At 40.8% G+C, this 116,056-nt stretch overlaps 1 protein-coding gene, 1 long non-coding RNA gene and 1 pseudogene across 9 annotated transcripts; 2 read left to right on the forward strand and 1 right to left on the reverse strand.

Annotated features, from left to right (window-relative positions):
- Positions 1-6,451: 6,451 nt before the first annotated feature.
- Gm20655 lies at positions 6,452-58,774 on the reverse strand. 8 transcript variants are annotated; one of them, XR_871470.3, is made up of 5 exons: positions 58,627-58,774; positions 16,127-24,419; positions 14,195-14,265; positions 9,714-9,815; positions 6,452-9,039 (listed from the first exon to the last, which is right to left on the reverse strand). It is a non-coding gene; the product is annotated as a predicted gene 20655 (long non-coding RNA). The 8 variants fall into 8 exon arrangements; XR_001779721.2 differs by lacking the exon at positions 6,452-9,039 and adding an exon at positions 9,405-9,599; XR_380133.3 differs by lacking the exons at positions 6,452-9,039; positions 9,714-9,815 and having other exon boundaries at positions 13,694-14,265; positions 16,127-16,492; positions 18,306-18,392; positions 19,341-24,419.
- On the forward strand, positions 19,392-68,836 carry Txlnb (taxilin beta). The gene is made up of 10 exons (NM_138628.3): positions 19,392-19,594; positions 22,261-22,706; positions 29,938-30,029; positions 38,402-38,572; positions 50,965-51,159; positions 53,409-53,528; positions 56,451-56,525; positions 62,081-62,173; positions 64,599-64,694; positions 65,871-68,836. The coding sequence occupies exons 2-10, from the start codon at positions 22,274-22,276 to the stop codon at positions 66,651-66,653; spliced, it is 2,058 nt and encodes a 685-aa protein (NP_619534.2). The 5' UTR covers positions 19,392-19,594; positions 22,261-22,273; the 3' UTR covers positions 66,654-68,836.
- Positions 40,552-41,488, forward strand: Gm7584 (predicted gene 7584; annotated as a pseudogene).
- Positions 68,837-116,056: the final 47,220 nt, after the last annotated feature.

Genomic DNA, 116,056 nt, shown 5'->3' on the forward strand with positions numbered 1-116,056 from the left:
GACATGTGACGTTCTGTTCTTTGGGAAAGTGAGACATTAAACAGATAGAAAAACCTGTGAGTCAGTCTAGGCAGGTTCCCAAGCTTTGAACAATGCACAGTGCTTGAAGGACAACTTATGAGATAGCCTAGCTAAAAGTCTGAAAGCTCTCTCTCCCAGGCTGCAGGCTGCATTGTTTTATCTTTGTTTTAACTTTGTTTTTTTAGTTAAAAGGCCTCACTGTAACAACGTGAGCCAGTCTCCTTATGATTGGCAAATTTTTATATTATATTAATTTTATAACATTTCTATATATGATCAGAGGGTTGTTTTAGGCAAACTAACTCTGTTATTAGGTTTTTGTTTTCTGTGGGCAATGTCCTGTAGAGTACATATAGGAGGAAGCTTGTAATCTGAGCTGTTGCCAAATCTATTGTTTCTGAGTTTGCTTATTTACGGTCAGGTGTGATAAGAGAACTCTGGGGCCGTGGAACTTTTTTGTGTGCTTTTCACAATATCTGTGGCAAGGAAGACTCTGAATAAGGCTGAATAAGGTTGCTTCTTTGAGAGCCAAGATAATTTTTCTGGGGTGTTGGGTTTACGTTGTGTGAAGGTATGCCTCTGTATATTCAATTGCTAATTCTGTACCAGCAAAGAGCTAAATAGTAGCTAGATCTTGGTATTGTTATTTCTGTGGTCCACCACTGTTTTCACAGTTTGTAAATATTTGTTCCTTTCTCAATTGCTTAAGGCAATATAGAATTGTATCTGATTTGTTTTAATACAAATCTGACGGCCAATAGCTGTGTGGGAAGTAGAAGGCCGAACTTTTGGGCAGAGATAGGGACTCTGGGATAAGAAATCAAAAGCCCTTGCAATTCTAAGAGGACTACTGACTAAACTGTCATAAATAGGTTGTCAGTGTTTTAAGGCTCTTAGGTTTTGTACGGGGTTGTGATGGGGGGGATGGCTCCGTTGGTAATGTGCTTGCCCCACAAGCATGAGAAACTGAGTTTGAATCTCCATTCCCCAGCCCCCCACCCCAAAGCCAAGCATGACAGTCCATGCCTGTTTAAGTCCTAGGTTAGAATAAGTAAGAAACAGGAAGATACCTATGGCCTGCTGGTCAGCAACCATGCCAACCGGGGGGCTCCAGGTTCAGTGAGTTACTCTGTACCGAAACACAAGGTGGAGAGCAAATGGGATAGACATCAGTTTCTGGCTTCCACACTTACATATGTATGTTTCAGGAGTTAGCCTGCTTCAGATGATTGATAAAATTATTGTGTAACATTAGCATTATGTTCTGTGTTGCAAAAAGTGAGAAAAATCTAGGAGGCTGAGACAGATCACTATGAGTTTGAGGCCAGCATGGTCTGCATAGCAAGCTCTAGGTCAGCCAAGGCTATGTAGTGAGACCCTGGGTGAGCCAAGGCTATGTAGTGAGACCCTGGGTGAGCCAAGGCTATGTAGTGAGACCCTGGGTGAGTCAAGGCTTTGTAGTGAGACCCTGGTCTAGCCAAGGCTATGTAGTGAGACCCTGGGTGAGCCAAGGCTTTGTAGTGAGACCCTGGTCTAGCCAAGGCTATGTAGTGAGACCCTGGGTGAGCCAAGGCTATGTAGTGAGACCCTGGGTGAGCCAAGGCTTTGTAGTGAGACCCTGGTCTAGCCAAGGCTATGTAGTAAGACCCTGTCTCAAAAACTAACTAAAAAAATGAATAGAGCATTTTAAGAATGGTCTAAGGCTGCTTCAGAAAAACTTAGAAAGTCAAGATAGTTGTTTCATGAAAGAGAATATTATTTCCTGTGGGGTGACTGAGAAAGCACAGGCTCTCTTCCACAGGGTAACACAGACGAAGATTACAATCTGCTCTTTTCCCTCAGTCAGACTCAGAACAATTCACAGACTTAAAATATTGAGCCCTAGTAACTTTCCATGGGCTTCCCACTCAGCCTGTCTTGATTGATAGTTTTATATATGTTTGGATATAGATGTGGCTTAAGTTTATCAACAGCTCAGGATTTAAAAGACTGAGTGCTGAATCATGATTCCAAAATGTTCCAATAGTTTGGAAAAATGGTCCAAATCCATCATTTTAATACAAGCACAAGCTAAATCCTTAGGCTTACAATACAGACTTGGAGAATCATGTCTTACAAATCTGACACTGTAAGGCAATGTGGAACACATATGTACTCTCAGATACTCATGGGGCTGACATGGAAAAACATGAATTGAGGCTAGGGTGTCTAACATAGTGAAAATCCATCTTAAAGAAAAGCAGGACAATAAAAAAGGAGGAGGAGGAAGAGGGGAAGGAGGAGGGAGGAGGAGAGGGAGGGGAGCAAGAACTACCACTAATACTTTTTTAAAAATCTAAACTAGAGTGCTAGCTAGGTGGCTCACCAGATAAAAGAGCTTGACACACAAGGCTGAGGACTGAAGTTTGATCCCAGGAGCCCATGTAAAAAAGGTGGACTTAGTAACATGCATCTGGAATCCCAGTAGCTCTATGTCAAGACAGAAAGCAGAGACACGAGCATCAAACAGTAGCTTACAGGCCAGCCATCTTGGAGAACAGAGAGTGACAGAAACCAGAAAAGAGGCCCTCTTTCCAAAAGGCCGAAGGGGAGAACAGATTCCTGAAAACAGTCTCTGACCACAATAACATCATTCACACTTACACATGGAAACACACACACACTCACAAACACACACAGACTCACACACACACACAGAAGCAAAAATAAAATGAAAAGTTCTACACAAGGACAGCATGAAACAAAACCTAAAAACCTGAGGTGGTTGCAAGTACAGTGTGAGCTAAGAACCTGAGGTGGTTGCAAGTACAGTGTGAGCTAAGAACATGACTGTGGTTCCAGCCCCAATGATACCATCTCAGCTGCAGTGGAAATACCCTGCCCTGAGGATTTACAATTTAGTCAGGCTACCACCACATTCCATGCTCATCTCTTGTCTTACTTTGGATTTCATCACTGTGAGAAGACGCCATGACCAACACAACTCTTATAAAGAACAACATTTAATTGGAGCTGGCTTAGAGGTTCAGTTCATTGTCATCATGGTGGGAAGCATGGCAGCATGCAGGCAGACATGGTGCTGGAGATGGAGCTGAGAGTTCTATGTCTTGACCTGAAGGCAGCAGATGGAGACTGTGTTCTACACTGGATGGGACTTTAGTTTAGGGTACCCCAAAGCCTGCGCTGACAGTGACATACTTATTCCTACAAGGCCACACCTACTCCAATAAGACCACACCTTCTACTAGTGCCACTCCCTATGGGCCAGGCACTCAATGTGGTATTCAGGATACCACATGTCTTGTATCCACAACAATATTGTTGTAGATTAAACATATATAACCTGGAGGAAGAAAGACAGGTTGTAGCAAGGTATGGAGACTATAGGTCATTACAAACTGCCTTTTCCAGTAGTGACCAAAGCACTCACAAAAGCAATTTAAGGTCTAGAGAAATGGCTCAGCGGTTAAAAGCACTAGCTGCTCTTCCAGAGGTCCTGAATTCAATTGCCAGCAACCACATGGTGGCTCACAACCATCTGTAATGAGATCCAATGCCCTCTTCTGGAGTATCTGAAGACGGCGACAGTATACTCACATATATAAAATAAACAAATCTTTTTTTAAAGAATGCAATTTAAACAAGAAATTACTTAGCTGTGCGTGGTGGCGCAAGCCTTTAATCCCAGCACGTTGGGAGACAGAGGTAGGAAGATTTCTGAGTTCGTAGCCAGCCAGCCTGGTCTACAAAGTGAGTTCCAGGACAGCCAGGGCTATACAGAGAAACCCTGTCTCTAAAAACAAAAAAAACAAAAAAAAAAAAAAAACAAAAAAAAAAACAAAAAAAAGAAAGGAAGGAAGGAAGGAAGGAAGAGAGAGAGAGAGAGAGAGAGAGAGAAAGGAAGGAAGGAAGGGAGAGAGAGAGAGAGAGAGAGAGAGAGAGAGAGAGAGAGAGAGAGAGAAAGAAAGGAAGGAAGGAAGGAAGGAAGGAAGGAAGGAAGGAAGGAAGGAAGGAAGAAAGAAAGAAAGGAAGGAAGAAAGAAAGTACTTATTTTGCCTCACATCTGCCTTGTCAAGGCAAGTTCATCAAGGCAGTGACTGGGCAGCTCAGATTACAACAGCAGTGCATGGCACACACTGTTCCCATCAAAGAGGACCAGAAAACAGAGCAGAAGGCCAGCTATGCTGGCTTTCTCCTTTTTTCCTCCCTGTTTGTATCCTGATCCCGTGACCAGGGCATAGCCACCCACATTTGGGCTTTTGCCCCTTAATAATCATCTCCAGCACCTCATGTGTACGAACAAGGGCGTGTCTTGATCTTCTTGGGGATTCTATATTTAGTCAAGTTGACATTGAGGATGAACCACACAGGCATAAGTGAACAAAGGGTATGATTGGATAGAAGCTGATGTGACTTTAAAATATCAGAAAGCCTGGCATGAAGAGACAGCTTGTTATATGTGGCTGCTGATAACAAGTAGTTATCCAGAGTCTGTGAGGAAAACTATCTCCAAATTGAGTCCTGTTGCTGCCAGGCACATTTTATACAATGCGTCCTTTTGCAGAAAACGTTGAGGGCTGTGTCTTTGGAGTATACCAGCAATTTGACTTATTACATCTGTAAGCATGACCTAAACCAGACATTTAAAAAAAAAATCAGAGGAAACCTAGGACACGCTGAGATGCCTACAGGATAAAGGTTCAGAGAGCTGCTCAGGGGTACTGGGAAGAGACAGACTTTCTCTGATCTCCTCAGAAGGAAAGACTGGTGAGAACCAAATCACTACAACCTTAAAGACCTCATCCATCCCTTCATTATTATTTACAGATCACTGACTCAGGACCAGGGACTGTAGTAAGAATGCTGAGTTAAGAATATTATTGTTTTTTTTTTTTAAGAACTTAGTCTCTGTGGTTGTTCAAATATACATGGCCCGTAGGGAGTAACACTGTTAGGTGTGGCCTTGTTGGAGGAAATGTATCACTGTGGGGCGGGCTTTGGAAGTCTCCTCCTATGTTCAGGCTCCACCCAGTATGGAAGAGAGCCTCCTTCTAGCTTCCTGAGGATATCAGTCGTCTCCTGGTTGCCTTCAGAACAAGATGTAGAACTCTCAGCTCTTTCTCCAGCACCATGCCTGACTGAGTGCTGCCATGATAGAAATGGACCGAACCTCTGACCCTGTAAGCCAGTGCCAATGAAATGCTCTTTGTAAGAGTTGCCTTGGACATAGTGTCTCTTCACAGCAATGCAAACACTAACTAAGACAGTCTCAAAGGGAGACAGAGACAATAGATCATATAACTGAAACTGATGGAACGCTTGTAGGGGTGTTCACCGAAGAAGATTGTATCATTCCCTATTTGACACAAATATCAGTAGGTTGCTTTTCATTCTTGAACATTTATCTATACTTAATTCTAAATCCTCTGGGGTTTAAAAGATGCATACTTATTAAGAAGATGAATGCCTTTCTAATTAATTGGGATTATTTACTATCAGAGACAGATGGAGGCTCTGGACGTTTTCCCAGCTCTGATGATACATACAAAGCTCTACTTACAGGAACTATATTAATAATCTATAACTCTGGGAGAAGTTACCCTGAATCTACTTTCTTGAGTTTAGATTATATATAACGCTTAATTACTCCTCCTTCTTATAGAAATCCATACCTTCTACCCAGGATTAGCCACTCATGTGACTGGGATTGCCACATACGAAATATTTTTCACTCTAAGCTTTAATAACACAATAAAATATACAGATGATTTTAAACTTAACTGCTTCAGTTATTTTTCTTTTTTCTTTTTTCTTTTAAAGATTTATTTATTTATTATATGTAAGTACACTGTAGCTGTCTTCAGACAGACCAGAAGAGGGCATCAGATCTCATTACGGGTGGTTGTGAGCCACCATGTGGTTGCTGGGATTTGAACTTCGGACCTTCGGAAGAGCAGTCGGGTGCTCTTACCCACTGAGCCATCTCACCAGCCCCCAGTTATTTTTCATACTTGAGCTTTTCTAATGTGCAGTCCATACTATTCAACTATTTATGAAACATTCATAATAAAATATTAGAAAAATTGAATATATATATATTCAACTGCAAATTTTCTAATGACTTTCTCTCTTAGTGTTTGTTACCACATCGTCATTAGCCATGTTCTATATAGAGATTTAAAATACTGATATTACCTATAATCTCTCTCCAATTTATTATAAAATATATGCATATCACATGTTAAAATTTTTATTGAATAATTTTATTTTCATACAATGTATTTTAATCACATTTTCCCTTCTCCCAACACTTCCAAGATTTTCTCCACCTCCCTACCTACCCAATTCCATTCCTTCTCTCTCTCTCTCTCTCTCTCTCTCTCTCTCTCTCTCTAAAAAACCAAATAAAGCACACAGAGGAAAAAACACTTCTTAAGAACAAAAATATCAGAAACCAAAATATACAAGCAAAAGACCAGTAAGACAAAAACAATGCCCAAATAAAGTAAATGGGGTGAAAAGTCTATAAAAATGTCCCAGACCTTATTTATGTTGACCATCTCCTGCTTGGGCGTGGATCCTACCCTGAAGTGTGGTTAATATACTCAGTAAGATTCCACTGGCGAAGATTTAATTTTCCATTGCAAGTGGATGATAATTACACATAGCTTCTTGGTTAGAGGTGGACTGAATGACCACTTTCCACTCTCAGTGCTTGGACCCTGTCTGGTTTGAACCTGCTGCCACAGTCTCTGTGAGTTCACATGTGTTAATAATATTATGTCTGGAGGATACCATTTCCTTGGAGTCCTCTATCATGGCTCTCACAATCTTTCTGACTACTTTTCTGCTTAGGTTCTTTGAGACCTAAGGAGAGAGATCTCATGGACTTTGATGAAGTCATCCTGTTTAGAACTGAGTGCGCCTATATCTCTAATCTTCTGCACATTATCCAATTGTGGGTCTTTGTGTTAGCTACCATCCACTGGAAGAAGAATCTTCTCTGATGAGGGCTGATAGAGGCATTGATGTATGGGTATACCAGTATGGCATTAGGGGTCATTTCATTTCTATGTTCATATTTGTAAACAGCAATATTTAGTTTTCCCTTATGCCCATGGTCTATCCAGTCTTAGGTCTTGGATACTCTTACAGTGTCAGGCATTGTTCTATCTCATGGAATGGGACTTAAATATAATCAGAGAGTGGTTGGTGATGCCTACAATGTCTGTGCCATGATTACACCAGTACATCTCACAAGCAGGTCATCATTGTAGGTCACAGGGTTTGTAGCTGGGTTGATGACTACCATTTTCTTCTGGTAGTGTGCAGAGCATCTTCCAGCACCAAGAATACTAGTAAGTAGAGAAAGCCTCTATTTAGGCACCAGCTCAACTCCTTTATGTTTGATGAGATTATATTCAGCAATAAAGCCTTACCATCAATTTGTGGAAGACAACCAATACTCTTAGGAATAGCTTGAGATGTTTAGGAGTTTCCATGGTGGCCCACTGGCCAACAACTCTATTAGCTGTAACTAATTCCTGGCACTGCTGTTTTTATTTGATGGCAGAAATGTCCAATTGGGGCTTTGTTAACATATTTAACTTTCTTTTAAAATTTGTAGTTGGGGAAATAGCTAAGTTGATATACTGCGTGTCCAGCATACATGAAAACTTGAGTTCAGTACTTAACAATGCACGCGCACACACACACACACACACACACACACACACACACACACACTTTATAAAATCAAGTCTTTTATTACACAGCAATAAATAAGAAAAATCAGATTGCCATTTCCAAAAGCAGGATTGCAATAGTTAGTTCTACTAAACAGTGAGTGCAAGAATATACATACAAATACTTACATTCTCAGGAATAAGTGTCACGACTTTACATAATAACTATGTTCTTATTCATGATTTTAAAGTTCATGATGTCTTTTGGGTCTCTGTGAGAAAGCAATTAGGAGTATGTGATTTCATTTGGCTACAGTTTATAGAATCAAGGTTCCAGGTCAAGTCTAGAACTGCCATGTTATCTAAATTTAGGATGAGTTGCACCTATTCTGCTTAAATAAATAGCAACCCATGGAGTTCGGCAATAACTAACTCATCCATAGTTCAGCTATACTTTGGAACCACAACTGAATTAATTTCAATTTTATATGGAATTAGAACCATAGAATGATTTGGTGAAGATTAGAAGTGATATATCCTTCCAATTCTGTGAACTCAAAAAAAAAAGGAACATGATAAGTTAATCTAGTCTAGAGATGAACCCATCGCAGAAGAGATAGTAGGGGCAGGAAAGTTCCTCAAAGCAGACAGGGAGACAGAATGAATGCTAATGATTTTCTCCTAAGACAACAGAAACTACCAGTGGACAACATTAGCCTAGGCATGTCTTCATGATGGGGGAAAGGCAAGTAAAAGAAATAATGAGGAGGTAGGATATGAGGGTATAAATATTTGCTCACATAGTCCCCATCCTGGTGACCACCTGTTACATACATTGTCAGGGCCTACCTTGTTTGGGTATATCAAGACAACAAAATAATTGTATGGTAAAAACCATCCTCTCAGATTTTAAAAAATAAATGAATGATCTTTAATATATGCATTGCCATAATGAGATTTTTAACGCATCATAGCAATAGGCCTTTCTTCAAACATAAATGCAACAGATTTCTTTGGAGATTCCCTTGTGATCAGTGAGGAGCAAGTGGCTCGTGAAATCCTCCAGGAGGGGATAGAAGAACTTGTGATCCTTGTAGAAGAAAACCAGAAGAACTATAATGCCAGATAGAGAAATCTTTCAGGCAGTTAGAAAGCCTCAAAATTCCTATTTGTATCCTTGGAAAGAAACCCTGAATCTTGTATGGGACAACACGGTGCCTGGCTTAGTTTTGGACACGTTACTCCGTTACCTCACTCCCCTAAGTGTACTCTTTCACTGGGGAGGGATGACTTCTTCCCGCTAAGTATCATCTGCCCAGAATGGATCAGGTATCTGTGGACAGAACCGTAGGATTATGTTAAGAGTGTACAATTTCCAGTAGGTCTTTCCTACCATCTGCATAAACAAGCAGATCCCTACCCAAAGACACAGCCAGGAACATTCCTGGATAAGCCACTAATATATGTTTCTAAAAGGACCAAGAAGAGAAGTTTCTCCATCCTTCCATCATGTAGCCTTAGAGTCCTCTTATATGCAGCAGTTATGATAGGGTATGTCATCACTGTAGCACACAACACCTATCAAAAGTCAGTGGCTTAACTGGGTAGGGTGGCCCATATGTTTAATCTCAGCACTCGAGAGGCAGATTCGGAAGGATCTCTGTGAGTTCAAGGCCAGCCTGCTCTACAGAGTGAGTTCTGGGAGAGCCAGGCAACAGACAAAGAAACCCTGTCACGAAAAAACAAAAACCAAAAACAAACGAACAACAAAAACCAGTGGCTAGACAGTGCAGAGCTCGCAGATCTCCGTAGCATCCAGCAATGGAATCACCAAGGGGTCTTTAAAATTGAGGAGAAGCAGTCTTACTGCAGTATTACAGATTTCATTCTGTTCTGCAAGAAAATATTTACATGTGCATACCCTCCCATGGAGAATACTAGCAGCAAATTCTTCTTAATTCTGATTAAGCAACAAATCAATCAAAAAGAGCTTAAACCAAAGCTTACCTGCATTATTTATCAGATGTCCATAATTAATTTGTTTCCATGAAAAGTTTAAGTGTAATTTAATAAGGCTGTAATTTAAAAAGTGGAGATCTTTCCAGGTACCTGCAATTACAGAGCCCAATATTCATGAAAATTTCAATTTATTTTACTCATGAAAGCTAGTCCACTTTACCGTTTATTAGAAATAATCTTTGTTTGCATAAATGCAGCTTAAAAGTAATAGAACTAAATTCTTTTCACATCTGGAAATTGACTGCACATAACTAGTAGCAATTAAATAGTTATAATCATAGGAAACGGATATTATAATTCAGAGCATGGTTTATATTTAAGCCTAGTTAGCCCCATTTTAGAAAAAAAACAGAGATGCTGTTTGCCAAGTAAGTACAAAGTATTCAAAGATTCGCATTCCTGGGCCAAATTAGACATAAGAGGACTGTTTGATGGCTGCCGGTTTGTTTATTTTAATAACAAGAAGAAATGTTATACTGCTAATGTGGCCAAGAACCAGAAACTAGATAGTCAGTGGGCCTATGGGAAACCTAATATTATTATTCTGTTAAAGGACCATAGCTATACATATATATCAAGGCCCTGCTCCCACATCATCAGAGAAGCCTCTCCTTTCAGAAGATAGCAATTACACAGAGATCCACAAATAGACAATGTACAGGGAATGAAAGAGTTTGGAATATTCAGACCCAAATAGGACATGCTCATCAAGTCTCTTCCCTCAAGGCTCAAGGATCAATGTGGAAGAAGAGGCAGAAAGAGTGTAAGAGCCAGAGGTGGTGATGATCCCAAGAGAACAGTGTCCCTCAGACACAATAGTACTAATGCACATATGAGCGCACAGAGACAGTGGCAATGTGCATAAGCCTACACAGGGTCCCAACACTGAGATGGGAAAGTGGCCACGGGGTCCCATCCCTAACCAGAAAGCTATTTACAAGTCATGCTCACCAGCAAAAGGAAAGTCAGCTCTCTCTCATAGAGTGTCATTGGGTATATCAACCACAAACCAGAGGAGGCCTTATGTCCAGGAGTAGTTGACCAACACAAATGAACTCAATTGTTTTTTTTGTGTGTGTGTGTGTACCTTTTGTTTCTTCTTGGTTTGGCCTCCACCTACCCCATTGTAGTATTGGTCTTTTGCTGGTTTATTTTGATTTTTGTTTTTTGTTTCTGTGGTTTTTTTCTTAACTTTCAATATTTTTGAGAAAGTAAAGTTGTGTGGGTAGGATCTTGGAGGGATAGGGAAAGAGAGAAATGGCCAAAATGTATTGTATGAGAGTAAATTTTTTAATTTAAAAAAAAAAAGAAATATTGGAAAGTAGGCATCAAGGCCCACAATTCCATCTCACAAAGAGAAGTCCCTTTCAGGGTGGTTCTTGCTGAGTGTCCCAGAAGATAACAAATATGAAGTATAATGACAAAGGGAAATTGCAAGATGAGACTCTAGATGAGCAATATACAAATTAGTCAGAAGTCTCTTTCATTCTTCTACCTCTGAAGCCCTCAGTGCTGAAATGCAAAACAAAATTGCATCTTAGACAAAATGAATCACAGACGTTTCACATCAAATCCTATTATTGTGCAACTCCAGAAAGTCAGACAGAAGAAAGATTCCTAAAGGGTTCAGAAAGAGGGAAGGAAATAAGACCATGTGCAAAAGAACAAGAATAAAATTGACCTCACACTTCTAAGAGAAAAAGAAGAAGAAGAAAAAAAAAGAACAAAGAAACTGACATTTTCACTTTTTTTTTTATTGGAGAAATAATTTCCAACCTAAAAGTTATTATGGCGTCAAGGAATCAGTCAAGTACGAGGCAAGAAACTGGCACTTCGGATGCAAAGTCTTAGACAAATGCCATCTCAAGAAGCTGCTACACCAATGGTTCTCAGCTTTCTTAGTGCCCCTTGATAGTGCCTCATGTTGTGGTGACTTCCAACCAGAACAGTACTTTCATTGCGACTTCAGATCTGTGATTTTGCTACTATTACCAGTCATAACATAAATATCTGTGCTTTTTGCTGGTCTTGGACAACCCCTATGAAAGGGTCGTTTGGGACCCACAGGTTGAGAACCTCTGCAATAGAGGCTGTGCTTTGCAGAATAAGGAAGTAAAAATCAACAAAAAGAGGAAGAAGGGAAACCCCACAAATGAGACAAGAGAGGGAATTCCTAGAATGGCAGCAGGGGAAAGCCAGCCCAGTTGTGCACCCAGGTCCAGGAGCGACCTGACCAGCAGCCAGAGATCAGTCCTATTTGGGTATGGAGATGTAATCACCACAGAAATGCTAGGATCCGTGAATTATCTAATAGTTTTTATCTTGAGAGAGATAATATAGAGACATACTTCACAGGGTTCTTGTGCAGTTTGAGAAGATAGAGAAGTTCCAATATCAAATCATTAAAAATAGCCAGGTATGGTGGTACATGGATGGTCACAACCCCAGTTAGCAGAAAATAAAATTTCTTTTTATTGAAAATACTTTTTTTTGCATACACTATATTCTGGTCATGGTTTTCCTTCCCCCAACTCCTCCCAGATCCTACCAACCCAACTCCGTCCTTTGTGTGTCCCTAGCTGTCCTGGAACGCACTCCAGAGACCCAGCCAGCCTCAAACTCAGAAATTTGCCTGCCTCTGCTTCCGCCTTTTGAGTGCTGAGATTAATCCTCTCTCTTATAGAGAAATTTAATCCAGCAGTATGGCTACTCTGTCAAGGGATCATATCCAAAGGCCTTCTGGGTCTGTGTGAGCTGACTGAAATACAGACAAGGCTTTAGTACACACCTTGAATCCCTCTGGCTAGAATACAGACACACCTTTAGTGCATGCTTCCAAACCCAAACAATGACTTCTAATTGAGAGGCAGCCAAACTGACTGCAGAGAGAGAATTGACAGAATGAGTCAGAGGTAGGATAATCCCAACTCACATGGGATCAGCATAGGAAAAAGAGGCTACTTAAGAGCAGAGATAGAGATAGAGAGATGAGAGAGATAAAGAGATATAGAGATATAGATAGAGGTATTGTGAGTGTGTGTGTGTGTGTGTGTGAGAGAGAGAGAGAGAGAAAGAGAGAGAGAGAGAGAGAGAGAGAGAGAGTTTTACCAGGACAGTTTTACAGAGACATACTGCAGAAAGAACAAGCTAGACTCAGGTGAAGACAAAATGAACCAGAGAATGAGACAGGAGATTAGAATGTATTGCTAAAGTTAGTATGACGCCAAGCAGAGCAATTCAGTCAGAAGCCAGATTGAAACAGTCAGCTTGGAGAGGAGTTTTGAGCCAGAACAGCTGAGTTGAACCAGCCAGTTAGAGTTCAGAAAAAGGGACGTTATTCAGCAGTAAGTCTCCAAGATGACAATTACTTCTGGCGAATAAAAGTTACATTTATACACTCTCTCTTTAGAAAATAAGCAGGCAATTAAAAACCTCCAAAAAAACCATCAAACTCACACATGCTCACAAGCATACACACTCACACACACACACACACACACACACACACACACACACATACACACACAATTTATAAAATCACAGAATTGGAATATGATATATAATAATATACAAGCAAAGGCCAGTAAGACACAGGAGGGGAAGAAGAGGAGGAGGAGGAGGAGGAGAAGGAAGAGGAGGAGGAGGAGGACGACGAGGAGAAGGAAGAGGAGGAGGAGGAGGAGATCAAACAAAGCAACAAGAGACAAAGGTTCTATAAAAACATCTCTGAGTTTGTTTTGTGTTGGTCATCTGTTGACGGGATGGGACTTGCCCTTATGCGTGGTTTGTACACCCATTGAGACTCCATTGGAGAAAACTGGTTTTCCTTAGAAACCAAAGTCAATCGCAGATAGCTTCTTGCTTAGGGAGGGAAGCCTGTGTCTTCTTCCCCATCTCAGCACTGGAAACATAGAATATGATTCAAGAACTGAGATTCAATTTTGTTGTAAAAATTAGCAAGAAGGGAGTGCAAATAACAAACACCTTTATTATTATGGGAACACAATAGATAGTGTCAAAAATTGACAGCAATACAGCTAATGTTCTGTCTTTGCCAATTCCAGATCCACAGATTCAATCCATTACAGATCAAAGACATTTAGGTGAGCCTGATAGCTGAGGTGTAGGTTATGGTGAAGTACGTACACAACGCTTTGGGTTTTATCTGTAACACTTAATGGGGGAAAGTGCCTGTTGAACATGTATTGTTTGATTTTTTTCCTTTGTCCTTAATCCCTAGACAACATGCTATAGCAGCCATTTTCATGCCATGTGTACTCTACTAGGTATGATAAATAACCCAGAAATTATTTAAAGCAAACAGGAGACCATAGCTATAAAATATGTAAACAATGTCCCATTTTACATAATAGGTTGGAAACATCTGCAGAGTTTGGTAGGGCAGGAAGTGTTCAGAAACCAAGCACACTAGGATGTCGATGGGTGAATGTGTGAGCATTTTCACTTACAGATCACAAAGTAAGTCCCACAGAAAACATCTACCATTTGGTGTCTGTGCCTCTGGAGGGCTATGGTCAGGCTGGAGGGAGAGAATGAGAACAAGAAATCACTGTTACTTGTAACAAACTTTAACATTGACTTCATAACTTATTTGCCCATATTTACATAAAAATTAAAATGATATTTTTGAAAACTTTGAAGGTGTAGACTTATATTTTGTGTATTCTCAAGGCGTATTTTACAATAAACAGAGATGTATTAAGTTTTCTTCATTTGTCAGCCTAATCAAAATTCTGGGCCATGGGTGGATTCTTATGAGCTACACCTTTATGAAGACATGTGACTCCATTCTGGATGTTTTGGGTAGCTATCATGTAGCTGTTATTTTTCCCCTCGTTGATTTAACTCACACTAATAAGATACCGTAAGTTCCTACAAGTTAGTAGTCTTGGAAGTCCAAGATCAAAGTGTAGGCAGATTCCATGTCTCATGAGGACTTAAAGATAGCCAGTATATCTTGCCAGTATAACCTCATAAGAGGAGGGAGGGCGTTTCCTCCAACCCTCTGCAGAAAGGCATTCCCAACTGAAATTATATGATGTGCATCCAAATTGCCTAATGACTTCCCAAAGGCCTTCCCTAATCTCCCAACATCACTCTGGAGGAAATATAAACACTCAGAAGAAAGAGAGCAGGAGCATGTATCTGTGCAATTAAATCATGGCAAGCTGTATGAACAAACCATATGTAATAATTTTAACGGATCAGATGTGGAGGAAATTGAACCATTTCCCACTGTGCATTGCAGAAAAATAGGAGGTGCTCAGACTGACTAGTGGCGACACTCTATTCATGTTCCACATTACAATTTGGGTTTAGCAACTATTATCTGTCATGTAAATCAACACTGACAATTTGAATAATATTTATTGGTTTTGTCAATAAGCCAATAACTGGAGATTCGTTTCCTCTCTCTAGAACAAGAGAGCAATGGAACAGTTCCTTTAGTTGAGTTTCTAACACTCACAAACTGGACTTTAAAACCTGAGACAGAAGGCCCCAAGTCTTGAATACTAGAGACTTACGATGCAACAGAATTCTGAGACAGGACACACTGAAGTTTTCAAGCAGAAAACAGTACTTTTTTCATGCCAGCACTGGTGAAGTCGGCTCATGTCTAAAGGCTGAGCTCCAAGTCCAGCTGTTTCATTAGTTCCCTCTTATCTCCCTTACATGGTAAGGTATGTTGTGATTGTGTGGTCTGTATTACAGAGTTGCGACAGAATCACACATGCACACCTAGACACTGGTCGTGCTATGCTGTCTTCCCTTTGGACTGGGAGAGCCCTCTCCTCAATGATTTCAAGCTGTCTGAGCCAGAAGGTTATTGTTCTAACTACTCAAGGTGAAATGCCAGTTGCTCTTAAAGCACCAACACAGCACGTGTGACATCTCCTAAATTTTGGTGTTGGCAGTCTCAGCTCCTTACCATCAGAAGTTGTTTCTAACTCTTCCAGGAACTGTGTCTCACAATCCTTATAATCTTGGCTCCTGCCTCTGGCTCTTCAGAGTCTCTTTTCCTTTGTCTTCCATAGTCTTGGCTTCCCTGCTGTCCCCCAGTACCCTCAATATCCTTAATCTCTTACAGATTCTGTCCTTGGTAGTGCTCTGACCTCTTTCAGCTGACTCTTATAGATATAGCTTGGAGCCTTGGGTATCAGGGCTCATCGCTCTGGAATTCTTGGCAGCCTCCATCCATACCAGCATAGCTAAAGCCACAGTTAGAATACCTGAGGACTTGACATTCCTAACCATCCCAACCTATCCTACTTGTGATAAAAATCCCAATCAGCCAAAGACACCACTCAAGAGAAGACTTTATTAGAGCCAAATGTTGTAATACCAGGGAACAGAGCATGGTGGAAGTTACGCAGACTCACCTGAAAAGAGTAGTCTGTTTAAGCAGCCAGAAGAGGGGCCCAGATGCACATGTTCAGTCTGATTCCACCACTCCTAGTTCCACATATGCAGCTCCGGATTCCACCTGACTCAAGCCCTACACAAAGACCAATGATCGGTTCCCCGTCCACCAGTCACTGGACTTTTTTTTTTTTTTCTGAGTCACAGCAGGAGGAGATGCTGAGCTCACCAAGGTTTGTCTAGCCTTGTTATCTAGAGTCTTCCAAATCTTAGACAGATTGTGTGGGAAGAGGTCCCGGCTGGAGCATGGTCTCCCAAAGCAGACCTTGTTGGCGTCAGTTCCAATCCTGATCACAATTGTTAGTGAAGCTGAAGTTATGTGATTCCTGGAGGGCCAGAGAAGTTTGTTTGTTTGTTTTGTTTTGTTTTGTTTTGTTTTGTTTTGTTTTGTGTTTAAGAGTTGAGATGCCTCTTACTCCACACAGCCACGTTAAGGTAGAGAATATGTCAGCTGTCAATCAGTCAAGCAGCTGACTGAACCACACCTGACATTTAAAATATCATAGGATGTTTACAACAACAGCAACAAAAACCCTAGGGAACTAGCATTAATGGTGTTTAGCAACACACAACTCCTATGCAAATATCTTTAGAGAGAGTTGGGTCATTCTGTGATTCAGTTTTGTGGAATTTTAAAGTGATACATATATGAAAATGTATATTTTATAATAACTCTAAGAAAGGTTAGCCAGGTGGTGGTGGCACACGCCTTTAATCCCAGCACTTGAGAGGCAGAGGCAGGCAGGTCTCTCTGAGTTGCAGGCTAGTCTTGTCTAAAAAGTGGGCACTCACTTTGAAACTTACAGAGAAACCCTATGGAGTGGCAGGGAGAAAAGAAAGGGACAGGTATAAGAAAGCTATGCCTGTTTTCATGTTAGTACATATTGTATGTATATATACACACAATAACATAATAAGACAGTCCTGTCATTAGATTTCCTCTTCCATTAGTTTCAATGGAAACTATTTTGTTAAAAGGGCCTGCACCTCAAAGTGGGACTTTTCATGGACCCCACCCCCAGCTGTATAAATAATGACATGGAGTCAATAATATTTTAATGCCTCAGCTTGGCAGTCTCCCAACGACTCTAGCTGACTAATTCTGGCCTACATCTTGTCACATGGCCAGGTCTACCTCTCTGCTCCGGCCTGAATCATCCCTTCTGTGATCCCTGATGAACCTCCTGCATTTGATTGCTTCTCCCGAAGTTCCTATCTCTGCCTGGAAGTGCCGCCTCCTAGTCCCTGCTCAGCTATTGGCCATCAGTTTTTTATTACATCCAATAGGCAAGGAAGGAAGGATGAATGTTTGCAAAAATATGAGGCTGGCGATGGGCCACGGAAACAACAATACCAAGATGCGACGAGTACTTAGCTCTCTGCAGGTACCCGTTAAACAATTGATGACACAGAAACATACCTTCACAAAATGTACCCTAACAGTACCTTATTTAAAATTGTTTAGAACTGATCTGCACTTGGAGATCTGATTGAGTTGATTGCTCCAATCCAGGATGTGCTGTCTTCTGATTTGTGGTGTTAACCGAATATTCACGATGTGAGGATTAAGGAGAGAATATTATTTTCTTTCACCAGTTTCATTGTGTTTGCCATGAAAGGCCCGAAATTAACCTGTAAACCCCAGTTGCCCAAGGACCAGGTAACTTCCGGGAATGCTGGGAGTTGTAGTTCTCAGAAAATAACAAAGCCTCATAGGAAACTATGATGGCCTATAGGTCATCCTTATAAATCCCTGCTACACAGGCTCAAGGCCATTCCAGCTGAGAAACTCCAGGGAATGGTCCTGATTAAAGTCGAGGATTTGGTGGTCAGTATTTAATATTTAATAAAGCTAGCTTTAATTTGCCCGGAGCTGGTGGACTTGGGGTTTTTTCTCTGGCAAATCCCAGGATTAACAGTCACTGCAGTGTCTCTGTCAGAGTTTCTCCTTCTCAGGCTGCTTCTTCCCATCATGCCTTTCCTGCACCCCTTTTCAGCCCTTTCTGTGATTGTGACTTACAGCACCCCGAGCTCAGGAAGTAGGGAAGCACTTGGGAGTGGGGTGCACGTTAGCTTCCGTTTCATTCCCTTTAACAATCTGACACTGAGGTAGAGGCTTTTTAAAAAACGTGAACTTACTCCTTTACAGTGCTGGAGGTCAAAGTCCAAAATGAGTTCCATGGGGTCTGAGGTGAAGCTGTTGGTGTGGCTGCATCCCTCTGGAGGCTTGAGAGAAGAGTGTTTTGTTGCCTTCCCAGCTTCTAAGGCTTCTTATGCTCCTCGACGCAGGACCTTACTCCATGACACACCCCACTTAGATCGACAGATCTGATCTGATTCTCAGCCTGCTTGCCTCATTTATAAGGACTCTGTGATTAGTGGTCACCCTCAGATCATTCTAGATGACTCTCCACCCCACAATCCTTGACCACATCTGCAAGTCCCCTCTACACGTAAAGTGCCAGATTCAAGGGCTGGATGTCTTTGGGGTGACTAAATTCTCAGAGATGCTGTGCCAAGACTAAATCTGTTTTGGTAAAACATGGAAATACATTCCCCAGAAAGCTTAAGGCACCCATGAATGGCTATGAGTTAGGAGGAAGCTAACAAGCTAATCCTTGTTTCTTTTACACAGGATATTAAGCCGTTCCTCTGACTGTCCTGGAAGTCACCATATTGACCAGGCTGGCCTTGAAGTCACAGAGAGCCACCTACCTCTGCCTCTAGGCCCTAGGAAGGCATTTTTAGGATGAACAAGCTGATGAGATGTCAGCTCTGGACACAGCACACATGCAAAGACTACCTAAACCACAGTTCCAAAAGCCACCTAAATGTGCATTTCAAACTTTGCAAAAACAATAGTAACAACCACAAGAAAGCAGTGTCCTCAGAATTAGTGTCTCTGCCACTTCTCCTGTGCTGTGCCACACCGCATCTTTGGTGGTTCCTAAAAGAAACCTGATACTAACTAATCCAGGGTTGAATCATAAACCCCACGGAGATAAACCAAGAAATAAAAACACTCCTGATGTGTTCCAAAATAACAACAATGTCAGAAAACCGCACCAGGAGGCCATTCATCTGGGTTTGAATTTTAAAGAGGGCTAAACATGGAGAGTCTCACAATTCACCAGCTGCTTTTCTTTCAAAGGATACTCCCCTGGCGACACCTACTGAAGCACAGGCAGACTTCTTTCTTGCTGCGTCACGGGTGTTTCCTTCCCCGCCCCCTCCTTTTGTGGGCGTGTGTGTGTGTGTGTGTGTGTGTGTGTGTGTGTGTGTGTGTGTGTGTGCAGTTTCTCCCTCCTTGTAAGAACTCAGCCCTGCTGCCTGTTCCTGCTGCTGCTGCTGCTGCTGCTGCTGCTCCTCCTCTGACTCTACCACCTCTTTCCTCTCTTTTCTCTTCCTGCTTAGCTCCCTTCCTTCTGGTAAGTATGACAAACACTTCCCCAAGCCCTGAGGGGCAGCCTGTAGCCTGTAGTCTGTAGTGTTCAAAAGTTACAGACGCCAGCAAATGGTAGAAGGGCTTTCCATTGTTCAACTTCACAAGACAGCGGGTGGATCAGGAAGGGATGGTGCGTGTGCGTGTGTGAGCAGCCACAGCTAGCACAGGGGAAACATTCCTCCTTCCCGGAGGGGCACAGAGCCAATAAAGTTTGTAAAAGACAGATTTTAGAGTTTCTTTGTGAGAAGAAACTTTGCTACAAAAAGGACGATTTTAAGGTTCTTTGACTTTGTTTATATTTGGTTTTCCTTCTTGTTAGTTTGTTCTGAGGTGTCTTAAAGAAGTAAATTGTCCTCTAAACAAAATAGGTTACTGTTTTAAAAGAAGGTTGGAGTTTGGAGATACTGCACATCAGTGGAGCATTTGAGGTGCTGAGACTGACACACACACACACACACACACACACACACACACACACACACACATCAACTAATGTGGAACAGGAATTTAAAGAATATCCATAGACCTAAGCTTGAATAGATCACGTGAACATTTTCATGTAGCCTAACCACAGTAAAATGCCCGTGGACTGTTTGAAATAACTGCTTTGAACTTTGATTGACTTCAGATCTCACCCAATGATAATCTCCCCTACACTTAAAAGTTCACATATGGATTCAAACCAGTAAATGGTCACAATTTTTAGTCTGACTGAGAGCCTATTCTCTTGACTTTAGGGATGAAGGGCTAAATGTCAGAACTCATTTTAGAAGAACTTAAAATAACTTCTGGCAGGGCAGCAGGTGACACGTGTCTCTCTGTGTGCTTGGGGGAGGCAGGAGTTATATATAGCAGAGAGCATGGCGAGCGGAGGTCAGGCTCTCGATTGCAGTGGTGGAGACGCAGCCACATTGTGTGATAACCAAGTGATTGAATTAAAAGGAATGACCTTCCTCCTAAGTCCTGGGGGAGCCACAGGTGGGTGGGGACTGTCTCCACACTGTGTCTTCCACTCTCGGGTTGGCAGTCAAGTGTTCAACACCTACTACATTCAAGTGCTTGACACTTGCCCTAAAAATGAGCCAAGGAAGCTATGCAGTTGATAACACAGCATGTTTTTGTTTCCACTGACATGCCAACACAACCGCACGACCCGTGAAGCTAGGGAACGCTGCCATAGTTTTATGCTATTAGTTAGCAGCATAACTATTGCGTTCTATTTGTAAACAAAACGCACCAGAAGTTAAACCCTAAGCCAAATCTCTCCGCCCCTCAGCATGGTAGGAGCAAAGCCCGGAGTCTCTAATGCAATGTGCTGTGTTGTTCCATATTTCCCAGAGGCTCTACTATTATGTGGGTGTTGTTGTTGATGTTGTTGCTGCTGGGAGACAGGATTATATAGCAGAGGCAGGCTAGGGACTCTGTGTAGCTGACAATGACCTTGAACGCCTGACTTGCCTTCCTTTTACAAATAAGAAGTAGACATGCCCCAGCATGCCTGGTTTGAGTCCATATTGCATTTGAATTATTTTTCTAGCTTAAGATATACATTGCTATGTCTTAAAATTCTTACATTTTCCTAGAACTTTTTAAGTTAGAAAATTATCATCTTTTTACTTCAAAGATGAAGTCAGTTTCTAGAGTAAAAGAATGTTATAGAAATTTAAGGAGTTAGTATTATATGTGGGCTGGCGAGATGGCTCAGTGAGCAAAACTGCTTGCTATACAAGCGTAAGGATTAGAGTTCTGATCCTGACAACCATGTGGAAACTTGGATGCAGTCAAATGAGCATGCAATTACAGTGCTGTTAGGGACAGAGGCAGGAGGATAACTGGGGCTTGCTGACTGCCATCCTAGTGCCAGGTTCAGTGAGAGGCTCTTGTTTTAAAGGTAGAAGATGGATGTGACACCAGACATCCTTCTCTGGCCTCTGCATGTACACACACACACACACACACATACACATATGTGTGAAAATACTCATACACATATATACATATGAAAATATATTTCTAAGGATCATCATCATTCATTCATATTACTGACTTATTTATACATTTCTCATTCCCTGTTTTAATTAAAAAACATTAATCTGAAGTTCAAAAACCCTTTTTTTTCTGATTGATAATTGCATGTTGCTTATTATCAGGGAGAAAACACTAGAAAAGCAATTTTACCTAATAATGTAGTAAAATACACAAGTTAAACTTTTTACCTAAAGATTGAAAAATAGCTTATGGATGTAACTGTTACGAATTATTTTTAGTAATCAGAATGGTTCCTGTATTAAATATTAAATTAAAAGTTAAATAAAAATTAAACTTTGCATGAAAATGTCTATGTGCAAGCACTTTTAAGGACTGTGAGGTCTATACCTGAAAATCCTAACACAAATTGACAAATATATTCATAAAAACAATACCATAAATTAACTCAAACAATTTCAACAAAAAGGGGTAGTGCTAAAATGTGAAGATTACACTCAAGATAGGACAGTAATACGACCTGAGTTTTAGTGTCGATGGTATGTGGAAGTTCATTTATTCTGTGGCGGATCCCAAAATTAGGTGGCGCCTCTCTGAGAGATATCCTTATCATTAATATGTAAGTGAAATCGTTAGGTGAACCATGACTGTGCTTCCCACCAGACCCCACTCCCATATGGAGATTAATCATCCTGATCAGCTCTCAGTGGAGCACCCAACTCCCCCAGGGGACAGCTCATCACTCAATCAAAACGGCCCGGGAAAGCAAGATGGCGAGCGGTGCTCAACCTCAGGCCAAGCGCCAGAGCAAGAGGGAAGCCTGCATCCCGAGAAGGGAGCCCATGATGTCGCGGAAGAGTTGAGCAGGCAACTGGAAGACATCATAAGCACGTATGGGTCTGCTGCCAGTCCCCGAGGGAAGGAGAGCACCTCTGAAACTAAGGAGCAGCCCCCAAACACAGAGGCACCAGACAATGAGGATGTTGACTATGAAGAAACCACTGAAGAGATAGACAGAGAACCCACTGCTCCTGAAGAGCCAGCCGCAGCCAAAGAGCCTGTCAGCAATAAAGAGCAAAAGCTGGAAAAGAAAATCTTAAAAGGATTAGGCAAGTATTATGTTCTAATGTCTCTATCTGACATACCCTGTCCCCAACCCTGTTCAAGGGCTGGGATGCCCTCCCCGCCCCCGCCACTCTCACCCCGGCATTTCCTTATACAATGCAGACATTCTCTCTTGCACACTCTCGCTCTCGCTCTTGCTCTTGCTCTCGCTCTCACTCTCGCTCTCTCCTTCCTCCCCAGCCCCCAGCCTGCGAACTCACCTGAGAGCAGACTCCCGATAAACCTGCCTCTAATATACTCTAATCTGGCTCGAATTGGTTTCTTTCACTGGCAGAGAAATAACCTATCCGCCATATAAATATATTTGGATTAATTTCATATCCTCCTTTTGTAATTTCCTAAATTTTCTATTGCTGTGTTTTTCTCTAGCCCATCCCTTTTCGTATTACTAAAGTGAAGGTTTTTCACATGATGCCAGTCAACTTGGCTCACATGCCTACCCTATGGCTCTTAGAATTCCAAACCAAAATTCTTAAGATATTTTTTGGGCCTGTGGTCTAACCCTGACAGGCTCAAGCTTGATCTCATTTTACTGTATTCCCCTGCATCTCTTTCTTTTCCATGCCATCCCTGACCCCACCACTACCCTAGCCATTCTCATCTTCTCTTTTAGTTCTTTGAACTTCCATGCTCCATTTTCCAAAGGCCTGCGCACATTCTACCTAAAAACATCTGCACCCTTCCAGTCCTTTGAGCATAGAACTTCTGCTTGCCATTTAGCTCATAACCAAAAGGTATTTTCTTAGCCACATCCTAACGTTGCAATCTCCTTGGGTCTACATTATGCCATGAATCATTCTTTAGTAGTACTAACAAGCATCTCGAATCATACATTTTGGGGGAGAGTATTTGGTTAATGTAACTAATTCCCAATTGGATTTTTTTTCTATCTCAAGAACAGTGTGTGTGTGTGTGTGTGTGTGTGTGTGTGTGTGTGTGTGTGTGTGTGTGTTGGATATCATTGGATGCCTATGGTATAAGATATGAGATGGCAAATTAAAGACTCAATAGTAATTTGCTATAAAAATGAAGGAATGGAATATTTAAAGCAATCTTAACAAATAAGCAAAATATGATAAATAAGGATAAGTTTATTGATAAAATAATTGTCAATTAGATGACTTATCATAAAATATTTTTGATTAAGGATATATCACAAAAAATAAAAGTAATAGTAATAACAACACTGTGGTTATATCTGCCAAGAACTGCAGAAGACATAGACCTGAGCTGTTCTTCCATTCATTACTTTCAGGACTATTTGTTAATGCCTGGTTATAAGGTACTATGTTGGGAGAACAAAAAGAAGAGATGACCCTTTGGTTAAGGAGCTCTTGGTACAGAGAGAAAAGCAAACACATGAACTATTACTCAGCAGAAATATGCAGAGGAGGAAATGTTTTTGAAGAGCATGGGGATTGGTAGCACCAGCAGTAACTGTGGATGAAGGGAAAGAATGCTAATTTTGCATACCCTGCATCCTATGACTGGAAACGCACTACTGCACCTAGTGCAGCCCCCCGCCCCCGGTCTGTCCCCACTCATGACTGCAGCACAGCACTCCCTTCAAAGACAATTTCCCACATAAGACTTGGTTAGTTTCACCTTTCTCACGTCTCCCTTACGTTTTCTTCAGCTTCTGTGATAGATGGGTAAGTTCTCAAGGGTAGTAGCCACTTCTCGTTCGTTTGTGTGGCCTGATAGAATGAAATACCAAGGAGATGGTGTGAGAACTGTGCTCAGACCCGAGTAACAGATTTCTGTCTGTAAACCCAAGTAGCCTACAGGTGGGTAGAGTACTGCTACGTACATAAAACTCATTACAAAGGCTTTTGGGAAGGGTTCAGTGATACCTTCTAGTAACACACCTGACCCCTCTGCCCCCACAACATAAAGATCACAATGACATTTAATATATTTTCGTATTCCAACAACGCAAAGTTGACTCACTCTAGAACACTGAGAGGCATAATGGTGTCCCTCTGTGTTACAGAGCAATTTTTTTTCTCTTCTCCAATCAAATCACATCTTGGATGTTCCCCTTAGCACTGTCATGTTAAAGATCCAGAATGTTTCTGAACCACTGCGTATATCATCTTAAACCTGGACATATAATATATACAGGAGTCTTAGTGTATCTGCTGTACTGAGGGACAAAATATGAAGAAAATAAGAGAAAATTAAAGACAACCATTTGGAGCTTTTATGCTCTCTTCCATGAGTTGTTTTATAAATCTGTATAATACTTACAATTACCAAATCCTTAGGACAGTTTTTCAGGATGAGAAAGTAATTACATGTTTTTCCCCTGCCACTCTCTACAAATTACTCAGCTCCAGCCCAATGTGTTTGTCTAGAACTTCTGTTTGTGCATCAGAGGCCCACTTTAGGCATGTGTGGGCCAGTGGCCTTTCTGTGCCATCCCACTCAACGTCATTAGCATGTTCTTCCACACACAGTGCTGTCTCAGCTACACTCAGAGTTATAACAACATTTTCAGGCAAGCCTACACATAAACCCACCACTTCCAACTTAGATGCCTGTAAGTGGCTTTAGCCTTTCTTGGCTACTTGTAAATTAAATGGTGCTGCAATATTGTCTACGAACTTAACTGTGTGTTTAAATCCAATTCAGAATTTGTCAAAACTATGAAATGCCCAGAGATTCAGAACTGGTCGACAAAAATCAGGCCAAGGCACTATGACAGTTTAGCAGAAAGCAAGTTGTGGAAGAAAAGCTTGCTAATGGCTTTGAAAACTGTTCCTTCCAACCTTAGAGTTAAAATGTTCTGGCTGTGGGCTTCCCTGGGCAGATGGAGATTACCAGATGAGATATGGGTCTGCCTGAAGATGCCTGTAATTCTCTTATAAAAGAAAGCATGTTATAGGCAGCCCTACAACTGCAGAGGTCTGACATTTCTCTAAATAGTAATACTAAGTATGCCAGAGAAGGAGACTTGTTGTGGGATAATTTATTGACCATCACTGACTACAGGTAAGTTTCTATTTATACAGCAGGACACTTTGGACTCCATGATATCTTCAGACACCCATTGACCTCTCCTCATCTTCCTTAGAACACACACACACACATACACACACACACAGACACACACACACAGACACACACACACAGACACACACACGTACACACACAGAGACACACACACACATACACACACAGAGACACACACACACATACACACACAGAGACACACATACACACACACACACACACACACACACACACAGGTCTGATAAAAATTCAAAGTGTTCTTGAAGAAAAGATAAGAGACCAAAGGAGCTTAAGGAAAAGAGTTCCTTGGTGGGACTCAAGGATAAACGAACTGGTTCACAGAGAATTTGAACCAAGTAGGGCGGAATAGAGACATGTGAAAGAAACAGTCCAGCAAATCTTGAGTGAAGTACCCCATTCTCTCTTCTGAGCACAAGAGGCAGTGAACACGTCAACACCTTACTACTCTCTCTGATTTCCTTTTTTCATGATTACTAGTAGTATAAACACATCACCAGCAGACTCATGAGAAGTCCAGGTCTCTTCTCTGAGTGAGAGACTGAAGTTCCAAGTGCAACTGTAATAAAGCCACTGAAGTTCCAGAGGCACAAAATGTCAACTTAATGGAGGATGCCATGAGAGGAAAGCACGGGAAGGTAGAACTTTAAACATTAATGGCAGTATTAAAACCAAGAGAAATGATCAGACACTGTCACCATGAGAGGTAAGAGAATACAAATTTAAAAGGTAGATCAGCATTTAAAATCCTAGGATGACAAATATCTCATCCAAACAATGTGGTTATTTTCTTTTTAGTACTATTAATTGCAGGCTATAAATGGTTAAAGTGATTTTGTTTGTGGAGTCACTAAACCTTAAAGACTGAATTCAGAATCCATTTAGTCAACTCACTAATTTAATTCAATTTGCAAAGAAACTGAAGCTGCAAAGTGGCTCACCTTACTGACAGCCATTGAGTTCTAGAACTTAGGTCTCCTACTTAGTTGAAAACTTTCCTGAAAACATCTAATGATGTTCAAAATTGTTTTTAACACTTACTGGTGTTCAATTTTATTAGTAAGAGAACAAAAATTAACATTAAACTATGAATCTGGATATAACATTTAAAGTATTGTCGAATACTCTTCGACCAGAAGTGGACCAGAAGAAGGAAACACAGAATTGTGCAAGTGAGTTGTCCCCTTGACCAAAAATAAAATAAAAGAACCAATGTTGTCCCCTTGACCAAAAATAAAATAAAAGAAACCCTTTGAAAGAGAAAAGGTATAAGTTTAGGGATACTTTAAGTCTACACAAGTAATCAGGGCATTTAACAGAAGCAAGCGTCGCTCTGCTAATAGCTTGAGAAAATTCCTGGTTTACGTTTCTACGACTAATTATCTAAAATTTAAAGTTTTCAATTTCTTCTCTGAATGATTGACCAGGGGGAAAAAAAAGGACTTTTAAAATCTCTTTGACATAAAAATGGCTCCTTTGTATTCCAATCCAATTGTGCCAGTGGCCACAGTCAAATGTCACAGTATTGTCCTCATTGCAAGGGTGTTTCAACTTTGATATAGTTTCCAATGCACAACATTTTGCATTGTGGCAGTCACATAGCCACTGCATCAGCTTCACCAGCTTTTGCAGGAAGAAATGAGGCTAACTTTGAAATGGTACATTCAGGAAAGAGCAAATGATGCCCACCTGATAAAATGTCATGGAGAAAAGTCAGATTCTCCTGTTGTGTCTGATACATCCGCACACTGCCCTGGTTCTATAGGAATGCAACAGCTTTGTTAGAAATTCAGCATGCCTCTGTTCTTCTCCTCCACATATGTAGTGGAGACAGAACCCGACAGAACCTATACAAGTTTTAAACTCTAATGAGTTCTGCATAGGCCTCTCTCTAATTTCTTGAATTTTCTGTTGAGGTTGATTTTTGAAGGTGTATCGACACACTTCATGATAGATAAGCATCAGTACAAAATAGCAAACTACTAGAGTAGAGCAATATGGGATTTCAATTAACATGAAGATTATACCATAAGAATAACAAAATGCCCTCTGTACAGCTACAGAAAGTATAACCTAAGGAGACCAGCCCTTAATTTGAGAAGAAGAAAGCACCAGAGTCTCTCATTTCTTTGCCCTTCCAATAAGACATACAATGACTTCATATGTTAGTGTCCCATGAGAGGTGTCCCAAGACACTAAAGCACCAGGTGAGAAAAAATGCTCACCTTCTTCTACTTAATTAGGACAGTATCATTTGGTTTGCCTGATATGGCTGGCTTCGTTTCACTATATTATTGGAGGTACTCAACTTTTGACATGGACCAAATGCTACATAGACCCTGGCTCTAACCTATGGACAAGAGCATTTCTTTGTTTCTAATAGCTAAATATATCCTAGGAGAGCAGTCTTCACATGCCTACATTCCTGCCTCTGAAGTCAAGGGTGAAAGAATGGTCTGGCCCATGCAGATCACCCAAGCTTCCAGAAGAGCAGCTGGAAGTACCTACCCAGCAGGAGCAGATCATGGTCAGCCCCAGAGGGCAACCAATCATCTAGGGTTTTGGCGGAGAGCTAGGAGCTGGTGAAGCCTCACTCACAGCCAGTCTTAGGCCAGTCTGAGATCTGAGCTGACTCACTGAGCCAACATAGACCAAACATTAGGGATGACATCATTTTCTTCTAAAGACATTCCACCTTTGACTCCCTATCTTTTTCTGCTACCAAAATTTCTCAGTTAAGCTTAGAGGAAGTCACCTTGGATTAAAGTCTTTACAACTTCAGCGGTAATTATGTAATGTTGGTGTTTTCTGGGCCTTTGATATTTCATCTAGAAAATTTAAACTGACTAGCCTGAATGTCTTTAAAGATCCTGTTAGACCCAGAATTTCACAATCCTATGTAGGCTTGCCATATTTAATAGATAAAAATAAAAATGTCCTCTAGAACTGAGTGTCAAAAAAAATTGAATATAACAGTATACAAGTATATCTCATGCCCTGTCTTTAAAGGCAACCCTAACTCCTGACACATCTGCCTTTCCCCTAATTTCTGACACATCTGCCTCTCCAGGATAAAAGCAAGTATTCTAGCCCAGGGGGTATGTTGGTTCTTAGGGAAAGGTTGCAAATTTGCTCACATTCTTTGGCAAGTTTATATCAGGAAACTCAGGCTCTCCTCAGTGGCCTGACCTCCTTACTGTGAGTAAATAGAACAGTTTTCACGGATAGGTGAGAATGAGAAGACTTCTCCACTGTGATAGCATGGCTTACAGATGTAATCAATGGTCAATGTGGCTCTAAGCATCCCAGACATTCCTCCTGACACTGGCCAGATGGTTAACAAGCACTGCAGAGAAGCAAAGCTAAAGGAGACAAAAGGAGGAAGGCAGCAAGATCCTAAATCTCTCTGGTAAACTATCAGGAACATATGAATTGTAAAATATAGTTTGATGTCCAACTGGGGAGGAAATAAAAAGTCTGCTGAGACCTGGGTAGAAGAAATGACTACCTGAAAAGGCTGAGCTCAAATTCAGAGAACACACACACAAACACATACGAAATATCTCCCAGGTTTGGATCTTTTCCCCTTATATATTAACTTTTATTCTCTGGTATGCAATATGATTAGAGTTACTCCCACCCAAACAGAGAGGAGTGAATTGGCTCAAAGGGCAATCCCAAGACAATATGGGGAAAACCAAGTTCACTGGATTGTCAAGGCTCTGACTTGGGCTAAAGTACCATCAATATCATCTACCTACACTGTAGTCTCCTGCTTCTCAGAAATTTTGATTAGGTGTTCTCTCTCTATTACTATTATTTAATATAGGATGTGGATAATCTATCATTTCATAAAGTCAGTGCTGTGACACACTTACCTTTAGAATATTAAAAATACACAAGGGGAAGTAATGAGAATGATGAAGACAATTTGGGGACTATGGCTTTACCAAGCTTTTATTGAAACTCTACCATGGATTTGACTCTGCACCATATGAGCTAACCCTTACTCTGAAAGCCAGAGTAAGGATTCTTAAACAAAGAGGGAACTTGCTGAGGCTCAGGAAGGTTCTGAGGTTTGATCCTAATTTTCAAGGAATTGATCCAATATAACAGTCCCTATCACCTGACCATATATGCTCAACCCTCATTTTTAATTTAATTTATTATTATTTTTTTTAGGTAAAGAAGCTAACTTGCTCATGCAAAACCTGAACAAGCTGCAAGCACCTGAAGAAAAGCTTGATTTTTTATTCAAGAAGTATACTGAATTGGTAAGTTTTTTGCTCAGCTCTTCCTGTCAGAAAGCTCCCCAGCTCTAGTCAGTGCTGAGAAGAAAACATGGCTTTTCATGAACATCATTATAGAGCACAGCTACTTACCAGGAACAAGCCATCACCTGATTCACAGAATGCTAGGAGGAAAGTAAAGGACAAAGAAGGCAATGCTCTCCCTGTTCAACTGTGTGTATAATTTGGGGGAAAGGGCAAGAAGGAATACAGATAACAGAAATTTGTGGACATTTCATAAAGTTCCTGTTAGCTTTAAAAGCAAAATTATCTTCTCTCTAAAGATGAATGAATATCAGACTTTCATTCAACTTCTACATCTGTGCTTCTCAAGGGCTACACAGGGAAATTCAAAGTGGAGTTTATGCCACCCCACAGTTCGCAGTGCACTTCTGTCTGGCCTGACCCATTTCTTCAAGTCTCTTTTTGGGGCTCTATTCTTTCCCTTCCCTACAATAATGAAGTTGTCCATGTGAGTTGCTTAGTCCCTGGCTCCATGTCCTCCACACACAGCCTCACTCTCCTTACTTAGGCCCCTGGGGGCAAGGGAAGCCACTTCAAACCATCCAAGAATTCCAGAAAGTCACTGTCTTCTGTGCTGTCAACTTGGCCAGTAAAGGCAAGGGCTTGGTGAACACAGTACTCTGGTATCAAGGAAGCCTCAGGAAAACCTGCTGGGATACATGGGTGGAAAAAGGCAGCTGAACAGAAACATCTGAGGTCTATGGGCCACGCCCCCTTTACCCTAACAAATGAGACAGATCGAGCTTCATTTTACTTATTTTTTCTGTGTATGCTCTTTAAGAAAGCCACTGACTTGTTTCTTCTGAAGAAGCAGCAACAGGCAAATGAAGTGTGAGAAGCACTGAACTTCCTCTGGGCAGGAGTTGAACCACATCCCCTCCAATTGGTAGATGCATTTTACAGCTAAGGATGTGCCCGGGATGCTCCAGTTGGCAGCATCCCCCATCTTGGATCTGGCCCACAAGTGGCCCTTTCTTGGGAGAGCATCCCTTACTGAGTAAAGCATCAGACCCACAAACTCCATGCCTGTTGGTGGTTTGTTTTTCACTAACTGCAGTCCTGTTATCCCCGTGCCCTTTCCTTCCATCTGCCTTGACACATTCCTGTTATGTGCAATCATGGTGTCATGTACACAATGCAATTCTGGAATCCTGAGTGTCTGGCCGATGGCTTAGCTTTCAGTTATTTTTAATCACACAAACCGCATCATAATGACACAAGAGCTCCGAATACACAAAGCAATAGCTCTAATCCGTCATCTGAAACACTCTGATACGTGCTCCTTCCCAGCTCCGTGCAGCCAGAAATGGAGGAGCCTCTACCATATGCATGAGTTGCTGTTTTGTTTTTTTCTTGGTTCATGTGGCATTTTCTCATGTAATTCTGTCTGGATAAGCATATATTGCTAGAGTTGTGTCATATTCCATTCAGTGGCCCTATGTTTTATAAAATTGATAATATTCTGTATATATTAATTGACATTGGAAATTGATATGGCTGCAGTTATTCCTTAACTAGCCTTTCCCCAAATAACCACCCAGAGACCTTTAACTATTTCAAAGCCTAGGCCTTAGCTGGGCAGACTCTCAACTAGCTCCTCTAAGTTAACCTGGCCATCTAGCCCCAGCCAGCCACATGGCTAGCTAGATCTTCAAGGCCCATAATTATTTCCATCTCCTCTTATCCCACCTGGAGAAAGGACCTTCCCCTTTCTTCTTTCCAGATTGCCCTTTCCCCTCCCAGGAAGTCCCACCTATTTCTCTATACTGCCCAACCACAGGCTTTGGACTTTTTTGACTAATTAACTTGGGGAGCAAGGTCTGCGCAACAAAAGCTGGTATACAGAATTCCATTGTCTTAGAGCAAGCAGATCTAGGAGTACAGAACTTAGCATTTGAATACAGCCCCAGCATTGTGCTGATTCAAGAGACAGCTATCCTCCTGCTTCAGAAGCTAAGGCTGTTGTGAATGCCATCATTTGTTAGATTTGCCCCTTCTTCTTTATGATTTTTAAGAAAAAAGTTCTAGAAATAGGATTACTAGATCAAGCAGGATAAATGTTTGTTTTCCAGTTTTATGGGTCATGTGGCTTGCTAAAGTAAGAGTAGAAAATTACAAAGCAGTTTAACATTGTCTATTAGCAATATAAACTAGCATAACGTAAGTTGGAGCTCAGGGATATTTTTCCCCAAATCTGAACCACATTTTCATGTGCAAGTCACATCACTCTGATTTGTACATCTGTGTACAATAATCTTTCAATGTTTTCTGTACTTTCTGTCCGGCATCCCTTCAACTGAACTACTACACACCAAGGCCATTACTGATCATTTTCTTGCACCATTCGCTGTGCTTGGCAGGAAGGAGGAAGTATTCTTGACTGCCGCCTGGTGCCATCTACACTGCTACATTGCCTGGCGAAGAATTGCCTCTCCAGTCTGAGGGAGATTACTCCAAGAGCCAGGGCTACTTCCCCTGGTCCCAGGAAATTCCCTGTGCCTACTTACCGTGCTAGACAAACAGTCAAGACAATACAAGTCTTATTACAGTTGGCATTTGTCTTATCCCCTATGACAAACTAAGACCTCAGAAACCGACCCAAAGACCAATTACATTTCCATTTCAGGGAAGAAAATTCATGAAAAAATTTAATTAGTTACTTGGACATAAAAGTCTAGTTCCTTGCTCATCGATTAGGATATTAACACAGAAAGTGTCTGAAATATGGAATGAACTGTCAACTCCAATACTATAAATCTACCTACCACTTGAGTTCACTCACGCTTATGAAGCCTGAAGCCTGTAGTATTATCTGGCATTGTGTTCATCAATAAATAAGGATATGTTCATTAATAAGTAAGGATACTTCCTGACTACATTCAGAAATGGCCTTAGAAAAATATTTTCCACAACTTCTATATACTTAAAAGGAATCACAAATACAGTTATAATGTAGCCATTGACATTAATTGTGCTTTTATTTTTTTTAATTTAATGAAGAAGAAAAAGAAAGAAATTTCAGATAAAATCCTTTATGCCTATTACACATTTCCAGACCTGTGGCTATGTGAATCTTAAACCGCACAGCCAGCCCGGGGCTGAGGTTGACTTAGTTGTAATATATACATTTTTATTCATTAAAAAAACAAACCCTGCCCAGACCACCATTCTCCCACCACCTCTGTGCCCACCTTCATCAGACCTGCTGACCAGGAACCAGGCAGGCTAGATTCTCTTCCTGCGCCCATCTTCCTTGCGCGCTGACTCCTCTGAGACACACCCAGCTCCCCTGAGCAGGTTGCTATCCATCCCCGCCTGACCCCCATTCTCCTACCCCCTCTCCACCATTGTCATCAGATCCAGAACCTTGCAGCCCAAGTATATCCACCAGAGATCATACCATACCAGGATCATCGGGGTTAGTCCCCCTCCCAGTACCAACTACAACAGAAACATCAGGGCACTAAAGCCATCTACAGGGCTAACGGCTCTTGAAAGGACACAAACAGCCTGGGCAATATAACATCACCAGAGCACAGCTATCCTACTACAGTAAGCCCTGGATATCTGAATGTAACTGAAACACAAAACCCCTGCACCCAAACACAAGCACAGAAGTCTAAGCTATTAGAAAAAAAAATCCAGCTACTAAAAAATTCAAAAGTTGAGAATCTTTATTTTTAAAGCTAAGGAAAATAGATCTGGCTAAAATTTAAATGTGCATAATCTTATAAGACAGCCAAAGATTAAATATGGCAAAGCATAAATCATCTATCTTCCCACTTACAAAACACAGAAAGTATACTTGTTTCCTGACACGCAAAGAATGCCGCTAAGTATTTCCTAGACAGAGGCAGTCTTGTACACCGAGGAGCAATGGGGGTCTCTGCCTAGAGGTATTTCTGCATCTCACAATCAGACGATGTCACTGCCATACAGTAGGTAGAGGGGCTCAGATCGGTGTTAAACGTATCCCATTATGTCAACAGCAATGAACTTGAAAAGTTTGACATACAGCTTAGTCCTTAAAAGTAGAACCTAATCTACAATGGCAACAACAATACAATTTAACCTACCTATTCAACATTGTATTTGAAGTCCTAGCCAGAGCAATTAGACAACAAACGGAGATCAAGGGGATACAAATTGGAAAGGAAGAAGTCAAAATATCACTTTTTGCAGATGATATGATAATATATATAAGTGACCCTAAAAATTCCACCAGGGAACTCCTAAGCCTGATAAACAGCTTCAATGAAGTAGCTGGATATAAAATTAACTCAAACAAGTCAATGGCCTTTCTCTACACAAAGGACAAACAGGCTGAGAAAGAAATTAGGGAAACAACACCCTTCTCAATAGTCACAAATAATATAAAATACCTTGGCGTGACTCTAACTAAGGAAGTGAAAGATCTGTATGATAAGAACTTCAAGTCTCTAAAGAAAGAAATTAAAGAAGATCTCAGAAGAATGGAAAGATCTCCCATGCTCATGGATTGGCAGGATCAACATTGTAAAAATGGCTATCTTGCCAAAAGCAATCTACAGATTCAATGCAATCCCCATCAAAATTCCAACTCAATTCTTCAACGAATTAGAAAGGGCAATCGGCAGATTCATCTGGAATAACAAAAAACCGAGGATAGCAAAAACTCTTCTCAAGGATAAAAGAACCTCTGGTAGAATCACCGTGCCGGATCTAAAACTGTACTACAGAGCAATTGTGATCAAAACTGCATGGTACTGGTATAGTGACAGACAAGTAGACCAATGGAACAGAATTGAAGACCCAGAGATGAACCCACACACCTATGGTCACTTGATCTTTGACAAGGGAGCTAAAACCATCCAGTGGAAGAAAGACAGCATTTTCAACAAATGGTGCTGGCACAACTGGCGGTTATCATGTAGAAGAATGTGAATTGATCCATTTCTATATCCTTGTACTAAGGTCAAATCTAAGTGGATTAAGGAACTCCACATAAAACCAGAGACACTGAAACTTATAGAGGAGAAAGTAGGGAAAAGCCTGGAAGATATGGGTACAGGGGAAAAATTCCTGAATAGAACAGCAATGGCTTGTGCTGTAAGATCAAGAATCGATAAATGGGACCTCATAAAATTGCAAAGCTTCTGCAAAGCAAAAGACACCGTCAATAAGACAAAAAGGCCACCAACAGATTGGGAAAGGATCTTTACCGATCCCAAATCGGATAGGGGACTAATATCCAATATATATAAAGAACTCAAGAAGGTGGACTTCAGAAAATCAAATAACCCCATTAAAAATGGGGCTCAGAGCTGAACAAAGAATTCTCACCTGAGGAATACCGAATGGCAGAGAAGCACCTGAAAAAATGTTCAACATCCTAATCATCAGGGATCACTGAGATTCCACTTCACTCCAGTCAGAATGGCAAAGATCAAAAACTCAGGTGACAGCAGATGCTGGCGAGGATGTGGAGAAAGGGGAACACTCCTCCATTGTTGGTGGGATTGCAAGCTTGTACAACCACTCTGGAAATCAGTCTGGTGGTTCCTCAGAAAATTGGACATAGTACTACCGGAGGATCCTGCAATACCTCTCCTGGGCATATATCCAGAAGATGTCCCAACCGGTAAGAAGAACACATGCTCCACTATGTTCATAGCAGCCTTGTTTATAATAGCCAGAAGCTGGAAAGAACCCAGATGCCCCTCAACAGAGGAATGGATACAGAAAATGTGGTACATTTACACAATGGAATACTACTCAGCTATTAAAAAAATGAATTTATGAAATTCCTAGGCAAATGGATGGACCTGGAGGGTATCATCCTGAGTGAAGTAACCCAATCACAAAGGAACTCGCACAATATGTACTCACTGATAAGTGGATAATAACCCAGAAACTTAGGATACCCAAGATATAAGATACAACTTGCCAAACGCATGAAATTCAAGAAGAACGAAGACCAAAGTGTGGACACTTTACCCTTTCTTAGAAATGGGAACAAAACACCCATAGAAGGAGTTACAGAGACAAAATTTGGAGTTGTGACGAAAGGATGGACCATCTAGTGATTGCCATATGCAGGGATCCATCCCATAATCAGCTCCCAAAAGCTGACACCATTGCATACACTAGCAAGATTTCGCTGAAAGGACCCAGATATAGCTCTCTCTTGTGAGACTATGCCGGGGCCTAGCAAACACAGAAGTGGATGATCACAGTCAGCTATTGGATGGGTCACATGGCCCCTAATGGAGGAGCTAGAGAAATTACCCAAGGAGCTAAAGGGAACTGCAACCCTATAGGTGGAACAACAATATGAACTAACCAGTACCCGGGAGCTCTTGTCTTTAGCTGCATATGTATCAAAAGATGGCCTAGTCGGCCATCACTGCAAATAGAGGCCCATTGGACTTGCAAACTTTATATGCCCCAGTACAGGGGAACGCCAGGGCCAAAAAGGGGGAGTGGGTGGGTAGGGGATTAGGGGGGTGGGTATGGGGGACCTTTGGGATAGCATTGAAAATGTAAACGAGGAAAATACCTAATTAAAAAAAAAGAGAAAAAAAAAAACAATACAATTTAAGAGAAGAAAAGTCCTGATATACTCATGGGAAGTTTTGCCTTGTCTAATCATTATCGTACAAAATGAAAAGACCACATCTATCTCATGAACAAGAGTTTAGCATGAGAAATACGTTAATCAATGAGATTTTCAAGAAGGACGCTAATGCCAGTCCAAATTTCCAGGAACATGGTTCTCTTTTTTCAAATATTAATTCCCAAAAAGTAGAAACTGCACATAGGTATAAACTTAGTATATCAAATACGTATATTCTTGACTTAATCTGAAGGTGGCTTATGATAGTTATTCAACATTGTAGGAGAAAGAATTAAACAAGATATGAATTGAAGAACTATGACAATCTTCAAATAGTTCAGAAAAAAACCCAACAGACTTTAAAAACGGAAAAGCTAAGATGTGGTCACGATTCACGTGGACTGTATATCCATTTCCGTCAGGCTCCGGGAGGTACCAAGAACCCCTAGCATCCAGAGACCCAGTAACTCCCCAGGGATTTTCCTTGCTCTTAGCCAACATGGCGATTAATAGAAAAGTCTCCTTCTGGCTTAAACAATACCCAGGCACTAAAGAAACCAAGTCCAATGGAGTGAACAGTTTCAGACCAAGGTCTGCGGCTTGCAGGTGGCCACACTCGTGCTCAGATGGACATTAGCAGCCCTAGAATCGACTGGTCTCTCTCTGGAAGCTTCTGGAGGTTGTTCCCATGCTCTCTCCATTAGAACTAAGATTCCACAATAATCTTCCAGGTCTAGCAAATAAAAATACATTAACTCCAATTAATTTTACATTTTAGACAATGAACAATTTTTAATAAAAACATGGTCCATCCAATATTTAATATATTTGTAGTAAAATTATTCCATAAAGTCTGAAATTTCTGTTTATTTAGGTATCCTATATCATATCTGGCAGCCCTACTCACACATTTTAGCATCCCAACATGGACAGTCACGTGGTTTCATGCATTCGGATTACCAGTAACAAAGGTCATAATGTCTTTGCTGTAGGCACAGAGAGGTTGGGGACAGAGTTTATGGGCAGCAAGAAATGTTTAAAATAGTCATCTTTCATGCCAGTGTGTTGTGCTGAGGCTGATTCTAATGCTTTAGTAAATACAAACAAACAAACCATCAAGGCTTCAGTGTTTGGAGGTATGCTTTCTCATACTTTTCCATACCCAAAAAATCCACATCGAAACCCCCCAAATTATAAAAAAAAAAAAAAGGACTTCATTTTATATTTACCAGGAAGCTGTTTTTCTCCTGCCTATTTTTTTTAAAAAAATGTCACTGTTAGCTTATTTTCAGAAAGAATTATGAGAGCAAAATGTATGCCAAGCAAACAAATTGTTGGCCATGGTTTGAATATAAGATACTGCTATAAATTCCAGCAATTTCCAGATTCTCAGGTGTGTTTATCTTTTTTTTTGATAACACTAGATGATTATCATTAGACAAAAAAGAAAAAGAAAAGAAAAAAGAAAAAAGAAAACATTTCTAGACAACCAAAAAAAAAAAAAAAAAACCCAAGAAAGAGAATGCTAATAGAAGCAATAGTACATATTATGCTCTACAAGCTATACCTACACTATACAGCAGTGGTATGTATGAAGTTCCTGAGCTGCCAGAGAGGCAGATAATGATCTAAAATAGCTCCAAACAACCACACAGAAAGCCCTTAGGCATTGCTTCTTTTCTGTAAGTTGCAAAGATATCCCTGCCAAATTCCCTGCTGCTTGTACCCCCACATCTAGCTGGATGAACATCGCACCGAGCAAAAGAAACTGAAGCTCCTACTGAAACAGCAGGCGCAGACCCAGAGAGAGAAGGACCAGTTGCAGAGTGAGCACAACAGAGCCGTCCTTGCTCGAAGCAAACTCGAGAGTCTGTGTCGGGAGCTACAGAGGCACAACAAGACGCTGAAGGTATGTGGCAGCCCGGCTTGGAAACACACGTTTCCTAGCGAGCTACATAGACACAATCTCTGCTATCTGACACAGTCTTACAGCTTACAACCAGAGAGCAGCGAAGTCAAATACTAATTCTGCCACACCCTCACTTGTGATCAAATTATTTTACCTCCATGAATGGTTGCCCATCTTCTGACTATGCTCGGAAGGGGAAAGCTAAGTGAGCCGTCGCATGCAAGGAGCATGAGTGACATATAGTGACAACAGTTCAGACCCAGAGTGAGCTGTCACTCTAGCTAGGTTGAGTTGTTTGTTTTGGTTTTGATGAATTGATTGTTTTCGATATCCCTAAGTTAAGTATCTAATTATTTTTATTTTTTACTTTATGTGTTTGAGTGTATGGCCAGCATGAAAGTCTGTGCATTTCATGTGTGCTTCGTGCCCAAGGAAGCCAGAAGAAGTCATAGGAACTAGCTTTACAGATGGTTATGCTCTGCCATGTGGGTGCTGGGAATTGAACCCAGATCCTCTAGAAGAGCAGCCAATTGTCTTAGCCTCTGGACCGTCCCCCTATACCTTAGTTTTCTCTTAATGTTTTTTGTAAAAATTCAACATTTTATATTTATAATGAAGTCTACATGACACACATGTAGCTACAAGATAATTCTACAATTAGATAATTGACATGATAAAGGGAGGTAGAGAATCAAAGTACCAATAGTTGTCTGAGAAAAGAAGTTAATTAAATAAAAACCGCAAAGATCACTTCAAGACTTAATTATTCAACCTAAAAATAATAGACTGATCTGTTCTCTTTTCTATGTATGTATGTATGTATGTATGTATGTATGTATGTATGTATGTATTCATTTATTTTTGATTTTTCGAGACAGGGTTTCTCTGTATAGCTCTGGCTGTCCTGGAACTCACCTTGTAGACCAGGTGGCCTCAAACTCAGAAATCTGCCTGCCTCTGCCTCCCGAGTGCTGGGATTAAAGGTATATACCACCACTGCCCGGCTTGATCTCTTCATATATAAATACATACATATATATATATATATTTCATTACATCTAACACAATTTTAAAGTTTGCATATACTTTGATCATGTCCATTCCCTCCCCCACGTCTATCCAGGTCCTCTTCCCCCTCTCAGGTGTGCTGTCAAGCTGCTAGTGTATGCTCTCTCCAGTTTCTTTTTGGAGGCACTCAGAGCTATGAGTTGTCCTCTTAACACTGCTTTCTTCGTGTCCCATATGTTTGGGAATGATGTGCCTTCATTTTCATTGACTTCGAAAAAGTCTCTAATTTATTTCTTTATTTCTTCCTTGACCAAGTTATCATTGCGTAGAGTGTTGCTCAGCTTCCATGTGTATGTGGATTTTCTGCTGTTTTTGTTGTTATTGAAGACCAGCCTTAGCCCTTGGTGACCTGATAGGATGCATGGGAGTATATCAGTCTTCTTGTATCTGTTGAGGCCTGTTTTGGTCAATTTTGGAGAGGGTACCAAGAAGTGCTGAGAAGAAGGTGTATTCTTTTGCTTTAGGAAGACATGTTCTATAAATATCTGTCTGATCCATTTGGTTCATAACTTCTGTTAGTTTCACTGTCTCGGTTTAGTTTCTGTTTCCATGATCCATTGCTGAGAGTGGGGTGTTGAAGTCTCCCACTATTATTGTGTGAGGTGCAATGTGTGCTTTGAGTTTTAGTAAAGTTTCTTTTATGAATGTGGGTACCTTTGCATTTGGAGCATAGATATTCAGAATTGAGAGTACTTCTTGGAAGATTTTTCCTTTGATGTGTATGAAGTGTCCTTCCTTATCCTTTTTGATAACTTTTGGTTGAAAGTTGGTTTTATCCAGTATTAGAATGGATACTCCAGCTTGTTTCTTGGGACCATTTGCTTGGAAAATTGTTTTCAGATTGTTTGCCACGGGATTTGCCAGGAGGACACACCTGGAATAGAGCAGGCCAGGGCAAGACTCAAACTGCAGGTACATCTCCATTCATGGATGTGCTAGCAGCCAACGGAACAGTCACCATACAGACATCCGTAACAGGAGTGACAGCCGGGAAAAGGAAATTTATTGACGATAGAAGAGACCAACCTTTTGACAAGCGGTTGCGAAGCGGTTGCGTTTCAGTGTGAGGCAGACAGAGAGTGCCTATAGTTACAGAGATATTGTCGTCAGGAAGCAAGATGGCTTCACCCACATCTTGCTATCCACAAAATCATCAGAGAATAACTCACTAAACCCAGAGGTGATGAAAGAAGTGTAGAGCGCCCTGAGCACAGCTGCAGCCGAAGGCAGCAAGCTGGTTCTGCTCAGCGCTGTGGGCAGCATCTTCTGCTGTGGTCTGGACTTTATTTTATTCGGCGCCTCACAGATGACCGAAAGAGAGAAAGCACTAAAATGGAAGATGCTATCAGAAACTTCGTGAATACTCTCATTCAGTTTAAGAAGCCTATTATTGTAGCTGTTAATGGCCCAGCCATTGGACTAGGAGCATCCATGTTGCCTCTTTGTAATGTGGTTTGGGCTAACGAAAAGGCTTGGTTTCAAACACCCTATACCACCTTCGGACAGAGTCCAGATGGCTGCTCTACCATTATGTTTCCCAAGGTTATGGGAGGAGCTTCTGCTAATGAAATGCTGTTCAGTGGGCGGAAGTTGACGGCACGGGAGGGTCTGGTATCCCAGGTGTTTTGGTCAGGAACCTTCACACAGGAAGTCATGGTTCGAATCAAGGAGCTGGCTTCATGTAACCCAGTTGTCCTGGAGGAATCCAAAGCCCTGGTGTGCTGCAATATGAAGATGGAGCTAGAGCAGGCCAATGAGAGAGAATGTGAAGTGCTGAAGAAGATCTGGGGCTCCACCCAGGGCATGGACTCCATGTTAAAGTACTTACAGAGGAAAATTGATGAGTTCTAGTGGGCAGGCTGAGCGGGACATCGGTGGCTCCCACTTGCTACTTCGTGCTACAGTGGCTTGTGCTTGAAGACAGAACTGGAAACACCCGAGCTATTTATTGCTGCAGAGTTTTTAAGTACTGTAACTTTAAAATAACTACAAAGGGAAAAAAAGAAAAAAGAAAAGAAAAGAAACTTGTTTTCCAGCCCTTTACTCTGAGGTAGTGTCTGTCTTTGACACTGAGGTGCATTTCCTGTATGCAACAAAATGCTGAGTCTCGTTTATGTATCCATTCTGTTAATTTATGTCTTTTTATTGGGGAATTGAGTCTACTGATATTTAGAGATATTAAGGAATAGTGATTGTTGCTTCCTAGTGGTGTTATTTTTATGTTTACGTGGCTATCTTCTTTTGAGTTTGTTGAAAGAAGATCACTTTCTTGCCTTTTCTAGGGTGTAGTTTCCCTCCTTGTATTGGAGTTTTCCATCTATTATCTTTTGTAGGGCTGGATATTGTGGAAAGATATTGTGTAAATTTGGTTTTTTTATGGAATATCTTGTTTTCTCTGTCTATGGTAATTGAGAGTTTTGCTGGGTATAGAAACCTGGGCTGCATTTGTGTTCTCCTAGGGTCTGTATAACATCTGCCCAGGATCTTCTAGCTTTCACAGTCTCTAGTGAAAAGTCTGGTGTAATTCTGAAAGGTCTGCTTTTATATGTTACTTAACCATTTTCCCTACTGCTTTTAATATTCTTTCTTTGTTTTGTGCATTTGATGTCTTGATTATTATGTGACAGTAGGAATTTCTTTTCTGGTCCAATCTATTTGGAGTTCTGTAGGCATCTTGTATGTTCATGGGCATTTCTTTCTTTAGGTTAGGGAAGTTTACTTCTATAATTTTGTTGAAGATATTTACTGGCTCTCTAAGTTGGGAATCTTCTCTTTCTTCTATACATATTTTCTTTAGGTTTGGTCTTCTCATTGTGTCCTGGATTTCCTGGATGTTTTGGATTGGCAGCTTTTTGCCTTTTGCATTTTCTTTGACTTTTGTGTCAATGTTTTCTATATTATCTTCTGTGCCTGAGATTCTCTCTTCTATCTCTTGCATTCTGTTGGTGATGCTTGCATCTATGACTCCTGATCTCTTTTCTAGATTTTTTTTAACTCCAGGGTTGTCTCCCTTTGTGATTTCTTTATTGTTTCTATTTGCATTTTTAGATCCTGGATGGTTTTGTTCAATTCCTTCACCTGTTTGCTTGCATTTTCCTGTAATTCTTTAAGGGATTTTTGTGTTTTCTCTTTAAGGGCTTCTAGCTGTTTACCTATGTTCTCCTGTATTTCTTTAAGGGAGTTATTTAAGTCCTTCTTAAAGTCCTCTATCATCATAATGAGATGTGATTTTAAATCAGAGTCTTGCTTTTCCAGTGTGTTGGAGTATCCAGGGCTTGCTGTGGTGGGAGAACTGGGTACTGGTGATGCCAAGTAGCCTTGGTTTCTGTTGCTTATGTTCTTGCCCTTGCCTCTCGACATCTGGTTATCTGTAGTGTTAGCTGGTCTTGCTGTCCCTGACTGTGGCTTGTCCCTCCTGCAAGCCTGTGTGTCAGTACTCCTGGGAGACCAGTTCTCTCTGGGAGGAGTTTGGGTATGGAGAGCTGTGGCACAGGGTCACCAATGGGCACAGAGGGAAACCAGAAGAAGCCTGTCCCTGGTGTTCTTGGTTCCTGTGTCCTTATGGCTCTGAGTGGGTCCCTCTTGGGTCAGGTATTTTAGCAGAAGTGGTGATCTCACCTGTGCTCTCAGGTGTGTCAGCACTGGAGACCAGACCCTCTCTGTGGGATTTGGGCATGGAGAGCTGTGGCACATAGTCAGCTCTGGGGTGCAGATGGAAACTGGAAGGCAACTGATCACTTCTTTATGTCTACATGGATTTCATTAATTGCAGCATAGGTCCTCAGCAATTTATTTAATCTTATTACCAGCTCCATTCAAAAGTAAGATGCAGGGCTCATTGAATAAGTCTGTTATTTGCATCCCCAGTTGCCGCAGACCCTTTTTGGTCCCTTGTCTGCGTAGAACGGGTTTCTGGTTACAGGTGGACAAGGAGTCAGCAAATGAATGACAGACAGACGCAACACAGGAGATTGTGTAGAATCTGAATGTAATTTGTCAAGTCGAGCATCAAACTTTTTATACAGAAGAATAACAAGAAACCAGGCAAGATACATCCGCCGAGTTACAGTGACACAAAACATACGGAATGTATACATCAAAAGTAGGCAGGGACCAAGCCGCTGCCACTAAGAAGGGAGCCAGGTATAATGCTAGTCTATTGTTAAGCCCACCACCAGGGGTTCTTAGTAAATGCCTGATTATGCTGTTTCTTTGGGCCTAGTGAAGAAACCTGTCTTGGGGGATTCCCTAACTCTTTCATGGTAAACCCACCTATTCGCTAGGCCATTGTGAATTCCCTTGTCTGGGTAAGACTGGCTATTGTCTCAAGTAAACACTCTGCTGACCAGCCCAGAGCTATTCCAGCTCCATTCTTTGTAATGCCTAATTAGTTTCACCCTCTCTACTAGAAGTAAATTTGAATGTTACTGAATAGATAACATTCTTACTGAATTCCAAGTTTGTCGGCTTCAAGGATTTTCTGGGGTATTGGAACACTGGCAAAGTCTTAGCTATGTCAGAATTCAATCTTTAAAGGCACTTACAATAAAATAATACTAAAAGAGAGCACGTGGATCCATACACCAGACTAACTCGGGGATAGGGTATGAGTATATGGGTTATGAGAACGCCAAGGTTCCAGGAGGTGAGTTTCTATTTCGGCCTATCAAGCAAACATCACTGGAGTGTGCGTAGCACCCAGTCTTCTTTCCAGTGGTAGACCCCAAAGCTTCAGAAATACAAAAAGGAATCAGACAGTATTCCTACAAGGATGTTTAGGAAATAGGAAGCCAGTGTGCTGAACTATGACTCTCACATTGCAAGCTGAAGAGGAAGGGAATCTGGGATTTTTGCATTGAGTGTACTAGAACCACCAGAAATCCTGGTTAGATGAAGACCTGGAGACAGGTGCTCCATTTTTAACTCAAGAGTTAGTGTTCTGAGTTTACAAAGGACTCCTGTCTTTCTACAGTGTCCTACAGTGAAGAAGTAATGGGTGGGAATGTGTCACTGGAAAGACTCAAAGGGAGAGGAGTGTGGCTTTGACTCCTTAGGACTGAGCACACTATGTCATTTGTGCTGACAAATGACCTCATAAGAGTTCCTATCCTTACAGACGAGGAAACTCGGGGATTCTACTCAGTCACTTTATAGCCATGAACATTTGACATGTCAAAATAATTCAAACCCAAAATGCTAACTTATCTTTGACTATTTGCCCATGGGCTGGGTGTACTGGCTAGTTTTGTGTCAACGTGACACAGCTGGAGTTATCACAGAGAAAGGAGCTTCAGTTGAGGAAATGCCTCCATGAGATACAACTATAAGGCATTTTCTCAATTAGTGATCAAGGGGGAAAGGCCCCTTGTGGGTGGGACCATCTCTGGGCTGGTAGTCTTGGGTTCTTTAAGAGAGCAGGCTGAGCAAGCCAGGGGAAGCAAGCCAGTAAAGAACATCCCTCCATGGCCTCTGCATCAGCTCCTGCTTCCTGACTTGCTTGAGTTCCAGTCCTGACTTCCTTGGTGATGACCAGCAGTATGGAAGTGTAAGCCAAATAAACCCTTTCCTCCCCAACTTGCTTCTTGGTCATGATGTTTGGGCAGGAATAGAAACCCTGACTAAGACAGCTGGGGCATGTTCAATTTGTCTAGCTAACCATAGATATAAGCTCTTGATGAAGAACCAGTGTGTGTTTGGAACAAATGCTGTTCAGGAGTTGTTCATGCAGTATTCCATAGGCAACGATTAGCTTTGGAGCCACCAGTACAAGCCCAGTATTAGCTGTAGAACAGACTACTTCTTTCAAATATATCAAGCTTTGCTTCTTGAAGCACTGATGTCGGATTTATTCAGATTCACCTTCTGTCTTTTTAAAAAGCTGATGATTTTATCATTATGAACATCTCATAATATTTATCTTGAAATTTATATTATATGACATCAACACAGCCTCTTAAGTTTTTTTTTGTTGGTTTTTTGTTTTGTTTTGTTTTGTTTTTTACTTTCTTTGTTTGTCTGTACAGTCTGTCTCTTTTCATCTGCTCATTTTCTACCTGAGTCTACAAAATATAAGTCACCAAGACAGGATAAAACTGCAGATTGGTTCCTTTCATATGTAGAGTATCTGCCTTTAACTGGATTGCCAATGCATTAACACATAAGGCAATGATTGATATGACTACATTAAATACTAGACACAATGTTTACTTGTTTACAGCACACTTTCCACTGCTCTCTCTCTCTCTCTCTCTCTCTCTCTCTCTCTCTCTCTCTCTCTCTCTCTCCCTTTTATTATTTTCCTGACTCCCAACTCAAAGATTCTTTAAGTTATATTTTTAACTTCTCTCTTGGATTTTCAAATTATATCTCACTGCATTATTTACAGTGGTTAATCTTTGGTTGCAATCAACATTCCTAACTGTTCTTAGTCTATTAGAGGTAACACTATAGCACATCACATTGTGGAAACACTTTAGCTAAATAAGCTCCTTTATTTCTCCTGTCCTTAAGTTAGAATTTTCTATGTATACAATCCTATGCATTTGTGATACCCATTAGATGACAAGATTGCTTTTTTGTCTTTACTGTCACCTGTAGTCCTTGAAAAAAATGAAAAGAAAAATTCTGGTTTTCTCTCTGCTCAGATTCTAGAAACTCCTGGTGCTTTTCTTACCTGGTCTAAAGCTTCAGTGTCCTGTCTGACATGATTTCCTCTCAACCTAAAGATCTCCCCGTTAAGGTCTGTTGGGCTCCCGTTTTGCTGCCAGTCAGTTCTCTAGTTGTCCTTTACCTTTAAGATGTCTCTTGCTTATTTATTCATTTGCAGTTCCTATTAAGAACTGTAATTATTGGTTGTCCAAGTTGTCCACTGATAGGATCTTCTTCCATTTTATTCTGGCCTCCATTATGGTGAGAGCAGCCATAACTTGAGCTGTCACTCCCCCTCACATGTCATGTCATTTTTCTATAACTATTTCCAAGCTATTTCTAGTGATTTCTTATTTTTCAAACCTTTGTATCTAATTACAGTCTTCTTTATTTTTAATTTTTAAGACATGTGTATAAGTGTTTTGCCTGCACACATTTAAGCATGCCACATGTGTGTGGTAGCCATGAAGGTTAGAAAAGGGTGATGGATGCCTGAAGCTGGAATTCCAGATAGTTGTGGACTGCCCTATGGGTGCTGGGAAGCAAACCGAGGACCTCTGCAAGAGCACCAGTCCTCTCAACCACTGAGCCTTCTTTCCAGTCCCTCAAGATTTGTTTGTTTAACATTTATCCTAGTTGGTATTTGCTGAGCTTTCTATATTTGTATGTTTTTCAGCAAACTTGGAATTTTTTCAAGAGTTATTTTTTTCAAATATATTCACTAATTCATGCTCTCCTCCGTCTCTCCTCAGATTCTAGCTGTATGTGTATTGGCCTTGTGACACTGTCACATCGCTCTCCTCATGCTTTTCCTCAGTCTTCTGACCAGGCAATTTTGTAGCCTGTTCATGCTTTTTAAAAATCCGAGTGATTTTTTTAAATTTCTATTTACACGGTTTTAAATTCCAGGATTCCCACTTATTTAATGAATTGTTTCTCTTCCCTAAGACATCCTGGTTTTAGTTTGTTGGGACATCATCTTCCTTCACATCACTGAGCAGAATTATAATGCTTCTTTTATGACTCGTCCCTGCTGGTTTTGCATTTGGGCCCTTGTAGAACAAATTATTTATTTACTGATTTTCTTTTAATGATGTGACATTTCTGTTGGGTTTCCATTGACAATTATATCCTGGATGTTGTGACAGTGTAGAGGCTCTGGATCCTATTATTATGTTAATTGCTCTTCCCATGCTGTAATAAAATATCTTACAGAAAGCAACTTAAAGGACAAAAGAGATTAATTTGGCTCTCATCTCTGGGGACTCCAATCCATGGTTACTTGATTCTTATTTCTCAGCCATGGTGAAGAAGAACAGAGTTGGTGGGAGCACACAGTAGAGAAAGTTGTTCACCTTAAGGTGTCACGGAAGCAGAAAGGCCCAGAAAGAGGCTCCGGAGACAAGAAAGAGACTTCAAAAGCATACACTAGGAGCTGTCTTCCTCCAAACAAACTCCACTTCTGAGCAAGGGGTTCCGATATGAAGCCATCAGTGGATTAATCCATTGATGAAATTAGCACCATCATGGTAGAATCATCTCTCAAAAAACCAATCATCTAAGGGATCTAACCTTCAGCACACAAGCTTTGGAGTCTACACTACACATCTAAACCATAGCTCTACCCTTCTAAAAATACTGACTGGTTTTAAAATTCAACTCATATGCTTAGCTTCAAACTATAAATATTGTTTTGAATTCAAAAAAATTTAAATGTCCATTGAATTTCTTTCTCCTTAGCTGGACTCCGAGAGTAGATCAGTGTCACACAGAGATTGGAGCGGTTTCCCCACAGTTAAGGATTTTCTCCCTGTCTGACTTCTCTTGAAACCTCTCTCTCATCTTTCAGTGGTTATACAGTTTCCCAGATTTTCACACTCTTGTTCTTCTCTGAAAGTCAGAAGATTTTCTAGGGAAATTTAAGACATTGCATGCTATTCACAAGTCTTCCTACACGCTGAGATCTATTTAAAAGGGGGAAAGGTGAGAAACTTATGTTATATCACACCAAGTGCCAATTGGCTCCCAGAGTCTATGGATGTTACATGTAGAAGACAACACTCGATGACCTCCTATGTCTATGCTAGTAGGCATAGCCTGAGCATAACATACAAAGAGAGTGCATAATCAGGTCCCTCCACCACCATACATTTTAACTATTTCATTCCTTATAATTTTTTTCTTTAGTGTGTTAAACACAAATACAAACCTTAATAATTTAGATAAAGGCCAGTGAAGGTTTGAGGCATATACTTGTCTCAGGGCCTCCTACAGATACATGAAGGAATAAATTTGAGCCTGAAATCGTATCGAAAAAGAAATTTCTAATACAATGTGGGCAGTGGCTTAAGGTACATTACTTTGATAAAGAAATAGGTAGATTTGTTATCAGAATGTCACAGAAACTTAAAGTGCAAAGAATTATAGAAACCATCTAGTCCAAGCTACTCGTGTGTCTGTACACGAGTTAATAATGCATTAATAATTACATAAGCATTTCGAGTACCTATGGATTCTGTACCAGGCATGGCGTGCAGATGATGCCTGCAAACTTGTTTTCAGCTTTGCCCTCTCAGTCTTGTTTGCATTAGTAATTTTCACTTTGCACAATACACTTGATTAATTTTTAAAATTGTCTCAGACGTTGTCCAAGAGATGGCACATTCTTTATCAATGAACTCAACTGAAAAAACATTTTGCAAGACTTCTTTTTGTCTAGCTGAAAAAACAACATAGAACATTGGTATTTGGGAGGATGAGGCAGGAGGATCACAAATTCAAGATAGTTTGGGCTTCCTCACAAGACCTTGTAGTATTCCTTCTACAAAAGGGGGACAGTATAACAAAGAACTCAAGCTGCCATTTAATAAGCCGGAACTGAGTGGTTTGACATATATTTAATACCGTATGCTCAGATCTGGAAAATATCAGACTTTCTCAGAAGCATAGTATAACTTTTCATTCAGATATGGAATCTTTATAAATAAAAATTAAATTAAGATCATAGACTATAGTCATATGGTTCATAATTTGGGGACTTCTAAGTATACCAGGAGCAATGAGATGACAATCACTATCACAGGTATATCTGGTTACTCTTTAGCTAATACTTGTGATCATTTTTAGTAATATATGTAATAAGTATTGGTATATGACGATAAATGTTATCTGAAATAATCTTTAGATTAAAGCAGTGTGACTCTAAGAAGTTACAATATGGTGCAAATATTATTCTGATGGCCAACAAGTTAGGCAATGTGTTAAAATTATATAAGAAAACAGAAATGAGTGATAAATTAAAATACTTTCAGAGCATATATTTTCCAGATCAGTTCTTGTTTTGGTCACATTATTCTATCCTAATAAAGACTTGCACAATTAGTTCTGCTAAGATAATTCTCTCTTTTTAAGTCCTGTTCCATAATTTGAAGTTGGTATGCAACTAAATGCGGTGTAATTTCACTTGCCAATAATGAAACGCACGTTCCCATTAACAACTAACCAGGACTGAACGGAATCTGAAAGTGTGTATCATCTGTCACCATGTGAATGCGTCTATCTTTGGGATAACATAGGGAGTGCAAACCTTTTATTCTAAAAGAATAAAAAGAACAGCTATAACACAGATAATTCCTGATTTAGATAGAGGGATGTGGGCACAGTATTAGTGGCTAGTGATGGATGTGGAGTTTTGTTGTCAGAGAAGGAGAACAGAAGTAATATAAAACTGTCAGTTCCTTGATGGTAAGAAACAGTAGTGGAGGTGGAGAGGCTGGTAAGTGTCTCCCTGTTTCTTTTGAGACTTAAGGAGATTTCAACATTACTACCTTCTAATTCAAAATTTATATTGCAAATATTTTATTTATAACACAAAATGATTGTTCTGTCCAGGAATGAAACATCCAGTGTATTTGGAAAGATTTCTTTTTCTATGTTTGAATAGCTTCCTGATAATATATCTTTCTTAGCGAGAACCACTTGCTGCTCTTGCAGAGGGTCCAAGTTCAGTTCCCAGCATCCGCGAGAAATAGTTCACAGTCACCTGAATATATGTCCCTTTTCAAGGGATCTGATGTTTTCTTCTGGCTTCTCTGGGTACCCACACAATTCGACATATATTCATTCACACAGAGACATAAACATAAATAAAAATAAAACCTAAAAGAAAAAAGGACTTTATATTATGATCTCAGTTATAAAAATCTGGGCGATACAACTCTGTGGTTAGTATTCCATGGTTTTATAGAATAACATTACATTTATTTGTCTCTGCTGCATACCACTACCACCCCCTGCCGCGCCCCTAAACACAAAAACAACTCGATCCGCTTCCCATCTGTCAGTAAATCCCAGTGGCCTTTTTTTTTCCCCCTCGCAACTAAGAGATCAAAGTCTCAACGTGACTATGTAACTCCCAGAAGTCACTGCAGGTCATTCACTCAGCAGGAGTCTCTTCGGTTTGAAAGGAAGGCTGCTCATCCCCGAGCCCAGCAGCTGCCCGGAGAGACTGCATTCACCGCTGAATCCCTGCTCAGACCTTTAAACTTCAGCTGTAGAGAACCGACAAGAAGCACCCTGCTTACTCTGTACATTGCTGCTTTCAGTGACCTAATCCTGGGTTCTCTAAACTATGGGTACCTCTAAACCCGCACAAAATGTCTTGCTGTTATCCACAGGAAGAAACCCTCCAACGGGCGCGCGAGGAAGAAGAGAAGAGGAAAGAGATCACAAGTCACTTTCAAACTACCCTGACAGATATCCAGACTCAGATCGAACAACAGAGTGAGCGCAATATGAAGCTCTGCCAGGAGAACACAGAGCTTGCAGAAAAACTGAAAAGCATCATTGACCAGTACGAGCTCAGAGAGGAGGTGAGAACCACATCAAACAGCTCGCAGAACTCTACCCAGGCCCACAGCTGCCTTCTGAAAGTGAGGGGCTTGGTTAAGAAGAAATTCATGGTCAGCCCTCTCAACCGTTAATTGTTATATTGGATTTCTTTTACTAACCAAAATAAAAATAGACAGTCCTACACAACACCTGGCTGAGCTCACATCACACTGAAGTAAATGCAGGAAACAAAGTGCTGGGCTGTGGGCACAGTCATCCTGCACAGTCCTTGGGTCCTTTAAAAATCCTTCCCATGTAGACAAGAGAGAACTCCACTCTCTTCATTAGGCTCTCCATGTCATCTCAACTAACAAGCTGATAGTAGCATTAGTAATGTAATAATTATAATATAATTTATCTAGTGCCTAACTTGTGTCAAGCAATGCATTAGGTAGTCTACTTTGCACACAGTAAGTCACTTGTTTCAACTTTACTGTGAAGCAGAGAACACTATCTATGTAAGCCACGTTGTGACCAGGTATCTACTAAAAAGCAACCTGATGGAGGAAAGGTAGATTCTGGCTTATAGTTTTGGGGAATTATTCCATCGTGACACAGCAAGTATGGCCAGAGGAGAGGAAGGAATAGGGACAAGTGCAGGTAGACAGTTGGTTAGACTGGTCCACAGACAGAAAACAGAATAAAGGATTCTCATACCCAGCCTACTTTCTCATCTTTATTCAGTCCAGAGTCCCAGACCATGAAGTGGCATCACTCACAGTTAAGGTGGGCCTCCCCACCTCAATTAACCTGATCAAGCTAGCTGATCCCTCACAGGCAAGCCCAGAAGCTAACCTAATGCAGACAGACAGTCCCTCAGAGGCAAGCCTCGAGGTTTCTCCCCAGTGGCTCTGGATCTCACCAAATGATTAACATCAGCCATAGCACTCACTCTCTTTGCTGTGTTTTAAGTAAGAAAGCAGTGGCCTAGAGAGGACATCACTTACAGTCACAAAGATTTTCATTTTCAATATTTTACATTAATGATATAACAAGTGGATGGGTTGGTAATATGCCATGATTTTATCAAGAAAACAATCTTTGAGTCTGCAGCACATGGTCATAGGAGTTAGGTAAATTGGGAAACTCCTCACAGCAAACCATACCACCTAGCTACCATCTTCTCTTGTGAGAAGGTTTGAATCCATCCAGGGTAGAAGTAAGAGTGAAGAAGAAAGGAAAAGCCAATGGGAAAATATCTGCTCTCCTCAGAAATGGAGATCAGAAAAAAAGCTCAGATCAGAATGGCCTAGAATATTAGTTTCACACTCCCAGCACAGATTCTGTTTAAAGCCCAACACAACATTCCATGTGTCCCGTTTCTGATGAGACCTCTTAACCGGTCAGCCATCCTTCAAACAGAGGTAGTCCAGAGGTCAAGGTGTGAGGACAATGAATGATTGCCAGTTCATGGAAGAGGCCGGGCCATGTCGCCTCTACATGTTGGTCAGCTTTTCCTCTCCTGTAAGAACTGCTGACAGAGACTCAGCTTATTGAGAGAAAAGGTAGTCCTGGCTCACAGATCTGAAGGTCTCAGACCATAAGCAAGTGGCTCCATGATTTTGGAACCTATGTCAAAGCAGCACATAAACAGGGTGAGAAAGGTGTGGCTGGGCTGAGATGCTCACTTCCTGGGAACTGGAAATGGGGGTCGGGGTGGGCACTAACTGCCAAAGACCAGAAGGTCTCTTAGCAAGCCCCACCTCTTCAACTTTCTACCACATCCCAATAGTGTCAAGCTGGATGCCAAGTATTTAACATTTGGGCAGCATCAGAGCATTCAGGGTCTGAACCTCAGCCGCACACATCTGGGGGTCATGTGCTGGTGCTCTGATGAAAATTCACTATGATAAATTATAGTCGTCTTATTGTTAACAGTAGTCCTACAGTTATGGAAAGGGCTATAATACCAAGCCAGAGGACGGTGGGGCATTGTCTGAGAGGTTTAGCATAATGAATAGCATCATATTAACTGGCTTCCAAATTGAGAAAAATCATGTTTGTAACCTCTAGGCATTAATGCGGCTGACCTCTGGCATCTCCATTTGAAGCTATCTCTGGAGAATGGAAAGTTGGGGACTCTCATCGATTTATGGCCTTCAGTGAGGCCAGAGTGTCTATTCCTTAGAAACTTAAAACTAGGAAATTTGTATTCATGTGAATTGTTTCCTATTTTTGCATTTCTACGCACTGATCACAGACCTGGCTCTTATGTGCTCTTTTTCCTTAGCATCTGGACAAAATATTCAAACATCGAGAACTGCAGCAGAAGCTGGTGGATGCGAAACTTGAAGAGGCTCAAGAACTGATGCAGGAGGCAGAGGAGCGGCACAGACGGGAGAAGGAATATGTATTTATCCTTTTAGTCAGTGTGCATATGCAATGTATCTCTTCCTCAGAGGCTCGCTAGGAAAGCTGTCTGACAGTGGCAGAAGATCACTTGACTCATCTAAAAGCCCTCGCATCTACGGAGAAGTAAATGGGTTAGCCCAGTAGGAAATACTGGGTCTGTACCATTATTCACACAAAATAGTCATTCAACATACTCAACAAGTGTTTTTCAAGTGCCTATTATCTGCTGAGAGCATTTTAGGTGCTAGATTATAGCTGTGAATGAGACAGAGAAGAGCTACCTCCTACCAGGCAGATTAGAGACTGTGTGGAAAGAGATGCTCAGTAGTGAGCAAACCAGGAAGGTTATTTAGAAAATAGTAAGTTATCAGGCAAACAAGGAGGACCTGAGATGACACTTGATGAGGGACTTACATAGACTGAGTGATCAGGTAGATGTGAAAATATTTAATCTGGGGTTTCTACCCTGCCTTAGCTCATTCAGTTCCCAGATAAAAGACTCAAGACCTTGATGTTTATGACGAGCCTTTAAAGCACTAGAGCTGGGCAGATAGCTGCCCTCTATGCTACTAGCATCTACTTCCCTGTCAATAACCCCGAGTTATGACTTGCCATGTTTTGCCATGTTCACTCTTAACTCCAATTGGTCAGCCCTCATGGCCATATTTTCCTGATTCACCTAACCCATGGTGTCTTCTCCTCTTTCCACCTTCTTCTCCCCTCCTTATCCTCCTCAGACTCCAAACCTGGAAACCGAAATCCCACCTACCTCCCTACCTCCCTTCTGCCCAGCTCTAGGCTGTAGGCATCTTTATTCAACCAACAGTTAAATTAATGGGTAAGGTCACACAGCATCACTTGGTGTGTGAGAGGATTCTCATCACTAAGGCAACCAGGGCCAGTATTTAGCATCACAATGCACACCAACAGACAAATCCTCAGCAGGCGAAGCAAGGGGAGAAATGCTCAAGATGTGGGGGTAAGCAGCCTCCAACTGCAGCTCTGTAGGACTTGGAGAGAAAGTTGAATTTTTTTTCCAAATATAATGGGATAAAGCCGTTTAGAAGAGGAGATAATGCAATTGGCTTCCCAGATGTGAAAGATTAGTGGGCTCTGGATGGGGAAATGGAATAGAAAAAAAGAAGACAGGGGGTTCCCAGAACAACGCGCAGGAGATGTGCTGATGACTTGGGTTAGGGAGATGACAGCTAAGAAGAAGAGACAGAAACAGGGGAACATTCCGTCAAGATTCTGGCATGTGTCAGTTCAAAGAGAATGGCATGCATCTTTCCCTAAGCCTAAGCTCTCTGTGACACTGCATCAATTCAGAGGTGTGAGTCAGCAGGGTGAAGTGTGTACTGGTTGTAAAAGGGAGAGAGAGAGAGAGAGATGGAGAAAGGAAGAGGAGAGGGGTGTTTTCTGTGTGTGTGTGTGAATACATACATACATACATACATACATACCATACATGCATACATATATATTAAGATTGAGAGATCTGTAAGGCAGATAGCTGTTATGCCATTCACTCAAGTGTCACATTGACATTTGACCAGAAGCTTTTTGTTTGGCTGAAATTAGACTAGAATCACTTACTTTGTTACCATAGAAAACTGCAAAATAACCCCACTTTTCAAATTAAGACAGAAAAGAAGTGAATTTGGTCAACAAGTCCTAATGGCTAGTTCTTAAAACCTATTTCCCCTGACTTCTGCTCCCACTGCACCCCATTCCCAGCTTGCAGCAATGACATGTCACTTCTGTATGGATGAGATATCAAGTCCAAACTGGAGGTTTCTCCATGCAAACAGAATAACCAAAGACATCCAACAGGCCAGCTCTCTCAGCTCCAAAAGCAGATACCAGCAGCCCTCTACCACGCCTTCAAATGGCCATCGGGCCTACAGGTCTGGTACTCCACAGTGCAGTGCCTGGGCCTCTCCTGGGACCAATAGTGTAAACGTTACTCCTGTCTCTGGGTTACTGCATAATCATCTGGAAATCAACAACTGGAACCCTTTCTCTTGGCACACTGTAGGCATGGTTTTTACTTAAAAAACAAAACAGAACAAAACAACCTTCTGAGCTCTGACCAGAAGATGCAAACCTAAACCAAAGACAATAGCTGTGCATCAATACTGATTAACAGGCATTCATCCATCTTAAGTTAAAACAGCATGCTCACCATTGGCTCCCAGCTCAGCTGTGTCTAACTGCAGTGGTTACATTCTTTGTGGCAGTGGGAATGAGGTCTGTTGGCACCAGAGGGCAGAGTTCAGAGCAACTCATCAAATTTCTCCATTTCTCAAATGTGCTGCATGGGTCACTATTAGGCAACCCTCTCAAGTATTAGAAAAGCATAGATTTCAACTCATGTTCTATACACCCTAGATATATTGTCCAAAGGGGATCTTCCCTTTAGTGATCCCCCGAGGAAAGTCAAACGCATGTTTGAAGTACTGTGTCAGGAACCAGGGATTAAAAGAAGGAACGTGTATTTCTTAAGGCATCGTGTGCTCTGTAATGGAGAATCACTACGTGCTAATATAATGGACCAGTTGCAGGCAGCCATGCCCAGGTGGGGAAGTCTGGAGATGTCTAGCCTGAGGTTGTTGGTAAAGAGGATTGTTTGGGAAACTTCTAACCAGTGGGACTGGTAAGAGGTTAGATTTTGTGTGATTCATACTTGATTTGAATACTTAAATTTTTTTTATTAAAGCCACTAGTTTCCTTGGGAATCAGACATGTTAATTGTTTTCTTTAACTTTGTCAACTTGTATTTTGCAAAAGTCCCTCCCCTCAAAAAAAAAAATTTAATGGAGAGGGGCATAAGAAGAAAGTTGGTTTATATGTATATGGTAAGCAAAGGGCAATTTAAACACAACTAAACTTTCTTCCTATGCATCCTGTCTTCTCACAGTTGCTGAACCAGGCGGCAGAGTGGAAACTTCAGGCCAAAGTGCTGAAGGAGCAGGAGACGGTGCTGCAGGCTCAGGTGAAGTGAAGAGGCCAAAACATAGAGGGTTGGGGTAGCCTCCTTCTGTTACCAAGGGTCTGGGACCCAAGATTCTCTGCACAAAGCTTCACCACAGGTGACAAGGGATGGGGTCTGAGAAGGAAACAACTTCACACTGATTACATTTAAGAGAATATTGTGTCTATGCAAAAGAAATGATGTGAACCGGCCTGACGTAGCCAAGAGGTCCACAGACAGCCAATGTCTTTAAAGTGGTTGGGAACAGCACGCGATTTCCGGCTTCCCACTTCTCTATCCTATTTCTTCTCTGTCACCTGGTCCACTGCCCAGCTAAGGCGAGAGGAAATGTAAAATTGCTCAGAAGCACCATTTATAACTGTCCATCCTAAACAGTCCTCACATTTTGATACTATCTATAATCTAAAGAAAATGAGAAAAATGGAGACCCAGATATTGATCAAGACTGACAGAGTCAATGATGAACGGCTGGGAATGGTGGGGAAGTCAGGAGTCCTTCTGATTTGGCTTCATGTGTCACTGACTTTGTTTTTATCAGACTACTAGAGTTCACATTTCAGGCTCAAAAATATAGTCCCCTGCCACAACTGGCTGTATGCAAAAGCCAGGCCTATCTATCTTCCCTATTGACATCGGGCTCTGGCCCTCCATGGAAACATTCTCTGTCGTAGGCCACAGAGGGACTCTGGCCCCACTGTTGGGAGGAATGCCCAAGCCCTAAAGGGATGGTGAGTTCACAGAGGAAACTACTAGAAAGCAAGGACATCAGAAGCTGTCCACATCAGGCAGCATTAACACTGTGTTTATGTGCTGATTATAAAATCTTATTTACTGTAAAAAAAAAAAAAGAGGTACATACTTATTGAATGAATAAGTTCAGTAAATACTTTTTAAATACTGTAAAATACATCAAGAATAAACTTAAGCTCCTGATCTCTTGCTCTTGCTCTGTCCTTTTGCTTTTTACCCCCCTCTCTCATTCCCCTCCCCCTCCCTCATGGCCAGCCTCTACTCCTCTTCTCTCTCTCTCTCTCTCTCTCTCTCTCTCTCTCTCTCTCTCTCTCTCTCTCTGCCTTTCTCTGTCTCTACTTCCTCAACTCCCCTTCTCATGCCCTGAATGAACTCTATTCTATACAAAAAAAGAATAAACTTAAAATAAGAAATTATAGCAAGCATACATACAGATGAACTTGTCACAGATTAACCATTCTAAAGCATATTTATGCAATGTGTACAGAGACTGCAATGGAAAATTGTGCTCCCAGATATAATCTCTCCTTTGAGAACATTCAAACAAGTTTTCAAACTAATTAGATAGAGGTCTAAAATGTAATGTTTCTAGATTTTCACAGAGTTCAGAGGTACAAACTCAGGGCCAACTTTTGAGTCAGCTTCAGAAACCATCATATCATGGTGTCAGAAGCAGCAAGCCATGGCCCACAGCAGCTATCCTGTGCACAGTAGGAAAGAGTTGTGATTCTACTGTCTAGGAATAGAGAAAGCCCAGAGAAACAAACCAGAGCTTCTGGGCTGTCTGCTCACTAACAACACAAAGCCCGAGAGAAGCAAAGGGCACTACTTGGCACTAGGCATTATTCACATTGTCTACTTCATTAATCATTTAGCTAAGTGAAGATAATGACGTTGAAAGAGTAGATTAATATTAGATTCTAGCCTAGAGAATGATTTACGCAGCCTCCATTGGAGTCCAGAGTGTGTCTATGTCGCTTTTCCATGTCCATGTGTGTGTAAGTGTACACATTTGCTCATGTGCATTTGGAGGCCAAAAGTATCTTTCTCACTCACCGCCCACTTATTGTTGAGACCTGTTTCCAAATAAATCCGGACTCAGTAACTCAACCAGACTAGCTGACCAGCAAGCCCCACCCAGGATCCTCCTGTTTCCCGTTCATCTGGTGCTTGGATCACAGAAGCACATTGCTATGCCTCACTTTTTGAATATGGGTGCACTGGATCTAAAGTCAGATCCTCATGTTGGCATAGCAAGCATTTTATAGACTGAACCATCTCATAGAACCAAGGATCTTGGAGCTTAAAAGTGAAGAAAATAAAAACGAACAAATGTGATCCAGTTTCTCACCTCTGCCCATTTCAATTCCAGAAGTATTTACAGGGTGCTCCTGCTTCTCTGCTCGCCCCCTGATCCTGGAATGAGTTAGGTATTTCAGGTACTAAGATCAGAGTACCAGCTCTTCACACTGAGAGGTGCGACCCTGTCCAACATTTGAAAACGGAATTTTACTCATATCCTTCCTTTGTTTCTAATTGCCCTTAAAGGGGTAGGAACAGCAGGAAGTTAAGGCCTTGATACTAATTTCTAAGATTAGAGTAAGAAAAATGCCACGGGCAGTCTGCATGTTTTCCTAGAACGGTGGTTCTCAACCTTCTTGATATTGAGAACTTTTAATACAGTTCTTTATGTTGTGATGACCTCCAGCTGTGAAAGTATCTCATTGCTATTTCATACCTGTAATTATGTTAGTGTTATGAATTATAATGTAGATCTCTGATATGTGATTCCCCAAGGGGGTCATGACCAACAGGTTGAGACTGCTGTCCTATGCTGAAGTCACTTTTAAACATAAAACATAGTGACTTGGGAATGTGTTTCTCACTAGGAAAGCAGGGTTTGGCTTTCAGTTCTATAAACTGAGGCAGTAGAGCAGCTGTCATAGACAATCAGTTGAGATACAACTGTCATGACTAACCGATTGCCACAAGATCAGGAAGGATGAGGACAGTGGCAAACATGGTACGTCAGCCGTCTCTGACAGCACAGACACAAAACACTTCTCAGGGTGTAAATTGTTTTAAAAGTATGATCATAGTCGCTAGACTCAGATATCACCTTCTTATCTTTTGATGAAGGGGAGCCCTCCGAAAGGACTTTGGGAACAGGCCTTACCTCCACATCAAGTCCCACAGTCTTATTAAGACAATTTCTAGACACAGTTCCTTCTGCCTCCTATTCCAATCAGGACTTAGTGGTCAGTTGGGACCCAATGTATGAGGACCCACCTGATATGGCTCAGTGAGTATAGGCACTTGCTGCCAAGCTTGGTGATTCCCCGGATCCCATATGGTAGAAAGAACTGACTTACAACTATAGAAAGCTATACTCTGCCCACCACACACCCACATGACATGCATGAACCTCCAAATACAAGCAACTAGAAGCAAAAACAAAAAGTGAGCATTTAGACCCATTTCAAGGTGATAGATGACAGCAGTTTACAGATGGTTTACTTTTAACCATTGAGTGGTTTGTTTCCATTTCTGTCCCTGGCAGGAAAACTACTGTGCATGACTTCTGGATAGTCTTTCTATGTTTTCTGCAGTCCCAAAATGAAAGAGGGACTAGCCCCTGTCAAATCAAACATGCACTGAGTCAGAATGCTAATCAGAGGCCAACTCTATAGTATAAATACACACTAATAAAATGAGAAGTACAGAATTTCAGTTAGAGTAAGATAACGTGGACAATGGTTACCTAAGTAAGGGATAAACCATACAAATTGTACTGTCTATGTCTAACAGGAAGAAAAAAAGGAGTTTTAAAACCCGACCACTTGAGGGAGGGAGGACCTGGGAAGCTGTTTGTTGCATGTGGAGTTGTTTAATGAGCACAGCATTTCTATTTTGCAACATAAAAGCATTCTAGAGATTGTACACTAATGTAGGTATAGTAGTACTGATCTGTATACTTCAAATGGGAGGGGAGGTTAATTTTATGTGTATTTTAACATATCTTACTTTTAAACATAGCAAAACAAAAAATGGTCAATGGGAATAATCTAGTAAAAATAAAGGAGATGATAAAACAATACCCAATTCTTGGCACAAGTATGCCAACCTGAGTTTGAGAGAGAGAGAGGGAGAGAGAGAGAGAGAACATGATACATATATTTAAAATATTTGTTTTACTACTGTCTCTAAGTGCATTGGTTTGGACACATGAATAATAAATTCAGAGTTAATAATAATGCTGGACTAGTGTCACATGGAGGAAAGAAATCAAAGCAATTCCCCTTGCTATTCTGAACCAAGACTGAGGCCAGATTGGACGGTTTGGTTGGGATGCTAAGCCTTTAGGCTCTGAACTATCACCCCAGCCCAATAAGCTCAGATTTGAATTCTCCACTGCACTCGCCCAATGTGTCCTGTCATGGTTTGTCTGTTGTGAGCCTGAATAGGAAGACAGTCTTACTAATCTGCCAGGGTGTCTGTGTCTGTCTCTAATAAAGAGCTTGACATTGTCTTTATCGAACCGCACAGAAAGCCTTCCATGGGGAGAAGGAATAGAGGACTTTAAGGAAATCTTTAGCAGAGTTTTACAAGGGATTAAGTCACTGACTCCAACTGACCCCAACAGAGTCAGATGACAAACTAGCAAACACTATCAAGCACTATCTGAATTCCTCTTTCAACATTTATGGGAGATATTTATAAGATTGCCTTTGAGCTCTATTTGCTGTTTTCAGCAAATGTGTGTCATAATACGTGTACAAACACACGTGCATTACTTTTGGGTCAGAGGCATAATTTAAGATTACAGCTATTCATTAGCTTAGGTTGTAAACATTGATTACAGAGAAAATCCAAGGCAAGTAAGGTTCTGACTTAGTAATCAGTACTAATTATCTCATAATCAAGTGGTCATTGCGTTTCTCTCCCCATTAGGTGTTCAAGTCCCTCAAAAGCAGGACCCACGTATTAAAGAAATATCTTTATATAAGTGGTGTACACATATATGTTCAGTGACCAATAAATAATTATTAAAAAGTATGATATAATAAAGGTGTAATTGTATGTTTTATAATTTTATTTTCCTTTAAAAACATTTTAGGCAACACTAAGTGGACCCAAGAGGTTCTTAAGAAAAGACAGAGCAGAGGAAGTTTAAAGAGAAAAGCTGTGGAAAGAAATAAGAGAGAAACTGGAGGAGAGGGAATGGCAGTGGATTTGATCAGAACACATTAGATACATGTATGAGATTCCTAGAGGCGGGGGAGGAGAAGGAAGAAAAGAAACAGGAAACATGTTGGGGTACAAACATGGTTGGATGAGCATAGTGTATGCCTTAAAAGCCTGAGGGCCTGAGAACCTCAGTTTGAATTCCTAGCACCCAGGTAAAAGACAGGTGTCGTGCGTGACACATGCCTTTAACTGTAGCACAAAGGGCCAGAAAGAGACAGGCAGATTCCTGGAGTTTACTGGCCAGCCACTGCAGCTGGAACGTCAAGTTTTATGTTCACCGAGAGACCTTCTTTCGAATGGTAAGGTGGAGAGCTATAGAAGACAGACAGACAGACAGACATAATTTCTTTAAATGAAGAATTTTAATCATGCTCACCAACCTAGGCTGACCTGGTAGTATATAAAATAGCTAAACATGTGAGTAATCCTGTACTAACAATATCTTTAATTCATTTTCCTTCTCAAATAATGAACAGTGACTTGGGTTTTGTTTTGTTTTTTCTGGAAGCAATCTGAAAGCAGCCCCAAAATAGATGTACTTTCTCCTCTGTTTACAGCTCACTCTCTACTCAGGAAGGTTTGAGGAGTTCCAGAGTACACTGACAAAAAGCAATGAAGTGTTTGCCACTTTCAAGCAGGAAATGGATAAGGTGAGTATTTCCTATCCATGAATACTGACCGTTTTTGTTTTGACAAGCAAGCCTTTGCATGCATTTTTCTCTGGCTAAGATACTCCAGTGCATTTCATAATGCAGGAATGAGACCTTCAGTGGAATTTTGTCTTTTTTTAAAAGTTTCCAGTAAATAGATCTGATCAATGGCCTCAAAATACTAGGATACATTTTCACTAAGACGAACAATATCTTTTTCTTGATAGCTAGCCTAATTTTTCTCTGGTTTAAAAAAAAACATTTAAACCAAAAAATATAACATTAGAGTTGATAGACTCCTTCTCATGCAATACAATTGATGGAGCCCTGCATACGAAGACAGAAGAGTAAGCTCAAATTCTGCGTTTGTAACTATCCACCAAGGACTCCTGGGTCATTTATGTACCTCTCTCAGGTTTTATTTTTCTTATCTATAAACTGATCATTTTCTCATAACTCACAAAACTCTGAAGTTCAAATAAATTAACGCATTAAAAGTTTTGCTGGTCTTTCATAAATAAAAGGTACAAATAATATCAACAGACATAACGTTAACATTTTATTCAGTCCAGTATCTTCCTAGTAGAAAATCAGCATCAACATTCTGCCTCTATGGCAGAGGGTAAGAGGACTTACCCCAGCGGCCCTGAGGACCTGAGCTGAGATCCCTGGAGCCCTGTGAAAGGCTGCATGAGGATGGGGCACATCTGTGCTCTTAGAACTCCTCTGGCGACATGGGAAGAAGTGGTAGAATAGTCTGGGAGCTCCTGGGCCAGTGGCCTAGCATAGGAAGCCCACTGATGGGCTGAAAGGGACCCTGCCTCAAAACAAGGTAGACAAAGACTCCTAAATGTTGTCTTCTGACTTCCATAAGTACAGCACAGCATAGACATGTCCACGTGCACATCTATGCACGTGCACGTGCGTGCACACGCGCACGCACACACACACACACACACACACATGCATATTGTGTTTCTGAACAGGCACTGGCATTAATTATAAGTGTAAGAAGCATCTTTCAAATTATATTTTAGTGAGACAATGTAACTTTTACACTAATATTTGTTAAGTTCGTTTTCTTGGTTCTGAATTGTTATTTTTTGAATTTTATCTCAAAATTGAGACTGGGATATTAAGTCAAGTGTTCTTCATCTGAAATTTGTTTACAGATGCTGGTGAGCCCAAGAATTCCATTGTTGATAAACAACAACAATAAACTGGGATGCATGTTTGTGTAATTCTGAATATAGTCCTATATCTTGTATAAAATTATTAACATTAACCTCTTAAACTTTACAAAGCTACATGTTATTTAAACAAACAAACAAACAAATCTATTCAAGGCCCCGCCCATCTAACTCCTTTTAGAGCAAGAAATGAAAGTCTGGGCTCAGCCTCTGGCCTTGGTGTGCACCTCAGAGAGCTTTGCTCAAGAAACAAGCACATAGGCAGACATGGAGGAGGCCCAGGCCTTTAATCCTGGCACTCAGGAAGCAGAGGCAAGCAGACCTCTGTGGGTTCCAGGACAGCCTGGTCCACATAGCAAGCTCCGGCTGGCCAGGGCTACAGAACGAAACTTTGCCTCAAAATACCTGAAATAAAAAATAAAAAAGAAGCAAGTACCTAGGTGTGGCTCATGAAAGGACATAATAGCTGACTAAGAGTCTTACCCTTCAATTTACACAATAAGAGAAGAGATTCTACAATAAATAATATCCATTAATCTTCTACTCAAAACAGAGTATGAATGTAACCCACATTCGTGCGAGGGCCTGGTGACTAAGAGGCACTATTTTGGTAGAAAATGAGATATCTCTAGCCTGACTCTTTGGTAAATCAACTTAGATATTAACACGTGTTCTTGACCCTCAGTTTTATGATTTATAAAATAGGGATGAAAACGGAGCTTTTCTCGCGGGGCTGTTTCAGAGATGACATGAATGTATAACCATCACCTTCCGTGAGCTCACCCTCACCCTACAAACATGAGCAAAGAAAAGGTGCCAAGCCGCTTTCGTGTGCACACAAATTATCTGCAGCTTAATTCCCAAAAGCAATGTCAGCTCTCTCACGATGATATCCTTCTATTTGATAAAGTAAATTACCTAAATTGCAAGCTTATTTACGAGTCTCAGTAAGGATTCGTTTTTATTATTTTAAATGAAAGAAAAGTCAAGAACAACACAATGTGCTCCTATGTAGCTCCTTCTCCCTGACTTGGCTCCGGTGCAAACAAGTTCGTTCGTCACCAATCCAGAGGACTCGGGAAGAAATCGTTCCTCTTCCTCAGTCTTCGTTGTTGACATTGAACATTTGTTTGCTTCAGCAGCTGGTAACAAGAGATTGCCCTTGGTGTCACGTGTGGAGCTAATTGCTTCCTTAGTGCCTCAGGATTATCACTAAAACACTCTAATTTCTGTAGACAACTAAGAAAATGAAGAAGCTGGAGAAGGACACCGCCACGTGGAAAGCCCGATTTGAGAATTGTAACAAAGCCCTGTTGGACATGATCGAAGAGGTGAGGACGCTCTTCCTTCCCCAACCCTGTCAAAAGTAATCATCAGAACCTAATAGTACAAGTGATTACGTTTGGAAAATAGGCTGAATTTCAAGGGAGACGTAACAGATTAAAATATAAGATCAGGAATAAGATCAAGAGTCACTGAGAAATCTAAGGAGGAGTCAGAGATCTTTGTAAACCTTAGTCACAGAATTGTTAGGTAGAAAACTGACCCCAGAATGGCACTATGCCTGCTGGCCTAGAAAGGTTTTGATGAAGGTCTTACTTGATCTTGAACTTCTACTGTTTGGCACCCAGCAAGTGCACTTAATGCATTGGTTTCACTGTGCTGATAGAAGATGCCAGCACATTTAGGGTATTTTACAGACAGATATGAAGAAATCTTTTTAAAACCTCCTCCAACAGGTATTTGGTAGCTGATGTTCTGCCAGGGCCTACAGGCTTTACAACTCTAAAGGCAAAGGTTTATGAGGTCCAATTTGAGTGGCAGGACCTACAAGTGAAGATCCCTTCATGGTAACAAGTAAAGAGGGTCTTACAGATCCAGGGTAGCCAGGGTGGGAATCAGTAGTGAGATGATTAGGAGCAGTTCTCTGCTCACTCTCACACCACTGTTACCAGAGAAAAGGAGAACTGAACGGTTTAAGCAGCCAACATCATGAACTGGTATGTGGTGCGTTTCTGTGGTTATAATTACCACTTTAGAGATTCATTCCAAGTTGCAACCAGTTCCCAAGATGTATGTATGACTCATCAACACTCATCAGATGGCTGCTGGAATTAGCATATAGCAGTTCTAGCAAGAAGACATATTTCCTAGAATACACAACACCCCGCTGAGAGTGAAGCCCAGGCCATCTTACTTATTTCACAGAAGATGTTGCCTATACCCTCCAGTTTTTAAGGAACAGAAGATTCGTGTAGGTTAAGGTGTTTATTGGAGTAGAAAGAAGTCTTAATAGGTTTATTTCCCAAAGAACAGGCAATAGTAATTAAAAGTCTTTTAGTCTAATAATCAAAACATCAGAAAAACAAAGAGATGTCCCGAAATGTTTGTTCAAACGTAGTAGGCAAATTCTAGTTTTGTTTCTGGACAGCATCGTGAGAAATTCACTGCTCATGTCGTGTGTGTGTGTGTGTGTGTGTGTGTGTGTGTGTGCATTTATGTCACAGAAAGCCCTGCGAGCTAAAGAATACGAGTGTTTCGTGATGAAAATCCAAAGGCTGGAGAACCTGTGTCGTGCTTTACAAGAGGAGAGAAAGGAACTCTACAAGAAAATCAGAGAAGCAAAAATGTCCGAAAAGGAAGACCAGGTTCAGCGCACCTCTGAGGAAGAGCCAGAGCCAAGCGTCTCTGAAAATGAAGAGGTGGACGCAGAGGAAGCCAACAGTTTTCAAAAAGCTGTGGAAAACCTGGCCACAGCTTTTACCATCCTTCATCATCCAGAGTTCACCCCAGACCAACCAACGGAAAGACAGCTGGCAGTGAATGGTCCTCAAAGTGGAAGTGATGTCACCCACCAGCACCCCGAAACAGCCCGTTTAAACCATCCCAGCCTTCCCGCTGATTCAGGGAGTCCTCGGCCCCCTGTAGGTGCTCAGGCTGTGGCGGAGGGCGTCTGTGAGGCCACACCTGCCCCTACAGCCTCCTGTACCCCTGCAGAGGCAGAGCTACAAAGTCAGGGTCTCCCTGCAGAAAATACCCCGGGTCCGAAGCCCCATAAACCAGAGGCAAACACTTCTGGTCAGGCCCCACTGTCCCCAGCCCAGGGCTCCCTATCTGTAGTAGAGGCAAAATATGATATTTCACCATCTCCAGAGAGTGAGGGAGATTCTGCTGTGGTGCCCGGCTGTGAGTCTAGGGAGCAGCCCCCACCAGAAGTCACAGACATCCCCGTAGGCCCTTCCACTGGACTCCCCAGAGAGCCCGATGCTTGTCTGAATGGAGTAGACTAAGCCTTGTTGATTCTTCTGGCTGCTCACCTGACTGCATCTTCCTCACAGAAGAAAGTCTGTGAAAGAAACTTCTAGGACTAGGAAGAGTTAGAGTCAAGACATTTTTAAAGTTGTACAGAACACTTCCAGTCTTTGCTGCTGTTTGCAATTTATAACTAATATGGAAATTCTCTGTGATTTGGCAGCCAAACACATCAATAGCAAATATACATTACTTTCCCATTACATTGGTGCCTTAATCCAGTTTGTTAGCAGTAAGATTTTGTATTTAAGGACTCCCACTATAACAAATAAATACACTGAAATATTACATTTATTTCCACAAATAACCCAATAAGATCTATAATGGATATCCAGGTTCCATTTAAATAGCATAATATACAGTGTACTTATGTGTATACACAATACACATAAATACATTTATGTATACACATACACATGTATTTTCATACGTGCATATAAAGTCATCACACAAGTATATTTTGCTCCTAACAGATTTTTCTCTATTGCAAGATATGCTTGTAAAAATTTTTCTATCTTACTTACACTCTGGACTACAGTAGATTAAAGCTCTATGGATCAGAAATAGCACATGTGCTACAATGCCTGGACACAAAGAGGACCACAAGAGGCTTTTAACAGAAAGGGGAAAAAACACAAACAGGTGCTTCTGATCTTCTCAGCCAACTTCCTCCCAACTTCCCAGCATCACCTCCTGGGTTGAGGCAGCCGCCTCCTGGCTACCTGTGAGAAGGTGGTTGGAAATAGAGAAAGCACCTAAGTAAGATTTGAGAGGTTGAGTATCCTCAGCTTAGAGGTCTCAGCCTCTTTGACTACTGATATCTCAAGAAAACACTTTTTGTTGTCTCTGACATTGTCTTTATCTCAAAGCATCTATTCCTTCCAAATTTCCTCCTTTGCGTCAATGTGTGTGCCTGGCCCACATCTCAATTAATGTTAAGTAAAATGTATTTTTCCAAAACGGAAATACATACGAGCTCTCAATAGGAGTAACAAGGCTTACAAAGCTAACACATTTTCTGCTCTAAGAATTTTTGAACAGGCAGAAGTACAAAATTTTTAAAAGGGGGGGGGGGCCTCCTACTCATAATTCAAAAATAACAGGCAAGGACTCCATAGATGTCAAAAGCAAGAAGCACTTGGGATTACCCAAACAAGTTTTATACTCTCATTGTTCGCAAAAACCTCTAATAACACTGGCAGCATAAAATGCTCTGCCTAGGCTCAAAGAAAACTGTACTAACAGAACAGGGAGAGGTGGGAAGGAGGGAGACAGAAGGTGCATAAAGAGAGGACGGTCTAATCTAACTCTATGTTAAGAAGTTGAACACAGGTAGAAATGTGGATAAAGGAGGATTCTTGAAAACTCATCCAGGAAATCACTCTTCAGTGGTGCACGTGGCTGCTTGCCAATGCACACGAGGAGCTGGGAGGCAGTAGCCATATGTTGAAGGAATTATAAAACTGTATAAAATTTATTTGAAGTAGACAGTAAGGGAAAGAACAAAAATACCATTTGGGGAAAAAATCAGGGGAAAAAGCATGCCATTATTTGAGAACCCATGTGTTTTCAGAGGCTTTGCATATTATAACCACACGGGTATCCAGCCAAGTTCAACACCACTGGAAATTAGACATTCAATTAACTCAAAGCCAAATATTCACTACACTAATCCCTTCTCTCTGTTTACAGGAGCTGAGCTTCAAAGAACAGAGTAGGATCATCACAGTTAGGTCTCAATCCAAGAGCTTAGGAAGACAAACAGGCAGGAGGCACTGACATCCAATAAATTAAGTGTTCTCATATCCAAAGTTTATTATTTTCATCCAAGAGGGTTTCACAGCAACATATCACTCACAACTGTGTGTACCTTTGGCACAGTTTCACAGACTACACCTTCCCTGAAATCTGTAAAGCTTTAATATAGACTTTGGGAGAATTATTTTAATAGTAAAAGAATGTTTTATTATAGTTCCTTGTGTTCAAACTTGGCTGTACTAATCATAACAACTCATAAGATCTGAAAGCAGAAAATATATCTCTTTTTATGAAGTTCATATAACTATTTTTAGAGATGCCAAGTCTTTCTAGAAACACTGGAATTATTGCTTTCTAAATGTAATAACATAATGTTTATACCAATTAAAAAGGCATTTCTTCCAAGTTTTCTAGTAGGTTTTTTAAATTATTTTTTATTGGATATTTTCTTTATTTACATTTCAAATGTTATCCCCTTTCCTGGTTTCCCTCTCTCCCAGAAACAATCTATCACATCCTCTCTCCCACTGCTTCTATGAGGGTGTTCCTCCATCCACCCACCCACTCCACCTCCCTGCTCTCATTTCCCCTATACTGGGGCATCTATTGAGCCTTCATAAGACCAAGGACCTCTCCTCCCATTGATTCATGACAAGGCCAACCTCTGCTACATATGCAGCTGGAACCATGTGGACTCCTTTGTTGATGGCTTAGTCCCTGGGAGATCTGGGGGGGGGGGGTCTGGTTGGTTGATATTGTTGTTCTTCCTATAGGGTTGCAAACCCCTTCAACTCCTTCAGTCCCTTCTCTAACTCCTCTATTAGGGACCCCATGCTCAGTCCAATGGTTGGCTGCTAACATCTGCCTCTGTATTTGTAAGGCTATGGCAGGGCCTCTCAGGAGACAGCCATATCAGGCTCCTTTCAGCATGCACTTCTTGGCATCCATAATAATGTCTGAGTTTGGTAACTGTATACAGGATAAATCCCCAGGTGGGACAGTCTCTGGGTGACCTTACCTTCAGTCTCTGCTCTACACATTATCTCCATATTTGTTCCTGTGAGTATTTTGTTCTCCTATATCTGATACAGGGCTAATATCCAATATATACAAAGAACTCAAGAAGTTAGACTTCAGAGAACCAAATAACTATTTTAACGATCAAAAACTCAAGTGACAGCAGATGCTGGTGAGGATATGGAGAAAGAGAAACACTCCTCCATTGTTGGTGGGATTGCAAGCTGGTACAACCACTCTGGAAATCAGTTTGGTGGTTCCTCAGAAAACTGGACATAGTATTACCTGGGGACCCAGCCATACCACTCCTGGGCATATACCCAGAAGATGCTCCAACATTCAATAAGAACACATTCTCCACTATGTTCATAGAAGCCTGTATAGTAACCAGAAGCTGGAAAGAACCCAGATGTCCCTCAAAAGAGGAATGTATAAAAAAAATATGGTACATTTACACAATTGAGTACTACTTAGCAATTAAAAACAATGAATTCATGAAATTTTTGACAAATGGATAGAACTAGAAAATATCATCCTGAGTGAGTTAACACAATTGCAAAAGAACACACATGGTATGCACTCACTGATAAGTGGATACTAGCCCAAAAGCTCCAAATAACCAGGATACAAATCACAGACCACTTGAAGCTCAGTAGGAAGGAAGACCAAAGTGTGGGATTTTTTAATTCCTTTTTTTTGGGGGGGGGCTATATTTTCCCATGATTTAAGAATACCTAATTAAAATATGGCATTATTCTATTTTTGGTTGAGTTTGGGCTTTCTAAATAAAATGTATATGTAATAAATCCTTTGAGGATATACATATACATGCTATGAAGGGGGAGGGGCTAAGGAGTAGAGGGAGGGGGAGAGATCATAGCAATAAGGCTGTAACAAAAACCACTGTGAAAGAAGAGGCCCAAACAGGATGCCCACATGCATAGCTTGACATCATTTCCTGCAAGCACAATTGCTAGAAGCTTAATCTCCAAAGTCACATGGGTTTGTAGGTAGGGCCTTTAGAAAGTAATTAAGATTAGAAGTTGTAGCAGGATGTGGTGGCCCATGCCTTTAATCCCAGAACTCAGGAGGCAGAGACAGGCAGATCCCTGTGAGATTGAGGTCAGCCTGGTCTACAGAGTTAGGTTGCAACAGCCTAGACTGTTAAACAGAGAAACCCTGTTTCGAAAAACAACAGGAGCAAAAACAAATATTAGAAGTTGTGACTAGGACATTCATCATGATGTTAGTGGCTTCTATAAGGGAAAAGAGACCTGAGCTAGCATCTTTTGGTAGGTTCAGTCATGCCACAATGCAGCAAATAATCCCTCTTCATTGCTGAGCAGATAAGCCCTGTTCTCTTCATTAAATTACATTTATTTATTTATGTGGGGGTCAGGTGCATGCCATGCCATGCCATTATCTTTTTTTTTTCTCTTTGGTTATGTACTAAGAATTATATGCTTTGAAGGGCTGGATTCGTGGAAAGATATGGTGTGAATTTGGTTTTATCATGGAATACTTTGGTTTCTCCATCTATGGTAATTGAGAGTTTTGCTGGGTATAGTAGCCTGGACTGACATTTGTGTTCTCTTAGGGTCTGCATAACATCTGTCCAGGATCTTCTGGCTTTCATAGTCTCTGGTGAGAGATCTGGTGTAATTCTAATAGATCTGCCTTTATATGTTACTTGACCTTTTTCCCTTACTGCTTTTAATATTCTATCTTTATTTAGTGCATTTGTTGTTCTGATTATTATGTGTCGGGAGGAATTTCTTTTCTGGTCCAGTCTATTTGGAGTTCTGTAGGCTTTTTGTATGTTCATGGGCATCTCTTTAGGTTTGGGAAGTTTTCTTCTATAATTTTGTTGAAAATATTTGCTGGCCCTTTAAGTTGAAAATCTTCATTCTCATCTACTCCTATTACCCGTAGGTTTGGTCTTCTCATTGTGTCCTGGATTTCCTGGATGTTTTGAGTTAGGATCTTTTTGCATTTTGCATTTCCTTTGATTGTTGTGCCAATGTTCTCTATGGAATCTTCTGCACCTTAGATTCTCTCTTCCGTCTCTTGTATTCTGTTGCTGATGCTCGCATCTATGGTTCCTGATTTCTTTCCTAGGGTTTCTATCTCTAGTGTTGTCTCATTTTGGGTTTTCTTTATTGTTTCTACTTCCCTTTTTAGGTCTTGGATGGTTTTGTTCAACTCCATCACCTGTTTGGTTGTGTTTTCCTGTATTTCTTTAAGGACTTCTCTTTAGCAGTGTTCTCCTGTATTTCTTTAAGTGAGTTATTAAACACAAGAAAATCAAGAAGAGGGAAGACCAATAGGTGGCTACTTCGTTCCTCCTTAGAATATGGAACAAAATACCCATGAAAGAAGTTACAGAGACAAGCTTTGGAGCTAAGACGAAAGGATGGTCTATCCAGAGACTACCACACCCAGGGATTCATCCAATAATCAGTCACCAAACCCAGACACTATTGCATATACCAGCAAGATTTTGATGAAGGGACCCTGTTATAGCTGCCTCGTATGAGGCTATGCCAGTGCCTGGCAAATACGGAAGTGGATGCTAACAGTCATCTCTAAGATGGAACACAGGACCCCCAATGGAGAAGCTAGAGAAAGCACCCAAGGAGCTAAAGGGGTCTGCAACCCTATAGGTGGAACAACAACATGAACTAACCAGTACCCCAAGAGCTCTTGTCTCTAGCTGCATATGTATCAGAAGATGGCTTAGTCAGCCATCACTGGGAAGAGAGGCCCCTTGGTATTGCAAATTTTATATGCCCTAGTACAGGGGAACGCCAGGTCCAAGAAGCGGGAGTGGGTAGGTAGGGGAGCAGGGCAGGGGGAGTTTATAGGGAACTTTTGGATAGCATTTGAAATTTGAAATGTATATAAAGAAAATATCTAATAAAAATATATTGAGAAAAAAATTATATGTTATATTTTTGATCTCTTTATTCATGGATTATTTCTTTCTTTTAATTTATTTATGTATTTACATCTCAAATGCTGTCCCTGTCCCCCCTCACAAAGTTCCTCCCCCCATAACCATTCCCCTTTGCCTCTAAGAGGGTGCCCCCCCCCCCACACACACACCCGTACTCTGGTGCACAAGTCTCTACAGGATTAGGCACATCTTCTCCCACTGAGGCCAGATAAGGCACTTCTCTGTTGCATATGTGTTGGGGGGTGCATAGGTAGGGGAGGGCTCAGACCAGCCTGTGTATGCTCTTTGGTGTAGCTTAGTCCCTGGGAACCCCCAAGGGTCCAGGTTAGTTGACACTGTTGGTCTTCCTATGGGGTTGCCATCACCTTCACAGCCTCTAATCCTTCCCCTAACTCTCTCATAGGGGTCCTCGACCTCTATCCAATACTTGGCTGTGGGTATCTGCATCTGTCTCAGTCAGCTGGTAGGTAGACCCTCTCAGAGGACAGCCATGCAATGCTCCTGTCTGCAAGCACAACAAAGCATTACTAATAGTGTCAGGGATTGGTGGCACTATCTTCTTAGGCCTTAAGAACTGTAAACCAAATAAACCTCCACTCTGTAAATTACCAAGTCTCAGCTGTTTTATTACAGCAACAGAAAATTGTCTTAAAACACCGTAGTCAATGAACAAAACAAACAATGACAAAATCAACAGACTCCACTGCCTGGCCACCCAGCTGCTGGTGGACAAATCTCATGAGGCTAAGCATGGTTTTCTTCAGACCTTATCTCCAAAAAAAAATCATGTTTCCAATTTCTCTGGCAAATGTTTTCTCAGAAATCCTCTGGGAGATTTTATTTGAGGGCAAATAAAAGATACCTGTTTTCCTATCTTTAGTCCTTGTGAGTGCTCGAAGCATTTTCTCTAAGAAGCCTTGAAAAGGCTGAGCTATTCTGCCTCTTGATTATTTTTTGCTCGCTCTGATTCAAAGGGGACTTTTCAAGCCCAGTGTTCCCTGGCGTAGTTTGAAAAGACTGATTATCAAGGGTTAGATTTATCCTTGTTGATCTTGTAGCTCTCTCTCTTTCTCTGTCACTGTGCCTGTCTGTTTTACTGGGTATTGGACCCAGGATCCTCACACATGTTAGGCAAATGCTCTATCATTGAGTTATATCCAGAGTCCCTAGTTTAAGATATCTTTTCACTATATTAACCTAACTGACCTGGAACTCGCAGAGATCCACATACCTGGGATTCCTGAGCACTGGAATCAAAGCATGAACTAGCATGCCCAGCTGACATTTTTAGGTCTCTCTCTCTCTCTCCCTCTCTCTCCCCCCCCTCTCTCTCTCTCTGAGATGACATAACTAGCATGTTCTAACTTCAAAACTGGGGTCAGCAAGAATAAGAAAAACAAGAAGAAAGAGCCCTTCTTACAAAAGGTCCTCAATCTATCCTTTTGTAATCGGTATTTTTATCTAATACTTAAGAAAATAAAATAATTTAAAATGTAAATAATTTGCTAAAAGATGATGTCTCTAGCTCCTAAAATCAGTTCCAAAAAATGAAATGAGAAGATGGCTTATGAGAGAAGTAGTGGATTCAAATTAAGTTTTCAAAAGGCCTCAGTTCCAGTTTTGTATATCTGAGTGCAAATAAGACTTATCAAACATTAGGATATTCCATTATAATACAAACAAATTTTTAAGACAGGGTTTCAGGCTTGACCTCGAACTCTGTATAGATCCTGCTGGCCTTGAACTCACAAAGATCCTCCTGCCTCTATCCCTCAAATCCTGGAATTTCTGTTTTGATTGTTAATTTTTGTTTGTTTGTTTGTTACTGTTGTGCTTGTATATGACATTTATGTGTGTGTGCCATAACATTCATGTGAAGGTCAGAAGACAACTTAATAAAGTTATTCTTCTACCTTTACATAGGTTCTAAGATCAAACTCAGGTATCAACTTACACAGCAAGTGTTTTTCCCATTGAACCATCTCACTGGCTCTTCACCTTATTTTCTAAAATCATGTCTCCCATTGAATGTTGAGTTTGCCATACATAGCAAGACTGCAAGAGCCTCTTGTCCCTGTCCCCCAGCCCTGGGGCTGCAGACACATTCCACTGTGCTCAGCTTTTATATGGGAACTGGGGATCCAATACTTGTATTATGTGCTGACTGGTTTTATGTCAACTTGACACAAAATATAGTCACCTGAGAGGAGGGAACCTCTGTTGAAAAAAAAATGCCTCCATAAGATCAGGCTGTGGGCCAGCTTGTAGAGCATTTTTTAAACTAGTAATTGATGGGGGAGGGCCTTGTTGGTGGAGCCATCCCTGGGCTGGTGATCCTGGGGTCTATAAGAAAGCAGTCTGATCAAGCCATGTGGAGCAAGCCAGTAGGTAGCACCCCTCCATGGCTTCTCCATCAGCTTCTGCATCGGCTTCTGCCTCCAGGCTTCTGCCCTGCTTTGAGTTCCTGTCCTGATTTCTCTCAATGACAGCTTGTGATGGGGAAGGTGTAAGCCAAAGAAACCCTTTCCTCCCTACGTTGCTTTAGTCATGATGTTTTATCACAGCAATCATAATACTAAGACACACAGCAAATACTTTCCCGTTTCCCACTGAGCCATCCATCCAGCCCAGGATGTTTTTATGTGATGGCAATGATGACTTCTGTCAACTACATTGTTCTATGGTTAACATCTGAAGTCATCTCCTTGGTGGCTCGTCTGATGCATGTTCTATGAATGTGAGGTGCTGTTGTTAGTCAAGCACACACACACAAATACAAGTGTGTAAAATTTGACTGAGGCTTACGTTTTCCCAGAAGATGAGGATTTCTAGCTGGTCTGCTTTGTTTCTAGTTTGCTGGGCTTCACTTTACTACTAAGCTCTGTCGCCAGCTCATACTGCTCTTATCAAAGGGCATTCGGAATGATCCTTCCTATCAAAGACAAACTAGAAAACATGATTACTTCCTGTATGAATAAAGGCATCTGAAACGTAGAAACTCTTTGATCCTGATGGCACAGTAAGTACTTCACTCTACCATGGATAACAAATAAATCATTTCAATCACACACTGAGGCTAAGCGAGATCCCAATCACATCATGTCTCCTGCTGAATTTTGTACTCTGAGATTTCTGTGAACATCAGTGACTTTCTCACTTTAACTTCAGTTTATTTAAATGTTTATTGTGGTGTGTAATTACAGCATACCACAGCTAAAATGTAACTACATGTAAATTCTCTTTTTTTTTTCAGAATACTTAAGTGATGATATACCATGAAAACACACATATGAGCAGCACCAGGGAGAAGGCTTTATATTAATAGGAAAGAAAATTAATGGTTGATATTCATCATATTAAGTACATCAACCTAGTAATTGTTTCATATAAAGAAAATGATAAAGATAAAACTTTGAGAATCCTAAAAGAAAACTACACATAAACTGGTAGAGCCTTTTATAAAAGCCAGCTGACTCACCAGGATAAGAGCAACCACAACACTCTGTCCTTCCTTCCACACTGTCTTAGTCAGGGTTTCTATTCCTGCACAAACAGCATGACCAAGAAACAAGTTGGGGAGGAAAGGGTTTATTTGGCTTACACTTCCATGCTGCTGTTCATCACCATAGGAAGTCAGGACTGGAACTCAAACAGGGCAGGGAGCAGGAGCTGATGCAGAGGCCATGGAGGGATGTTCTTTACTAGCCTGCCTCTCCTGGCTTGCTCAGCCTGCTCTCTTATAGAACCCAAGACTACCAGCCCAGAGATGGCACCACCCACAAGGGGCCTTTCCCCCTTGATCACTAATTGAGAAAATGCCTTACAGTTGGATCTCATGGAGGCATTTCCTCAACTGAAGCTCCTTTCTCTGTGATAACTCCAGCTGTGTCAAGTTGACACAAAACTAGCCAGTACAATTGACCCCTTGTCAACTTGACACACAAACACATCACTAGTAAGCCTCAACCCTTACATTCTTATTCATCCCCAAGATCTAAACAACTTTAAAAGTCCCACAGTCTTTACATATTCTTAAATTTTCAATCTCTTTAAAATATCCATCTCTTTTAAAATCCAAACTCTTTTTACAATTAAAAGTCTCTTAACTGTGGGCTCCACTAAAACAGTTTCTTCCTTCAAGAGGGAAAATATCAGGGCACAGTCACAATCAAAGCAAAAATCAATCTCCAACCATCCAATGTCTGGGATCCAACTCACGATCTTCTGGGCTCCTCCAAGGGCTTGGGTCACTTCTCCAGCCATGCCCTTTGTAGCACAGGCGTCATCCTCTAGGCTCCAGATGCCTGTACTCCACTGCTGCTGCTGCTCTTGGTGGTCATCTCATGGTACTGGCATCTCCAAAACACTGCATGGCCCCTTCAGTCCTGGGCCTTCAATTGCAACTGAGGCTGCACCGTCACCAATGGCCTTCCATGGCCTCTCACAGTGCCGAGCCTCAGCTGCTCTGCATGACCCCTTCATGCCTTCAAAACCAGTACCACCTGGGTGACCCTTACATATTACCAAGTCCTGCTGCAGCAGGAGTACAACCTTGGCTATCTCTGGAACACAGCCTCTTTGTGCTTTCAGAAAACACTTCCCAGAAGATGTCACCTCAATGATGCTGGTCTCTTCTTAATCACCGCTAATTTCTTAACTCCAGCTAACCAGCATCAATAGTCCCAGTAATGTAAAGTTTTTGCTTTAGTAGTTCTGGTATCTTGTTAATCACAGCTGATTCTTCAGCCCCAGCTAACCAGAACTACAGAATCTTCACAATCAAAACAGCAATGGCCCTGAAAAGAGTCTTTAATTTTCCCTCTGAAATTTCACAAGCCAAGCCTCCATCTTCTGTACTGTTATCAACATTATCTTCCAAGCTCCTATACAACATTTGACAGAGCACTTAACACCAATCTTCTAGCCCAAAGTTCCAAAGTCCTTCCACAGTCCTCCCCAAAACATGGTCAGGTTGTCACAGGAATACCCCACTCTGCTGGTACCAATTTGTCTTAGTCAGGGTTTCTATTCCTGCACAAACAGCATGACCAAGAAACAAGTTGGGGAGGAAAGGGTTTATTTGGCTTACACTTCCATGCTGCTGTTCATCACCATAGGAAGTCAGGACTGGAACTCAAACAGGGCAGGGAGCAGGAGCTGATGCAGAGGCCATGGAGGGATGTTCTTTACTAGCCTGCCTCTCCTGGCTTGCTCAGCCTGCTCTCTTATAGAACCCAAGACTACCAGCCCAGAGATGGCACCACCCACAAGGGGCCTTTCCCCCTTGATCACTAATTGAGAAAATGCCTTACAGTTGGATCTCATGGAGGCATTTCCTCAACTGAAGCTCCTTTCTCTGTGATAACTCCAGCTGTGTCAAGTTGACACAAAACTAGCCAGTACACACACTTTGTCTCCCAGGCTGGGGAGTTTCCCCACACATGTTTTCCCTGTCACTACCTTATAGTCCTCATTTTTGCTTCTGTCCCTTCATTTTTTTATTTTTTATTTTTTTAGTTCAGAAATGACAGTAACTCAGTCCCTGGGTGCAGCAACTACAATCTTCATCTTGTTGCCTTATTAAATCTGAATCCTCTGGTGGCGAATCCTGATGGATCTGCCATTGAAACCGGGAGACACTGGTAGCTACGTCTTGTCCTCACACTATCCCTGTCCAAAAGGACCTAACCCTCTTCTGCTTCCTCTCTTCCTCTGTCCAACCTGGAAGTCCCTCCTACTCTCCCAGTGATTGGCTCCTTTAGTTATTAGGGGACCGGTTCACAAGAAGTCACCTGAGAGTGTGACTCATGCCTTGTCTGCAAACCCTCCCAGGAGAGTGGAATTGGCATCAAAATACAAACAGCACCAGGCCCATCCACAACACTTCCCCTTTTCTGTTCTAATAAAAATCAAAACCTTTCTCTCAAATATAAATAGAACACAACTATTGCCATTTTGTAATTTATAAAATATAAGATAGACCTAACACCAGCCCATCAATTATGCCATTAAGATAGAACATTGTGAGACTATGCCGGGGCCTAGCAAACACAGAAGCTCACAGTCAGCTATTGGATGGATCACAGGGCCCCCAATGGAGGAGCTAGAGAAAGTATCCAAGGAGCTGAAGGGATCTGCAGTCCTATAGATGGAACAACAATATGAACTATCCAGTACTCCCCAGAGCTCGTGCCTCTAGCTGCATATGAATCAGAAGATGGCCTAGTAGGCCATCAGTGGAAAGAGAGGCCCATTGGTCGTGCAAACTTTATATGCCTCAGTACAGGGGAACGACAGGGCCAAGAAGTGGGAGTGGGTGGGTGGGGGAGTGGGTGGGGGAGCGTGTGGGGGACTTTTGGGATAGCATTGGAAATGTAAATGAAATAAATACCCAATAAAATAAAAAATGTAAAAAAAAAAAAAAAGATAGAACATTTTCATCTACCCTAAGTTAAAAAACTTAGGATTCTATTCTGACTGATGGCCTGGCTTTAGATTGAATGCCACCTGAAAACCATCCTCTCAAATCTGTTCTCTCAAAGTAAATAGCCTGGGTTGGCTATGAGACTATAAGTAGTTTTTCAACACTGTCAGAAACCCAAGAATGACCAACTTTAACTGAAAATATATAGGAAGCCTAATACGGCTTCCAAAACTGAGGCAAATTGTAGAGACAGCTGCCTACCTATGCAGCCCCAGTAAATCATGAAGATGGAGCATGTTTTCAGCCTTCTGGGCTAGGATCAAATGACAGAACTTAGAAATACAGGAATATTAAGGACTAGCCTATTCAGTCTTGGCATAACTAAGCTGTCCTAACCTGTAAATTGTGTCCTTTCAAGAACAGTACAGGTCTGCAGGAGAAATAGGCAATTTTCTGCCCAGTGGCGACCTAGCCACAAATGTACAGCCTCACCTGGAGGTAAAATGGTCAGTTACTTCTTTGAATCCATGAATGAGAAGCTGTTAGGAGCATATTTGTCTCAACAACAGGTGAATAAATAACTTTAAATGCCATATTCTGTGGATTTCTGATGTTTTTTGAAAACCAACTATCTATGTAAAGTAATCTGGATTGTTGTCTGCTAACTACCCCCAGCTATTTCTAATTAAAATATCTGAAAACACCCTAACAGTAAACTCAGAGCCATGAATTTGCTATATGGCCCTTAACTCATAGGCTTAAAGATCTCAGATCAGTTTATAATGGCATTTACAGAAGAATTGGGTCCAAGCTTTGTACTTCTAAAATTTGTGTATCAATATAAGAAATTTATACTAATGAAAACCTTGATTTTGCATCAAAACAAATTCTATACCAAAACAAAAAATTATGACTACAACTTAGTAGCAATTAAAAAGATTTCTTCCAAGTGAGATTATAGCTATACAGTCAATTCTAGCTATTTCTTCCCTGTTCCAATTATGACCATTTCTACATTCCCTAGAAGATAACCTATAATAACCCCCTCAAGCCCCAAAGCCCAAGAAACTGAGTTGGAGACTCTTAATAACTTCTTCAAGCAGAATATGGGCGTTAAGATATTTTGAATGGGGTGGGGGAAGGGTAGGGAAAACAGAATTGATTAGTCTCTGATGTCTGCGTCTTGACTGGATCTGGCTAAAAGTCCAGGATATCAGGAGTTCAAGCAAGTCAATTCAGCATATCTGATGAGGATATTCACCAAGGCTGTATATGCTGTAATATACAAATATCAAAACAAAATGTTAATATCATCAAGATATATTTTTTGTTTGATTCTCTGGAATGTAGTCCTCTGGGGGTCTCCCTCCGTCATATCTGATCCATATAACCCTGGAAGGTGTAAAGACTCTAATCACCTCTCCTAAACACGCAAAAATAAAACCTTGTCCCCAAAATAGCATATCCTTCAGTCGACAACCAGGAACGTTTGTATCCTGCCCTCTCTTCCAGAGGAATAATAAAACCACAAAACTCAAATCACATCCATTTTTAAAGTTAAAACGATCTAAAACAAATGAAGTAAACTAAAATACTGTATGTGCCTATTCTTAGGCCTTGTCTATTTTGCCAAACAGGATTAAAACAAAACAAAACAAAACAAAAAAAACCCCAAGATTCCTGTGGAGCCCACCTTAGACATAATTTGTGTATTCTGTGAGGGCATAAAGCAATCTTCATACCGTCTTACTGTTCGGCTCTCTGCCTAGAGCAGCCATCTTGTTACACCATTTATCTGTTCGGCTTGGTGCCTGGAGCCATAGACATATTTTATTAATATCTGTATAATATCTGTCTGTTGATCTCTCTATCTGGAGCCACAGACATTAATAATTAATACCTGATCAAAGCAGGCAATGATTATCACTGCACCCTCTACTCTGGAATCAGTGACTAACTTTCCCTATCCTAGTTCCAACCCACAGGTGAAATTCCCACGTGTTTCGAACAGAATCTGTATACAAATCTATCCTAAAAACAATCCCAATTTTAAATTCACAGTTCAATCCCTCTGCCCTAAAAAGTAGGCAACTTCATTCTCCTTGTGATTCTGAGCAGCCTGCAATTCCCCCCACAACAGGGGACCATAGGGTCTGCTTTGTTTCAAATTCCATGCTTGAGTCATGTGACTGGTATAGCACTACCTTCCTCTCACTTAGAAAATGAAACTTTAACTCTTAGGCTACTGATCTTAAATTTCTCGTGGATTCATGGCCAACACGTTGGTTTGCCACCTGTTGCGGGAAATATTTTTAAAAAATGAACTGGCATGTTCCTGCACTTGAGCCCGCAGCTCTCTGGCCCAGCAGCCTGGCCGGCCATGCACTGCTGGGCAATGACTGACCTATTTTTATCTTGTGGAGACTGACTCAGAACTCTACAATCTCTCCATCCAGCTTGCAAAGTTCCCACTGGCAGGTAGTTACCAACCCAGCCCCATGCTTCAAAGTTCCCACAGCCTTTGTGGTGCACATTAGGCAAACCCACATATTGCTGCTGTATCTTTCTCTCTCGAACCCATTCAAATCATTTCGAGAAGAAATACACCACACTCCTACCTGTTGTTAGATTATCTGCTATCCACAAGTGAAATTGCTCTTCATTTCATAGAAGTCATTCCTTTGTCAAATACTCTCCTTGTTCTTAATTTGTTTCATAATATTCATTACAAGGAAAATAAGTTAAAAAACACATTACATTACAAAAATCTGACATTCAATAGATCATAGTTTTCTAAAATATCATTATTCACTAATTAATAAAATCCTTAAGTGGCAAACTTGGAAGCCTCTTTGGTAATATTTTGACCTTAAACTTCTAGGAAGAACTATTTTGAAAGCTGTGTAAACACTTGTAATGTAAATACAAGATTTCTTAAATAGATGTCCATAAATTTTAGAAGTATTTGAAAATAATTCAAGAATACAAGGGGAAGAGTTGGATATATGTTTTAAAGCAATCAATAAATTAAGAAATAATGTCTGTCACTGTTTGAATATTAGGAAAGGTTAGATAATTTTTACAATTATTTTGATATTAAAGTACAAAATCAAAATGAACACACTAAAATTTTTATAAATATTTAAAAGAACATTAAAACAAAGATGGAAATGAAAAAAAAAAAAGAAATACACCACACAAACTTAGCTCAGAAACAATAGTTACTCAATTGGTTTATTTATCCAAAAAATGAGAACCTTGGTGTTAAGGTTTGAAGAAATACCTTTATATCAAGCTTCCTTTGTAAAGCGGAGGGTTTGTGATGGCTAATCTTGCCTGTCATCTTGACTAAGTGGAGACACATCGAGTGGGTAAGTGAAGCACGCCTGGCTGAGACTGGGGCAGCCTTTTCAGGGAGAATTAACTAAAGCAGGAAGAAGCCCTAAACACCTGTGGCACTATTTTAGAGGTCAGAGGCCTGGAAGAAATAAGAAGTGAAAAGACAGAAGGCAAGGCAGCGAAGGCATTGTCTTTCTGCCTGATTCCTGGTCACCATGATATGAGTCCTTCTATCATCCTACCTGGCTGTGATGGACTGACACCTCTGAAACTATGGCTAAGCAAGTCTCCCTTCCTTTAACATCTCAGGTGTCTGTACACAGCAACCGTTGACTAATGTGTTTGCACTGGTGATCTTTGAGGAACTGGGTATTTCTGATAAAATCTTCAAGAACATGGAAATGGGTCAAGTTTCCTAGTCTCTTGAAGAGTGTTTCCCTCTAAGAGATAGAGGCAGGGCTTTGGCACATCTATCATAGGCCAGACAAGGAAAAGGAGACAAGAAATCCCAAACCTTTTAATTTTAAGACCCAGACAAGAGAAAAATGTAAGAATTTTCCAACATAGATCAAGGTTCTCCTACACATGAGGTTCTGTGCCAGCACTGTGGTGAGAGCAGAAACAAGACTAAAGGAAATATTTCAGGCCTTGCAAGGCCACTTGCCTTGCAAGCTTAGTACAAAAGGAAGGACTTGAAGACTAGCCAATCTTTAGAGTGTTCAGCAATGAAGCAACACAAAGATAAACTTTTTTTTTTTTGTATTTAACATAGAATTTTCTTTTTTTTTCCTTTTTTTTTCTTTTCCATTTTTTTATTAGGTATTTAGCTCATTTACATTTCCAATGCTATACCAAAAGTCCCCCATAGCCACCCACCCCCACTCCCCTACCCACCCTCTCCAACCTTTTTGGCCCTGGCAAGATTTTATCGAAAGGACCCAGATGTAGCTGTCTCTTGTGAGACTATGCCGGGGCCTAGCAAACACAGAAGTGGATGCTCACAGTCAGCTAATGGATGGATCACAGGGCTCCCAATGGAGGAGCTAGAGAAAGTACCCAAGGAGCTAAAGGGATCTGCAACCCTATAGGTGGAACAACATTATGAACTAACCAGTACCCCAGAGCTCTTGACTCTAGCTGCATATGTATCAAAAGACGGCCTAGTCGGCCATCACTGGAAAGAGAGGCCCATTGGACACGCAAACTTTATATGCCCCAGTACAGGAAAGATAAACTTTTAAAACACTTTTGTTACAAATGGAATCCCCAAATCTCCAAGTAGAGAGCACTCTCCTGAAAATGAATGCTCTCTAAGAGTACGTGACTATTTTTTGTGTGTGTATAAGTCTATGCATGAGTGTGTATCATATGTGCTGCTGCATATGTGTAGTTCTGTGCAAGTATGCATGTAGTTGTTCATGAATGTTTGTGGCCAGATGTGGCCCTATATATGCATAAAAATTAACATTTATATAAGTATGTATAGCTATACTTTTGTATACAGTGTGTCTGTGAGTGTGTGTGTGTGTGTGTGTGTGTGTGTGTGTGTGTGTGTGTCAGAGTATATGTGTGAGTGTGTATGTGTGTGTGTGGACATGAATATGTGTTGGGGAGGGGGACTGAAAGCTCACCTTTGAAGGTGTGATTTGGATCCTGTGGTTAATGGGTTGTTTTCAGAGGATCACATCTTGCTGCCCTTTGATTTGCTCAATAAATCCTCCTTGGCTTACAGCTTCACAAAGCTTACTGGGTTTGTTTGGTTTGGTTGCTTTTCTTTCTTGTGTTGTTGGCTATCTACCTTCTGAACAAACAGGCAGATGGGTGAGGCCACAAGTACGGTGGAGCTGTTTGTTACATCATTGCACATGCCACAAGCCCACAGTGACAACTACCACAGATGCACAGCTCTCGTCCCCAGGAAGGCACAGAGTATGTCTTGAGAAATTCTCTATGCCATTCCTCACAGAGACCTACAGCTGGAGCAAGGAGCAGGGGGCTTCTGGCAAGCAAGCTATCTTCATGTCTGTCTTCCTTGGGGAGAGAGAAGCTCAGCCTTGGTTACAGTCTCTTACCCTAGTGACAGTGTTAAAGTCCAAATTACAGTCTCTTCAATCTCTCTGCCTCACTACCCTGCAGTTATAACCAAACCCCTGAATAGTAACACTGAATAGTAACAATGTTTCCCTAAACTAAAAGCCAAAGAGAAATGGTTTTAATCCATTTATGCTTTAATCAGTGAGTCAGAAAGTGGCAAGCCAGAGTTTATTGCAAATCGTACCAGCAATCTGTCATCTTCGTGACTCATTCTTTCTGTGGGGAGATTTTTTGCTGTGATACAATTCATCTCCTAAAAATATCTAGTATTGACTGGCTGTACTTTCACAGCTGGATCTGGCTGCTTCTCTGACATTATTAAGGGACGGATATAAGAATCTTCTAACTCAATCAGGGAGTAATTTAAAGCAATGTCTCTAGCCCGCCATTCAAGGAATTGATTATCTTCTAGAGATATGGGGAGAAAATCTAAATAAACAATAAACAAAATGAAAATACAATAACAAAGATTGAGAAAACATCAGTGTCCAGAATGCACATAGAAATATTACCGAGTGTTAAACAAAGCAAACCAGTCAGAGGAAAGCGTGCAGACAGTGGATCCACGCACAGGAGATGTGTTGTCTGTAGACAGTGAAAGCGTTAGTAAAACAGACTACCAGGCTGACTGCTTATTTTTCTTTACTTCAATCCTAAATAACGCCAGTGGTAAAGCTGCCTTCTTAACAGAGACCATCATGTTTGCAGGTGCCCTCAATACCATTTGTAAGATCTCTGCCACATAGGACAAAGTGTAGAAGAAATATAAATGAGTAAAAGGCGCCAGATACTATCACTTTTGTTCATTAGGCTAAAGAAATTTCAAATGTTGATAACATCTAATATCATCGAGGATGATGGCAAATATTGGTAATGACATAGAGTGTTGGTGAGAGTTAGGTTTTCTCTCTATTGCTTGTCCAGTTGTAGTTTATTCAAGAAGTGGACAATTTGACCAAGTCTCTGGTATGCAAAATTGAAAATTACTTAGCACACAGTACACATATGGTATCTGCATCCCATCCTCAAAGGAAGTTTTTTGCCCAGGTTCCCTTCAGTGTGAATGGGACTGTCAATCATAGAGCCCCTCTGCTACTCTCAGTTCTGTCTCAGGGCTAAAATACTACAGCAGAACACCTGATAAGGTATTTCACTCAGAGACAGTGGCAGCTGCAGAATTCCCACAGAAGATGTTCTTAAAAACTCAACTCAAAAGGGTGGAGAGATGGTTCAGTGGTTAAGAGCACTTGCTGATCTTGCAGAGGATAAGGATGTGGGGGGATTGTAGTGGGGGGATGATAGTGGGAGCAGTAAAAGATCCACCTAGCATCTCAGGTTTCTCTTCCTCTTCTCCAGAGGAACTCTCCTTCATGAATGCTTTCTTTGCCTATATATGCATGTGTGTGGTAGTAGGTGTGTTTTATGTTTTGTAAAAGCATTTTGTGTCTGACCTCTTTTGCTAACACACACACACACACACACACACACACACACACACATATATATGTATGTATATATATATATATATATATATATATATATATATATATATATATATATAAAATAGTCACCTATATTTTGTCTTACAGGAGTAGTTTGTTCATTTTCATTGTCACATACAAATCTATGCCACAATTTATCCATTATTTATCCATTATTGATGTTTAAATTCATTACAACAACTATTTAAGCTGTTTCCAAAGAAAGGGAGTCAATGGGCTACAGAAGGTCTCTCTGCAACTACAATAGATGATAGCAGTTTCCCAAGGAAATTATGTCAATCTGTCCAGATATTAGTGTGCAAGAATGCCAGTTGCTTCCTGTCTTCCCCAGCATTTGATGCCATCTTTTGCATTTATCTTAGACTTTGGACAGATGGAATAATGCTCACTGCAGTTTCAATTTGCCTTTCCCTCGACTAGTGAGGTTGGTTTTATGTCTGGCCATATAGAGATCCTGTCACTGGCATGCACTTCAAGGTCTGTCCCTTCATCACCTGCAGGGCAGTGTGCTTCTTTTTAACTTGAAGGAACATTTTCTATTTCTGGAAAATATACTTTATTTTTGATACAGTTGTTGTGGGGAGCCACCCTCACATTCGCCATTACAAGATGGCGCTGACATCCTGTGTTCTAAGTAGTAAACAAATAATCTGCGCATGTGCCAGAGTAGTTCTCCACAACATGTGCTCTGCCTTCCCCATGACGACAACTCGGCCAATGGGCTGCAGCCAATCAGGGAGCGACCCGTCCTAGGAGGAGGATAATTCTCCTTAAAAGGGATGGGGTTTTGCCATTTCTCTCTTGCTCCTGAAGAAGTAAGCAATAAAGCTTTTGCCGCAGAAGATTCCAGTTGTCCTGAGCGTGTTCTTGCCGGCGGGGACAAAAACTCGGATAAGTTGTCAATAAATTCTGTGGTTTACTCTTTTTAGCTTCCCAATGACAATTTGATAAACAGAACTTTTCGATTTTAATACTATCCAGTCTGCTAACCTTTTGACATGTACTTCTCTAGCCCTTTTATGGCCTAGTTGGCCATCACTGGAAAGAGAGGCCCATTGGACTTGCAAACTTTATATGCCCCAGTACAGGGGAACGCCAGGGCCAAAAAGTGGGAGTGGGTGGGAAGGGGAGTGGGGGGGAGGGTATGGGGGACTTTTGGGATAGCATTGAAAATGTAAATGAGGAAAATACCTAATAAAAAATATATATTTAAAAAAAAGAAATCTTTGAACCCTTCAAAATTGTGAAGATCTCATCTTTGTTATTTTCTGGAAGCCCTATCATTTTCTTTTACATTTAGATCTCTGATCTCCGTGGAGGTGACTTGGGGGTTAATGTGACACAGGACTGATCATCAAATTAATTTCTTATATGATGAGGCAACTGATCAAGTACCATCTGTTTAGACAAAATGTTTTCCTCTGTTACTTTTTAGTAGAATCTCATGACTTGTCCGTCGTATGTGGGCAGGTCTTTGTCCAGGCTCCACTATGTTTGGCTGGTTTGTTTGTTCTTATATAGTTATTGCTACTTTATAAAATCTATAGCTGATATTATATGTCTTCTTATTGTAACATGGTATTTCATTTTAAATTCTGCTTTTCGCTATAAAGTATTAACTATCTTCAATATCTTTAAGGTAGTACTACTATGCTTAATTTCTTTATTTCCAAGTGTTACTTAGAATCAACTGCCAGTTTACATATGCATACAATGGGGCTTTCATGAAAAATGGACTTAACCTACAAACCAATTTGAGAAGAGTTCATATTTTGCAACAATGAGTTTTTCAATCATACATTTGATAATATATCAATTTATTTCATTGTACTGTTTCAGAAGCCTTTTGGTTAGGTTTCACTAAAATTGTTTGCTATTTTGTGATGTCATTAAAATGATGTAACTAAGTTTCACTTTCAAATTGTTGCTAAAATATAGACATGGAGTTGAATATTTTATAGCTAGAAATCTTGTCAAATTCACTAACAAATTCTAATGGCTACCCGTAGGTGTTTTGAGATTTGCTAGACAACCATGTTATCAACAAACAATAACGCTATTTCTTGTATTTAAAGGCAATTCTTCTCTAATACAATACATCTCAACTGCAATTTCCTCTCCCAACATGCCCCCCTTCTCCCCAAACCCACTCCTCCTCCATTTCCTTTCAGAATAGAGCAGGTCCCCAGGCATATCAACTGAACACAGCATAAAAAATTACAATAAGACTAAGCACGTGGCTCATATCAAGGCTGGAAGAAGAAGGTCCCAAGAACAGGCAAAAGAGTCAGAGACACATCCACTCCCACTGTTAGGATGCACATCCACTCCCACAAGAACATATACCTATGCAACTGTAATATACATGCAGAGGACCTAGCTCAGACCTGTGCAGGTTCCATAATTGCCTCTTCAGTCTCTGTAAGTCCATATGAGCCCCGCTTAGTTGGTTCTGTGGGTCATGTTCTCTTGATGTCCTCAACTACTCTGACTCCACCTCTCCTTATCTTTTAAAGCCTGTCCTGCATAAGATAAGAATCTTTGATGAAAATCTGATAACATAGGTGATGGTCTCTCCTTCTTGTTAATTTCAAGTAAAATTTTGTATTTTACTATTAGTTGGAATGTTAGAATGTTTGCTATACAATTTCTATAAATATTTTCTATCAGATTAAGGATATAACTTCCTGTTCCCAGTATTTTCATGACTTAATATGATTTTTTAAATAAATACTTCTGTTTCTCTTCAGTCATGTTTTCTTTTCTATTTTTCTTCTGTGATATATCGCAGTTATTGATATTCAATCACTATTCATCTAATTTTACATCTTTGGACTACAGTCAACTTGGTCGTAAAGTAGTGCCCCTTTTATACAGCTAGTATATATAATTTTGCTTAGCAACCTTGTGTCTATATTCACAGGAGCTTACCTATAATTTTCTTTTCTTAGAATGCTTTTGTTATTGCAAGTTAGAAAGCATATCTTGTTTTTGTATTTTAGAGGGGAGGTTTGTTTATGCAAGAGTTCCTTTCCCCCTAAATACTTGGAAGAATTCTTTAGTTATGCTATCTGGGCCTGGAGTACTGTAGAAAGGATTTAAATTAGGGGTTTAAGTTTCTAAAGTAAGCTTTCCAGGTTTTGTGTATGGCCCTTGTTGTTTGTTATATTTCTACGGAAATTAATCCATTGCGTTTCAACTTTTATGTTTATTTGCATCAATGGCTTATGCTATGCTCTTATTTTTTTTTTTAAATTCAATGTATCTATATTTGCTCCCATTTCATGCAGCAATGTTTGCCACTTCCTGGCCTCTTTTCATTATCAAGGATCACCAGGCCCTGTACATTGCTCCATAAACCAAGTACTAACCGTTAGTTTTCTGTTTTCCATTTCATCTGTTGTACATTTGTTTTCTATCTCATCAATTTGTGTTCATATACTGATGTGGAACTTTGGTTTTTGGTTGTTTTGCAGTGCTATGGACAGAACCCAAGGTTTTCTTCAAGATAGATGCAGGCAAGGCGATAAGATACTATGACCAAAACAACTTATAGAAGGAAGGAGTTTATTGGGAATTTACAGTTTCAGAGGGTAAATCCATGACCATCAAGGCAGGGATCATGAAAGGAGGCAGCCAGGCATGAAGCTGTGGCAGTAGCCATGAGCTGACATCTTGAGCCACAAGCACTAGGCAGAGAAAGTCACACTGGGAATGATATAAGATTTTTGAAACTTCAAAGGCCACCCCTAGAGACACACATCCTCCAACAAGGCCACACCTCCTAATCCTTCCCAAACAGTTCTAACAACTAGGGACTAAGCATTCAAATCTACAGGGCTATGGAGGCCATGCGCATTCAATGTACCACACTAGTCTTCTCTCACAGCACTAAATCCTCATTTCTGGTTTTTCAACTTCATTGATTGTCCCCCTCTCTTTTTTTTTTCCTAGCTCAGGCATTTAAGACTCTTAAAGAATGGTTTTAAGTATAACCCAGAACTTTTAATCAAAATGTTATCATATAACTTCAAATTATTTTCATGTATCTTTTAACATTTTAAGAACTAATACATAAGTATCTACAATGTTCATATATTAGCTTTTAACTAATAGATTAATGCTGCTACACTTATCAACGATACAACATATGCATCTAAATCATGTGGAATATGTTGGAGTTTCATAGTCCAGCTCATGGTCAGTTTTGGCAACTGTGCCATGTACAGTGTTGTATGCACAGGCATCTCTTAGTCAGTGGTTCTCAGCCTTTCTAATGCTGTGATCCTTTAATACACTTCCTCATGGTGTGGGACCCTTCAACCATAAAATTATTTTTATTGCTACCTCATAACTTCAATTTGCTACTGTTATAAATCATAATGTAAATATCTGATATGCAGTATATCTGATATACAAGCCCTGGGAATGGGTCCTTCAACCCCCTTAGGGTTAAGAACCCACAAGTTGAGAACCATTGGTCTAAACTATGCTATTCAAATCTTCAGGCTTATTAATCTATTTGGCCACTTGTGCTGTGAGTCAAAATTTCTACTATTATTTCAGGTTTTCTAATTATCCATTTTGTTCTATTAAATATTGTCTTACATATTACCAGGGGTATATGAATTTATGTTTGTGGTAACTTTGGTTTGAAATGATCATTTTATTATAAAATATACTTTCATAAAACTAGTAACTTGTTGCCTGAATGTCTACTTCATCTGATAAAATGCAAATGTGAGTTTCTCATGGTTAATATTTGCATGCTTTAATATTGTCCACTCTACTGCTTTCAATTTTTCTGAATTATTTTACTTTACAACACAGACTTCTATACCACATAGAGTTGAGATTTGTCCCTTTTTTAGATATAATTAATATGTATAATTAAACATTAACTTATTTATTTTATGGCTGTCCCATCTATTTTGTGTTTCAACTTTCTTTATGTTCTTTTAAGCCACTAACATATTATTTTTATTATCTCATTTCTTTTCCGTTAACTACTTTTAGTCATAGTATTTCATTACATATTTTTTGTGGTTACCATAGGGATTTCAACATTCATCTTTGACTTAATAATGTCTAATGAACTGCATTGTCTTTTCAACTTCCTGCTCCAATAAGCCTACTGGGCATTACAACTGCATTTCATACATTTCTACTATCTTCTGATTCATCATCCTATTAATTTAGGGCCCCTCAGTCTTTATTATCTAAACTATTGTTATATAATCCATTGAGCTCTTAATTCCATTTACCAGAGTTTCTACTTGTAGATATTCCACTTGACTTATGGTCTCATTTTCTTGTTTAAATTTCTAATTGAGTGTTCTAGGCACAATTATTTTAAAGCCATGCCTAATTATTGCAACATCTGATTGCTTGAGAAATTTTATATTAATTTCAATAGTTTTGCCTATAAGTATACCAGAAGAAAGCACATTTGATTTCTGGGCATTTTTAATTAAAAACATAATAAAACTTGTGGAATGTGAACCAACAGTCAGGTAAGGTGAGAAACTTAACCTGCCTAGTCATAAATTGAATGGTCTGAAGCTGGGCTCCAGCCTTTTCAGAGCTATCTATCTCCTGTGGTGAAGTGATTTTGGAGTCCAAACTAAGAGCCAGGAATGTTGCAGTCCGGATCCTAAACCACTGGCTGTCTCTAAACTCCAACTTTTGCTCTTGACGCTGCATGAAACTAGAAAGCTTTGACGAGTTTCCCAGCCTCTCAGTCCAGTGCCTTGAAGAAGAAAACTAGTCCAAAAGTCACTTTCTCTTCTTTCATTAACCAGTTCCAGCCACGTAGTCACTATAGAAGAAACTGCAGAATTCCTCTCCTCTCCTCTCCTCTCCTCTCCTCTCCTCTCCTCTCCTCTCCTCTCCTCTCCTCTCCTCTCCTCTCCTCTCCTCTCCTCTCCTCTCCTCTTGGCTCCTTTCATTGCCTCTCCCCACCCCCTTTCCCTCATTTTATTGCTCTTTGTTTTCATTCTTTCTCTTCTTCTTTCTTTTTCATTTTTTCTTTGTGTATAGTATAAGCTGTTTGGGACCTTGCTATTATGGAGACCAGGCTGCCCTCAAATTTATAGTTAGCCTCTCAGTTTTGTCCTCCCAAGTGCTAAGATTACATGTGAGCATTGGCAAGCTTGCTGTTTGAATATCAATCTCTTCATCCTAAAATTCTGATAATTGATCACATTTCCCTTGAGCTCAAGTTAAATGGTTCCCCACTAAATTGGCCTGAGTTCTTATTTCTCTAAGAATCAATTGTGGAATATTATTTGGTTAATTTTGCTAAGATTTTTGTCATGACCTAGTACAGTGGAAATAATGTCATTTGTGAGACCAGACAATGACTCTGAGACCACAGGTGGTTTAGGTGAAAAATGTACCAAGTTAATAGTGCCTATTCTAGCAAGAGACATGATGACAGCATACATGACAAGCATTTGTTAAGCTCAGCCACAATGATTGACAAGTAGAGCATCCCAGCAGTTGCTTTGTGCTCTCTTACATTTAAAGGAGCATACTTGTTAATAAGGCAGATAATTCTTCCATTAACTAAATTATTAGCAAAACATGCATCCCATTGACTCAAACTTTTCTATTACTTTGCATATGAGTTTGATAGAAGTTTGAGTCAGGTAGAAAAAAGAAAGCATGCTGTCGATTGTCTTTGTCCTTTGGGGCTACTGTGACAAAGATACCAGTGATTGTGTGGGTGATAAACAAACAGAAGATATTACTTCTAATTCTGGAGTCCAGGAAGTCCACTAGTCATGTTCTGAAAGATTTCCTGTCTGTAGAGGGCTCATGTCCTCACCCGCAGCCATCTTCATATTGTAGCAACACAGAGAAAGAAACTAGGGAGCTCACAGAGGTCTCCTTCAATGAGGATCTTAACTCCCTTTGTGAGGCCGATGTCTTCATGATCTCATTCCTTCCCAAACGCCACACCCTTCTGCATCATCATGTTGGAGGTAAGAATTTCCATATAGAAACTTAGCAGGGCATCAAGCATTCAGTGCGTAACATCAGTTGAGATGTGGCTGTCGGGAAATAAAGGGTTTAAGTGACTACATGTCGAACAGAGATACTGCATAGAAGGCCTAATGCTCTTCTATCAGCAAGAAAATAAAACACTACGGATCAAAGTGACCAACAAGGTAAAAATCTGAACCAATTCAAGACAGTCTGAAAGATGAGACGTTAAATAAACTGGCATTTTTCCCCCCAAGGGAGGGGCCTATGTGCTTGCTCAGCTTCCCAGCTTCTCCTCCTCCTGTGCCCGCAGGGAACAGACATCTGATTTGTAGCCTGCTTATGTTAGTCCCCTCAGGTCCCTTCGTGTTTTGACATCTCCAACCTCACTGTCAGATTCTAAGGCCCATCCCCCCAAACTGCAAGCAGGGGCAGATGACAGTGGCTTTTCCCTCACATTCATAGTGGGTTTGTGCTGCCACTTGCCTAAAAACACTCCTCTGAGTTGCTGGCTTGCCTTCCTGCCTGCCCAGACACAGCCTCTGCAAGGCAGCCACCTTTAGCACACAGAGAGCAGCAGTGCCACCTACTGAACCACTAGAGGCAGAACTGTCTTTGCAGCCAGTCCCAGACAGATTGTCACTTAATCTGGCAGGACTGCTGTACATGGCAACAGAACTGAAAACCACCTTTGTACAGCAACTAAGTAGGTCTTCTCTTCTGCCAGAGTTAGTAATTGTTTGCTGCTGCCACACTGAAGAGGGTCGCAGGAAGTGTATTCTGTTCTGCAAATGAAAACCGGTTGTAGTTAGGACCTAAGCTGTATCCCAGGTCAATTCAGCAAATGCAGCATCCAACAGTGAATGGACTCCTAAGTTCTTACCCTGTGCTAGGCACTGTGCGAGGCACAAAAGTACAAGTGTAAATGCCTACAGCAGAAAGGCTAAGGAAAGTTGGAAGGCAGACATCTGTTCCCTAGACAACAGACTGCACTCACAGAGCTCAGCTGCATGCAGACATGTCCTGATTTTTGACATTGTAATATGACCATGTCATATAGAGTTAATGATGGAGAACTGCACAATAGAGGAGAGAGAGAGAGAGAGAGAGAGAGAGAGAGAGAGAGAGAGAGAGAGAGAACAGCACAATGTTTTAAGTAAGTTTGCAGCTATCCTAGGTCCAAACATATGACTCAAAGGATGGATGGGGAAAGTCTGGACTTTCTACATTTTCTTGGATTGTATTGTTCCTGATACCAAGTTTAGATTAAAAAGCTGTAATGAGTTCCTCAACATTTTGCTATATTTTGTCTTTTTTATAATTAATTAGAGTTCTATATCATTAAATTCTCAATTCACCAGATGCCCACACAATAATTTCAGAGCCAATTGATGATACAAGCTGCCCACCTAGATTAGACAGGTTATTCCAATTATTCTGTCCTTTTATGATATTCATAGCTACCTGTGGCTATTTAAAGTCACTCAGAATCTGGATCATCTTCCTCTTCCTTCCTCTTCCTTCCTCTTCCTTCCTTTTCTCTCTCTCTCTCTTCCTATCCCTGTCTCTGTCTCTGAAAATCTTAGCTCTGCCTCCCTTTTCCCTGTCCAATCACAGGCTTCTTATTGTATTAACATTTAAATTAATTGGGGGAAAATTCTGCTACATTTTACCCTTTCTGTCCAAATAAGCAAACCTTTTCTTTCAAATATAAATTGTGCACAACTATTACCACTTTGTAATTTATAAAATACAAGATAGACCTAACACCCAGTCCATAATTAATAGAACACTCTGTTATCTAACTTTTAAAAAGGTTTATAAATCCATATGTTATTCCTGGTTAGCTTGTATATTATCTGAAAACTATCTCTCAAATATATTCACTCAATGCTAAATAGTCTGCAATGACCATGAGACTATAACTAGTCTTTCAACCCCATCAGAAATCCGAAAATGACCAACATTATCTGAAAATATAGGAAACCTAACACAGCTTTCAGAACTGAGACAAATTGTAGAGGCAGCTGCCTACCTATACAGCCCCAGAAAGTCAGGAAGTTGGAACATCAGGCTTCAGCCTTCTGGCCCAGGATCAGCTGACAGATCTTGAAAAACAGGAATTATTAAGGACTACCTTATTCTGTCCAAGCAGAACTAAGCTGTCCTAACCTATACCTTTCATCCTCTCAAGGACAGTACAGGTCTGCAGGACAGGTAGGCAATTTCTGCCCAGTGGCCACCTAGCCACAATGTATCACCTCACCGGGAGGTATAAATGCTTAGCTGCTTCTTTGAATCTATGAATGGGAAGCTTTTAGGAGCAGATTTGTCTCAACAAATGAATAAATAACATTAAATGTCACATTCTGTGGATTTCTAATGTTTTTGAAAACCAACTATCTATGTAAAATAATCTGGACTATTGTCTGTTAACTACCCTCATCTATTTCTAATTAAAATATCTGAGAACACCCTAATAATACACTTAGAGCCATGCATTTGCTATTTGGCCCTTAACTCACAGGCTTAAACATCTCAGATCAGTCTATAATAACAGTAACAGAAGGATTGGGTCCAAGCTTTGTACTTCTAAAATTTGTGTATCAATATAAGAAATTTATACTAATGAAAACCTTGATTTTGCATCAAAATAAATTCTATACAAAAACAAAAAATTATGACTTCAACTTAGTAACAATTATAAAGATTTCTACCAAATGAGATTATGGCTATATAATCAATTCTGGCTGTTTCTTCCCTGTTCCAATTATGACCATTTCTAAATTCCTTAGAAAGACAACCTTAGAATAACCACCTCCAGCCCCAAAGCTCAGGGAACTGGGACGACGACTCTTTTCAAGTGGAATATGGGCATTGAGATATTTTTGAAGGGGTGGAGGAAAGGGTAGGGAAAATGGGGGGGTTGGTTGGCTTTAAGAAGGCCACACCAAGGATTGAATTAGTCTCTGATGTCTGTGTCCTGACTTGATCAAGTTGAAAGTCCAAGACATCAGGAGTTCAAGTAACTCAGTTCAGCATGTCTGACTATGAGACTCACCAAGGCCGTCTATTCAAAACAAAACTTTAATATCATCAAGATAACTTTTTTTGGTTTGATTCTCTGGAGTCTAGTTCTTCAGGAGGTCTCCCTTCATCCTATTTGACCTTTTTACTCTGGAAGGTGTATAGACACTAATCACCTTTTCTAAATATGCAAAGACAAAACCTTTCTCCCAAATCTGCATATCCTTGAGCCAGTAACCAAAAAACAAAACAAAACAACAACAACAAAAAAAACCCCTTTATTTTGACCTCTCTCAAAGATGAGTATTGTAACCACAAAACTCAACATCACACCCATTTTGAAAATTAAAACAATTCAAAACAAATGAAGTAAATTAAAATATTGTATGTGCCTATTCTTAAGCCTTTTCTATTTTGCCATGCAGGATAATAGCCCAAAATTTCCATGGAGCCCACATTAGAGAATATGAGTTAGTTATCCTGCAGACCTTATTACACCATCTTTAAAACAATTGATTCATACTTCTATCTATACCTGCTTATAAGCAGGCAGGTAGTCAAACCAGGATTTAAACCCAAAATTTCTGTGGAGCCCACACTAGACAGAATTTGAGTATCCTGTAAGACTTATTAGAGCAATATATCTTTATACCATCTTTAAAGCAATTAATTCAAACTTTCACTAATATCTGCCTATAGGAAGCAGGTAGTTTTTACTTGTTAAGCTCTCTGCCTAGAGCAGCCATCCTGTTACGCCATCTATCTATTGAGCTCTCTACCTGGAGCCACAGACATTACTACTACCTGTGCATAGCAGATAATTATCACTGCCCTCTCTACTTGGAGTCAGTGACTAATTTTCTCTATCCTAGTTCCAAACTGCAGGCGAAATTCCCCATGTGATTTGGACAAAATCTGTATATAAATCTATCCTAAAAGCAAATAATCCCAATTTTATAAATTTACAGTTAAATCAATATCTGCCCCAAGATGTAGGCAGCTTCCATTCTCTAGCTCTCTGACAAGGGCAGCCATCTTGTCTCTTTCTATAGCAGGGCACCTCAGAGCCCTCTTTCTTTGTTTTGAAGTTCCCATGCTTGAGTCCATGTGACTAGTCCCAGCACCACCTTTCTCTCACTTAGAAAATAAAACTCTACTTCTCAGGCTAATAATCTTACATTTCTCGTGGATTCTTGCCCAACTCATTGGTTTGCCACCTGTTGCAGGAAATTTTTTTTTTTTTTTAAATCCATGCTATTGCAGGCAAGCCACAGGCAATGGCTGACCTGTTCTCATCTCATGGAGACTCTCTGACTCAGAACTCTGAAATCTCTCCAACTTGCTCACTAAGTGCCCATTGGCAGGTCGCTACCACACCAGCCCCATACTTCAAAACTCCCAAGTCCTTTTGGGGTACACATCAGGCAAACCCACACTTTGCCACCATACCTTTCTCTCTGGAGCCCAGCCAAGCCGCTAAGTGAAGGAAAACACCACACAAACTTAGTTCAGAAACAATTATAACTCAATCGCTGGGGACATCTAGAATCTTAATCTTGTAAGCCATGTTAAATCCAGTGGGAGGCACTGTTTGAGGAGGGCTAGGAGGTGCGGTTTTGCAGGACAAACTATGTTACTGAGGATAGACTTAAAGAGTTCATAACTATTTCCCTTTTCTAGTTTGCTCTCTTGACTTCCTGTTTGTGACCTGCTGCCTGCTGCCATGCTTACTCACCATGCTGGTCTCTTGACCCTCTATAATCACATAAAGTCCCTTTCTTCTTTGAGTTGTCTTGGTCGTGGTGTTTTATCACAGCGTACAAATATGGGCTAGGTAGTCAAGAATTTCAGAGTTGTGTATTAACTATTTTTTGGGAGCTCTCATTTCTGCCTGTGAGCCTTCATGTTTCCTACTCATTCACGCTCCACTCTTCTTGCAAGCTTCTGTGTAAAGTTATTTTGACAATGTTCATATCTTATCTTTCAGCTGCTGACTTGATAGCTTTTCGGACATGCATTATCCATTCTCGTGATTCAGTTAAAGAAGGGGGAATTTAGAACACAAAATATTTTAAGCATTAGCTGTGCACCTGGGAAAGAAATACACACACACACACACACACCCCTAGGTGTCTCTCCAAACCCCAAATCAGAAAAGTATGAAGCTGCTATAGCCTTTACTCAGAACATCTTCTGTTCTCTCACAGCCTACTTTGGTCTCTTTTGGGGGCAGTGCTCAAAGCTGAAGAGGACCTAATAAGAATTGAGCTGAAACTCATCTTTCATCTATCTATCTTCTTCCCTCCACTTTTGTCCCTTCTGTCTCTTTTCTCAAAAAAAAAATGGTTTGGTTGGCAACCAAAATGTGGAAGACTTGAGGTCGGTCTTTGTAAAAAATCAACATGAAACTAAATAAAAACAGCCATCGATTCTAGTAGGAAAAGCATCCTTCACAACTCTGACTCCACCTCTTACTCTGTACCTTGGTGACTCCTCTCTGGAGATGATGGAACCTACTAACTCCAAAGCAGCCCACTCAGGGTTCAGACCATCTAGTTTTTTCTCATTCTCTTCCTCCCCCACCACACAAAACTGCACTAAATTTTCTTCTTCTTCCACATCTGTCGTTAATTTTTCCTTGTGTTCATGCCAATACTTTTTGCCAAATTTCTTGTTGAAAGAAATAAATCTCTATTAACCTTACACCAAACCACCTATTGAAAAACCAGGAAGCCAGGTATGGTGACACACACCTTTAGTCCCAGCCCTCAGAAGTTGAGGTAGGAAGATTTGAAGTTTGAAATCTTTGAGTTTGAAGCCAGGCAGATCTACGTAGAGACCCTGCTTTGAACTAAAATATGAAAAAAAAGTGTAGTGCTTGAGTGCATATCCAGCATGTATGAGTCCCTAGGTTCAATTCCCAAGACCAACAATAAATAAATAAACATATAAATAATAAGATAAATGTAATGACAGGCTGGAGAGAGTGTATTCTGCTCTTGCAGAGGACTCTCATACCCATGCCCACACACAGACACAAACAAACTTATTCATAATTTTAAAAAATCAAATTTTAAATAAATAGAATGAGATCAATTTTTCATTATTCTCTCTTGAATTCTTCATGACTATTGGAATTATCAAATATTCAGACTCTTTTTAGTAGCTCACTCAGGCAAGGATACTTTTCTATGCTCATCCAGAATGTAAAAGCTGACACATTAACGAAAACTCTGCTTCACACAGGGAACGAGAAGCATCCGAGCAAAGAATGGTCTTTAATAAAAAGAAAGCAAGACTTGGAGTAAGAGTATTTTATAAAAGATTCATTTGTATAACAGGATAACAAATGAGAATTTTATTTTGTACTGCCCCAATTCCAATATAGTCTCAAAGCTGAGTTCCACATGTATTGAGCCCACATTTTAAAGAGCAGAGTTACAACATCTTCACAGGCCTTTTTGAGTGTCCTCAGTTGACTATTAGAAGTCTGTTAACCACCTTTAGCCTGCATGTGATGAAAAGAGAATTATGAAGAGAGTAACCTTGATGGTGCGAATATCTTGGACTGAATTAAAACAGGAAAGTGGGAACGTCAGCTGAGTGCCTACATTTTCCTTGTCATGCATCATTATCTACCCAGATTGAAACACGCAGCCTCTCACTCCTGCACATAAACCCCTGTACCTGCCATGCTGGACCATGACATCAAATCGTGAACCAAAATAGAACCCTCTCCATTAAGTTGCTTCTGGTCAGGTATTAGGTCTTAGGGATGAGAAAGGCAACTGATACAGTATACCAGGAGCCACTTCTGACTAACCTTAGCTTTGTAGCCTATGGGGTAAGCAGGCTCGCAGTCATTCCAGAGACTCTCCAGAATCTACAATGTGGCATGGCTGAAGTCAAAGACAAGGGTTCTCTCTTCAACAGTGTGGGGTGTGGGAAAGAGCACTGAGATTTTTTATTGGAGGATCTGTCTCAATGCTTTCTGATCCTTTTCCCATAGGAGAAAGGTTGCTGCGGGGATTATATAATAAATCCACACTTTAAAGTTTTCAGTGCTGTTAGTAGAAACCAGGTGGCTTACTGAGGAGTTTCAAGCCATGTCTTAGTGACTTTTCTATTGCTGTAATAAAATGCCACAGCTAAGGCAACTTATAAAAGAACGTTTCAGAAGGTCAGAGTCTGTGCTGGCAGAGCAAATGAATGGCAGCTGAGAGCTCAAATGGTAATCAGCATGAAGGAGGTCAAGAGAGCATACTGGGAATGGCAGGAGTGTTTTGAAACCTCAAAGCTCTCTGCAGACTGGAGAAATGGCTCAGCAGTTAAGAGTATTGACTGCTCTTCCAGAGGTCCTGAGTTCAATTCCCAGCAACCACATGGTGGCTCACAACCATCTGTAATGGGATCCTATGTCTACTTGTGGTGTGTCGGAAGAGAGAGCAACAGTGTACTCACACACATAAAATAAAATGAATAATCTGACAGAGAGAGAGAGAGAGAGATATCTCCTCTAACAAACTGTTCCACCAATTGGAAACTGAGCATTTAAACAAACACACACTATGGGATATTATTCAAACCACTTAACTTACTAACCTCTAGCCCACAGCTATCCATTGCCAAAGCAATTGTTCTTCCCTGCTTTCTAAGTATTGGCATCCAGCCCTCCCTCCAAGTGGTAAATGCACCATGAAGTCACCTCCCAACCAGGGGTTGTGTCAATTCATCTCAGACTTAATGATTGTTCCTTGCCATCAGGCCCCCAGATTAGCAGTCTTAAACAACAGGCTCCCTCCCAAATGGGCTGAGCCATGCATGGTAAGTTCCAGAATAAACCTCCTGCCCTGGCTGTCCATCTTTGGAGGACTCGTTGTCTAACCAGAATTCCCAACAGGATTCAAACCTTACAAGAACGGTGAGCTTACCCCATGGATAGGCTCACCATTCCCTTTTCACTGGGCCCCGTGGCTTACCTTTTACAGGAAACTTTGTCATACTCTCCCAGCACAAGGAAGTAGAGGCTGGGGCTAGGTGCTGCTGCTGGGTTTCTCACGATTGCCTGTCTGTCCAATGACTCTTCTTGTGATTTAAATATTCTTTGAATCTTTCACTCTTTGGAAGAGTTTGCTCTTTGTTATCCTCACTTTTATTCACCACTCCACTCCACAAATAGCTTGTAATCTGCAGTTTGACCCAGGAACTTGACCTTGTCCAAGTTTTATACTATAAAACTAGCTACAATTGTGAAATTTTCAAAGAGAAATTTTATGTTCTATGATGTCATTTTCATAACCAAAAATGAAACAAATAAAGCATGGCCCTGTAGAAATATATAAAACAGTGGCTATGATGTGGGCGCTAATTGACAAACATGGTTTGCTTTAATAGTCTCAGGTCAAAGGTCAGGCTGACAGTTCTTTTTAATATGCTTTTCCTGCAATAATCCCAATGTGTTCAAGCCAGCCAGTGTAAGTAGGGAGTTGTAGGGCTGTGGGGCCCGGCATCCCCTCCTCCACAGGGCAAGGCCCTTGGGGAGGCAGACGTGAGGAGTTGACCTAGCTTGCCCCACACTGCTGTCACCGTTGGGCCCTAGGGAAGCCCCAGGACACTAATCCAGGAGTGAGGCACAGATGGTTTGGAGGTCCCCGGGCCAGAGATGAGGCTGGGGCCGTCTGGTTCTCAGGGTCTCAGACATCCAGGCGCTGCTGGAAGCTGTGGAAAAGCTGGGGGGTGGGGGTCAGGGGCAGGAACTAGCCCGGGGCTGGGGGCCCAAAGAGGGAGCTCCAGCTGGGGAGAGTCTTTGGCTTGCTGGCAGCAGCAGGCCTAAGTTTGTGGAGTCGATGGCTGGGAGTGCAGAAAGGCCTTCTACAAGGCTCCCCACAGAGGATCCTGATGAAAAGAGGCAGTCCATCATGTTAAGGCATTTATTGTCATAGGGGAAAGTGTATGAGTAAAACCATATCCCACTTTTCAGGGTGGGCCTGAGATTAAATACCAGAGGAGTGTCTGGGAAGGAGAGCTTACTGGCTAAGCCCTCCAGGCCTGTAGGTACCTCATTACAATGGAGATCTGCCTTGAGCCTAGGTGACTACAGGTCACATCCTCTACATGTGGAGGGACTTAGGGCATTGGCCATGTGTGACTGATGGCCACAAATCCATGGGGGGCTGTGTCTAGTTACAGGGGCCTGGGACCTGGGGACTGGTGACCCTCCTATCTTCCCTTCAGGGTCTCTGGGGTTTCAAGCCTTAGCTCAACCAGAAACCAAGCTACCTTTTACAGTCCCACAGGAAGTCAAACTTGGACTTTTATTTCTTCTCTTGCACACTAGATAACTAGTTAATTAGTAGGTAAAGAAGCAAATAAGTAAGCAAAAAAACAAATAAACAAAACAAAAAAAACAAAAAGCAAGCTCTATGGAGCCAGTAGGGGGAACTATGGAACAATCTAGACAAAAAGAACCTGACACAGCAGAAGGACACAACATTTTAACAAACTTAGTTAAATGAAGCAATTTGCTTTGATATTACAACATATGAGTCAGGCAGTATCTCATCTAAAACTAGAGAGGTGCTAGGGAAGACAGAGCGGTAGCCTTTATAAAGCTCGAATGTGATCAAGAAAACAGAGCGCTAGAAACATCCCTCTGAGGTACCACAGGTCCAGACAACTGCAGGAAGGTGAAGCGTGGGATGAAGTGAGTCACGTGGATTTCTTGGTTTCCCAATAGATACAATAGTTAAATTTACTCTGTGCTGTAACCTAGTAAAGGTGCAATAACTTTGTACATTAAAAGTGGATGTGCCTTAATTAAAAAAACACTGGATGTGATAGAGAAAGATATAAAGTTAACATACACTGTTGGAAAAATGAAGCCAGTAGATGTGAGTTACCCTTCAATTTCAAAGAAAGAAAACTCTGTGGTACTTGCAAAATAACTAGAGCAAAGTACAATCAAGTATGCACAAAACAAAGTACAATCAAGTGTGCATGCACAAAAGCCAGACTGGCTGACGGCAGGTTTCTGTCCATGTCTGGGTAACAGCACAGAAGACATCACTTCCCGCTCGATAAAGCTGGTCTACTTGGACACTTGGCTCTTAGCTTCCTTTGATTTCTTAGCAGCCAGACTAACAGTTTCCATGTGGTCACTTGGAGTTTAAGGATGAGGCCTTTGAACTGGCAGCTTATGCTTAAAGTGAACAGTCAAATCAAAATTAAAATCAAAGACAAAGCAGGCTGTGAAGAAGGAGGTAAGAAAACTGATTGAAAGAGCATGGAAAGAGGAAAATGTGGTACATTTATATACAAAGGAATTCTGTTCAGTTATAAATAAAGTTGAGATCATGGCGTGCAAGAAAATAGATCCAACTGGAGATGTTTCTGCTGCAGCCTCTAGTCATGACTAAGGAGGCTCTAAGACAGTGGGCTGGGGATAGAGTATTGGCACTTGTGTTATAAAGAATATTTCTGAAAATAGCAATTAAAGAACCAAGACCATGTGGTCTATATGAGGCTAAGGTAGAAGTCACTCAATACATCCCGTTGAACAGGAAATTAAAGAATATATGAAACTAGAAACTCAATAGAAACCCCAATAACCTGTTTCCTGAGCCTTCAGTGACGCACATCTGAAGTGTCTCTTCATTATACTCTACCTTTATGTCTCTGTCTGCTCATCAGCATACCTTACCTTCTAACACATCTTCCCACATCCTTCATCTTTTCTTTAACATCTAAACCTCTGCTGCTTGTGCCTGCTGTAAATCTTTCCGTGCTGTGTCAGGATATTAGCTGAGCACAGAAATCCTTCAAATATGCTTTATAGTGCATGCTTCTTATTTCTCGTACTCTTTAGGACCACTTATCTAATGTGCTCCAGTTAAAATGTCTCTCTTAAAATGTATTAGCCAGATCCTAGACACCAAAACACGGTTAAATATTCAAAGACACTGCTAGAAAAATCTCAGATCAGAGGGAGGGAGGGAGGGAGGGAGGGAGGGAGGGAGGGAGGGGGAAGGAGAAGAAGAGAGAGAGAGAAGGAGTCAGAGCATAGGAAAGTTGTCAGCCAATGGCATAAGTCTGATTCTAAGTGAAGGAGAGAGGGAAGGTGTTGGGGAAACGGTGCTATTAAGGTTGTAGTCTCCCATGACCTGATGGCTTTCTGACCTTGGCACAAGATGGGGGCTCCCTTTCTCTGTCTCTGCCTGTCATCTGGAAAGTGTCCCTGGACACAGGTGGCTGGCCTTGTCTGAAAAGGGACCTTGTACAGAGCTCTCTGCAAGGCTGCCTTACTGAACACACACATCCTGCTCTGGCTTCCTGCCCCCATGGTAATTAGATGTTGTATTTTAACCAATCAGCACATCCTGCTTACATACATGATGCATGACCAATTAGCCCTTTCCACCCATAATTCCCTATCCCTAAAACAGTAAAATAGATTGTCTCGCTGCAGCAGTCTCTGGAGGTCATTCTGCCATGCTCATGGCTACAAGGACCCTGACTTTTGCCTCTGCTCCCTTCCTCCTCTCAGGCTGGTGGCCAACAGCCTTGGGGGGGGGGGGGGGGGCGGGGGCCACAGGAAGGAAGGTGAATAAAAATCTCCTGAGATTCACAAGATCAAAGGAAAAGGAGATGAGGCTACAAGGAGACCCTTGAAATAAAAATTACCTTCCAATGAGTTCTTTGTCTTGTTTCCCAGAGTTAGGTCTCTTTGATAAATGTCACTAGCTGCAGCTTCTATGCAAGCCTTGATGACTAATGTCATTCCTTATCACCAGCAGAATGATACAGTCCTATGGTTATCACACATCAGTTCTCAAAACCCTTTGGCTACAGTCTCAAATCCTTTAAAAAGTCTTAACAACCTTATTTATTTGGCATCCACTAAACAACTCCAGCCTTATTGTAGCCATTTTTTTTCTGTTCCAAAAGTATCAGAGCTCTTTTAACACTAAAACATATCATGTTCAGTTTCTCCGCCCAAGGCTCTTCATGTTGCATCCCCTGCCAGGAAACCTCACCCAGACCCCATTTCATCTTAGCCTGTTTCTTAACTCAGCCTTTAACTCATGTTTTTGTTCGATGCTTCTCCCAATTCTCCTGTGTATATTCTTCACCTTGGACTATAGCCCCCATTATGCTCAGTTCTTCATTCAGAACTGGTCACACGAGTAGAAGCCTGCCTGATGGATGACTTTCCTATCAAATGATTTAGTGCCCTAACAGCAGAACCTGTTCTTCTCTGCACTCTGGGGCCTAAGACGGGGTGATGAGAGTAACAGAAGGGATACATTTTTACCAAATTCTATCAGATGCATGTATAGAAACATCGGAATTAAACTCATTATGCCTTACTCTGTACTGCTAATATGCACCATTATGAGTGTTTTTAATGCCCTCACTAAAAGCTCAATAGCCCATTTTGATTAAGAAGTAAAAAAATATCAGATAGAAGGGGATTTCTGGCAAAAAAAAAAGTTATTAAATTAAGACTAGAAATTAAGAAAGGAAACCCTGAGAAACACCTAGATATGAGAATTGGGCCTTTAAAAAAACTCTACTGATTTAGTTTGCAGAGAAAAAATTAAGGCAAAGGTGATGCTCACAAAGTGATCATTCTGTGAACTATGTGTAAATCTAAAGTCTAAATATAGTTATTTTTCAAACTTGGCTCCCGAAGGCTGTCACCGTTAAGATTAAATTTAGCACATAGAACAGAGAGCCTAACTACAAAGCTCTATTGGTAGGGGATCCCAGCATGAAACACATGACGCATTCAAAGGGGTCAAAAGGAACAAATATGAAGGAGCCACTATTAATAGATGTAGACGATGCTAAAGACAGCAGCGAGGTGAGGCTCCCTGGAGTTGACTAGCGGGAAGCCATTGCCTCCCATACCCAGGCTGAAGGAAGTAAGGGTAATTTTACTGGAACCCATCATGACCTGAAGACTTGGAGGAGGGGCCTCTGGGCAAGCGTTATGGCCACCAGAGGAACAGGACTTCTGACAGGCCAGAAACAATGCACTCAGAGGAAGTAGAGAAATGAATCATGTTCCCTTCCCACACCAATCCCTGTCAAGTGCCTCATTTGACCAAACCCAACTGAATTCCAGACAGCAAGGTAACAGCCTCAGAGACAGGTAATAATAAAAGAGGTAATAGAATTTAACAGTCAAACCATGGTTGGAGAGGTCTTGCTTATACTCTAAAGAAAGTTAAGAATGTATATTGAGTGGGCCTTCCTGAAACAAATGCTGAATGAACTATGACAAGAGATGGTTTCAATGAAAGATGCCATCCATTTTTCTCGGGAAATTTTTTCTCTCACACACTGACTGCTATAATTTGAATGCCTATCTCCTTAAAAGCTGATGCTGAGTGTCAGTAAGATGGTTCAGAGTTAAACATCTTAGAAGATGTCTACCTTCACCAGAGACCAAACAGGCAGGTAACTTCCTGGCCCACAACTCTCAGCTAATTTCTGTTGTTACAAGTTACTTAGTCTCAAGTACTCTAACATAACACCACAGATGGACCAAGACATTGCTATTCCAACCTAGTGTCTATCTACACTGCCCAGGCTCCTGGGGTGCCTTTGTATAACCTTCTAACCCTACAACAGCCTTTCTGTCTCGTGGTAGATCTTCTTAGATACATACTTCTCAAGGAAGAACTACCAATCAAGATTAACTCCTTCCCTTAGTTGATGACAGTGCATCTTATCTTCAACTAATGAAAGATGATTAATATTTCTCACAAATACATCCTGAGCATCTCTTTTGTGGCAAATCTTGTTCTAGAATCAGGTCATACAGCAATGACCTTTTTAAAGACAGAAATTGCTATTTTTCAATGCTCTAATTTTAGTAGAGAAAACAGACAATAACACAACATATAAACACAATATATTGTATGGTAGTTGGTCCCATGTACCTTAAAAAGAATGGGGTTCTGGAGATGTAATTCAGTTGGTAGCATAATTACCTAGCACACATGAAATCCTAGGTTTGATCCCTCGCATGACATTAATTGGGTGCGGTAAAGTATAGCTGTAATCCTGGAAGGCTGGAGAATCAAGAATTTGAGGTCATCCTCAACCACACTGCTAACCTGAGGTCACCTTGGAATTATGAAGTCCTTTCTCTCTCTCTCTCTCTCTCCCTCTCTCTCTCTCTCTCTTCTTTTTGGTTTTTCGAGACAGGGTTTCTCTGTATAGCCCTGGCTGTCCTGGAACTCACTTTGTAGACCAGGCTGGCCTCGAACTCAGAAATCCGCCTGCCTCTGCCTCCCAAGTGCTGGGATTAAAGGCGTGCACCACCATGCCCGGCTCGAAGTCCTTTCTCAAAGAAAGAAAGGAAAAATGGAGAGTTGGTAAGGAGGATAGGTAGTCATTGTGATTGTTCAATAGTCATTAGACATTTCGGTTTATGCCTTCAAGAGGGCATAATGTTGTATAGAGATCAGTGAGGCAGGGTGGTCCTGGCAGAAAGCTAGGGTAAGTATTCTGAGGCAGCATAATAGACAGAATATCCCCCTCACACACACACACACACACACACACACACACACACACACAGGAAGAACCTGTGTCTTCAACCCCAGCACATGTGAGACCTACTGGCATGCACACACTCTCGAGCGCATGCGTGCCCCCCCCCCCCCCAGAGAACCACTCAACAAGGAAAAACAGCCTTGATTAAGTTCAATAGGTACAAGAGGACAACTTTAAAAATCCAATTATATTATATTATCGAAAGCTGGATTGATGGTATGCTCAAATCTTTGTAGAAAAAGGGCAGGCTAAACACTTATGTTTAACATGCTATAGTTATAGCATGAGAGAATTTCTTTTGATTGAAATACATCTGAAATTAACTTGGCATACACAAGGACCAAGTTAAGCCATTTCCCATTATATATGAAATTTAGTATTATGACTGCTCACTGGACATTATTAAAATCTGAAACAACTGGACACCTTCATAAGTTTTCTAGAACAACCACAATCTGTGTTTTTTTTCCTTTCTATATATTATAGTAAGAGGATTGAGAAAGAAATCTTTCTATCTGACATTCAATAGTTTTTTAATCTTAACTAAGAAAACCCCATACATGATTTAAATGTTTGTGTGCTCCTCGGATTCATATGCTGGAACACAACCTCAATGATGCTGCATTAAAGGAAGACACCTTTAGGACAGGATTAGAAAATAGAGGCAGAACCTTCCTGAGTGGACTTAGGGCCTTTATAATGAGGTCCAGAGGAACTTGTGTACCCCTCCTGCCATCTGTGAAGAACTGGTCCCTATCAGACATCACATTTGACGGCAGCTCACGTTAGGTTTCCCAAGCTCTAGAATGTAAACGATGTCTTTTGTTTATAAATCACAAAGTGTAGGTATAAAGAAATGGGTCAGCGGTTAAAAGCACTTGCTCTTCCTCCAGACAAGCACATTCAGCTCCCAGCCTCCACACTGCAGCTCACAACTGTCTGTAACTCTGGTTCCAAGGATTCTGACACCTTCTTCTGGACCTCATGAACATCAGGCATGTGCACAGTGCACATGTGTGCATACAGGCTAGAACTCTTAGACGTAAATTAAAGCAAAATACCAAGTATCCTGGTTAATACATTGTCTAATGCCAAGATAATCATGCATTTGAACTGGGTAAGAGATAAAAGGCTCCTTACCGACCTCCAAGAATAGGTTAGGTCTTATGAGCCACGTATTTACTTTCCTCTTAGTTGCCATTTTGGCAGTGAATTTTCTAAAAGAAATCCCCAAAGGAGATTCTAAAGGGACTGATTGCCACAGCTGTGGGAAATAGGACAGTGGGAAAGAGCTGCCGTCAGAGGAGCTCTGATCCCCTCCAGAAAGAGGAGAGCTGATTTAAGAAAGGATTCCCCATCTCCTGGGGGTAGGTCTTGAGCTCTAGCGGGGGCTATGCTTGAGGACTGGAGCTGCTGAAGGGTTTTAGTGAATCCCCACCAGGCAACTGCAGATAACCATCCAGGCCTCAGGTAGCCCTGGATGTGGCAGGCCTATGGAAGCCAGACTGAAAGATTGGAATGGAATAGTGGAACAACTTCTCTGTACACTACATTTAAGTGGCTTCAGCCCCCACTGGAAAGACAGCACAGTTAGCCACACATTCTATACCCATGGATTCAACCAACCATATTTTGAAAATATTCAGTGGGGGGGGGGGAGTGTGTCTGTACTGAACTTGTACAATTTTTTTCCACTTAATATTTACTATTATCTCAGTACTAAAGAATGACTTCTATTTTCATAGCACATGCCTTGGGCATGGTAAGTAACCAAGAAATGATCTCAATTGTACAGAAAGAACCTGGTGTCATTGTTCCTGCAGAGGACTAGAATTAGTTTCCAGACCACACACCAGATAGCTCACAGCCACTTGTAACTCCAGCTCCATGGGATCTGACCCTTTTCTGGCCTTAGTGGGTAACCAAAGCTCTGAGAAAATGTGTACTATTGACAAGGACCCCAATGCCTCATACCCATGGGTACAGCAACGCCTCCCCTGGGTCAGGTTCAAGAATTAACAAAGCCTTCTCTAGTCGGTTTGTATATATTGACAGTGTATCCAAAAGCTAGCAACTACAGATTCTTCTTCCAGAATGACTGCAACCTGAGACTGCCCCTCCTCAGAGATGCCCTACCAAGTCTAGCTAAGTCCTTCTCATGTAGTACATACTAAACATGCTGAGATTCTGGTTCACACGCTGGTGTCTACACAAGAACATGCACAGCCCACCCAATCCCAGCTTTTCTGCAGATATCTGTATGTCTAGCTTTTATTTCTTCATCATCCCAGTCTGTTTCCAGGACCAAACCATGCTGAATATGTTACATACTCGTACACACATGCACATAATTTAATTAATAAAATAAATATGTAAAGCATGCAGAAGGAGCAAGTGGAGCACAGGCACATACTAACTGGTTTTATAAGGACTTGAGTGTTTGTGGGTTTGAGCATCCACATGGAGGTATAGAAGCAACCCTCTATAATACAGAGGTGTAATTGCATTGTCTCTGAAGAGGTGAAATATTACATCTTTGAGCCAAACAGAAATTTGACCCAAAAGTCTGTATTTTCAAGAGTCAAATCTCTACAAGCTGAGAATTCCACTTATTTAAAGACTTCTGATTTCTTTTCTTTGATGCTTAATAGTAAGTCCTGAAATCTTCAGATTTATTTTTGTTAATTAAAAAATTGTATGTAACCCAAAACTTAGTGCTAAAGTACTTGCTCCAACTTCAAAATTGAGGCAATGCAAAAAAAAAAAAGTCAATTTGAGTATTTTAAACATTATTCTTTTTAAATAAAAAGATTCACTTTTTAATTTGAATGCTAAGCAATTTTGAATGAGCTTTCTTGTACAGCTCAGGATGACTTGCTAATGATATTTACTTAAAATTTTTAACCAATTTCCATCTATTTGCCTGTGAATTTCATGAAGTTGTTGTTTTTAATAGCTGAGTAGTATTCCATTGTGTAAATATACCACATTTTCTGTATCCATTCCTCTGTTGAGGGACATCTGGGTTGTTTCCAGCTTCTGGCTATTATTATTATGGGCTGCTATGAACATAGTGGAGCATGTGTCCTTATTACATGTTGGAGCATCTTCTGGGTATATGCCCAGGAGTGGTATAGCTGGGTCCAATTTTCTGATGAATCACAAGCCAGATTTCCAGAGTGGTTGTACAAGCTTGCAATCCCACCAATAATGGAGGAGTTTTCCTCTTTCTCCACATCCTTGCCAGCATCTGCTGTCACTTGAGTTTTTGATCTTAGCCATTCTTCCTGGTGTGAGGTGGAATCTCAGGGCTGTTTTGATTTGCATTTCCCTGATGACTAAGGATGTTGTACATTTCTTTACGTGCTTTTCAGCCATTTGAGTTTCCTCAGTTGAGAATTCTGGAAATTCCACATGATAATCTCATTAGATACTGAAAAAATCTTGACAAAATCCAACATCCCTTTATGATAAAAGTCTTGGAGAGATCATCGATACAAGGTGCATATCTCAATGTACATAATAAAAGCAATTTATAGCAAGCCAAGTCAACAGCAAATTAAATGGAAAAAAACCTCAAAGTAATTCCACTAAAATCAGGAACAAGCAAGGCTGTCCACTCTCTTCATAACTACTCAAATATAGTATTTGAAGTTCTAGCTATAACAACTAAAGGAGATAATGGGGATACAAACTGGAAAAGAAGAGGTCAAAGTCTTGCTATTCCCAGATAATATGATAGTACAGGTACGTGACCACAAAAATTCTAGCAAGGAACTTTTTTTATTATTAGATATTTTCTTTATTTACATTTCAAATGCTATTCCCTTTCCTAGTTTCCCCTCGGGAAATCCCCTATCCTCTCCCCCTTTGCCCTGGTTTCCAACTCACTCACTCCTGTCTCTTGGCCCAGACATTCCTTTATACTGGGGCATAGAACCTTCACAGGACCAAGGGCCTCTCCTCCCACTGATGACCGACTAGGCCATCCTCTGGCCTAGTCATATGCAGCTAGAGACACGAGTCCCTCCATGTGATTTCTTTGATTGGTGGTTTAGTCCCAGGGATCTCTGGGGTTACTGGTTAGTTCATATTGTTGTTCCTCCTAGGGGGCTGCAAACCCCTTCAGCTCCTTGGGTCCTTTCTCTAGCTCCTTCATTGGGAACCCTGTGCTCCATCTAATGGATGACTGTGAGCATCCACTTCTGTATTAGTCAGGCACTTGGCAGAGCCTCTCAGGAGACAGCTATATCATGGTTCTATCAGCAAGCTCTTGTTGGCATCTGCAAAGTTTCTGGGTTTGGTAGTTGTTTATGGGATGGTCTCCAGGTGGGGCAGTTTCTGGATGGTCATTCCTTCAGTCTCTGCTCTACACTTTGTCTCTGTAACTCCTTCCATGGGTATTTTGTTCCCCCTTCTAGAAGGATTGAAGTATCCACACTTTGGTCTTCCTTCTTGAGTTTCATGTGTTTTAGCACCGGACTTTTACAACTGATAAACACCTTCAGTAAAGTGGCTGGATACAAGATTAACTCAAAAACACCTGTATTCCTCCTATATTCAAACTATAAACAGGCTAAGAAATAAATTAAGGAAACAACACACTTCACAAGAGCCACAAATAATATAAAATATCTTGGTGCAACTCCAAACAAGTGAAAGATCTGTATGACAAGAACTTCAAGTCTTTGAAGAAAGAAACGGAAGGAGATATCAGAAGATGGAAAGATCTCCCACACTCATGGATCTGTATAATTAGCATAGTAAAAAAACAGCCACCTTAACATTTGAAATGTAATAACCTAATAAAAAGTACATCCAAAAATAGCCATCTTACCAACAGCAATGTACAGATTCAATGCAATTACCATCAAGATTCCAACATAATTCAACAAAATTTCAAAATAATCTTGAAAGAACAATACTGAACTTCCTATGAACAAAAACTCTCAGGATAACTAAAACTATCCTGTACAATGAATGAATTTGCAGAGAAATCACCATCCCTGATGTCAACATAAAAACAGATACACTAAATCTGATAGAAGATAAATTGGGGAGTAGCCTTGAATGTACTGGCACAGGAGACAACTTCCTGAATAGAACACCAATAGCACAGGCATTAAGACTGACATTTTAAAAAATGGTACCTCATGAAACTGAAAATCTTCTGTATAGCAAAGGACACCATAAATAGGACAAAACAGCAGCCTATAGAATGGGAAAAAATCTTCACCAAGCCCACATCTGATAGAAGGCTGATATCCAAAATATGTAAAGAACTCAAGACACTAAACATCAAAAAACCAAATAATATAATTTAAAAATGGGGTACATGTTTAAACAGCAAGATAATCTAAGGAAGAAACTTCTTAAGATATTTACAGGGAGGTAAACAACAATGTTCTACAGGGAGGTGAAAAGTTCCACCCTATAGGGAAGCTCCTTAGGATCAAACATTACAAAGCTCAAAAGCTTCAGGAAGTTCCTGAAACTGACCAGATTCATTGGACCCTTCTCTTTCCTAATCCAATATAAGTAAGGACAGCTGGGAGATATTCTCAGACAAAGCAAGCTGCCTAGAAAAGACCAGCTGAGCTGTTTGAAAGGGCCCAAAACTCAATGAAATGCTTGGAATGGACACCCTACAACCCTGAAGGTTGTGCCATGTACTCCAGATTTCTAACTTTTGTGAATTGCTACTTGTGCTTGGGTGGGATTTTGGTAATAAAGGTGTCTTTGTATGATTTCTGCTCCTGTAAGTAACCCAAATAACTCATTTGTTCACTAAGTTGGTTTTTTGATGGGATCTGTACTTTGGTCTGTCATTGGTTCCCTACCTGGAGTGAAGTTATTTATCTATACCTCTCTAGAAACAGTGTGGCATAACTATTTATCTGGAAGATTTTATTGTATCCTGATGATTTGGAAACCTGATGCAACAGGAAATAAAGGAGAACTGACAGGTGACAGAACAATGGTAAAAAGGACTAGAAAAAGTGGGTGACCTTTTAATGCCATTTGCCAACTCTGCCTTCAACCAAAACTGTCCTTTCACTAAAACTATCACTTTCATATTTTAAAAGGAGACATCTACAAAATTACCAGTAGTTATAAATAGCTTATATTCTTATTTATTATCCATGAAAACACATACTACTGCCAGTGTTTCTGCACAATCTATAACACCCATAATTTCTATAATCCTTGCACAAAGTTAAATGACCTTTATGACATTCTGTGCAGCTTGGGGTAACCTTATGATGTCTACTAAGTTCTCTAAAATAATCAGTCATCTCAAGGACTCCTTCCTAAGTTATTCTTTTTGGAACTATGGTGTTCTGAGCCATCTTAGAAACACTTAGTCTATGGCCTTCCTCTGTCCTTATTTTCCTAATCAACCTGCTTTAACATAAAACGTTCAGGACAACTGGACTAGTTAATGTGATGAACAAGATGTACAATATTTATCATCACCCCATGATTTTGCAGTTACTAATTACTCTGTAGCGGTTTTAGTGAGAAATGCCCAGCATAGCACATGTATTTGAACAATTGGTTCCCAAACAGTGGCACTATTTGGTTATGAAACCTTTAGGGGATGTACCTATAGTGCGAAGTACATTACTGCAGGAAGTACAGACTTTGAGGGTCTAACCCCCATCCTACCTTCCAACCACTCTTTGCTTCCTGTCTGTGTACCAAAATGCTCCTATCAGCACCTTTTCCACCATTATAGATGTTAGGTCTCCAGAGCTATAAGCAAGAAATAAACTTTCTTCCTTAAGTTCTTTCAGTCATGATGTTTTAATAACAGCAACAGGAAAGGACAACTGATACAGGCCCCAAAGCATGAGAAATATTGGTTAGAGATGTGTAATCAGTTCATTTTTTTATAAGGCTGTAAGAAACTCATATACAGTGATCAGATACAGTGACCACTAAACTGAAATACCAACATCTCCATCCAACAAGATCAAGAGAAACTGAAAATGGAACATAAGATATAAAAACTGTTTTAAAAGTTAATTAAAAGCAAAATCCTGCCCAGATTGGATATCAATTGCCCAATGGTATCAAACCTGAAAGCTTGACATATACAAATTCAAAAATGATTCAAAGATCCCAAAGAGAATAAAGTGTGAGTTTTTAAGAGTAGATTGTTAAAATGTCATCTTTTGCTCCATTTCCTCAAGCAGTAACCTATTTTGACAAATAGGAAGAAATGTCAACAAATTAATAGTTGAAAAAAATAGGTAAAAGACACAATTATTTTATATATATATATATATATATATATATATATATATATATATATATATTTATTGGATATTATATTTATTTACATTTCAAATGTTATCCCCATTCCAAGTTTCCCCATGTCCCAGAAACCCTCTATCCCATCTCCCTTCCCTCTTCTTCTATGAGGGTGTTCCCCTTTTTAAGAAAAACTAAAGCACCCACACTTTGGTCTTCCTTCTTGAGCTTCATGTAGTCTGTGAATTGTATCTTGGGCATTCAGAGTTTCTGGGATAATATCCACTTATCAGTGAATGCATACCCTGTGTGTTCTTTTGTGATTGGGTAACCTCACTCAGGATGATATTTTCTAGTTCCATCCATTTGCCTAAGAATTTCATGAATTCATCGTTCTTAATAGCTGAGAAGCACTCTATTGTGTAAATGTACCAAAATTTCTGTATCCATTCCTCTGTTGAAGGACATCTGGGTTCTTTCCAGCTTCTGGCTATTATTATTATAGGGCTGCTATGAACATAGTGGAGCATGTGTCCTTGTTATATCTTTTGCATATATGCCCAGAAGTGGTATAGCTGGGTCCTCAGGTAGTACTATGTCCAATTTTCTGATGAATCACCAGACAGATTTCCAGAGTGGTTGTACCAGCTTGCAATCCCACCAATAATGGAGGAGTGTTCCTCTTGCTTCACATCCTCGCCAGCCTCTGCTGTCACCTGAGTTTTTTTTTTATCTTAGCCGTTCTGCCTAGTGTGAGGTGGAATCTCAGGGTTGTTTGAATTTGCATTTCCTTGCTGACTAAGAATACTGTACTGGCTTGTTTTCTGTGTCAACTTGACATAGGCTGGAGTTATCACAGAGAAAGGAGCTTCAGTTGGGGAAGTGCCTCCATCTGTAAGGTATTTTCTCAATTAGTGATCAAGGGGGAGGGCCCCTTGTGTGTAGTACCATGTCTGGGCTGGTAGTCTTGCATTCTATAAGAAAGCAAGCTGAGCAAGCCAGTAAGAAACACCTCTCCATGGTCTCTGCATCAGCTCCTGCTTACTGACCTGTTTGAGTTCCAGTCCTGACTTCCTTTGGTGATGAACAGCAATGTGGAAGAGTAAGCTGAATAAACCCTTTCCTCCCAAACTTGCTTCTTGGTCATGATGTTTATGCAGGAATAGAAACCCTGACTAAGACAGATGTTGAACATTTCTTTAGGTGTTTCTCAGCCATTTGATACTCCTCAGTTGAAAATTATTTGTTTAGCTCTGTACTCTATTTTTTAATAGGGTTATTGGATTCCATGGAGTCTAACATCTTTAGTGGTAGTAGTAGTAGTAGTAGTAGTAGTAGTAGTAGTAGTAGTAGTAGTGGTTTTTCAAGACAAGGTTTCTCTGTGTAGCTCTGGCTGTCCTGGAACTCACTCTGTAGACTAGGCTGGCCCCAACTCAGAAATCTGCCTACCTCTTC

This window comes from Mus musculus, chromosome 10 (assembly GCF_000001635.26).
Source record: "Mus musculus strain C57BL/6J chromosome 10, GRCm38.p6 C57BL/6J".
NCBI classification, from domain to species: domain Eukaryota; kingdom Metazoa; phylum Chordata; class Mammalia; order Rodentia; family Muridae; genus Mus; species Mus musculus.

Bases quoted from the DNA above. Each gene is read 5' to 3' on its own strand.
- Txlnb (NM_138628.3), top strand. From the start codon at position 22,274: ATGGAGATTAATCATCCTGATCAGCTCTCAGTGGAGCACCCAACTCCC. The intron at 30,030-38,401 runs GTAAGTTTTTTG...CCCCACATCTAG, and splicing joins TCAAGAAGTATACTGAATTG to CTGGATGAACATCGCACCGA. The intron at 56,526-62,080 runs GTGAAGTGAAGA...CTCTGTTTACAG, and splicing joins AGACGGTGCTGCAGGCTCAG to CTCACTCTCTACTCAGGAAG.